General features: G+C 42.2%; 4 protein-coding genes across 9 annotated transcripts in view; all 4 read right to left on the bottom strand.

Annotated features, from left to right (window-relative positions):
• The window catches only part of etv1 (ETS variant transcription factor 1), a 22414-nt gene extending 11596 nt beyond the window's left edge, over positions 1–10818 (bottom strand). The window contains exons 1-6 of the mRNA XM_041043732.1: positions 10792–10818; positions 10285–10453; positions 9921–9979; positions 9232–9322; positions 8841–8888; positions 4062–4115 (exon numbers count right to left, since the gene is read on the bottom strand). Coding sequence (XP_040899666.1) covers positions 4062–4115; positions 8841–8888; positions 9232–9322; positions 9921–9979; positions 10285–10453; positions 10792–10818 — 448 coding nt within the window. The remainder of the gene's footprint in view (positions 1–4061; positions 4116–8840; positions 8889–9231; positions 9323–9920; positions 9980–10284; positions 10454–10791) is intronic.
• Positions 10819–14102: 3284 nt separating this feature from the next.
• Positions 14103–62066, bottom strand: dgkb (diacylglycerol kinase, beta). 6 transcript variants are annotated; one of them, XM_041044472.1, is made up of 24 exons: positions 61997–62066; positions 57545–57621; positions 57041–57061; positions 56266–56419; positions 54987–55124; positions 51807–51856; positions 50652–50726; positions 50353–50472; positions 49447–49564; positions 48766–48854; positions 48283–48399; positions 47865–47999; positions 46944–47045; positions 44407–44480; positions 43712–43786; positions 41409–41494; positions 40646–40735; positions 39764–39924; positions 33510–33574; positions 23260–23350; positions 21542–21737; positions 16777–16897; positions 16621–16681; positions 14103–14210 (listed from the first exon to the last, which is right to left on the bottom strand). In XM_041044472.1, the coding sequence occupies exons 1-24, from the start codon at positions 62064–62066 to the stop codon at positions 14103–14105; spliced, it is 2394 nt and encodes a 797-aa protein (XP_040900406.1). The 6 variants fall into 6 exon arrangements, with proteins under 6 accessions (XP_040900406.1, XP_040900409.1, XP_040900411.1 ...); XM_041044475.1 differs by having other exon boundaries at positions 47901–47999; XM_041044477.1 differs by having other exon boundaries at positions 47901–47999; positions 56272–56419.
• Positions 62067–84637: 22571 nt separating this feature from the next.
• agmo (alkylglycerol monooxygenase) lies at positions 84638–122702 on the bottom strand. The gene is made up of 13 exons (XM_041043373.1): positions 122288–122702; positions 119079–119209; positions 118214–118365; positions 107638–107741; positions 107288–107383; positions 105882–105948; positions 105461–105526; positions 104433–104512; positions 103896–104030; positions 102095–102211; positions 99339–99421; positions 98578–98683; positions 84638–85260 (listed from the first exon to the last, which is right to left on the bottom strand). Exons 1-13 carry the CDS (start codon positions 122405–122407, stop codon positions 85180–85182), a joined length of 1338 nt encoding a protein of 445 aa, XP_040899307.1. The 5' UTR covers positions 122408–122702; the 3' UTR covers positions 84638–85179.
• A 1738-nt stretch (positions 122703–124440) lies between these two features.
• On the bottom strand, positions 124441–134186 carry meox2a (mesenchyme homeobox 2a). Its single transcript, XM_041045244.1, has 3 exons — positions 133261–134186; positions 128567–128739; positions 124441–125418 (listed from the first exon to the last, which is right to left on the bottom strand). The coding sequence occupies exons 1-3, from the start codon at positions 133811–133813 to the stop codon at positions 125200–125202; spliced, it is 945 nt and encodes a 314-aa protein (XP_040901178.1). The 5' UTR covers positions 133814–134186; the 3' UTR covers positions 124441–125199.
• Between the last annotated feature and the right edge of the window lie 9993 nt (positions 134187–144179).

Below are 144179 nucleotides of genomic sequence, written 5' to 3'. Positions count from 1 at the left end.
TTTTCTTTGGTCTTTGCTGTACAAATTCAATGGAAATCTTTGCTTTAAATGCAATAAGCAATGTGGTCCCATTTTTTCCTTTATTTTTTTTGTCATACATGTCATGTAAAGAAAGATAGAGTGTTCTGGATTAATTTGTTTATTTTTCTTTTCCATTTTCCCCCAGAAGTTGGTTGTAAAAACCTTAATTTTAGATGCCACTTTTCTGCCAGTCCTTTTGGTTATTTATCAAAGAGCTCTTGGCCCCAAACACTGTGTACACTCAGGTACAAATTGTGTGTTTTGGCAGAACCAGAGCCTACGTTTGGCAGATATTTCTCCAGTCCATTCATAAAAAAATACAGGTCTTTTGGCAACAGCGAAAAACCTTCCATTCCATTTTCACCTACTGTAGGTGCTCGCCTTTGCTGTCAAATGATGGAGGCTCAGATCTGCTGGTAACGTGTGGCCTCATTTTACACCTCCTCTACTCCTTCGTTCCCTGCTAAGTTATGCTAATGGTAAGCATCTGTGTTGGAGTTTGAGACAAAGGAAATTCTCCTTCTCCTCCTTCAGCCCGAGGACACTTTTGCTCCGAGGCCGCTCACATGCTGCTTCTATGCTGCACGGACGGAGAGTGCGAAGTCGACATTGAGGGAAACTGCCAGAGCTTCTCGAGAGGTGATAAATCCACGAAGGCCATGAACATATTAAATAACACTAATGGGCAAAAATTCTCAAACCTGCCTTCAGATAAAGCCTGAATCTACAGTTCAAGATTCCTTTCTTTCTTTCAGTCGCTCTCCTTCAATTTCTTTCTTTTATTTAGTTTTCACCTTTTACTCTCATCGTAGCTGCTGCCAATGCACGTGCAAAACTGTAAAATTACTGTAGGTGTTAATTTTATTGAAGCAGACAAACTACCAGTGTAATAATTAGTTTACATAAAATTAAAAAGCAGCTTATTCAAAATGAAGTGAAATTTTAGACAAAAAACAACTGAGAATTAAGGCTAACACTCAGGGCTAATCTTGTTTTGTTGGTATTACAGTTCGATGCATGCGGCTAGCACTGATAGCTAACTAGCAAGGAAACAATTACACTAACAATGCAAGTGGACGAATTACTTTTTGGCTAATGCTAGCTATGCTACGATCAAAGACATTTTTCAGCATTTTCAGTTAGCACTGCCACATATAGAGGTTATTTTTAAACCTAGCTAGGTGCAACGATTAATTCAAATTAAGTAAAAGTGAACATAATGACTTTTTAAAAAAAAAAAAAGGTTAATCAGTTATTTTGAAGCCCGACGCTGCCGATATTCTATATTTTATTTCTTGTCAACAAATCCCACAAAAAGCTAAAAACCAACAATGAGATAAACCATCTCTCAGTGTTTTCTGCTGATGCAGCCTCAAGCATATTTATTTAAAGAAGTACAGTTAATCCTTAAAACTAATTCTAATTTTTTACAAGGCTAAACAGTTGCCAAAAACAAGCATGCACTGTAGTTATTTGCTGACGTAACTCAAAGAGGAGTAAATGATGCATTTGTTGGGGACTATTTTCAGCGCTGGATTTGGGATTGACTCAAAATAAAGTCCAACGCTGGACACTGTAGGTTTTGAACATGCTTAAAGACCGGATACAATAAATTCACATTTAGTGCAGTAATGAGTACTTACTGGTTAGCTTTACTGGATGGTGTAAGTGGGGACTGACGCATATTAAACTACAGTGGCCAAGTTGAACGTAATAAAGGAACATGTCACTCGGTGCAGTGTGACTCATTTTAGAGTTTTTAATAGTTTCTGGACAACAATGGAGCTCTATGGCACGGAGAAAGCACTACTGTATATCAGATTGTGTCTCCACAGGCAGTGTTTTAAAGAGGATCAATTCATTGTTGGCTTTTTGTCTTTTCACGTAATTAGTTACATCCACCTTTACTCACTGTCCTTCTACTCTAACTCTCTTCTCTTTAGGTACAGCTTATAGCTATATCTCTCTCCACCTTCGTCTCTGTCTGCCTTTCTATCTCACCGTCCGCCCCTCCATCTTTCAGCTCGGTGAAACCCATATGGGAGAGCTGCCGGCTGGGATGCCTGCTCGAGCGCCCAACCACGGTGCCCTCACCCTCCCGCCATCTGTTAGTGCCTCTCCAGACTGCTGCAGGTTTGCCAACAGGACAATTCAGATGGTCAGCAGTCTCCTGCCACCGTGGCCACCCACCCTGGCTACCTCTGAAGGACAACAGGACAGTCTCGGTGACCTCTGGTTCTCTACTCTACACCACAACACTCCTCCATCTTGGATTTTAGGACAGGTTCATTCACAACCAAGGGCTGGATTTTTGTGGTCAGACTGTCTCTACAGCTGCTGAGCTCAGGCTTCTGAACAAAGCAAAATCAAGTCAGATGAATGGAAAGAAATGAATATAGCCAAATATTTGAAGGATGTAAGTGAAGATGAGGTTTAATTGTTTTTCTTCACCCTTACAACTGTGGTTTAATCTGAATGAAAACAGTCTAATTTAAGTTCTTTTTATTCAGTCTCTGCAGCAACTTGGTTCACACAATGAAGTAAGAAGGAAAACTGGGGAAAGGCATTTAAAGTCAAAGGCCATTATTAAGTTTAGTGCATAATGGAGAGACTTTAAAAATGATTTCTGAAATGTTTATGAGGATGTTGCTGTTCTAGTAGGCCTGCACTCCTCAGGTTTGCCGTTTCAAGGTGTAGTAAGGAGTAGTAAGGACAAAAAGAAAAAGAAAACATACACCTCTCTCTGTTTTTTAATCTAGACAACCAACAGGGACCTGCTTGAGGATCTTAAGACTGTAATCTGGCTCACATGGGGTTAAAAGGTCTGTGATCTAGCTTGGTGCCAGATCCATCACGGCTTAATCTACCAATTACGCAAATGTTATCTGCGACCACTAAAAGCTTAAAATCTACTGTGAAACTACAGCAACCTTCTCTTTGTTCTAGCTAAGATTCCTCACTTCTGCATTTTGCTCAACTTTGTTTCCAGGTTAAAGGGCGTTCAGGACATAGGGAAGACGCAGGGTGTGGACATGCAATTTTGTGTCTTTTCTCACAGTTTCATGGGCATTTTGGCTCATCCGAAAGACATGTGCTCGGTCCGGGTCCCACTGAGCTCCACTCACTCCATTTCTGTCCCCACCTTGGCACTACCTCCTCCAGAAGTGGACGGTGCCAAGTCACCAGTTACCGTGTGCAACCACCGTGCACAACCAGGTGAAGTACAACTAACCACCTCATCCTTATTATTGCAAGAGCAAATTCAGTTCAGGTCAGGCAAATTGTTTTTTTTTATCAAACTCTTAGGGAGTATTCTTAGAAACAGAATTTGTTCTTTTATAGGAAAAAAAAAATCCTGCTTGCTTTCAAGCTGTAAAATCCCCAACGAAGGTTGGGCAGCGCACAAGGAGGCCAACAAACCTTCAGCTGAAAAGAATAAATGTAGTAATATTTCACTGCCTGATTTAGAAAATCAAACCACACTGGATGGTTTGCACAAAAAAAGCATGTTGAGGAAAGGTCTTGGAGGAGAATTTTTTTTTTTTTAAAGATTTTTTTAAAAATTCAGAACACTCATGAATTGACAGTAGTTTTCCTACGTGGAGTTAAAAATATCACTTCAACCCCCTAAAAAACATCAGCCACAATATTTTGATGTTTCTTTATGCAAATAAGTCACAGTGCAATAATATCTCAGTGGTGGTAAGAGGTAGATGAGCAACAGAAGGAGGGAAGAGACAGATAGACGGATACAGAGATAGAGAGAGAGAGAGCGAGAGAGAGAGAGAGATAACCCCCCACCCCCACCCATGCACCTGTCTGCAGACCCGCAAGACTGCTGCAGCTCTCCAGAGAGCACTTGTGTAAGCAAAGGTGAAGGTACTGAGAGACAGGGAAAAAAACACACACACCGCCACGTGCACTCTCCCCGAGTACAAACACGCGAGTGGAGATAAGTAAAAAAAAAAAAAAAACACCACAGATGTTCACACACATAAACACAAGCACAAAGTGCACAAGCGACGTGGTCTCTTACTCACAGTTTTCAGTCTGGAAGTCTGGAACGAACTGCTCGTCATTGTCGGGAACTTGAGCTAAAAACATAGGCAGAGAAGAAGAAAGAGAGTGATTGTTTCTGATGTTGATGGACAACGCAGCATTGATCACAGCTCTCCACAGTCCAATACCCTCCTCTTGCAAACAGTCTCCTGGGATATTTGTTGGCCTATCCCAGCACTGTTTGCCTCTGCTGTCGGTTAAAGAACACAGCTGCGAAAAATATGTTTTACTGGAAATCAGGGCAAGGATTGTTTTTTCTTTTTTTCTCTTTAGTGCCCACGTATGTTTTTTTTTTTTTTGTGTGTGTAAAAAGGTTTAAATGTCCTTTTTATGTAATTTTAAAAAATCTTTTATTAAGTCTTATTTAGTCTTATTTTATTAAAAAACAAGTTGAAAAAAATGTTAAGATTATTTTTAAAGTTCTCCAAGATTTCACAAGCATTTAACTTGACTAAACAATCTCACCACAAGGTGCATTCAGTTGCCATTCTGGAGCTTTCAATCTTATCTCACTGTCCTCCTCCATAGATGGAGAGTAAAAGACAGATCTAGTCTAAAATTTAACTAAATTAAATAGCTTTTCTTGATTCTAGTGTCTTATTGTGTCAATACACACACACACACACAAATATCTAAAAAAAACCCCAGCTGATTTACACTGAAAAAAGATTAAAATTTTTTTACCAGATGCAGATTGTATCTCTTGTTTTACTAAAATCATCCTTTTATGACTCAGTAATAGAATAAAATGGCTTGTGAGCAACCAGGAAATATACCAAACTTTCTACATCTGAGAACAGCAATATACAAAATAACCCAGAAATGTTTTGAACAATAGGTTTTCTATGATTTACTTAAGAAGCTGTCCAGTGAACCATGTTTTCTAACCAATGCCAGCCTGCGAGGGAGATGTTATTTTGCTTTAGGTGACCGTCTACTTCCTAATTCCACTTCCTGAGGTCGCCTTGCCCATTGACTGCTCTGCAGCCGCGGCTCTCACTCCTTGCCAGCAGCCAAACACCCATTGTTAACAGTATCTAATTGGCTTCTTCCCTACTGGTGAATCCACCTGTACCTACCGAGTTAGGTCTGTTCCAAACCTTCCAACGCTTCACCTGCGCTTCGAACGCCCCTGCACTCAGGCTAATGCTAAAATAATGAAGCCTGCTCCGCTCCGGCTCCAATTAGACATGTACATATTTATATCACACATATTTACACTTGGTGACAGTTCTCCATGTCCCTCAAGCTTGACTCTTGCTGGCGAAAGGCAAAAGGAGATTTAAATGTGTCATTAGCACGTCTATTTATACACACAATGAGGTGGATTCTCATTATCACAGGATCAGTAACATGTCTCGACATGTCTAGAGATCTTAAAAAAAAAAAACATAGCTGATTTTCCATTTTTGTCACTCTTGATATGATCAGGGATGTTTTTTTTTTTCTTTTCTCGCCAGAGGTGTGAATTGAGGAGAGTAAACAATCAACAGATCAAGAGGAGAAATTGCTCCATATTTTCAAGCGAGTGAAGAGAGAAGCGAAGATGTAGGAATGATTTCACTCTACATTCTGCGGTAGTTAAAGCCATCAATCCTCCTTTGTATGCAGTTCTTTTAAACACAGTTTGCATTTTAGCCTGGTTGAATTACTGTTGATGTGGAAAAGAACCAGGGCTAGTTTGCTATATTACTCCAGTTTGTTGCAGGTTTTCTTAAAAGGCCTTAACATGAAAATTTGTATAAAATATGAACTGAAAACAGATGCAAAGGACAGTTCTTAGAAGATAAATCAAACTCAAACCTTCTACAAGCCTCAACCCTTTGACTCGAATCATGTTTTTTCCCTTCAGTAGTGAAAAACCACAACAGCCAAATCTGCCAAACAAACACAACGGGAAAAAAAATGGAAACAAGAGGAGAACTTAGCATCGGCTCTCGTCTCGTGTTTACAACACAAACAAACTCAGAGAAACTTAAGTGAACCTAACTTGAAAAGGGGAAAAGAGAGGAGGGATGAAAAAAACAAAAGCAACAAGGAAAAAAGAAGGCAGCAGTGTCTCTGTGTCCAAAATGAAGTACAGGATGGATGAGTCACCGGCCTCAGTCTGTGAATGAGCCAGCGAATCCCTGCAACAAACTCCTGGGAAGAACGGCAGAGCTGGAAATCTGCCGCCATTCACAAAACAAAAAAAAAAAAAAAAAGAGGGAGAGGGACAGAAGAGAAAAAAAACGAGTGAGGATGAAAAGAGAGAAGTTGTAAAGGCTGTAAACGCGAGGCCTGAGACTGTCAGAGTCGTTTCCTAAACCTGCAGCAGCTCTGTGAGCGGGTTTGAGATTTAAACAAATTTAACATTTATTACAGTTTATTTCAAAGACAAATTACAGGATCAGCACCAGAATTTCACAGAGAAATCAGTGCTCCAACAAAGGCCAAAAAAAAGAGCTATTTTAAGTGAGAAACTTGTAATGAATGAGACTTTTTTTCCTTCCTGGACAGAAAGGCACTTAAATGAGTCCAAAAACCCTGACTGGAGGAGAAGGGTAGCTGTGGTTTGGAGGGGGTGGGGGGGGTCAAACATACGCCTGTCAGCTGACGAACTCCTTCAACCACTCGGTCTTAGGAGTCGGAAATTCAGTCTGTCTCTCATAATTCCTCCTCTTGTTCCAATTACCTGAACTAATAAATCTTAGAAATGGGAAGGTATTCCTTTTCATCTTAATGGACAGGAAGTCATTCATTAAATCTACAATCTTGAAGCGTACATCATCACATTGATCCATGACAGGCAGAACTGTAATCCTTAACAGTAATACCTCTTATCAGCCGCCGCCGTCTCTTTTCTCACTTTGGATACTGAAATATTAAAATCGTGTCTTATTCTTTTACACGCCCTGCGGTGCGCGCCGCACCACCTCATAATCTAACTGCTGCTCAGAGTCGGCTCAACTACTCCAATATCTGTTTCAAAGCATACTTTTCATTTTTTAAAAGCTTTGGATTGCACTGCGAGCATTTTCAAACGTGTTAAAGAATAGATGGAGCCTGTAAATGATTGAGAGTCTTTTTCACCTGTGTGAAGGGTGCGAGCTAAAATTTTTCACGAGACTTTTCCAGGGGATCTATTACAACTCAAGTTCTTTTAAAAAAAAAAAAAAAGTATTAAAGTTGATTCAATTATATTATGCACTCAAGAGATCTACTTAACAATAAGAATTATGGCTTTATATTCTGAGCAATAACTGATGTGTTGAAATAGATATTTTGAGGGGTAGGTTGGTTTTTACTGTTTCAATTCTATGGCAGAAAAAAAAATTTAATTTCAAAAATTACAAATTATAATTGACTAGTTTTCTAGAAATGAAACATAATGTTAGCTTAAGCACATTATTAAAAACTTTATATCTTTTCCTTGTTACAGTAGATGTAATCAGCCTGTTCTCCAGAAGTTAAATCAAAGGACTAAAAATAACCCCAACAGTAATTTACTGTACAGTAACAGATTTTTCAAGCATTATAGTTTTCACTTCTCGTTTTTTTTTTAACGTTCATGCAAACTTTTACTATTAAATCGTCAGGTTTTTCTTTTTCTTATATGCAACCATACAAAACAATACAGTGCACTAAAGGGAAGATGCAGTCTAGTATACTTATTGTAACGGTGTCTAAAAAAAACTACATTTTTACACCAGTGCTTTGGCACATTTGCAGAGAAAATACTGACATTTTCTTTGACTTCAGATTTATATACATGCAACAGCTACTTAAAATGACCATTCCCAAGTCATTGAGAGCTTTCACGCTGTACAACATTACACTGTCTACTTAGAATAACTCTGAAAATGTTTGGATTTTCACTGCTAAACTCTAAAATACCCAGCTCTTGCTCTACTCAAATATAAACTTTCAGACTGCATGCAGTATTCAAAGTAAGCTGCATCTTGGGCAGATGCAAATACTAAAGTCAAACCAAGTCAAACATGCACATAAAAACACGACAAAGTCAAAAAAAACAGAGCAATATTCACCACGAACCAAAACTTCGGTGCTGCAGACACGGTGGAAAGAGGACACTCGTACTTAAATCCTGAAGCATCACGTCTCAGTTAGACCACAGTGAGCAAGTCTTGCCATCAGAGGAAAAAAATATATAAAAAACAAAGAAATGGATAACTATTTTAAAAAAAATCTGTTGTCACTTTGAGAGGCCAAGTCTGCTTTTTTGGAAATCTGCGATCAGAAAAAAATACATAAATCCATTCTCTCTTTTTTGCCGCCAAGAAATGAAATTGAAGAAGACAAGGTGATGGTACAGCTGTAGAAGATAGAGAGGTGTGCTGAGAGGAAGCAAAGAGAGAGAGAGAGAAAGGGGAGAGAGAGCAGATGATAGAGTGAGAGAGAGAGAGAGTGAGAGAGAGAGAGCTGGTAGGCTACAGCAGAGCTCTGGTGGAGGTGGAGGTGGTGGCTGGCGTGCGGCGCATTAGCTCCTGCCAAAAGCAGAAGAGACAGTGAGCGTCGGAGAGCCTTCTCCTGGTAATTTGTGATGACACTCTCTGGGTAGAGCCTTCTCTGTCTCCCTCAAGACCCCTCGCTCACAGTCTCTAATGTATGCATGACACACAAGGTGCCTCTTCCACACAGGCTTTTAATTGGACTGCGACGCTAGGCATGTAACTCCAGGCAGCTTTTTTCCCCCCCTCACAACCTATCCATTTTTACCCATCTCTCCTCCTTTTTGCTTCGAGATTTGAAACACTCACCTTCTGCCAGCCAAGTCTCCTGCAGCTGACTGAGGTCCTGGAACAGCTCTGGAGGGGGAACCGAAGCAGAGAACAAGACTTGAAGGCAGTTTAAAAAAAAAAAAAAAAAAAAAAAACCAGTCAAAGCCCAGGAGAAGCATCAGAAACAACTGACTTCATTATTGCGGGCTGATATGCCGTCAGTGCCGCTGGAGCTTAGTGGGCACGTGTGCAGCTAATAACAAGTCAATTTGTGTCTCTGACCGCTGACAGAGGCTTGTGAGAATCATCACAGGCCGCTGTGTTGTAATTGAGATTCTGTAGTTAGCAGCGCAGGTGGCAACAAACCAATTGAATTTTGCTAAATGTTTAGGAGCCGTGAAATTAACTTCTCCCTCTGCCCTCTGCCTACCTTCAGTGTCCTGAGCCAGGTCAGACTTAATGAATTTTCTCTTTCTGTCATTTGCTGGCCTCTCGCACCTCGTTGTCTTTTCTTGCAGCTTCTGCGAGGAAAAAAAAAACCAAACAAACAAAAAAAAAAACACAAATCAGTTGTTTTCTTTTCCTCACTGGAGCAGTGATTGTGTTGTTGGCTGCAGCACGCGTGCAACTAAAAGAGCGAATGGAAGAGCCTCAGTGAGCCACTCATTGATGCCTCACACTCACTTCTAAAGCCTGGCACATGTAAAGGGGACCTGGGCTTCACTTATCAGACATAATTAACAAGTTGTAACGTGCTGCATAACCAATACTACTGTGTAAAGTAGCGGGGATCTTGTTTAGCTGTTTATCTTTGATGATTAGATGAAACTTAAATGGTCCCTGAGGGAGAAATGGGTCTTGGCAGCAGGAGAGAGAAAGACAGAGATAAGACATAGAAATTAATAGAGGTGAACAGACATTTACAAAAAGAAAAGATGTTAAAGATGCTGTGAGAGATAGAAAAGGAGAGGGCATCTTCGTTTAGATTTAGAGTTAGATGAAGCCAAGGAACAGTGCGTCATAATCTGATTTGGCTGCAACTTTTTTTCCAGTCAATAATCACTCACTTTGGAGTTACAGTAAGGCACTTGCTGGTCATGAAATCCATCCATTCTTCACCGCTGTGGCTTTAACTGACGAGCAATCCGTGAAGTCTCCCGCGTCTGCTCTCCGGTCACCTTTTAAAAAAGCGACATGGACAGAAAACAGAAAGAAAGAGGACGTGAATGGCGCTTTCTCGTCTCGCCCTCAGTGAAAACGCGTGTTTCATTCATTAAGGCACAGTTCAGGATCCTCTTGCTGCTGTTTGAGACCGAAATTACCGACAGCCCCTCCGGCGATTTGGTGAAATTAAGTTGACACTTTGGAAAATTTCGTGCGTAAAAGAGAAGCGCGTCGAACTGGAAGGCACACTGAAGTTTTTTTTTTTTTTTCACGACAGAATAAACTTGTAGAGGAGAGGAAGTATTATAAACGCTCTTACCTAGCGACGCCGCGCCGCGTTCATCCGCATGCAGAGTGCCACAGAGCGGCTGCAGGATCTCCACAGTCCCCGGCTGCTGCCTGCGCTTCTCCCCGCTCACTGAGTAGCTTTCTAGCGGCTTGGCATCGCCTCCCGGGGCCTCCCATGGAAACAAGCCGCGCTCCGCTTCCTATTGGTTGTCAATGTCTTTCACTGGATCAGATTGCTGGCAGTCAATCACGCACGGCTGCAGGCGGTGAGCGCAGGGGACAGTCAGAGGCAACGTTCAAGTGCCGTGCGCTTATTTTTTTTTATTAGGCCAAGTATGAACTTTGGAGCTGTTTAATAGCAGGAACAACACCAACCAAACTTCAGCGTACTTTTTCATGATTTTAAAGTTACACTTATACTCACATGCAAACTGCACCTGCAGCCCCCCCCCCCCCCCCCCCAACACACACACACAATCCTGTCTTTACCCTCTCTTCTTCCTCGCACACACTGTGTACACACAAACACACTCCTCACTCCTCTCCCGGTCAAGTTTGTGTCCATGGTAACAGTGTTTTGAAGAGCCTCCAGAGGGACTTGTGAAGCGCCAGCTCTTCCCTCTCCTGTAAGGGATACATTGTTGTGTAGTGCCGCAGACCTGCAGAAGGCGCTGACCTGGAAGTAAAGCACCGGTCACCGGGCAAAGCTGAGGACAGCTTCCAAAAAAAAAAAAACTAAACACTGCCTCCAAACACACATTGCCCATAAATAAGAGGGTGGAGTCCAAGGCTAAAGCTGGTATAGTGGGAAAAGTTTTATCATGCAGCTTTTGTTTTTTCCTGCTTTAAAATAATGTAGTTATGCACAGAAACACATGAAAGCTGCTGAAACAAACACAGTTTGCTGCTGGTCAGGGAATTGTTATGTTTCCTACAGTGAGCTTCAGTTACACAAACATTTCTCGGGGCCAGAATTGTTTTCTCAACATATTACAGGACAAATGGGTGTAAGACCTAATCTGTCCAGTAAATTTTAAGCAGCTTTTCATTTCAGAAAAGACAAAACAATATTTTTGGTGCAATTCAACACAAGTAAGTATTAGTATTAATATTAATATTTAGTACAAGATATTTTCTAAATGAACTAACTACAGTAGTTAAATGAAATGTTCCCTAACACTGCCAGGAGGAAACCTGTAAAATCCTGTTTCTACAATAAAACAATCAACGAAGATTTGCTTGCACTGATACAGGACAGATCTGGGATAAATCCCTGAAAGAGAACTTTACCTTTGCATTAAACACTTGACTGAAAGACGGACATATCGGAAGTCAGTAGTGGTCACGCTGATGCCATCTTGGATCCAGGCAGGGGTCCATTACCAGGCAGGTGAAGTGGATGTGAAGTGAAGTACTGTGTCACTCCGACTGAACCCCCCCAAGGACGGAGAAACGCAGGTCAAGTGCAGGCGTCCACCCATCTGACACCGAGACACGCAGTAAACCAAATGCCACTCCAGACAACAGGACGGAAAGATTTCTTGTCACCTAAAATCCTGAAAAGTGGGACTTTTGGAAGATGCTCCGGTTTAATGAGGTCCAGCTGCAGGTGCCTTCACAGTCTAACTCAGACTGAAACACACTGTTTGTTCTTTAGGAAACTTGAATATTTGGTACTGACAGAAGTTACTGTGAACTTTTTCTATAAGAAACCAGACTGTGATCTTTCAAGTGCTGTGAGAGACATAACCACAAAAATTTCAACAAAGTGCAAGGTGGATGGAAACGGAAAACAAATCGGTCGTCCGTGAACATTTTGCTAATATATTCAATATCAACATATTAACATATACCCATCATACAACTGTGGTTATCACCAGGCCTCAAGTACCAGTGGGCGTTTTCCACCCTCCGGCCTCAGGGGGCAGCAATGAGCCCATCAGGGCTTAGCTCAGCAGCTTCCAGGACTGTCTCCCGCACAGTGGGACAGGGCTAAACCACAACTGGATCCATGGAGGAAGCACCAGTCAAAAATCTACTTGATTGTGAGTTTTTGATTGATTGTCTTTGAGCTGAGTTGTTGTCGTCGTCAGCCGTGGTCGGTTTCTTTAGAAAACAACAATTAGAAGCTAATTTTAACGACTACACGTCCAGATTTTTTACTGCTGCCTCACTTATGTCCAAAAAGGCTTTTTATTGCACAACAGCTGCAGTATCATTATAGTTTATATTTTCCTTACACAAAGGTCAGTGTATAAAAAAACAACGGAACACTATGTCAAACAACAATAGCTTGTTTACTATTTCCATGATCACTTTTATCAGTCAACATTGGCATAAGCATAATTCAGTTCAGGCAGAACAACATGGTGTGAGTTCTAGAGTGAAGCAGAAAGCAGAAAAATAAATAATACTGTGTACAAAAATACAACTTCACTGTACAAACGCTGCACCGTACAAAGCAAAGAGATGGCAGACTCATCAGACCTCAGCCTCAACCGGTGTGTGGCACTTACAAAGACTGAAACAGTCGAGCCTAAAATCCTCACATTATTATTATTATTATATTCTCAGAAAACATGCAGGTGTGCAGTTCTGTAAAAAACAAGACTGAAACCAGGTGTGTGTGTGGAACAGATCCCCAAAAATCTGAAGTGGAGTGCATATTTGTCTTTGGTGAATGAACTGAATGAGAAAAAACAATAATTTGAATGAAGTAATGTGCTGAGTAACATCAACTTCCATCCATTACAGATTAACGTTAGCAAATCAAATAAATCGAATAAATCAGTAACTGGAGCAGGTCAAACCAGGGACACAGTCATAGCACTGACGTACAGTCTGATCAAACTACGCTGTTTCCTGTTGCCTTCGCACTGTTTTTCCATTTTAAAAGTACCTGAGTACCTGTTCAGAGAAACACAGAATCTCAAAGAAAAAAAAAAAAAAATGGAGCCATCTCATTGGTAAGTATGATATGGTTAAACCGAGCAGCACTTCAGATGTAGATTCAGAAACGATCAATTTCCACAAGTGTCAAAACAGATCTTGGTCACTCATGCAACAGAAAGTGTGCACACAATTGGTAAAACTGTCTGGAAATCTCTCGTGCGACATAAAACAAAGAGTGTCATGCATTTTTTATGAGCGATCAATAACAATTCCTAATCTTTCCACTGACAGGGCAGCAACACGGCGGATCAAAACATGACAAAGATGACTTGCAGGAACCGTTAAAAAGAAAGCAAAAGAGATTCTCTGTCCCGGCGCTACCTGAAGCCATTCACGAGTGAGGCGCTGGAGAAATGCTGAGCAAAGACTCTTCACTTTTCACTAAATACATCTGCGAAAGTTCAGCTGCAAAATCCAGATATGTCAGTTCCAACAGCAACAGCCTCTTTCACTGTCCATCATGCATCAGGAGTATGCAAATGCAAATGCAAAAAAGTTAAAAACATCAATAGCAGCAAAATACGAATAAATAAATAAATACATCATATCACAAAACACATTCGTCCGTGGACTTATTCCACGTGGCACAGATCACAACAGAAAGAATAAAAATTTAGAAAACTCTTCGAAGTGGCCTCCCAGAAATAGCTTCGGCATTTTTGGAGCTAAACTACACTACACACCGTAGATCAAAGCGTCAGTCCTAAACACGCCTCCGCTCACTGAGCTCTCGATGCTGCGGGCGACACATACTGAACCTACAGTTTGCTACCGTACGCTGGGCTATCAAACAGGCATCAAAGACCTCCTTCGCTAACGGATCGAGTGATGATCAACGTGTGACCGCTGCTCTGCAGGTGCTCGTGAGGACTCGAAAGGGTCTCGAACTGCGTCGGATCAGTCTTTGCTCTCGGTGCGTGTTCTTCTGATGACGGAAGAGAAGAAGCTTCGGCCCTGTGGCGACCCCATCAACATGGGAGCCTGGTTTTTGTGGACGATCTCAATCTGGCGTGAGGGAGGAAGAAGAGTTGAGATTTAGTTCGGTGCTGCTGGTCACAGTAAAATTTAAAGCATCGTGGACGGAAACAAGAAGAGTTAATTCTGTGTTGGCTCCAACAAGACAGATGTCAGTTTAACACTTGTACCCCTAATCTGCCGTGCTAACAGCTGGACCCTAATGTTTCCTCCACTGTTACTAACAGACCAAAGTTCCCACATGTTCACAAGAAAAAGCTAATTCTAATGGACAGAGTGGCATTAAATTCCTGCTAGATTTGTGCTTGTTTAAGTAATTAGTTGTTAAAGGTTCCCTGCAGAGTTTTTTTTTGTAAACAAACAAAGTTATGTTTATGTTTAGTTTCTGATCTGGACTCATTTAGTGCATCCCTGAGGCCTAATGAACATGTTGAATGCATTTCTTTCTCTGGGAGCAGTTACTCTTTAACTCAGAAAGATGAAATCATACTTTTGCCGTGGCTGATCCAAACGACAACTTCAACACCATTTTTGCTGAAAGTTCAACAACTTTTCAACTATCATTTCCCCGCTGGAGAGGGCACTGTAAGGTAAACTGGTTCTCCGGGGATTTACAGAGGTTCCTGAAGGAGCTCTGCTGAGTCCCAAGCAATATGAGCTTTATTTTACCTGTAATTTAAATCACTACAATTTATCTTCAGGAAACCATGATGTTTCTAGCCACAGTTCATTACACTCACTGTTTTCTCCTCACAGCATCATCAACAACACAAAATCTCCCAAAAGCATAAATCTCCCATGGGTCTGTTGGCATATGAATGTATATATATGAGGATCCTTAATGTGACAAACTTTGAGATTCCCTGGGGTTTGTGCCTCTGATAATGAATGGTAAAATACATGATGGAGCTTTATTGTGAAGTATGTACTTTATGGGTATAAAATCTGACGATATCCTGTTTCCCCAACAAGGACACCATTTCTTCTGAAGGCTGAAATTATAGATCAATAGCAACAACAAATATCAACTATCAAGGGCTGTCATATTAAGCACATAGTTCATTATACTGTTGCACGGAGAGTCTAAACGCAGTAATGGGGAGAGGAAATGCTACCATCTGCATTAAAGGGACCCCATTCACTTCAAAGGAAAGCTGCCATTTATTGTACTTGCACTCTGACTCCGTAGCGATTACCAGCTTTTGTAGGCTTTCTTCCATCATTAAACATGATTGAACTTAATGTTTCTGATGTGCTTTATAATATACACGATAACCTTTCTGGGACAGACGCTGGTCACAAAAGGCAGATCTGAAGGAATATCTGAGATAAACTTGGAGGATAATTGAGCTCTGTTTTAAAGATGCAACATCAGGCATTTACATGTATCAAGAGCCCCAGTTACACAGCAAGATGGCACTTAGGCAGAAATTAAAAACAATTAGAACAAATGAATTATGTATGTAATGAACGCCTGAGCCATAAAAAAAGCATCCAAACTAATAAAACTGCGAGGGCATTGCACACAAGACTCAACAAGGTGGCATTTCACCAAAATCACATCTGGAGATAAAGTCAAATTTCAGTTTGTCGCGGTTCTATCAGACCTAGTTACGGAAGAGACAGCGATACATGTCACATGTCACTTCAAAATGCAAATGGACCGATGCTGTTAAATATGTTATGCACGCAGAGGAACTGAGACGCATTTGCATAGCTGTTGTTAATAATTAGTGGGATAACATCCCATTTCGTCTGTCATGTTTTCAGAAGCATTTAACGGGTCAACTGATTCAAATTCAGCAGCGACATACAGTATGAATAACTCGCCGTGGAAATCACTGCAGCACAATTATGTATTGTCAGATCCAAACTTTGCTCTGTGGAGTCGTGCCAGCCGATACGAGAGCACTCGCAGGCCACTCGTTTCGTCATGCACTGGGCTTTTCAGCTTTGCCTGGGGGATCCATATGTAAATCTTGGCAGCACTTCATCTGCAGTGCCGTTGCAATTAAAGCTAAACACAACAGTAATCAACACAAACTGAGGAGTTTCATTTTGAAACTCAACGAACAACTTGGATGGAGAGCAAACACTTGTCGAGGTACATGTTTAAGATGTAGACGGTGAGCAAATTAAAAGAAGTAAGACTTGCATCATTAAGTATTTGTTATCATAAATTACTGCACAAAAAGAAACAGCAAAGCAGTAATGTGAGGGAGAAATGCAAAGAACAGTCTGTCTTTTAGTTTGAAACCAATCCTTCAGGACTCGCTTAAACAATTCTTAAGGTAACATAACTGTACCGCCTCATGTGTGCAGGTGTTTCTATTATTTAGTCCACCTAAACTAAACAAGAGAAACACCCCTCTTAACAGAGCAGTACGGCTTCACAGCACCACGAAGTACATCCTCCAAAATGATCATGTGAGTGACTTACCGTGCAGGGAGTCTGCATCCAAGGCTCACCGTCAATCTGCATCGGGAGGGATTTACTGGTTCTGTAAGTAACAAATAAGACAAAACGCTAATAAAAATAATGTCACGACCTATTTGATCACGTCATTTTTGCTGTGTGGCGGAGCTGCGGTCCGACCTGATGGTCACGGAGGAGCACTGTGCCAGACGTCTTCCAGCGCTCTTCAGGCCGGTGTAGATCTGACCCATCTCCATGGCTCCTTCCAGCCCCACCACCTCCAGCAACTGGTCAGACAGGTCTAAAACACAAACAACCCCCCCCGCCATCTTTAAACATACAAAGTCCAGCTTATTGGACATGTCCTGTGCTGTTGCAATGGACAAAAAGAAAATGTCATTCTCTCCTGGCAGTTCAATCAAACAGCTCACGTCTGAAATGTTTGTTTACATCAGCAGAACATAGTTAGAGTTTGGCATCTAGGCTCTGACCTCATGAGCAAATATCTTAACCCCCCCCCCGCCCAGCTGGAGCCTGCAGGTGGACACTGGGGTGGTCTTGGGCCTGAAAGAACTTTAGAGCCTGTAGAGCTTTACACAGTTAAATATGCTTCAGTAAATGATTCAATATCGAGTAAATACGACAGGTATGTTCATTGTTGCCCCTAAATGTTGCTGATGTTATTTAATAAACACAGAAGTAAACACTGAAGTAAGACTGGAGGGAATTTAGAAAGAAAGTGAGAAAGGAAAGAGGTGAGAAGGAAAGTGAGGACAAATAAAATCCCGACATGTGATGTTCCTCACTTCAGACTTTGCCTTCTGCTTCTGAAACATTTAACATTCACAGTAAAAAAAAAAACCAAGAACAACAAGCTACAAACAAAACAGCTATTAATTAGATTGCACCGGCAATGCAAAGCAATCTTGTGATAATATAATTATTAATTTCTCTTCTGTTTTGCAGTTATGAGCATTGATTTTGCCCCTGCTGGAAGCCCAGTGTCACGCAGGGCCCATCTGTTTCAGCGGCCCGTTCTGCCTCCGACTCTCCATCGACTCGTCCCTCCACAAATTAAGAAGCTGCTGCCTCGCAGTCGGGAGTATACAGACACTAATTGAAACTAAGACCCATTTTTAGGTCCTAGGTGCGTGCGAGCGAGTTAGCTCGCTGTCACCGGTGCTGCTCCGTCGCTGTCATGTTTATCCGAGCCGCGTTGGTTTCCTGAAGGAGTGTCGTAGGTAATGTTGCTGTTGTCGTGAGGTGTTGTTGTCGCTGCCAAGCTGCGGTGTCCAGCTGTCACCATGGTGATGGACACGCGTCTGTCCCTATCTCAGTCCCGGGGTCTGAGTGCAGTGCTTTCCAGGGTCGGAGTGGAGGAGTGTGTGTACATACACAGCAGACCTCTTGACACCGGGCTTTAAAGCCGCTCCCCCCTCCCTTCACGACTTCTCACGTTAACGCAAAGAGCTCACACAGACCCACACTGGCATGTATGATGGACAGCGTCACCACGGCGACAGGGCTTCCTTGTTGCCCGGGGCTACAAAGATATGGTATACCCAAGAGTGCTTACTGTGGGAAAGACCATAGAGCCTCTCTGCCAAATACAACAAGGTCAGGAGGACTCGTCACAGCCAGTGGATGTTCATTAAAAACACTACAAAATATATTCGTCCTGCAGGTTTTGGGTTTAACCATTAACTTCAAGACCAGTCCTAACTGAGAATATAACAATATCTGGCTCTATCTGAATGCAGTCTACTGTTTACAGTCTCAAATAACATGTAAAGCTAATTTAAAGGAAATTTTGAAAGTTGATAATGCCTCTGCTTTCATACTTACTTTTTCCAATGACGTTACAGCACTACAGCCCGACACAGTCTGAGACCAAGATTTCATTAGACCCTTTTTAACATGCAACTGAGACTGTTAGCGTAGCTTAGCATAGAGACTAGTAACAGATGGAAACAGCTAGCCTGGCTATGTGCTAGCTTACAAAATACGCCAACCAACACCTGTAAAGCTCGCTAATTTAGAACACCATCTCTCATTTGTTTAATCTGTATAAAATCAAACAAAACAAATAAAAAAACAAACATTCCCAAAATGCTGAACCCTTCCTTTAAGATGTCACATACTGTCCTTGTTTTGAGCAAAACCTGAGACAGTAAATCTAAGGGTGGAAAATTATCATTTCAACTCAATAAACCACAGCGTAAAGCTAGGAGGGAATGAATAACATGCTATAATGTTGCACCAGGATTTTAAAATTACCTTATAATGAGCCTACACTTCAACATTTCTATTATTTATTCCAGGCTGTCTTATTTTCACCTATTTTAATAAAGAGCAGACATGTGATTTTAATAACCGACTTTCTGAATGAAAGTCAGATTTCATCTAGTATGATTTGCTGGCGAATTTCCATTTTTATTTTGAACCACCAGCTATTATTTCTCATATTAGAGGTGCAAATGAAATACCTGGAACAATAATCAAAAATGGACTCTGCCAAATATGGAAACAAAGCCATCATATTTACTGTCCAAAGATAAACCGGGGACAAAAACTGAGTCACCTAACTGTTCACGCCAGAGGGAAGTTAAATTATTAACACGCAACAGAAGCGGCTGGCGGCCAAATTTAAAGCAAAACACCGCTTTCTTAACCTACAATTACAACATGAAATAATATCTGACTGTGACAAACACACAACACACAGACACTGAAGGTGACAACGAAGTGTGAGTGAGACAGTCGTATGAATGAATGTCCGTATGGGAGATTCACAAAAAAGCAGCACTGCGGCTTTAATCCCGGCCGTGCCTTCCCCTCAGAGTGTGGGATTCGTCCGTGTCACTGTCAAACAGCTACCTGTCGAGGCCGGTGGCTGCACCGACACATGTGTCTGACACATGTGGAGCGACAGGGCGAGAGCAGAGGAATAAAGGAGGAACGGTGAGGGGAGGAGAGCAGGACCAGCAGCCGATCAGCTGAAAAGGAAAACTAAAGAGGAATGGCGGGAGGAGGAGGGAGGGTGTGTGGAGGCCGGTCCTCCAATTGAAAGCTTCATGGGGCTTGTCACGGGGCATCAGTCCCAAGCATCGCTAACCCCCACCCCCCACCCACCCCCCCCCCACGGCAAAACCTCCCATTCTAAATAATTCACTCCACAGCCATTCCCTTCCACCTGAGGGGCTTGTCTCCTGGCGTCACCAGCAGGACGATTTTACTGCTCCCGAAAGGTCAGGGTTTTTTATGTCCCTCCACCCACCCCACCACCCATCCACACACACACACACACACTTAGACACAAACACACACACACAAAATAATCCCTGCCAACAGTTTGATCCGTGCGTCGTGCTCGGCCGTGCCCCCTCTGGGCTAATGCACTCCTGTGTTTACCTCTAAATACAACGTCCTCTTGATCTGACAAGTTAGGCCGCTCACCTTGAAGGCACCTTCATAGTGGCACACAAATACACACTCCCCACTCACACTAAGTGCCTTCCCAGGTTCAGACTATGGCCGTTTTTTTTTTTTTTTAGGCCACAAACACCAAACTGATTGATTTTTATCCAGGGATTAATGGAGTGTTCATCGTAGCAAGGCTGGGCTTTGAATTGATCAACTATCTCCCTCACGGTCTGTCCTCCTCTGTCCCCCACACACACACTGCACCTTCACCTGACGCTCACATCGTCACATTAGAGAAGTTAAAATCATCCAAATATGCAGCAGTGTTTGTTTCCTCCTCCATCCACCCCCTCACTGTCCCTGCCGTGTTTTACAATACTTCCTCTTGATCTCTCAGTTTTTCCAAAATCACAAAACACTCATTGTGTTTTTGACAGTACAGAAAACGTTGCTACAGATTTTAACGAGCTTTGAAGGCACAACGGCGACTGAAATCCAAAGGAAACAAAAAACTGAATCATATCAGGGAAATAAAAATAATAAAGCCTCATCGCAGCTTCACAGAGATCTGTTTTTCCACCAGTCATGTTCTGACCAGTGAAGTCTCATAAGGGATCACTGGCAGCCACGTCTGGAGATCCTCACTGACTCGTCATGTTTCAAGCCCAACACTGATTGTAACATCCACTTCATCCCCAAGTACAAACACACCACCACTGCAGGAAACCTAAAAACATACTGTGCATCACCTGAGCGGGCAGGAGTCAGACATGATAGAAAATAAAACACAAAGAAATCCAAAACTCATGCCAGTAGTTCATTTGTGGGGAGAAAGGTGGCGTTTACACTGAATCCTGTTCTGTGATGACGCTGAATTCAACTTAAGACAAATAAGCTGTCTTATAAAAACTGAAAGCATTTAAGTACAACAGCGGTAAAACTGAACTCTATTCCTGCAGCATCTTCAAACCTTTTCGTAATGACACTTTCATGCGCTCACACCATTTCACCAGTTACCACAGAGCAGCTGACTCATTCTGCTTCATTCATTCATTCATACGTTCCCACTGACGGGCTTCCTTTTGACGTAAATGGATTCTGGGGTTTGCCCAGCACTCCACTCAGTCCTCTCCTATTAACTGAGCCTGTCCACTGGCGCCTACGCAGATCATTAATACCCAAGTGACAGTTCCAAACAGTGACATGATTGTACCTCTTCTTTGCAAACAAAACCTGCTAGCTATGATTCACCTTGTCATTGGTGAAATATTCATGAACTCGGGAAAAGTTTGGCCTAAAGTTTAGTCTTTGTTCTATCAGATAGGAGCAAGGACACAGACTGGCTGTGGGCTTTAGGGAAAAGAGACGCCAACACTGTCACAGCTATTTAATTTACAGTATTATCGTCCAAGAACACAAACCAAATATGATCAGCAGTTCATGCAGGGCCATAAAAGGACTCCGACATTCATCAGTCTGTGCAACATTTCAGGGAAATCCTTCAAACATGCGGCTGAGCTACCTTGAACTGCGAACATGAGCTCTTTGGGGTCGACCACCGGTGTCCTCTTGTCCTGACCCTTTTTCCCTCCCTTTCGGTTTCCCCTCCTCTTCTTGCTCTCGCCCCAAAGGTTGGAACCGCCGTGCATGCTGGGAATGTTGAGGATGGCAATGCCTTCCAGGGAGATGCTGCTGAGGTCCAGAGTAACACCGTCACACTTTTAGAAAGGAGAAAGGAACAGAGTTGAAAAGACAGAATTTGGCCAATGACAGGTCACAGCTACTGTACAGAAACTTAAAAGGCACAATCCACTGAAAACAGCATAATGTACTTATAGCAACTTATTTACTGCAGTCTACAGACCAGTATCGTCTGTCTTTGCTAATAATGGTTCACTGATAACCAATAATCAATCAAAAGCTTCTAAAATCCTCTGAAATATAACAATGATTGCAAGGTCCTGTTTCAGTCGAGTGTCCTTGTTCCTTTGTCAGAGTCTGTATTTGTTTCAGCGCCTCTGCCTGAGCCTGTCTGTCTGTCTGAGGCTGAACCTGAGCCTGTCTCTCTGTCTGAGGCTGGACTCAGTCTGAGTCTGAACCTGAGCCTGTCTCTCTGTCTGAGGCTGGACTCAGTCTGAGTCTGAACCTGAGCCTGTCTCTCTGTCTGAAGCTGGACTCAGTCTGAGTCTGAAGCTGAGCCTGTCTCTCTGTCTGAGGCTGGACTCAGTCTGAGTCTGAAGCTGAGCCTGTCTCTCTGTCTGAGGCTGGACTCAGTCTGAGTCTGAACCTGAGCCTGTCTCTCTGTCTGAGGCTGGACTCAGTCTGAGTCTGAGCCTGTCTGTCTGAACCTGAGCCTGTCTCTCTGTCTGAGGCTGGACTCAGTCTGAGTCTGAGCCTGTCTGTCTGAACCTGAGCCTCTCTCTCTGTCTGAGGCTGAGCCTGTCTCTCTGTCTGAGGCTGGACTCAGTCTGAGTCTGAGCCTGTCTGTCTGAACCTGAGCCTGTCTCTCTGTCTGAGGCTGGACTCAGTCTGAGTCTGAGCCTGTCTGTCTGAACCTGAGCCTGTCTCTCTGTCTGAGGCTGGACTCAGTCTGAGTCTGAAGCTGAGCCTGTCTCTCTGTCTGAGGCTGAGCCTGTTTTTAAACCACCATTCCCGTCAATTTGATCTGATTAAGCTGGAAAAAACAGCGTCTGTCAGAATAGAAATACTAATAGAAAAGAAATACTTGAAACATTGACTGGAACCGTCTTCACCTCCGTACCTGCTCTACTCCAGTAGGTACTTATCCAACACTAATTAATGAAGACCTCTGCTCTGTGTGGATAGCTCTGAGAAGGGGGAAGATGAATTGTATAGACACCATCTTCATTATCACTCAATATCACACACAGCAGGGTCATGTAGGGCTAATTACCTGCGTGTTGAACTGAGGTTCAGTGAGAAGCAGGTGGGGAGATGCACAGATAGCCTTCACACATCAACGCTTTGTCTGGGTGAATTTGAAACTAGTACAAATTTGGGTTATTTATGGAACAGTGTTTGACCAGAACATTCTCAATCTGTATATATGGTTTAATCAAATATTCCTAAAACTATGAAGAAAGTGTGGCCGCTTAGGATTCACGGTCACACAGTTGATATAAGGATAATACACAAAAGCAGTGACTTTCAAAAATATTTCCTTTGCTTCCATGTTTTGTTCTCTGTCTACACAGACAGAAAATACACGGTTTGATTTACCTCCACCTCCAGAAAGTCGTGGAGCTTCTTACATGTGGCCGAAAAGGTCTCCGAAGTGCCGAACTCAAAGTACCACAGCTTATTCTTTGTTCTGAAAAAGACAAGACAACAGGAACTGCAAAGGGACCAAGAAAAGAGGAAACATAGGAGTGTTTTCCCCACATCAAAATCTGAAGCTTGTATAGTCATAGCATCTCTTCTTCTCTTCTCTGTCTCTAGTCCCCTATATGCTGCGCTTATGAAAAAGAAAAGGAAACAGCAGACCGTTCTGTAGAGGTGTATTTGTGTTTGAAAAAGGATCTTCGAAACTACACAGGAAATACACCTCTAATGTTTACCGCTGACCAAAATCACAGAGTCATTAATCTCCACAGAATGCATAATGTGCTTCATTAATCACATATTGAAGCGTGATGATGAATCTAAAGCCAGTTACGGAGGCATCTGAGGGAGCACATGGGGTGGCCGTTGGGTACTCATGCCCAACATTAGGGCCCTGTGAGGGGTGTAAGAGGGTAATCTACCTGCCCCTGCAATTAACAGAGGACTGGGGTGCTGCTCCCCGGGCTTCCTACAGCACACACTCCCATTACTGAGGCTGATGATCAATGACCTCTCAGGGGTGAGTCACCATCTGTCCGTATGCTGCTTTCATTCTCTCATGGCTACAAAACCAAAGCGTCATTGTATTCTAATATTTCAGCATTGATTATTTCTTTAGTTGTATTTTATTTTTATTTGTTTTAACGTGGCAGAGCAGCAGTCTGGGTAGTCTCTGCGGTCATGCTAATCACGCAGGTAAATGCCTTTCAGTGCGATCCAGACGTTAAAATTGATGTGAAATCAAGTGAGATTGAAGGGAGAAAATCATAATTAACACACGTATATATCTCTGAGGGCAGATGAACAAACATTTCTCTCAGCATGAGGTTTTTATTATTATTTATTTTTACAGTTACGGACGAGCACAATGCATCAGTGTAGCTGCAAACACGAAAGAGGAGCGAGGTGGGAAAAGATGTAACGTTGGTCACCTGCATGTGTTAATGCCGGTGAGGGTAGTGATGGTCTGGATCTTCTGAACTTTCCTTTTATTTGTCAGCTTTAAAGAGAACTACATTTTGATTAATCCGGTAAAGTTGTCATTTTGGCCTGATAGTGATGCTATGGGAAAGATGATGGAGTCTAAAATGCCATCCATGCACCCATTCAACCATCCATCCATCCATCCATTCCTCCATCAGTTTATTTTATAGAAAGCCTCTCCTGGCTCACACTGGGCAAGATGCACCGTCCAAAATGTGAATGAGAATCACTCAGTAAATTAAACTGCAATCTGCCTGCTAGTTTTGTTTTTTTTACAATTTTGTTTTTTGGATACAGGCGACAATTCTGACCTGAAGGTACAGAAAGTGTCAGAGTCATAAAAAAACATAAAAGAAAACGAATCCTTCTCTTGGAGCTTCGAATTTCCACACAAAATTTTACTGCAGTCTAATATCTTGCAGGCGACTGACTGGTATCACAGACCTATACCTACTGAAGCACAAATAAACCCATGAAGCTCATACTGAGTCGGGCTTTCCATAAAACTTTCTGTTGTTGACACCTATAGGAGTTAGATGAGAAGGTGGAATAGATGTATACAGCACTCAGAAGGTCGGGGCAACAGCTTCAGATCTGAGGAGCAGTAAGAGTGTGTGTGTGTGTGTGTGTGTGTGTGTGTAACTGTTAAACATTCAGGCAATGCTGTGACTCTTATACACAACGTTTCAAGCACATGATGAGATGCTTGTATGATAATCCCAGTCACATACAGAACCCACACATACCAACACTTCTTCAACATCTCAGCAGCTTTTAAAATCGCTTGTGTTAACGCAGTAAATTAGATCCTGTGTTATTATTATTTCTACGGACTGTGTTTGCTGCACAGATAGTGACACTGCAGCCACAGAGCTTTGCAGGAAGTCAGAACTAAGTTTTTCCACTCACCCCTGGTCTGAGGTGAATTACTCAATGGAACATGTTTCCTCTCAACGTTTTGTGGCAAATATCCAAACCTCCTCTTAGAGCCTTCAGTGAGAACAGACTGCAGTGAGTCTCACTGAAGGTGGGGGGGGGGGAAAAAGTTATGTATATTTTTATGTATATTTTTCTTTGAAAATGATAAGTGATTGTAAGTTCTGTAAATTCATTATTCAACACACACACACACACACACACACACACACACACACACAGACAAAATTATATTTCAGGTTAATTCTATACAGCAGCACAGATCCCAGGTTTTGATCTTTCCAAGAAACAACAGACAACATCACACGATTTATCGCAAAGCTTTAAGGACAGAAAAAAAAAAACAAAAAAAAAAAAAAATCGACAACAGTGCTGACGTGCAGAACTGAAAAGAGTAAAAAATGGCCTTCTCTTAGCTGGAATCAAAGCACTACAAGAGGGACGTATTAGTATAAGCAGAGTAACAATCACTGAATTATTGATTTCCTCATTAGGACTTTTGTCAGGACCATTTAGCCACTTTATAAATGAGCTTTCATTAGGGTACTTGCAAGGTAGCTCAACTCGCAGTTGATTTATAATGTGCAACATGGTCAATAGCAGAGGGATGGGAGCGGAGGGAGGTGGGAAGAGGCAGGAGGGCGACAGGGCCACGCTGAGAGGCTTTCCACAACAACACGTCCTTAACATCTCCCCCAGCTCAGTAGTCAAGAGGGAAAACCCAGGAGAACACATTCACACAGGCCTGGGCAATTTTACAAACAAACAAATGAAGGTGGCTACTTTGAAAAGCATATTCAAAACTAGTGGTTGGCGACTGATGGAGAGAATGGAGCCAGATAGAAGGAATGTTTTAGATCCTCTGACTCTTTGTTTGCTTCGTTGAAGCTGGTTTTGGTGCATTTAAGAGTTTAGCTGTTTAGAATTTACACGACCTGCATACAAAGTCAATGGAAAGACATGAGGGCACATGAAAAGGTGTGGGGAGGACAACTGGGAGAAACCGGAGGAAAGAAATGTAAACATCTAGAGTTTATGGTAGGTTCTGCTATCAGATACACTCCTCATTCACACACACACACACACGCAAACAAACAGCATGCATTCAGCAGGTAGGTTGCTACATGCTATAGCTGACATCTGTGCAGAGGCCAAACTGGATGTTTGAGGCACAAAGCACAGAGTCCATAGTCAGGTGGTTAATTTTGACCAAATAAATCAAAGTGAAAATTTGCTCTGTATTCATTTTAAAGGACAACTCTACCAATTTTACATATCACAGTCTTTTCACAGGTGTTTGCAGAGTACTACTCCATATGCTAAAAAAAAGTTGCATGTAGAGTTTGTGGCTCCACAGGGAGCTGAATGAAACCAGGGTGAGGTGAACTGCACCTCTGTTTGCATCTGAAGAAAATGAAAAAGAAATCTGCAGACTGCTCCTCCTCTCTGCTGGGGGTGAGCAGCTTTAGGCTACATTAGCTGCAGCTAGCTTAACCCACCTGAATCTTCAACCGAACTGTCGGTGGTCAAGGTGCATTGTGGGTAATGTATGTGCCCAGTCTTGACAAGGAGGGAGGAATATGTAGAATAAAAAAAAAAGAAAGATATCTCTGATTCTCCAAATGCAGTAAACTATAGAAGAGATACAGTACGACACAACATCTTATTGTCCTGTCGATTCCCACCACTTAACCTAACAAGCGCACCATGGCAACAAATCACCCCATGTCCCTGTTCATTAGGTAATTAGGAGCATCTCTTTGGCCGGATCGGATTGTCGTTTGTTATGTGCCGACTGATGCTAAACACTGGACTCATCTGACAGACTGACGGTGAGCAGCATCTTCAGCCGCGGCCAGCTTGTCCCGGGATTAATAGGGAGTCCATTTGAGTAAGATACTTTTAAGGTAGATTAGGAGGACGTTACTTTATGGTGAGGGCAATAACCGTGAACATAAAGTGTCCATTTCCTTAAACTGCTGGCTGACGTCCTTCCAGGACATCTCAGAAATTCATTCATTATATTTCCATGACAAAAACCAGCAGCGTACTGCACATAGCAGGTTTCTAACTCTCCACGTCGCTGCAGGGTCTCTGCTGTGATCTCACCTGCAGTGTGTCAATGCAAAGCGTACTGCAATAATAACTTTAGTGGCGTTCATGTGAGATCAGCTGTAGTCGTCACAGCTGGCAGGCCAAAAGAAAACTGTGGCTCAGGTTTCCAGAGCCGCTGTGGTGTCGTTTATTTGCACAAACAAATCATAATACAAAACTGAAAGAAGAGGGCAAACGCAAATTGTGTGGCCAAGAGGGGAAAAAACAATATAAAGAGCTTTAAAAAAACAAAACAAAACAAAAAATAAAACATCACAAACCAAAAACAAAGAGGAAAAGTAAATGAGAGACAGGTGAGCTGAACATCAGGAAAACAAACGTGGCTCGAACAGTCTGAATCTGAACAACACACCAATGTTCATCAAGTCTTCACTGCTCGGTCACCACATTAAAGTATGTCAGAGGCGATAAGCTTCAGTGTAGCGTCACTGTCCCGAGGCCACAGCACCTTTAGATGCACTTTCCACTGGACACACTGAACGCCAGCCACAGCGCCATTGATTTTTTTTCCCCTCTGACACTTAATCTAACCCACAATGATCTACGACCTTATTTTCACACTAATTTCTTCTTGATCAGAGGTGATAAATATCACATTGACATAACCAACTCTTTGTGCATTGCATCAATGCACTGTTTTGTTTAACATGACACCGCCTAGAGCGGTACGACTCCAACTGGCAGTTTGAGAAATGACCTGAGTTGCGTCGTGTTGCCTTCAGAGATGCAGCAAGCAGTTTGAAAAATGTATTTCTTTCTGTTTCACTGCAACAACTCCAATATGTTTTTTTTTTTTTTTTAACTACTGGTACCAAAATATTCAACAGACTTAGGTACAAATACAAAAACTGAACTGAACTATGAAATGATAAGACCGACTCCTGTGACAAAATATTCTAAACTCAAGGTTCACACTCAAGCCAACAGTGTTCTTCAGTGAACTTGCTCAGTTGTTCTCATAAAAAACTGTGTATATGGGATAAGAACTGGAAATATATGGTGGTCACTGACTAAGGTTTTGGGACAAGGCTGAAAGTTACAAAATAAAAAAAATAAAAAAGCTTATAAGTGACCTTGAGTTTAGAACATGGCATGTCATTATCTGCCACTTATCTGGGTCCAGGCCCACGTCACGGGGACGACTGTCACCCAGTCCACAATGCACCAAAGTCCTACAGCACCTCCCATGGGTGGTGGGCCCATTGGAAGGGGTGCCCAAACCCACAACCCCAAGAGATTGAGTCTCGTGCTCTATCAACTGAGCTAACCAGGCGGTGAGTTCAGAACATTTTTTTTTTTTTTTTGAACAATTACCAACAACTATTACATTCATTCAAAGCTGAAATGAAACTCTATCTTATCTGTGATCCTGTACAACTTAACAAAGCAATGCTGTTAATTAATGATTTCATATTGTTTACCAGGCCTGAGGGGTGTGTTTTAGCAGCGTGTTTATCTAAGGTCTGACACCTCCAGCAACACATCAGCAGGGAGAAGTTAGAGTTTGGTTTGTACAGTGAGAGTGCGATTCAGTCAGCGATCTTTCGTCATTACCTTTTGAGAATTGTCTGTCGCTGACATGCCTCCAATCACCCCATAGGTTGCCTGTGCCACCGGTTTATTATGGCCCATAGTTACATTTTATTGTTAGGCAGCCTCTAGTGGCTGCAGTGATTATGACAGAAGCAAAGGGGGAACTGCATGCAACCAGAAAATACATTCCTCCTTCATGTCAAAAGACAGTACAGGAGGCCATGTAATTTATAATTTAAAACAAAAAAAACAAAAACAAACATGCAGTTTAATTTTGTTTGGACTTCAAACATCGTTTTATGCAGATATGCAGCTGTCAGAGACACGTTAGTCTTTCAGTAAATCCGTGAAATAATCCCAACATAATTTTTTTTTTTTCCATCAGCCTACTGAATGTGCAGATTCTTGTGTTCACTTGAGATTACGTGTTTGTGTTGTGTGTGCATGTGTGTGTGTGTGTGTGTTCCCACTGAGCTGGGGACAGGGCCACAGGTGAGATCCCTCTAAATTACACACAAGTGGTCATTAATTATAGATGACACTTTGGTCACATAAACGATTTCATCCTCAAATGAGGTCTGAGGGCGGCCGCTACTGAGGTCCACCATGCATGTGTGTGTGTGTGTAAATGAGCGTGTGTGCATGTGTAATTTAGAGCGCCATCACCTGTGGCCCCGTTCCCGGCTCGGCAGGAAACACACACACACACACACATTAGCATGGGTGTGTTGATGGGTGCGTGTGTGTTGGTGAATCCGGCGGCCCCATCCAGCACATCGCAGGGCTTTGATGAACATACTCATTATGCTAAAGAGTGCTCCATGCCTGGGCTTCCCTGTGCCTTCAGGAAAGGTTAACTCAGGATGGTTACACAGCACAGCGAGAGCCTGTGGGCGCACGGGGGCAGAGCGGCTCTGGAGGAGCACGCTGACGGTGTTAGATGTCTCAGGACCAAAAATAGATCTGGGTATGCAGAGCAAATATCATGGGAACATCAAGGTGCCATGATTGATGCCACAGAATAAACAAACATTGCAGGTGAAGCCACAGCAGCTTTCACGCTGCAGCTGCAAGGTCCCACATCAGATGTTTCCTCTCACAGATATGATGCTGTCTAATTTGTGTGGAAAGTAAAAGGCTGAAAGTGGAAAGCGATGGGGTTTGATAGAATTTTACTGAGTCTGAACCCAGTTCTGAATTGGATTAAGCAGATTGTTTGGTGGGGAATGAAGATGCCTGTAAGTTAAAAACTGTCCTGCTTTTATTTTACTCAGCACAGTAACATACATTTTTGTTTTGTATAACAAAAGCTTTAATTTGATATTTAAGAATCCATCTTCCTCTAATCATGTTAACCACACAGTTGGTCATTTTAACTGTGATTTAGTGACCAATTACCAGACAAGAATGACACTGTGAATTAACTATCAAACCTAAACCAAAGATATTTTACTGTGCCGAAGGGGTGAAGGGCTTTCACCTCATACTTAGTCACTGCTCTGTGACTTTCATTAACCCTGTCGTGACTCACTTTTCCAGCTGTGGTTAGGAAAAGTGTGTTGGCCACTGAGAAGCTGGACTGCAGATGTAAAAGCCGTAGAAGCTAAAGATTAAAAAACAGTAAAAATAATATTAATTCTACTTCTTTCAACCTTGATATTTAAAAAACAAAAACACATAAATAAATTTTGAATAATTCATTATTGGTGTCACCATCTTGGACATGAGCCCTGGTTAACGGGATGAAAGAGAGTAATCTGGTATCTGGTCGCTCACGAACAGTATAAAAGAATGAAACTGTGTTACAGCAGAAAGTTCTGAATTTCCCAAACCTTCTCTCTTTCTCTTCTTCTACTTCTCTTTCCTTGTTTTTTTTTTTCCCCTCCGAATCAGAGATTAGTGTGTAATTACATGGGAGATCAGCAAAAAAAAGGGGGGAAAAAGGGGAGTGTGTATATTTTAACAAGGCGGTGGAGGAGGAGTGGCGACGGGGGAGGAGGTGGCGCAGCCCCCGTCACGGGCCGACTGATTGTCTGCTTTTAATCCTCGACCTCATTATCACCTCCAGGTCCGGCAGTGGCAGTAAATGAATCTATCTGCCGAGTGTCAAATCTTCACACCTTCGCCCTGGTAATCACCCCAAGGTGCAAATACAGAAGATGGATAGAATGAGAGAGATGAAGGGAGGGAGAGAGCGTATGACCCCTGCATTTCATCAACAAAATCCCCTCTTTTCATAATTAAGAAAAGCTACATGATGTTGTTTGGTGGGTAATTAAAGCTGATTAAATATTCAGTTTCTTTAAGGTCAAACTGTGACAAAATGTACAGATTTGATGCATAAGAGACGTAAAGAGCTTTTACTGCTGTCAGATTAAAATCCAATGATTCAGTATCTGACAGGTTTCATGTTCATCTATGTTTATTTTTGACCAATGGCAAAGGCAGGGTTAAAAACATATACAGGTACATGAGAATGATAAAAATAAATAGTAGTAAGTGATTTCTATTTTTTTTATATATTAAGATAACTGTATAATGCTGACAGAATCAGATCTGCCTATGAAATACTTGAATAAAATACTCTAATTGACGTTTAATGATATTCAAGTCTGAAAATCTGAAATACTGAAAAATGGGCCATCTCAATTAGAAGGTACAAAACATCCGATTAAATTAAGCAGGTACGGCAATAATTAGTTACATTTCACCTCTGGTTGCCTGGTAACTGTTAATAGCTGTTAATTGAGAAATTGGTTTGGTGTCACAACTGTAATATTACTGTGTAATATGACATGTACAGTTGCTGTATTTGTTAAGAAAGTTCACAAAGGGAAAACATAATTTTTTTTTTTTTTTCCATTTTATTTTCACTTGCATTTAATGGAAAACTTTTTTTTTTTTTTAACGTTATTCATCTGACTTGTGTTCATGTTTTGCAGATGGTCAGATTTAACATGTTTTTCTGATTTAAGAGCCACAAATTGGGTAAAAATGTTTGAAAAGTGGTTTTATTGTTTTTATCAGCATTGATTTTGTTGTAATGTTTATGGGCCTGTTTTCTGCCCCTGTGGAAAAACTCCTGCTCTGTTACAGAAAGCTTCCGGTTCATTGCAGTGCTGAGTGAGTTTCATGACGTTTAAACCTTTTTAAAAACTTATCAAAAACATTGCAGTCGCTCTATAATCTCTTCATCCATTCAATGGGCTTATTGCAGACTTGTTACGAGTGAAATAAAATATTCCCCCTGAGACAAGCTGCACTTTGCTTCCATTGTCACCAAAGTTTTTGAGAAAGAGCTTCCGGCTACAGGAAAATGACTCTGTGATAAGTTGCAATATACTTCCAATGGACACAAGCCCTTTGGACAAATCCAACAAAATCTATGCTACCTTGAAAAACTATAATCATGCATTATTGAATTGGCAAGGATAGTGTGTAATAGAGAGATCCTAAACCCATTCCCCCTCCTGAATTATTAATTGAATTCAAATAACAGACAGAATAATTTTCTTAAAATATCTCAATCATTTTTCACAAAGGCTTAAAATGGGGTAAAACAACAGAGATGCAGTCTGTGTGTCCTGTGTGTGGACGAAGAAAGTGACTGAATCAGAGTCTAAAAAGCCACAGTGAAAAAGGAAAATTGGTTATCAGCACGTTGGAGAGGTTACAGGACAATAACTACCCAACACTCTCTTTGTTGAATCAGGAAATTCAGAGATTATAACGTTACCGTCTCGCCTGCTTGCTGGCATTTCTCCAACACGGTGGCACATCCCTCGTAACCATTGGTAACCATTACATGACAGGTCTGTGTTTATGCGAAAACCCCCTTCACTTCCGACTGAACCATTTCACCGTTCAAGCAATGAGCTGCAGAAGGATAGTTGGCTAAATGTTGTACTAAGTACAGGGTAAAATATGATAATGAGTACAAATGGGATTATTAGGAGGCTGTGTGTCATCAGTCTGACTGATCCATGATGTCAAACTAGCCAAGCAAATTCAATTAGGCTTGCAATTACTCCCTGGCGCTAGTGGAGACGTATTGGAGACGTTAAATATTGATGGAAACATAGATGCCACATTTGTTCTTCTCCAAAGGTGAACGCATCTCCGCAAGGCAATCACAAATGCTAAATATGAAGCCAGTCCATTCGTCATCCTGAGCTCCAGAGCATCTACGCTACCGGTCAAATGTTTCAGAAAACCCCCATGTTTCCAGTTCTTATTGAAATTTAAGCCAGTCCAGTGAATGAAGGTAATCTGTAAAATATGAATTTCATAAGAAACAGGCAGCATCAAACACAAACATTTGTGCTGTGTCTTGTTTGCAGTTCTCTGTGTCCTGTCAGCAGTTACACAGACAAGGTGGCCTATGGGGAAAATGCTTTTTGGGCCACAGGGGATTTTCTCACTGCAATTCTGTGGGTGGCCACTGGGATAAACTGGCAGCAAGGTCGTTCTATAAATACATCCACGGCAGACTGCGGTGGTCTTTCCTAAGTCTTTGCTGCTCATCCTTTTGGGTTCATACATTAGTATTTCAATACTGACAATACAGCAAACAAACCTACCTGCTGTTAAACTTCTCAGGATGCTTCTCCCTCATTACGTGGAAGCGATGTGCAATGGAGGCATCCTGGAAGAGAAAGATCAAATCTTCATTACAGGTGCTGCAAATGTACTTTTACTTTTATGTACCCACAGCAGACATAAGATTATTTACACGCAAATAATGCTTTTACATCCAAGACAGTCTCTTCCTCATTAACTCTTCCAACCAACTTCTCAAACGATGCACTTACACCTTGTGTGTCCCTTGCATATATCTGTCTATAAAATGAAAGGAGCTGTGTGCAGGAGGTGGCAGCGGGTTTGAGCCTGGGATGGAGAGGTATTGACAGAAACCCTGATGAACAGCACGCTGCCTCCGCACAGGCTAATTAATTAAACACACATTGTGAGTAATCACAGCTCCCAACTAACCTACAGGATGCTGCCGACACCCTGGCAACCGCGTTGTTGTCTCTCTCCCTTCCTCCACCTCTCCTCTCTCTCTCTTTCATTATACAGCACTCTCGACCTCTCTCTCTCACCCAGTCTGATTTTCACCATCTCTCTCTCCCCCCCTCTCTCTGTCTGTCTGTGACCTGGGGCAAAAACTACAGCCACACTGGAGTTCTTGGTGTTAAGGCGATACAGCTCATGCTACATATGTTAGTGTGGTGTGACTGACAGAGACACTTCGCCAGTATATTAACACCATCTCAGTCTGGTAAGACTGTTATCTAGTATTTAAGTGTGAACTTATAGAATCAGGTGTATTTATAGTAAACCTGCATGATGTAGTTTGCTAGTAGACAGAAAATTCCTTCAAAATGAGATGGGGAATTATTTGAAGGTATAAATGTACACATGCCGCATGGAGGGGGTCTGGTTTGGAGCCAGACTCACAAAGATATTTTAGACTGGTTGGTCGTAGTAGGCCTAGTCATAATTTGTGGTTTGCTAATAATGTTGTGGAGTGAACAGCAGAAGGACAAACCCAGGCTCCATTAAGAGGCCACAGCATCTCAGCCCTGCCACAGGTCTGCTCTGCAATGAGATTATGTGCTACTGGGACATTTTTATATTGTTACACGCTTTGCAAAATTTTTCTAGACAAACATTGCTCGATCAGCCATGTTTTCAGGTAAAAGAAATTCCATTCATCCTGAAGTATTCCCACTTAAAGGCAAACTCAAGAATTACACAGCTTTGTGCAAAGGAAAAATTCAGGTGTTTGTGAAATCTGTGAACTATAACAATTATTTTTAAAGTGATTCTTCTGAGCAGTTTTTTTTCCGTATTTGGTGACAGTAGAGACAGCGAATGTGGGAAAGAGAGAGGGGAAACAGTCCAGCTGAGTCCAACCACTCAGCTGTCAGTTTACCAGTCTTTATATATCTGTATCATCTGGTTTAATAAAAGTGATTTCTGTTCAGTTGGGTTAACTTCATTAACTGTTCAGAGTAAATCAAATCAGGTTTCTCTGCAAAACCTGACGACGACCTTTTTGTTGTAATAAACTGCACAAGTACACAAAAATTATGTCTGCATAGTAACTTGTAAATGATAGATTTTAAACAAGGTGTTTAATAAAAATAGTTTAATATAAATTCACATTCAAACTGAATATATATATACAACATCACTTATGTCATGAAGTATGCAGATGATCTCATCAACAGAATAAAAAGTCTCAAGTAATAAACTATGCAGGGACTATGCTAAAAATTTTACACTAAAATTCCCTTTAATTTCCACTTCTAAGTCAGTGTCAGCAGAAAAAATGCTGGCAGGGCCTTTGTGAAAAAAGACCAAACTCTGACAGACACAGCAAAGTTGTCCGGCTCTGAAAACATCTCAAGAAAGAGTCAGAGAAAGTTGATGTAAACTTTTTGGGCTTGTTCCTCTCCTCCCTCCACTGAAGCAATCTGTTTTGACCCGCTCCATTTTGAGTGGCACTATTGAAACAGCACCTACGGGGAGGACCCCCTGCTAGCTCTCTGTACAGAAATTTAGGAGAAGCAAAAAGAGAAAAATCAATGGAGCTTCTCTTGATGTCTCTTCAAGACGCTGTAAGCAGAGGACCAAAAGAATTCTTCAAGATCCCCGCAGACTCGCCTCACGCTTCCAACACGAGCCAGAAAGGTGAGATGATGGATGTATCTAAGAGATTGTAACTTGATTTTCTTACAAACAGGACAATAGCTGCAAACAAGAGAGCAAAAGCGAGGAAAGGTTGTCTCCCCTTTGGTTTGGGGTCTATTATCTGAGATCAGGTACAAGTGGAGCAGCGGCTTTGCAACAGTAAACAGCGATTTCAAGCAACGGAGAGTGGATATAGCATTTAGTTATTCCACACTGATGCATCGTGTGTTTGCTTTATGTGGTAAAAACCTTACAAATAAACCAGCCTAACACTGCCGAATAGCTGAAATCAATATCAAAAACATAGAATATTAATTATTAATGTTTATATTTTATGATTTTTTTTTTACATTTATATGAAAACGTGACATATGAAATTATAAAAATAATGACCTTCAGTCCATGCATAAACACAAAAACTTTTTTTTTTTTTACCTCATTTCAGTTTGAGAGCTTGTTGCTTTTGGCCAATCAAGCTCAAGCAAATGGATCTGGATCTTTCAAGCAAATTACACGATCTTCAGCAGCAGATGGAGTATGTTCAGATGTCATATAATAGTAAATGTTTACTTTTTTTTTTTACTTTCGTTGGCGAGTTTCAGGTTCATTCTAGGGAACAACTCTCTGCTGATGCGGCACGCCTAAAGCTTCAAAACAGCTGCTAAAGGGACCTTGTGGTGAGTCTCAAAATTGCAGTTTTTAGGCAAACATGGCTGATAAGCCCACAAAGTGCTCAGAAAGTATTTATATTTCTTGAATTTTTTTCCTCCTACACATGTACTTTAAAAACACCATCAAGGCCTGACTGAGTATTTAAAATCCAAACCATAAAACCTGAATATTACGGGACCTGTCAGTGACACCATCAACACACGCCGGACAGATTTACATCTCCAGGCCTTGACCCCCTTGCGGCAGTGGGACATCTTCAGCTCACTCACTCTCTCTCTCCCCCCCTAGCTGCCCTCAAATAATTACCAATGTAAAAATCTGGCACCCAAATTAATACAGGACATGTGTAATGTCCTCTCATAGCTCAAAGTTTAGTCCAATTATGAGTGGGCCCCAGCGGTTTGATGTGCCTTTCACTACGGGGGAGAGTAATGGCTTTGACAGGAGCGCCAGGGTCATTAGGGCGACTGACTGCATTATGGTAGTGGAGCGTGCTCAGTGATTAGTTCTGTCTCTCACCCCTGGCCCTGATTGAGATCATTACACTTCACGTCACTTCCACATCCTCCCAAAGGGATGGCGCCATTAATTCTCAGTCCAAATGGGCTGTGGCAGATGGTTAGGTTAGAAGAATTTACAAGGAAAAAAAAAAAAAGATTAAAAGATGGCCCCCCTTTTTTTTTTTACCTGGGCCGTGGGATTGAAATTCTTTGGAAAATGAAGTTTTACGGTAAATTTTTCAGTTTGTCACTTACGATTTGAGTCTGAGAGGTATCAGAGAAATCAGACAAATACAAATTTGAAAAAAGACTTGAACCTCTCTTTAGATTCTTTCAGATTCAACATGTCATGTTGGTGGTGACACCCATCGTCCGTGGTCGCTGCTACTGCTGATCTTTTGATTTCGACAGTGTCATTACAGAAACAATCTACTCTCCATCTGCATAATCTCTGAGGTAATTATTAGCTTGACTTGTCGCATAATCTTTATTGTAATTTTCCTTTCATTCAACGGAAAGAAAAAAATTTGATGCGAACAAAATATTATATCACACTCAAATCCATAGAGAGCTCAAAGTCTTCTTAATCCGCCACAAACAACTTCATTTGTCATCATCACGCCTGCTGGGCACTAATCCCACTAACAGCAAAAACAACAGGGGTTATAATGACTTTATGAACCAGCGAGGCCAAGGCTGTTTTCTTTTAATGCTCTTATATAAGTTTGTTTTAGCAACAAGGAATCAACCGGTTCGTTTAAAGCATAAAACATTACTGTTATTATTGGGGCAGTTTAGTTTTGATTAGCAGCACGTGTTGAAAAGTTTTTAAACCAGAGACTGGGGACGTGTTGAAAGCCACAACATCTGGCACAAACATTTGCCTCCTGAGGCAACAGCACTGATATGTAGCTTTTCCAAAATGGGAACTGCCTCAAAAATCCGAGACTTTTCTGACATGGTGATAATCAGACACATCATCTTTACGTCCGGATTATTGTGATTCACTCTGTTACTGCTCAGATCGACACCCATCTTCTGTCTGCTTTTCCAAAACCCATGGGTCACAGCAGTCCATCACTTAAAGTTACTCTGTGGAGTTTTCTCATAAACAAACAAATCTGATGTTTGCATGTTCACCAAAGTTTGTGTGTTTCCCTAAGGCCCCTCAGTTGTGCTGCATATATTTGCTTCCACACAAAGCACCGGCTAAGCCAACATTTAAAATTATATTTAAACCAGCATAGTTTACATTGGGGGACAATGGGGACTCATTCATAAAAACACTGTTCCATAGCACTGCTAGTGGTCAAAGACTTCATGGGGCACCTTTAACGCTGGATGCTTTTATTTTCTAAATGTATAGTTTAGTGTCAGACTTGACCCATTTGTGGTGTCACCACAAGACCAGGTACACGTCTTAGCCATATCATGTTTTAATTATATTCCCCACAGTGTAACAATGTGTAAGCCTCTCTTTTACTTTAACTCATGCCTTGTCTTCACTCTGCCAGCATCATAAAGTTGTAGGAGAAAACAGAAGCAGCACTGAGCTCTTCTTTTTTTTTTTTTTTTTTTACAAGCATTTTGAAACCCGATCAATTCATGTTTTTAAAACGATTTGTAACTTTCGTGAACAGCATTCTTCAAAAACAGCTTTACTAAATCTACATTAAACGTGTTGTTTGAATCAAAAGATCAGGTAACTTGTTATATGGACTTTTTTGACATTTATACCTGGAAGTTAAAGATGAATGTGCAGAGATTTATTTCGTACTCTAAGCACTTCCCCCTGTACACATCACCATATGCTCATCACTGCAGACAGATTACAGTCGTTGTTGTCCTCTATCACAATGTTAACAAGACCTGTCCTCTAATATCCTCTAACATCATCATTAGGGGCCCAGGCTGGAGGTGTTATTCAACTAACATTTGTAAGGCCATGCATCACTTATGTCCCTGCCACAGTCCGTATGAGTCTCACAACACAGAGTGGCTCCCTCCTCTGCCACCTGCAAATGTCAATTACCATATTTCCCCCTGACATTTATCAGTAATGGCTAACATGAGCTACGTGAAATCAGTGTCATTATGGTGGAGATGGACGTTGGGTGGGTGTGGGTGGGGTGGGTTTGCTGATGGGCGCGTAACACCGTGCAGACACAAAACAAGGCTTGTTTATTGATCAGACAGTTGAGGCTTGAGCACATCTCAATAAAGGCCTAACCAGAATGTGATCAAAACAAATAAATTGATTAGGTGGTTACAGCAGGTGCTGCGTTTTGTTTGTCTGGTCTTTTTTTTTTTTTTCCTTAGTTCAAGCTGGTAACAACAGACCCGAGAATGACTGACAGGGGGAATTTCATTTTCAGTATTTTCAAGTCTACTCTGCAGTGGATTGTGGATTTTAAACTCAATGTCACAAACAATGACCGAAAATGATTTTTACATATAGTATAATTCCGGCTTATGAAAACTGAAAAGTGGGCACAGAGTCACAGAAAAAGGGAAAAACAAGCGGATGGATCCACTGAGCCTCACTGTGAGCGAGCAGGCCGAGACAAGTTCAAAGCAACAACAAAACGAGGACACCTCAGCAAGGTCACTGCTGCAACTCAGAAGAGGAAGGAAACTACAGTCAGTTTTTCCAAATCTTGGTTTAGCACTCTGACTATTTATAACTGCCTGTAACCGATAGCCAGTCCCAGCAGGGAGCTCCACAATGGGACAAAACAGACTGAATCACCTGTTTCTGACAAATTTTACCAGTGTATCTGGACACCGGTCGTGGCCCTTTACTCGACTTTTAAAATGACTTTTTGCTTCTTATCTATAAAGGAAGGATGCATTTTAAAAGAAAAGTCTGGGTAAAAGACGCCAAGTCCTGAACAGAGATATCTCTGAATGTTAATCCACCCACTGTTCATTCATGCCTGAATACTGACTGACGTCGGACTCACCACTCCGATGGAGAAGTAGTTGTTTATAATGCTGTAAGGCACCGGGTCCCCTCGCTCCTCCTTGTCTGTGGGTGTGACATCAATCTTCCAGCGATCCAGCATCACCTCCGTGCTGTTCTCGATGTCCCGCAGGATCTTCAGGAGGCTCTCGCCCTCGTAGCCTCAGGAAGAGAAACAGGAGACGAGTGAGACGTAAAAACGGGTCGAGGAGAGCTTGTGCCACTTGGCTGATGCCTTGACATTACTTACAATAACATGAGTGTAAACTACCACTGAGCTGATTTATTGGTTTACTGGGCTAATATTGGCTGTGTGGTGTTGATATGGAGGTTCTTACTAAATCTACAGCTACAGAAAAGAGATCTGTACAATCGGAAATATGTTTCTTTATACATTTTATTTCATTTTATTACTATTTACTTTCTGATTTTATGTAATGCTCAATTAAGTTCTTATCAAATCTTTTTAAGCTATAATATGCCAAAGATTTGGTCCCGACAATGAATAGATATTGGTTTGCTGCCTCAAAGAGAAGATGCTATAAGGTTTATAGTGCCTGTTTTGAAATGAAGGTTTAGTCTTTGTGATATTCTGGATTATATTCTGGATATTATGGATAAGAAAAAAAACCCTCCATTCTCTGGTCTGAGTTTCTCCAGTGTGAACATTTGTATTTCTTTGGGTTTTGGTTTGGACAAAACAACAGACCTGAAGACATTTTATAGAAATGAATCGATTTATTACTCCCTGAGCTTTGTCTGAATTATAATATATGATAAAATTAATAGTGGGTTACGGTGTTGTGTGTTTCTATCTATATATAATAATAAGGTAAATTGAGGCCATGTATTTCACCGCTATGTATCTATTTTCTGTCAGTACCTCCTCCCCATCGCAGACATCTTGCCAGATCATTGCCCGTGCCAAGAGGAAGTATACACACAGGGGGGTTCCTGTCCAGGTTGGCCTTATCTGGAGCAGCAGGACAAATATCACAACACGACGCGAAACACGGCCAAAAGCAAGAAAACAAACTCAGTGCAAAGACTTGCAAAGAAGGCATCAAATCCATTTTGCAACCCCACTTGTAAAAACTACAAGTCAATATGAACGTCCAGTTGTACAGTCTATTTCAAGAGACACATTTTGCCTGACGGTTATTACCTCTCTTTGTTTTGATTGATAAAAAATTGAGGCAATTTTTGAGAACCTGAACAAGTAACACGTCTTCGAGACCAAATAGAGGACGCCAGGTGATTTTTTTTTTTTTTTTTTTCCCCTCAAATGATGACTAATATGTTGTTTCTCAACTCACGTAATCATCCCATTTTACCACCCCTGAATACGCAGGCTCGGACGTAATGAAAGAGTTTATACACAAACCATAAAGGACGCTTTACCATTTCAGGCTGAACAACAAGGGTGTAGCTGGCTTTGAAAACTAATAAAAACAAATGCAATTTTACCAAAAAAAGAAATGGAGTGTTTGAGTTCTACCATGTTGTATGTAATCAGAAAGTGAAGACAATACAGGCACATATACTGTAGCACCATAGGAGTTTTGGGAGTTTGTAATCCTTGTAAAATAATTGAAAACAGCACAGGACAAAGCCAAATATCATGAAATGTGCATTATATTCTGTACCTATGAAGTCCAGGATCCAGCCCACGGTGCCGTCCCCTCCGCAGGCCAGCACTCTGAAATCAGGAACGTCTCTGAAGAAGTTCAACCTAAGACAAACACAGTTCCTTCTGTATGTTATTTTTAACTTCATGTTTTATTGTGTAATTACGCACTCACACCTTTTCATGTTTTATATGTCACACAGGCTACGTACCAAAAACTTGGCAAAGACATGGACAGTTTGTTGCACGGATGTTTTTGGAGCTTGTAAATTAAAATTGCAGTGTTACTCCTTCACACTCAAGCTTGCTCTGCATTACCATCATGGTGAAGTGCTTCCACTGCCTTTTATGCTGGTTTTGCTGTCTCATGTCAAACCTCACAAGGAATGAGCACCTTCTTTTCATTGTGCTCTAAAAGGATTATATAAAACTTCCAGATATTCTCAGGTGAATGATGTTTAATTAAAATATCTCTGCTTTTCTCAGCCTTTCTTGACACATGATGCAGGCACAGTGTGCCGATCACGAGCTTATTTTTGAGCCTACTGAAACAACACACTGCTTCACTGCAAACCCCCTCTAATCCCACAAAGTAACACATGTCGCACTGACAATTATTCATTCAGTGAGCTAGCCTGCCTGTTCAAGGGTTAATTGGATCATGACAGGCAATGTTCAGTCCAACTTCTTCCGTTCCTTCACAATAACAAAGCCCTAACTGAATGAGCCAGCCTCCGAGCCTCATATGGTGGGTAAATGATTCGCTCAATTACTCTCCAACTGGGACCACAAACCATATTAGACGCAAAACAGAGCGCCGCAAACATGAAAGGCAACTTTGGGGATGTTTAAATACCAAGAAACAAACACTTAATTTGCTGTAATTGCATTTGTGAGGCAGCTAATTGACAGCAGTGCGTGCGGCTGCCTCGGCCTGCAGTGTCCGACGGTGACCGTTCACCTCGCTAATGTGTGCTGCAGTGCGTACACTTGACAAAATATTAACAAGGTTACAGCGGGGCAAGGTCATCTGGAATGTTCTCAGCTCCAAGGAGAAGCTCTGGGTTCAGCTGCAGACAGAGGGGAGGCAGGTGATGCTTCAGGCCACGTGCACGGGGCATCGACAGAGGAGAAACAAAACAGTGGACACAAGGTCACTCCCCAAAAACTTGGAGCTGCGTTGGCACAATCTGCGACGCGAGAGCCGTGCCAGCTCCTCGCACAGACAGTCCAAACCTCGTGGAGGTTTTTGTATCCTGCGTGTGCCGCTGTGTATTTATTTTTTATAAGGCACGACGATTCCGTTTTCAGATCTAATCAAAGCCAAACAACGTGGCAGCACGGAAGCAAAGCATTCCTGTGTATTTAAGCGCCGCTGGACGCAAACAGCAAAGTGAAGGAGCCTTATGCATGTAAACGATCCATTCATTTTCTTAATCATAGATGTGAAGCATAGGAAACCTGATGCTGCCCGCACCTACAGCCCACGGTGAGCTGCTCGTCTGTATGCGTGATCACATGTGGTATGGCGTGAGTTTCACCCCTCTCTGTCCATCACTCACCTGTGTCAGCGGCTCTCCGATCACATACAGGCTTATGCATATGGAGCCGCTGTTCATCCGTGGCTACAGCATGAGGCCGTCGTCTCTAGCATTTGTTATGTGTGAACTCACCTCATTTGTGTCTGCGCTGTGTGAGAACTAAATGGAGGGTTTAATACTACAGGCCTCTCCTGCATGTGATGGTGGTTATTATATGCGAGCAACAACAGAAAACAGCTGCATGTTTGTAAACAGAAGCTCATTAGTCAATATGAGTTTTCAAAAAAAAAAAAAAAAAGGACGAATTGGGACTTTTTCTTTGTCTTTCTTTCTTTCTGTCTTTCTTTATATCAATAAGAATTAAAGGCAATTAATTATAAAAAGAAATGACAGGAACAGCTTTTAAATTCAACTTGATGTCAGCAGGAACATATTCTGCATCAAAATATTCACATTTTATGACCAATTTATAACTTTTGAACAAGATTTCTTTTTTTGGCAGTGAATTTCTTCACTGTCTTCTTATCTGTGAAGAGCTGCTGAAATTACAGACAATCACTCAACACGTCTCAGAGGATTCTCACCTCTGTGTCTGTACTGCGGTCGTCCAGGATCCATTTTTAATTCACTAACTCTCTCAAATTTGTAAACATTTTTAAGTTGTAATCTAAGCTGATCTTAAGCTGAGTGAGTTCAGAATGTCACTTTTAGCAGGTTGGTAAATTACAGGCTCATGTCACTGACATACTTCAGTAGCTATTCAGGGAGATGACCTACGTACCCTGGCATGGGTCCATTTTTGGCCAGGTTGTACACTTGTCTCGGGTTCAGAAGATACTGGAACTTTCTGTAAATCCTACAGGAGTGAGGATGGAAAGACATCACATCAGAAAACATCTCTCCACAACAACAACAAGGCAACAAACATAAACTCGCAGTGCAAACATCTGACTCAAAAATGTGGATTTACTGTCAGATTTTGTCGTACGAGTGCCGATGCCGACCGGCGTCCAATCAGACAGTGTGACAGTGCAGTGGACTGGGCAGTGGGGCGGGACATACCCAAAGTCCCCTTGAGGAGAAACCATTAGAAAGACTAATTCATTTTAATTTCAATTTCATTATATCAACTGGCTGAAGTCATATTTTGATCTCATAATTTAAACAAATGAGGGCCGGCGTAATAAGGAGTGAATGAATATGTTTCAGTAATAACCCAATTAGCCCTGGGTTAAAGAAGGGGGACCAGCCGGGGACGTGACGGTGGGGAGGGTGTCTGAGCGGAGGAGAGGGGGTGTGTATGAGCTGACAGCGGAGGCGGCCGGCACGTTAGGTAAATGTTATTGTGTTTTTATTTGACTAAGTAAGCCTAAAGCACTTGGCAGCCAGAGGCCATGCTGCTGCCTTCCCCTCTGCGGCTGAGGAGCGGGGCTTTAGAGGCCTCTTGTAGCATGTTGAGACAGATTGTGTGCTTACCTCTCTCCCTGCTTCCCCCCGCTCTTCGGATTGACAAACACTAGCAGAGGATGAGTGCCCTCTATTGTTGTGATCTGAATGGGAGATGTCAAAACAAACCGTTGGTGTTGGGAGACTGCAGGATGCTTCACAGGAATTCACTTTCAAGCCATATCCCTCAGACAGTATATACAGCACTTACAAGCTGTGCCAGTCATCTGATACATTTGCACTGCAGTTCTTCTGTTACCTGGCTGAGGCGAGGCCTGGGAGTCCACATTTAATCTTGTGTTAATTATATTATCTAATTATTAAGGGGAGAAGTGAAGAAGTCACTAGAAATGTATTTTCAATCCTTCACATCAAACTGATGTTATTTATTCCAGGGATAAGGTTGTAATTACTCTATATTTTTCTTATTCCCATGAAAACACCAAAATCAACATCGTCTGTCTCTTAATACTTTCCAGCTTTCCCTCTCTGTCTGTGGCTCTCAACCTCAAGCCCATTCATCCTTACTGAAGACACACACCTTTCCTAAAACTGCTGGGCATTGTAGTTTGTAGCAAATGTTATTCAAACAGGAGTAAATAGTGCTTTTGTTGGGGACTATTTTCAGTGGCGGATGAATACATATTAAGTACACTGATTACAATCTATAGCAGCATAACGGTGTATGAGGTCAAAGACTGCAGGAAAGTCAAAATAAAGTACCATAGCTGTGCTCATGGTGATGAAGAAACATGTCACTCACTGTGATGCAAAGTGTCACTGATTTGTTTTGGCTCAGTGGAATGAGCTGCATCACCGTTGGTTTTAGTCTGTTCATGGAACTCATTGACGTTAAGAAAACTGCAGGATATTATAAGCAAAACGTTTCACACTAACCAAATAATAATTTCATTCATCACACTTTTGCTCTGGTTTGTACCAAAATTTACCACATATTAAGTTTTTTTTTGTAGAAGATGTGATGGTACAGTAGCTGGATGCCGCTCTTCAAACTTCAGAAACCAGATAACTGTGGACAAACAGCACAGTAAAACAACCCATCTATCTCTCAGCCAGTCGATACTCTCAACCTGAAATCTCATGGTTTGTAACAGTTACTTGTCACTGCTTCCTAATCAGCACGACAGGCTGTCTCGTGTGACGTGAGGAAGGGTTTTCCAGTTTCTCTGCGCGGCGGTGAAACTGTGGATAGACAGAGCCTGCAGCGCCGGAGGCCGAACTCACAAAGCGCCACATAAACAAGCCCTGCACCAGCGGCCCCCTGTTTGAATTGCCCTTCCTGCCGTTAGTCTGCAACAACTCACCCCGTGCTCTCCCTGACACAGATGAAGCGCTTAACTCCCCCTGTCTGCTACCCCAGCAGGCCAAGGGTGAATTAATGAGCTCCCTGTCCAGGCCAGAGTGATCCATTACTTCCTGTAATTATAAATAATAATCTTGATTATTACGCTGGTTAGCCAGCAAGAGGCATAGATGGATGTGCCTGGGATATGATTCATCATATTTCTCTCCCAGCCACGCGCAGACGAGCAGTCGCCACAGACGGCGGCAGGTTTCCATCGCCAGCGTTCTGGCTGACAGATATTAGAGAGGATCAGGCCGGACTGGGCTTAGCTATATGATACTGATTACCAGCAGGGCCTGCAGAGTCCCATCACACACCCCAGAACCAACTGCAGGGGTCAATTTCAAGACGTGATTTTCAGAAATGAAAAAAGGCTCGAAGCATCAATATTCTCTTAAAATAACAGTGACGGCTGCCCATCAACAATTTGGTGCAGAGAAATACTTGACGTAGGAAACATATTTCTCCATTCCTGGCCGAATTACATCGACTCTTCGTTCATTTTAGAATTCACTTTAAAATTGTGTTGATTACATTTAAATCCCTACACGATCTGATTGGTTCAAACATTTCAGATCCTGTAACCCTTTGTTCTGCACTAACATCCCTTGGACCCGACAACTGCATCCAGGCTTGGGACAAAGGGGGATCGTGTTTTTACTGTTCAACTTCAGCGTCACATTAGCTGAGTCAGAGCAACCTTTTTATCATTTTAACTCCAATGGCTTTATGTTGTTCTTTTAATATTTTATTTCTCTGTATTTGTACATTGTATTTGAAGCACCTTGCTATAGAAATAGAGTTTACTTTCTTTCTTACTGGGCTTAACAAGTTTTGACTCATTTTACAACCAACACGTACAAAATAAATTTGTAAATTAAACTCTGAGAGATCATATTTTATAAAAATCTGATGAAACATGTCAATTTTATATACAGATTATGGAAAAACTAGCTCAATTTTTATTTTACAACAAAACAGGATTATGACGGTAAAAGCATCTCTCAGATCTAGTTTTTCTAGCTTATTATTGCTGAGATCACAGTGTGAAAAAGATTTAGCTAAAGTCTGGTTAAATTAAATTTAAACGATGGCTGTGTTTACACTGAGCACTGCGGTATGGAAATGTACAAATATACTGTAAGAAGTTTAAGCAGTAAAACTACACTGAGGTTATAGAAGACTCAGATTTGAGTGTTACCTGCAGTCCTTGGCCGTCCACCGTGACCGAGTTGGCTCTCTGCATTTTCCCTCGGCTCGACTGGCTGGACCGGGAGTCCTTCCTCAGCGTCGACTGCCTTTCCTGAGGTCAAAGGTCAAACAGTGATGTTATTTAAAGATCCATAAATTAAATTCCAAAACGGTGAATTCCACTATCAGGAAAATGTGAGTTCTATTCTTACAAGCTATGAAACAAATTTAAATCAAGCCATGGCACTTTTTTAATCTGATTACTGCTTTCCAAATAAAATGTTTGGATAATTGTAAAAGGTCAAATTTACCAGTATATGTTTCTTAAACAGATATGTATATATATTTTTTTGTTGTTGGTCGTATTTAATGTATTTATTGTTGTAACCAGGTCTATAACTACTAGAGCACAAGCTCTGTATTTTTTTCTGATTAAGTTTAGGTCAACAAATTTAGCATCTGTCCAACTGAATTATATCCTTGGCAGTGTGGAACAGCAAAGACCACTGTGCTGGAAAATAAATCACTTCATTTTATGGGACTATAGTTTCCCAATAATTCTTTAATCCAGAGAGTTACCTAATTATGTGCTAAGTATAGGGAAAGTTGTCTGAGAGTTTGTTTTGAGAATTGCTCAGTTTATATAAAACTTAATCCAAATACAAATGCACTTCCTCTGCCCATCACTGCTTTTCTGCTTCCCTTTTTGGACATGTCCAGCCACCTTCTACCACAGAAGTTTAAAATGTTACACAAGTGGATAATTTATATTTTAATGAGCAATTTCAGGTACAGCCTTTTTCCCCCCCTGAAATAGACCTATATCATTTTGGAAATAGAGCTTTGCCATTTCAGGGCTCAGTGGGGGAACACAGGCTGATGATTGCATCCGCAGATAACACAGTGTCAAACAAGGTCAGGCTCTCTCAGCCACGGGACCACTGACCAGTGAGGACTGAAGTCTTACCAGAACAATGGGGCAGATTGAGTTGGGGGGCAGGATGTGATCCTTCAGGGGTCCGCAGTCACACTCAGGTTTCACGTGGGAGGCACACTTGTTATGGAGCTGGAGGAGGTGGCGGCCGTTATTAACATCCAAACTTATGTCAATAACAGTGCACGTTTAAAGGTACATTTTCGGTTATACGCTCAGGATAGATTTGCATTACATGTGTCATTGCCTCTGTTCTATTTTCTATTAACTTGCAACCACAAACAAGTGTTTTCTGGGTGTAAATTGGTGGGATGACTTGTGAGGTATCAAAGGTGCAAAAACGAAAACCCTAAACAACAAGAAGCAGTGGGAATATAATGAGGAGGTGGCTGCCTCTCCTCGGGTGGTGGCTTACCGTGATTTGACACCACACACAGTGGAGCCCAGTCAGGCCCTGGTAACACTTAATGGTTTTGTGACACTTGTCACACTTGGTGGGGCAGTTCCCTTCCACCCAGAAATGATGCATTACCTGCGGAGAGAGGCAGAGACAGCATACAGGGAGGGAAAGAAGTGAGAAAAGAAACATGGTGCAGAAAAACAAGATATATACAAAGGCACAAGTGACACAACAATTAAAGAAAGCAAGAGGGAAAGAAAACAAGCAAGAAGGAAACACAAAAGCAAAAAAAAAAAAAAAGTGAGAAAGAAAGAGACCAGAGAAATGACACAGCCGGTATCTATGTCTTTAAACCAGGCTTATCCTGGTAATTAGCAATGCTTAGTAGCAGACTGAGTTGTTTTAATTCCATTAGAGGAAGAGAAGCCCTCGTCCTAAGCTCCGTGGAGCATCGCTGATCCAAGCGTGCCAACTGGTAAACACTTCAATTGGACGCACCTCTGTGTTTTTCTTGGACTTGACATAGGTTTTGATGCAAGACGGCGGAGCGCGAGCCACGCAGCGCTCGTGGACTGTGTACTTGCAGACTGGGAAAGAACAAAAAAAAAAAACTTTCAACTAGGAAGAGACGGAGGACAGGAAAGAAAAGAACAGATTTTTCATACAGTTACAAGTGACACACACAAGGGTTTGCATAATGTGTTTGTGTGTAGAGTTGAGTTCTCTATGGAAAAAAAGGAAAATGTAATTGGGGCTGAAACACAATAAGTGTTTATACTTTCAGATAAAATGCACTTACAACACAGGCTTTTGTGAAGTGTCTGCTGTGGACAGGTTTATTTCTCTTTTTTTTTCCTCAGCTGAAATTTGGGGTGATATTTTTTTTTTCCATCTCTGGCGTTGAATGTTTCCCATTGACATTTCTGAAAACAGCTTTTATATCATCATGGGACACTGAAACTCTAAATCCCAGGCTAACTACATGTTTATTTTAGGCTCTGGTGAATCATAGGACTCAGTTGTTTTTGTATGAATGTTATCACACGGTAACATCCATCATATCGGCACTGCAACACAAGAACAGCCAACACTGCCTGAATACTGCTGTATTGCATTATTATATGAGTCTGTACAAATCAATGCGTGTGTTGAACCCTTAATAGTAAGTGAATTACTCACATGAGCAGCAGAGTCCCTGCTTCCCCAGCCCAATTAGCATGTTGAGACACAGGTTACAGTAGGCTGGCTTGTTGAAGTGCTTCAGTCTCCACACATGCTGCCCGTCATCTTTAACATTCTGCAGAAAGAGAAACAGATCAAATGATTAACCGATCGAGTCAGTACCAATTAACTGATTGATTGCATCTATTCTATATTTTGGTGGTGGAATCATTAGATGATAATTTTGTTGATTTATTTGTCATTTAGCTTTTGATTGTATTTTTTTTGTTTGTATTTTCCTTTTTAAATTTCCAGCTGAGTCCAAATGCAGTGAAGACAGAGGACAGGTCTTTCTGTCCTCCCTGTGCAGTAATATTCATTCATAAAAAATGACATCTGGCAGAGTTTTCCCATTGAAGCTGGTCAAATGCTTCCATCTAGTGGGAAAATTGTGAACTGAAGACAGCGACACAGTTACCGACTGATGGCGCCCTCATTCGTTTGGGGATTACACAGCATCAGCAGGGACCCACATGTGTCAGGGTGTTCTCAGGAAACCACTGGGAAGTGTGTGAGATGTTATGAGATAATTTATGAATCACTGAAAATGGTTTAATAGTAATGAGGAAAGTCAGTGGATATTTACTGTCCTAGAAAAGGAAAGTAAGACAGTTCATTTCAGGTAATGAGTTATTTAGCTGACATTCAACACCTGGAATAAAGTCTATAGTACACAGGTATTAGACTTATACCTTTGTCAGTTTCGAGTCTGATAAAGACACAGTACTCTTACTGGGCACAATCAACTGGTGTCCACTCAGTCTTTCTCTCTGATATTGCCACCATGATATGTTTTCTTTCTAAGACTCTCAGCGGGCGACCAGCGTCACTTGCAAGATGTAACTGGTCTCTCTGTGGACTCACCGTCTCCAGGCCCAGCAGTACCAGCAGTGGGATGGTGGTCATGCCTCCCTGGATCCACTCCTCCAGTGATACAGTTCCGTCATGATCGTAGTCGATCTCCCGCATCATGTCCTGGAGGATCTATAAACGAAAACACATCTCACTAAAACAGCCAATACAGAATCTGTTCTGGAGCTTTTGATCTGTGTTTTTTGTTTTGAGCACTTTAAGGAAATGTTGTCATAGTTTTTTCAAAAGCTTAAAATACACAGTATCTTAAAATCACTGATTTGTGTTAATGCACCATATGTCTTTCTTACTGGTTTCAGCTCGGTCACGTCCCATTCCAGGTACTCTGCCACATGCATCATCTGGGAGATAATGTGCTCCAGCTCCTGCGGTGAGACCACAGACAGTCATTACAGGCACAAAAATACAGTATTTACCTTTCTGTATATTGCAGCCTTACAAGCTGATGTCACTAAACGTCTCTGGCGTGAATAGACTGATAAACAGCGTGTAATAGCAGGTTGGGAATGTCATTCTTCCGCACAGAAGAGTTGCATACAGGAAAACAAAGGCAGCGTGGGAAGAGCTTGCAAGCTGATGGTTTAATTACAATGGTTGCTTTTTGGGGGCCGGGGGGTGGGTGGGTGGTGGTGGTGGGGGGGTGACATTATTATCTAGTGGCAGACTGAATCACTATGATGCAGTTTGGGTTTATGCAGAGGATCAGTGAGAGTGTATGAGTGGAGATCAAGAGTTCACACATTTAAAAAATGACTAAATGTTTTGTGCTTGCTCTCAGACCTGGAGTACTGCACTGAACTGATACCTCTGCCTTTGTATGCTCTCTTCTCTCTGTCCTTTCTTCTCTACTCCATCTCTTTTTTCTCCCTCTCACAGCCAATAACGGGAGGGAGATGACTAATAATTGGATACTTTACAAACCCCCGCCCACCCCACCCTTGCCCTCTTGCCCCCACACTCCCTCCTACGCTTTTTCTTTACATGTACACATAAACACTGGTGCTCTTTCATTCATAAACACACCCATGCCCCACATGCTTCCTCTTCCTGGTTTTCTCTCTTTTATTTATATTATTTATATTCACATACTTGGACCATATGTTGAAGTGTTACACTGAATGTATGTTTTGTATTATTTAGTCATAAATAGATAAACAGAGATTCACTTCACAGTGTTAGCAGATTAACTGATAATGAATTGTTGGTTGACAGGAGAATGCCTCCAATACTTTGTTTCTCTCCTTGTTTTGGTGCTGATTTTAATATCGGTGCCTAAAAAGATCAACAAAAAAAAACTTTAAAACCACTGACGAAACACTGGCACATCGGGGAATGTGATCAGTTCAAACTTATTTGACTAATTTTAAAGTATTATAACTGTAAGAGTTAAAATTTAAAAAAAAATGTGCTAATAAATAAACATCTAGAGGAGAAATAATTTTTACCGAGCTGTCCAAAGATCCATTTCCATCCGTGTCATAGAGACGAAACATGACTGTGGAGACAAAAACAAAACAAAAACATGAGTGTTCAGTAATAAGACCCTGTACTCTCCCACCTCAACCTGTGAGGTGAACATTTGAAGTTATTGGCAGGAGAAGCAGCAGCACTCACTGCTCCATAACACCACTTTTTTTTCTTCTGTGTGAATGTCACTGTGCACTTCGCTGGATGCAAACACAAAGCGAAACCCGTATCTCTGTAGTTCTAAGCATCTCAATGCTGCAACTTTAACCGCTCCCCCAAATACCACTCAAAAACGTCACCATGGAAACATACAGCTCCCACATCACAGCTGTGATTGGCTGTTCCTGAACGTCGTGTCAATAACAGACCATAACAGAGTCGTGACAACAACAGCATGACCTGGCTGCAGATCACTTCCATCACTCTACACATCAGAGCCCCACCCCCTCCTCTACCTCCACCCCGGCCTCCGAGTGAGTGTGGCCGAGGTGCAGCAGAGGGTGGCTGCTGACATCATCATAAGGAGCTGACGTCAGATGGCGGTTTGTCAGGCCACTAACGAGGAGCTAATTGCCAGTTTCCTGACAGACTGTGACCTTTTAAGGCAAAGGGAGGGGGGAAGTGACGCTGGCGTCTGGCGCTGGGCGGAGGACGATGGTGCTATAAGAAGGTGATTGTGGTGACCCACAGAGGCACCAAAAAGGCAATAAAGTGCAAACGATGATGAGGATTGTTGTTAACTTCTGTCTGCAGTACAAATTAGTTGGGCAGAACAAAGTCTATGTGAAAGAGGAGCAATGCATAAGATACAAGACACACACTTGTCTTTGCAGAGATAAAGATCTTTTCTCATTAATTTAAATAAGACTCAAACTAGTTCCAGTCAAAAACAGTAGCTTCCTATTTTGACAGTCATACACAAGATGTTTTCACAATAGTGTGAAAATCATGTCCATGGATATTCAGAGTCTGATTTTAGACTTTAAGGCTGATGTCTTTGTTGGGGTTAAATTAAGTTGTAAACAAACAACAAAAACAAATGTGTGCATAAGCGAAACTTGGTTGTTCAAGTTCAAGAAAATACTCAAGGAGGAGGAATTACAGTATTTCACTGTATTTTCAGTTGTTTTCTCTTTTTAAGATAAAGAACTATCGTCGGCTGAATCTGGAACTGAACATCTTGCTGAGACATGTCTTCTTTTGCAGACAGCTGTGATGAATTGTCAGAACTTGCTCGTTTCAGACTGTGACCAAAGAAAAAAAAAACATCAGCACAGAAATGGCTCAAACAAGCTGCACTGAAATCTTCTGAGCTGTTCTCAAACAGACCAGCAGATGGACCCATTCACTGCAGAAATGACGTGAGTGTGGACCAAAGAGGAGGAGAGAGACACGGATGCAGGGAGAGAGAGCGCTCAAAAAGACATCATCCATAGTTAAATCCATGAAGCTGAATTATTTAGTCATCCCTGCGCTTAATGAGCAAAGCTCTACTCAATAATTCAGCAGCTGGATAAGAACTACAGCAACACTGAAAAAAACAGTCCGATGTCCAATTAAGCAGCGTAACCTTGTGAATAAATAATGTGATAAATGCAGTTAAGAGACGTGGGAAGACATGTCAATAAACACAAGGCATGAAACAACCCACTGAAGACGCTTCATGAGACCGACAAAGACAATTTCCAAAGAAAAACGAGATAAGGCAGAAACAGAGTAGAAACAGTCAAACTGAATTTAATTTGATAATAAATTAAGACTCCAGAGAGAGAGAGAGAGAGAGAGAGAGAGAGAGAGAGAAAGAAAGAAAGAAAGAAAGAGAGATAACCTCTGAGACCAGAAAACATGAAGGATAACAACTTTGGTTGTAAGAGCTTGTTCCAGTTATTATTTATTTTTACCAGGGGGACACACAGCAAGAAAGAAAGAGTTTGATTGAATGTGATTGTTAATCACCAAACACACCAGAGAAAACTCTGAATCACTCCAATAAAACGCAGAGACAAAAAAAAAAAAAAAAAAAAGAGACAGAGAGAGAAAGACACACAAAGAACAAGATACCCAGGAAATATTTGGATGGCAAATAAATGTTAACACAACAAATCAACACTGAAGACTCCTATATTCTATCCCATCTGTTGCCTTGCTTATATTACACCACATATCTGTCTGTGTTGGTTGAAAAATCAAGACGCCGTATAATCAAGGTTCTGTGCCTGTTCGAGTTACGGTTATCATGTCATGTTAACCTCGCAGCCAGGATTTTATTTGGACCGGCATTTAGGAAAAAAATGGCCACAGAAACAATCTCACGGGTTGAGTTAAATCTCAGTGGGAACAATTCTTCAGACTACAACCACAAGCGGAAAACTGAGATTAACACTGAAATTAATATGCAGAAATGATTCATTGATTTTTCAGTAATTTCTGTCCTTTCATTGCTCTCTACCTGTCAAAGAACCAATCTGTGCTCCAAACGTTTCTTCATGTTACAAAGAAGAAATTTTCACAGGAGCATTTTCCAGTGTTGTGAGTCTTTGGCAGATATAATTCACAGGTACGGACTTTTTTGGACTCAGCACCTGGAAAAATTTTATGTTTTGTCACACTGGTTGTTTCATTCATTTGTGGCCACATCTAAAGTGTAAAAGTATAAAATGTTTAAGTATAAAATGATGTGGTTATTCAGCAGTCAGGTCTTACAATGTTCCATTTCACCACAACGTGCATTCGTTTCTGATTTGCTGGCAGTTGTTGGTGACAGTTAAAACTGTATAACAGGAGGCATCACACAAAGATCCAGTCAACAGCTGAGCTACTGTTCTAAATTTTTTTTTAAATTTGTCACTTACGTCCTTAGTGTGACTTGATGCTGCATTTTTCCACAATGCAGCAGAGCAAGAATTCATGATATTAGCTTTGTCATTTCTCAGCTTTTGTCCTTTTCAGTCTGACCTTATGTAGCCTGAAAAACTGCTTTCCATCCACTGAGGTTTAACTCAACCTGTGACACTACTTCTGCTCTTTGTAGCTCAGTTGTCTGGCTTGTGTATTTTTTATTCATATTTGTGTACTCATGGTCTGCACATTACTGTACTGATGCTTGCTGCATATTAATAGAAGACCCAAACAGTCATGTGACATGGGGTGACACTCACACTCAAGCTTGTCCTCAGGACGCCCGCCCTCCAGCAACGACAGGTAACACACGATGTCCTTCAGCTGCACCGCATCCAGAGGCCTGGGCAGCGCGGGCGTCTTCAGAGGGGTCGAGGTGCCTTTGATCAGCTTCAACCCTGTAGGGAGACGCAGATGAAAGGTTAAAACGTCCTCCACAATGCCTCTAAAGTTAGCCCAACAGCCTGCTGGGTTAGGATGCCTGACATTTGTCGTACAGTCGAATTGATCAATAGTGGGTGGTGTCCGCTTCAACAAAAAGGCAAACAGACAGATAGTCCAGTTTTAGCCTCATCAAAGGTTTGCTTTGTTTTGGGGGCAGGGCTGTGTTCTTGCAGGTGATGTTATCTCATTGTTTTTAAAAGTAAAAGGCACAATACTGTGTTTTCTGAAAACTTAGATGTGTCCAACTTAGTGCTTAATAATACTGTATCTATAAGTTTGGGTAAAGATCAAGTTTATTGATGACATGGTGCAGTCGTGTACAGGAGAAGAGGGAACTTAAGATTCAGTCTTCACATATGGTCATGTGTTCATAACGACGGTACATCCTCAGCTGTTGCTCATTCAGGCCTCACGAGCAAAGACCACACATCATTTCTGAGTCGGCAAGAAACTTTGTCCATCAGATTTGTTGCAGCTATTGATAAGCTGCTACGCATCTCTGTCAGTGAACGTCTCACAGTTTGACGGGCTGGGTGACTGTTCCTCAGATATTATTACATACGTCTGATCTTGTTTTCAGGCCTTGCATCAGCAATTCAGTTCAGGACAAACTTATATCAGAAGTTAGCTGTTTTTAATCAGGTGGACAGAAGGAAGCCTCAGTGCGTCATTTTAATATCAGTCATTACCACATGAGAATGAGATGTTAGCATAAATCCTGTAAACAAACAAGACTATTGCCAAGACAACTGGCAGCTTCGACACTACAATTTACATTGTGTTCCACCGGGCTGGGCTTGGCAGGAAATCTACGAGACTGGTTGATGGCACAAAACAGAAAGAGGATGCTGTTTTTACACAGCAATAAAGTGAAGCGCTAAAAGTTTCTGGAAATTACAGAGTAAAGCGGCTCAGCTTAAAAAAAATCGACAAGAACATGTAAATGAAGAAATACTGTGAGGACAGAGAATCAGTGACAAAGCGGCTGCGCTACAGCAACAAAAGCCCCAACGGTTTCAAAAAATGTATCAGTAACTACAAACCATGCTGTGTTCATAATTCAAGGGTTTGTTGGGGTAAAGGTTTCATTTCTACACTTACCAGTGACTTTGGGTTTGTCAGAACATGAGGGACTGGGTTTGGCTGCCTTGTTGCTAAACGACATGAAGAGGTGTTGACAGAACTCTTCAGGGAGCTCGCTCTCCAGGAACGTCTGCATGAAGACCTTAAAGCCCTCAAAGTCAATCTCCTAAAAACCAAGGCAGGAACAGAACATGTTGTTTGTCATGGTGAGCTGCAGTGATTGCCTGGAGGGCGAGAAAATACAGATGATTTTCAGTACGGAGAGAGTGTGTTGGTATGCTTCACCTTTTGGGGGAAAAAATCTGTGATCATTTCCAAAATGTTTCAGAATTCATGTTGCAGATTGCTGCACTCAGAAAGATGCCTAAAGTGCTGTGGGCGGCGAAGATCTATTTTAGAGTAGTTTCAGTAGTTTCTGCAGCTTGTTTCTTTGCAAGCAGTGCAAGTGATGTGGTCTTTATTCCTGTCCAAGTTTCTAACATTTACAGCTTCATCTATCCTTTCAGGTGTTTGGTTGCTTGATGGATACGAAAGTGGTTCTGTGTGTTGCCACATTTTGCTTGTGAACATTTTGAGTAACACATTTTAGGTGAGTAATATCTCACTGTCAGTGGCTGCATGCCCTCTAGAAATTCCTTTAATTCTGTTTCTAACTAAAAGTGATATATGTATTTTTTTTTTATTGCTCTACTGCAGGTTGAGAGTTTAGTTACTCGGTGATGAACTATGTGAGCACTCAGCAAAACACACCAACAATAAATTAGAGAGGGGAGGAGACAGCAGTTACCTGGCTGAGGATTTCTTGCTTCTACAACCCGCAGCATTTCAGAAGGAAAGAAACCCGACAAGTTCAAAGATGCATCACAGTTACCACATCCAAAATGTGTATAATGTCCATGTTACACATGTGAAGAGCCACAACAAAGGCTGACATGTAAATGCAGGTTTACAGTGTCAGTCAAGCAGCAATGGAAACTGCTGTAAAAAAAATCTGTCAAAATATTTTTTAGAAAAAGTGTGAACGAGGCAGAACCTGTAAAGAATACGCAGAGGAGCCGCTGTACCAGAAATGATTACCTCTGTATCACTGTGTGTTTAATTGTCTGCTGTGTTATGTTTAAAATCAAAAACTAAAACTAAGCAACAAAGAGAGTAACCATACAGAAAGCAACAGCCATTGCTCCATTGCTGTCAATGTGCAGATTGGAGTCCTGTATGAGAACTATTCGCACAGCTGCATTCAATAGACTATAAACTATCCGTTACATAATGCAGTATAAACTGAACATACCTCCTCTGGATTGTATTTAGCCAACACGCCATCTCCATGGAACTCCTGCAGCACATCCTTCAGCTTCTTGGTTGAGTCTGTGCAAAAACATTGAGGGCATGTTAGTGTATTTGTGTGTTGTGTTCCACCGTTTATGTTTCATAAATCTGGCTTCCTCTTCCAGTGAGTAGTGATATTAAACATTCATTTGCAGCACTATACTCAGCAAGCCATGCTATGTACGGAGATTATACGGTTTAAACTAGAAATACAAATCATTTGTTACTGCAAATGATTTTCTTCTTGAAAATTTACGGCGTCTGCAGGGACACGCACCCCCATCAGTGAGTCAGCTGAGGTCGCGTCAGAAATAATATATGGACGTGTTATTTTTGGGAACTTTATTTCCAATAGTGAGATGAGAAGATCGAAATCAATCTCACACAAAATAGGAAAATGGAGACCAGTTGTGGTTAGCCTAGCTTTACATTAACACGACACAGCTGGCCTGGCTCTGTCCAAAGTGGGAAAACAAACTCCAACCACCAACTCAAACACAAAGTTCATTAATTAACAAATGTGAAAAGTAAATCTCATGATTTCTGGATGGGACACCTGCTGGATCGATGTCCTGGTGAACCACAGTGAGGTGTAATGTCTACATGCAGCTTTGCAGAGTCTTATCATCACAATGAGGTTACCAGGTTTTGCTATTATTGCGTCTCTATAGAAACCAAAACCACCAAGTGTATCTGGAAACTTGCACTAAGGCTGGAGACACTGCACATAAGGACTGGGCAGAAGGATAAACCGTTGTTTGTCAAGAAATTAGTCCAGAATATAAACTCCCCCTAAAACCACAATTTGATGTTTTTATATTTGTTGTTTATAAGCAGGATAAATGAACGGGATATGTGTTAATATAGAGAGCTTCAGAGGTGTTGGTCGGCATATTTCTGAACTTTGAACAGAGCCATTTAAGCTGCTTCCAGTCTTTATGTCAAGCAAACTGACCTCATCCTGATCAGGCAAAACACTTTAAGAGAGCAATATTGATCTTCTCACTGGAATAGTATTCCTCAAAACGCTGGACTTTAAGGACATAAAAATACCAATGACATGAACATAGCATTGCCAATGGAAAAACAAAACTACAGTGGACTACAGTGCTATAAAAAATACACATCAACTTGTTTCGGGAATGATCTCATTAATGTTATTTGCTTGAAACAAGACAGAGTGAGAAAAACTGCTGCGCAACGAATCTAGAAAACATTAAATTGTTCTAAAAACAGGCTGAAATAATGTGAATGCACTGGTGGATGTTTCAGGAAAAGAAGGGGGCTGTGTTTTAGCACTCAGTTACAGACAAAAATAACTTGATATGAGTTACTGTGATAACTACTGCATGCTGCAGAGCGTTTATGAGCCCTACTGCTAAATCAATTTGCTGCACCACAGACACCAGGTTCTAATGTTACTGAAGTTAATTAGAGGTACCGTTTTATCACATGCACTGGAGGGTCTGGTTCATCTCGGAGTATAAGCCAGTCCCTGCTCATCACAAATTACATTAAGACGCTTGTTTAAAGTTTGTGTCTCACATTAGCTGCCTTGTCTCCTGCCTCTTCACAGGTCCCAACAAAAGGCTGATCTTTGGTTCCCTCCACTGATGAAATTATGTCTGCTTCTCGAGCAGTTGGGAAAAAATGTTTTTAGAGCTAAAACTCCCACCTGCCATCACGGAGCAGCCAGAGACCCTGAGGTAAAGCTTTTGTTCATAAAACTGCACAGCATGTCACTGATTGATAATCAGCTGGTGTGTTGGGAGCTCTGCCTTGCAGGCAAAGAACAAAGGTGTTGCTTGTCAAAAACTGTGAAACTTGGTAGTGTATTATAAACTCCACAGCATATGTCTTTATAGATGGGGGAAAACACAAAATTAAATTAATTCAGCTTTTGTCTTTCATCAGATTTGAAGCTGAATATGCCAAAAATATCACACCTTAGGCAGACCTGTCTCTAGTTCACTGAGTTACAACACATGAGCTGTAACATCTACTTCATGTTTACATACTGTAGATGCTGTAGAATAAATGTTATAGAAAATGTAAGTATTAGAAAAAAATAATTAGTGGCTGATATTCTGCATCTATTCCGATGTTTCTCTTAACGGCTTTTTGTCGCTTCCTGCACTAATGGCTTCGGATCTTTGATTTTGTCAGGATGCATTGTACCAGCAGTGTCTAGGAATAAGCGAGTGTGTGTCATCATTATTGACCATCTTTATTAGCATGCCGTCTACACAAAACCATTACGGAGCAGAGTGATTATGTATCCACTGATTGCCTGTCACATTCAGCAGGCACCACTGAATTACAATGTCTTTTCTCAATCAGGCTAATGATTTAACCAATGTGTGGCACATAGAAATCAAAGGACAAGTCTCATTTCATGTTTTCTTTTTTTTTTTTTAGCTCCACAAACACACTGAAGATGTTTTTACCTTGAAAGCTAAGGCAGCGCTCTGCTACACTATGCACATTAGTAACAGAAGCTCTAATTGTTGTGAGTCAGATCTTAGGTGCCTGTCCAGGCACACAGCTATTAAAATGTTATGAAAGTGTGTACAGCTCACTTTAATGAGAACGAAGGGAGAAATAGAGTGGGGGGTGAATGGAGAGATAAGGGGGGAAGGTGAGGCGACGCGATGCCCATTGTTGCAGCTCAGAGAGCGGGATATTTTATAACCTGTAGCTGCACAGCGCACAAAGAGTCGCCCGGAGCTCGTTGAAACATGATTATCCAAATCTGTGTGGCACGCACACATGCCTGCACGCACACATCAAGACTCTTCTCTCTCTCTCTCGCCGCTTTGCTTTTTTTCAGTTCGCTCTCTGCTTTTCATTCCCACACAATTTTCATTTCAGGCTACATGGTGAAGCCTCACGTCACAGAAACATGTTCTTGCTTTATTCGACAAACTCCTGAGGCCACCAGCAAAGCAAATATTTGCAAAACATGGAAACAACAACCGCAACTTGATTGGCTCTTGAGTGCAGCATCCGCTAGAGAGAGAGGGAGAGAGAAAGAGAGAGAGCAGGGAAGTCCCTCAGAGTAAGGAACAATGTTGTCACCGGGCACAGAGCAATTAAAGGGAGAAATGTCATTACCAAGTGAAACACTGGTACAAGGGATCCAGGGCAAAAAGCATTAATTATTAAGATTCATACTCGGTGCTCTGAATAGCAAATAAAAGAGACAATGGTTGAAATGGCTTGAAGATGTCACGTTTGGTGCTAAAAATAGCAGAAATATGTTCAACCACTGCTATCATACAAAGAGAGCTGACACAGCAAGCACTTAGGATCTAAAAAAAAAGAAAAAAAAAGAAGAAGTTGCACTCTATTTCTTGTCCACAGTTAGTTTCACCATTTGTCTTCCTACAAACGATTCACTGTGACTGGCGTTTTGTGTTTCCAAAGCTGGTCCAAAACGATGTGTGGGTGGTGCACAACATCCTGCGGTCAGCCTGCCAGGTATCGTCATATTTTCCGTCCCTGGTACCGTTTCAAATGATGAAATGTGTCAACATCTTGGAGCGTAACATAAACTCCAGGCATCCCGAGCACAGTCTGGTGAGCAGGGGAGCCATTTGTTGGGTTGCAAATGAATCATTTAGAGCTCAAACAGCACCACACAGATTAAATGCTTGAGCAGCTTGAGCTTCCTACATCAGTACGACGAACATGCAACCGGCAGTTACATCGTCAAAATTTTATCATTAGACTTAGGGGATGTTTGAGATTAACCGAATTGCGCCGCAGTTTACAGCAGACACAGGAACACTCTTGTTACTGGTGGTTTGATGCTATCAGAAAGAATTTGTGTTTCTGTGTGTTTTGGTGTGCTGGGTTTTCTGTGAATGCACATTTGTCTCCCTGTGTGAGGAGGGTTACCGAAGATGTGAGAGCAGAAATCTGACTCATGCCAACTTTTCCAACCACCCAGACTGATGAAGTGAAAATTTACCTCAAGTCAAAACACTCAACAAACTTTTGTGAACTGGGGGAAACTGCACAGACACGAGGTTGTGAGGTGAAGAACACTTCAGCATTTTGGTAAAAAAGATAATGAATTTCATATCAGTGTAAGAGTTTAGTCCAGCAGCTTAGCACAAACAGCTAACATTCAGCAAAAGAGGAAAACTACACTTCTCAAAAGCATCTTATTTCCAAGTTGTTTGACTCGTTTAGTCAGTTTCTAGTTAAAAACAGGTTGAAGATTTAAAAATGAAAAGTTTTCTGCTGTTAGCAGCAACTGTTGACTAGAGAGTCAGTTCCTACAATGGCTGCCTGAAGGTGCAACCTGGAAAATGGCTGTTCACACAGAGAGAGAGAGGTCTTTCAGGAAAAAAATACAGAACCTCCTTAACAGCATTAGACACAAAAAGAGAGTACCTCTCTTACTCACACTGAGTATATTCCTGCAGCAGGGCAAATTCAGCTGGGGTCAGCGTGACCCATTTGTCCTGGCTGCTCATTGTGTTCAGGCCTCGCCTCTTTGTCCGCCAAGCATTCCCCGGGCAGCAGCAGCACAGTGGGGCGTCACACTAGAAAACAACAATAGACATCAGATCACCTGCCCCATTAACAGCCGCAGACATCTCTTTTTACTTAATGGCGGTGAAAATGATGAAGCAGGTTAAATGCACCAGCTCTGGCTGAATTGACACAGAGCTGGGGATGATTGTTGTTCGGAACGAGAGCCTGAAACCAAACAGTTTTTGGCGGATTTTAAAAGGTCAGAAATAGATTTAACAATACATATTGATAAATCAAAAGATCATTTTGTGTCAGCCCGTGCAGCACTGATATTTCGGACATGTGAGATTTCCCTGTTCTGCTGCCTGCCTGCTTCTCCTCCAGCAGCTGTCACCACAACGCTCGTCAGCATGACAGCCAAAATATCCCTTTGCCTCTTGATCATCATGTTTGTCAAAGTTGGTGCAACTACTTGACATTTCAGACGATGACGTTCACACTTGTCAGCCGGTGTAAGATCAAGAATTAAATGTTTATCACGAGACAGAGAACAGAATCCACCATAATTAGAAGTTGATGAACAGCTCAGCTGTTTGGTTTATGGTGCAGCATCATGAAATGTTTGCAACAAATGGACGAGTCCTTGTATGAAAAGAAGAAAAAAAGCTTAATTTGGGCATTAAAAGCATTCAAAGCTGCATTGGAGCTGCTTTTCAAACGACCTTGCATCAGCCTGACTGGTTGCTATGATGACAACATGATCGAGTTCAAGCTAAATGGGCTTTTGTAGGCTGGTACTTATATTTTTGAGCTGAGTCCAATATCCAGTGTTTCATTAGAGGTAAATTAGAAGCTGTCAGTTTTTCTGCCAGAACTGCATTTTTGCCAGAATCTATTAAAACAGCATTTAGGCCATCATGGCACTCACAAAATTTTAAGGTCTGCAGCTGTTTCAAGGGAAAATGATGCACTTGGGGGGGGGGAAGAGAAAACACAAAGCATCCATTTCAGTTTCAGAGTTTCATTTCAGGTTTTACAGCTTTGTATTATGAAGCTGTGACAAGGGAAGAACCTTCACCATGTCAGCGGGTGGATAACATGCCTCACGGATATTTGCCATTTCATAAAAGCCAGGTGTCAACCTAATATTTTGTATTGTCAAGCTGATTGAACACAGACAGTATGTCACTGCTGAGCTGCACTGATTAGTACGACATCACGGTTCTGCTGCTCAGATTTATATGACCTCGCTTTCCCTCTTGTTTCTGTAGAGTGACTGCGTATGTAATTGTATGTTTGTGTAGGTGTCACTGAGGCATCTGTGTGGGTGCGCATATGTGTATTAGTACTTGTGTGTGTGTATGTGTGTATCATTGCCCCAATTACTGGGAACCCTGGATCAACAAGTGGTTATGTTCATTCATGTGGAGAATGTCTGTGCCTGTGTGTAACTAATAAACACTGAGGTACTTTTAGTGAAGCATAAATGTGTCTGATTTAATTTGGACTCATGTGTCTATGTGTGCCTGTGTTCATGCAAGTGTGCGTGTGCATCCATGCGCGAATACACGTGCAGAAAATTCCCTCGTGACACCACGTTTTACCTTGACGAATCCCTGCAGGAAAAGGTGACTGACATTAAAAAAAAAAAAAGCTGTGGAAATTATTAACAGATGATCATTATTATTATATAGACTCAACAGAAAAGGGAAAGTCAACACAGCGCAGTCCACACAATGTGCAGCCACCACTGTTGCTGTGTTAACACGCTGGGTGCGTGGGAACCAGCCTCCCTCGCATAAACTTTGATCTGCCTCTGGAGCTGAAACTAGAAGCAGCTCTGCAACATCTTATTTAATGTTTCACACAGACAGCAAAAAAGGAGCTGATGGAGAATCTTCTCATTTATCTCATCTATCCCCAGTGAGTCTGATTCCAACACGGTGATGCCGTCATATAGTACTGATGCGTGCAGTATGTTCCTGCTGTGCAGTGCGCTGTGATCATCCACTCTCTCTTTCTGGCGTAGCCTAACTGCAGTGCATCCTCAAAACACTCGGCTGGCATCCTTTAAACAATCAAAATCCAGCTCCACAAATGTGATCAGATCAGCTTCACTGTCCTCCAGGGGTGCAGTCAGGAGACTCAACAGCCAGCACGGGTCCATGCGCAACACCCCACTGACAGAAGATCTCAGCCGAGACACCACCAATGCCATGACACAACATGCAGCACAGAAGTGGCCATTGCGACATAGAGCGCCGTGGATGAGATGAGATATCAACATGCGGCTCACCTGCTGCAGCACTGGAGTTAACCACCAAGAGGGGAAGAGGGAGGAGTCCTCCGGCAGATGTTTTCAGATGAAGCTTCTCACTCTCATCCCCGCCGTATCCTCCTGTGGATCTTCTCTCATCTGCAAGGCAAGAGAGGGTGTTTGGAATTAGATGGAGTATGGGAGTGCGTACATATGTGTGAAAGAGAGGAGGTGAAGGAGAAGGAGAAGGAGGAGGAGCAGCAGCAGCAGCAACAGCAGCTCTCTCTCAGTGTATGAGTATGTGGATGGGGTAGTGTTTGTTTTTCTCCGGCGGTGTCTGGTCAGAGCAGCATCGCCAGGGATGTGGAGTGGTGAGAGAGAGAGAGAGAGAGAGGGAGAGAGAGAGAGAGCACAATTACCCAACACTGCGCTGCCTGCAATGATCAGTTTCCATACTCCCGCTCGCTCACGTCACATCCCTCCATCCCCCCCCTCAGTCGCTCTGGTCCTCACCTTCCCCTCCCTTCCCTGAAAAACCCTGAGGTCTTATACTCTCCTTCTTCTTTCTCTCTCTCTACTACTCCCCACCTCCCTCCTCCTTTCAAGCCATCTCTACCCCAGTCACTGTGGCACGCATCAGCCAGCCACATTAGCATTCAACACGACAGGCGGTAAGTGCAGCAACCTGTGGGATATCTCCTCCAGAGGGCTGAGAGAAGGCGGGAAAAAGGGAAAGATAAAGACAGAGAGGGCGGAGAGGGCGGGGGCTGAAGAACACAGAAAGACGAAAACATGAGAAATGGGGACAAATGCGGAGAGACAGGGAGTGGATGAAGATGATGCGGGGGGACAGGAGGTGGAGGAGGATGGATGCTGTTTGTGACCAGATTTCTTCACAAAAACATGACATCAAGGAGATTCAAAAGCATTCATACAGAGAACACACACTAATTTATACAACTACCTACACACTCTACGTCTTCATTACAAAAATGAAACACAATCTATAGATACCCGGGTTCCAGATCTTTACGACACAGAAATGAAAAATCTTGACAGTGTCCAAAATCACTCCCCATTTACTATTTGGTGCACAACATTTACACATTATACAGTGCCTTCAAAAACACTGCAATGGAAAGAAAAGGGGGATCAGGGTTAGTGTTATTACCGTTGCGCAACACAGCATTTTTTAGTAATGGTATAAAATTATGATGATTTGCAATATAAAGACACCTCGGCTTTCCATCTACATAAAGGACTTAAGGTGTGGAGCAGTCTGAGATGGTGGTAAGTCCCCAAGATACTGGAGAAGAGGAGGTATAATGAAGCATTTTGAGCATTTTCAAAATGTGTTGTCCACACTGTGGGATCTGTGCTGGCTTGACCGTAGAACAATAAAACCAAAAAATAAATAAATAAATAAATAAATAAAACTAATAAATAAATTTTAAAAAACGACTACCTTTCAAAGCAGTCACATCTCAAAGGATAAACTAACCTTTTTCTTCAGCATAATTTCGTTTATAAATGAAGCTACAGCTGCTTCAGGCAAAATGCGTTCATCCTTCATTAATATTCCAAACAGTGTCATTGACATTTTAGGCATTTCGCTGACACTCTTATCCAGAGAGATGCATGATGAGTGCACACGCTGAAATGAACTCGGATTCTTAGGTGGCCTCACTGCCAAAGCAATCAATAGTAATGAAGCCAGAGGTTAGAGCCACAGCGTCAACACATGGAACATAAGAAATCTCTCCAGTTAGCACAGAGTGGTCTTACACTGAGAAACAAAAAGAACCATTGGGAAATGAGAACGCCAGCGTGTTTTAGAAAATGTGATTCAAGAGAGTGTTTATGAAAAACATTACTTTAACATGAAGTAGATCAATAAAGCACAAAACAAATCAATAGAAGCAATAAATATTTATAACAGCACAAGCATTTAAAAACCATGTGTATGTAAATACACACTGGACACACACAAATGTACATACATGCTATACAGACTACATTATCTCAGATGTATAATGGTATTGACCCCAAAGTTCAGTCAGCATAATAAAAAAAGCCGTATGTCTCACAGATCGAACATGTTTCCCAGAAATTATGTTTGTATCTGACTAATTTGCAACAGCGAACGTGTGAGAAATCAATGCGACCCAAATCCTTTTTCTTAATCAGCATATCAGGGAGATGTTTCATTAATGACTCTCTATGCAAAGTTGGAAAATATTTACATGGAACATAACTGCAAAGTGTTTATTGATAATGAATTTCATCGGGTGCACAGACTCTTTAAGTAAGACTGACGGGACTTGACTACCTCTGCAACCGCTATTTTCTACAAGACCACGAGCCAGACACTTAACCTCCAGCTACTCCAGTGGAACTGCTGGGTAGTATAAATGTTTAGCTTTGTGGAGCATATGTTCACAGCAAAACCGTTCTGCAGGAGACATAAAGGTTACTCAATAACAGTTTCTGCCCTGCTGTTCTGTCTTTCAGACAAGGCTGTAAGAAGAAAAGAGACTTGAGCTATAAGCATGCTGCTTCCTGGAACAAACCTAATATCTCCAATTCATTTACCAGCTCACCTTTAGATAACCTTTACATGCCTCACACCGTTTACGTAGCCTCCCACCTACAGGAACCACAGTTTAATCTGACCCACCAGCCTCAGCATGGATTGAGTTTCATGAAAGATCGCTGAACAATGACCCAGATATGGTCAGTGTGTGCGTGTGTGTGTGGGCTGACCAGTGTGCCAATAACGTTTGTGTTTTAGTGCTGCCTCCAGGCCGTCTCTGTAGGTCATGTGGGTGTTTACATTTGTGTCACAGGGGCAGAAGCAGCTGAAATATTGACATGTCCTTCACATGTGACTGTCAGTGGGTAACAACGGGGGATCTGCTCGTCAGTGACAAGCAGCTCGCATCTGACATTTCATCTATTTCAGAGGATTTAGATCATTAAATGACTTTAAATAAATGAGGGAATTCAAATTGCTCACCTGTTGAGGAGGAAATACCATTGCCTGTGGTTTATTATCAGGCTTAATCTTTATTTGGTTCTGAGTTTTTTTTTTTAACAACTTAGTGGCAGTGCAATAATCTGCAAACGAAACACTGACAATTATCTTGTAAAAGTTTTTATGAATGAATGTCAGAGCAACATTAGCCTTCATTTGGAGTTGTATTTCTGCCCACCTGATGAATGTAAGTTCAATATTTACTCTTCTCCAACAGCTCCTGAGAGAAATACCTTGTTGTTTAGCTGCTAAATGCTCCTCTTGTTCATTAGCCTGTCTCTAACTGTATCCAGGTAGTTGACAGCAGCCAGCTTGAAAACGGCTGTTTACAAAAAAGAGCTTGAGAAAATTTAAGGTCCACACCAGCACTTTAATTTTTAAATATTTTATGAGCATAAGGCTAAAATTTGCAATAATTCTGTCTTAATCACCTATAATTAAAGAGAAACAATGGCATAGTGTAAACATATATGCCTAAAATAAACATCTCACGAAGATGTGAAAGCACATTCTCTGAAATGTTGTGCGGTTAGTCAGTTTCTCACAAAGCCCAGGCACTATAAAGCACAGTTCTTGATATAGAGTGCATTGTGACTACACTCCACCTTGTAAACAACAATAAAAACATCCCTCTCAGTGCTTAGTTCTTTGTACAGGATGTGCAGATGCGTTTAACATGCAGCTGACACAAAAGATGCGCGTCACTGCTGAGTGCATCAGACCTGCATCATCAGGAAGTCTCATGAGGTCATTATGCATGTGGGTCAGAGACACTGGACGCAGATTAGAGTTACAGACTACACCACAGCCTGCCATCAATGAAAACTGAAATCTGATCCTTCTGTCTCCATAAAAAGACTGAAACATACAGTCACTGTTTTCGTGTCCTGCTCATTGCGGGAGTTTTAGTCTCTCCGAGCGATCTGATCTGTGTGCAGATATAATCTCACTGACTCAATCAAACCAGCAGTGGCGGCTCCTGACAAATCTCTGTTCAACCACTAGCTAGATGGCAGCATCAGACATGAATTGTACATACTGTACAATATTTTTGTATAGCTACATCAAGTTCATAGTTAATTTCTTAAGTACAATTATTTTAGTTCTACGATGAAACACTTCCACTGTGGCCATTAACAGATACATTGTCATCTACTAGTTTTCCCTCATTTATACCTCTGAAAGTGAAAAAAGCCCTGCTTTACAATTAATCACAACAATCCCATTGTCTTTATCTGACAGCATTTTATTTTAGGTGCAGCAGTTGTTTCGATGAATGAAATCAATGTTGGCATATCCTACTATTTACTCTATATACAGTCATCATCACAGTAATCATGGCAACACACTTAAGAGAATGATGCCATATTGAAAATCAAATCTTCACAGAGCATATTCAGTGTACCCAGTGATATTCAGCTGGAAATGTGCAACCAATACTACGATTTACAATTCAACATTTAGAGAGTACAATAACAAGACCGTTTATAACCGTTCTTCAAACGCCTCCTCTAGCGACGCCACTAAGACGACCAGTCCACGAAAAATCCCGGTGTTGCTGGACCTCTCGATTTCATCCTTGCCTCGCAAAGCTAACTCAAACACGCCACAGAATTTGACACAGTCAATATGGCGGCCTAGAAAATTGCGGTTCTTACTCACCTCATCGTTGTGATGACACACAGTTATCGTGTAGCTCTCACCCAACTGTGTGGCGATGTTAACTCTTCCAAAAGACCAACATTTCAGGCAGATGTCCATGTACATCTTCGATGTTCCATGTTTTCTCACTTTCTCCGAGAGATGGAGCGTGTAGGTGACACCCGTGCCGGTGTCTGTGTTTCCATCCGGGTGAATAAGAAGGCACGGGTTAGCAGAACAGCGCGTTAGCTACTTCGCATCTTGCTAGCCACGTCTTCCGCTCATACCAGCTCCGTGAAAATCCGCGGCTGTAGGTTCTCCCCGGCTTTGAGGACACCTGCTTGGTATTTAAATTTGGTCTGGGTGGTCCTGATTCTTTGATAGCCAGTTTATCTTGATTTCTCCGACGACAGAATGGTAATTCCCGCAATGACACGATGGAGTTGATCGATCGAGCTGCAATGCAAGCCATGCTGCTCTTGAACGTGAACACCACGCGAATGTGCACTGTGCTTTGTCGGCAGAGGAGCACGTGACTTCATCAGTGCGTATGACGAAAGCGCGTTGGGGCAAGCCCTCCGGAGCTCATAGAAATGCATTGCAGGGTCTGCAGTTCGAAAAAAAAAAAAAAAAACCCGTAACATGTAAGTCTATGAGAGCGCCTGGGGCGATTTTAAATCTGAGTGAAATCGCCCCTGGGGGCTGCTGATTGGACAATGATATTCACGCTCCTGATTGGACAATAATATTCAGGCTGCTGATTGGAGAATGATATTCAGGCCAGTGGCGGTTTTTGGCACGGGCGAACCGGACAGCCGGCCGGGGCGGCATCACACGGGGGGCGGCACAACCACGTGAAAAAAAATCATCTGCGCCGCTAAGCTGTTTTCTATTATCTATCATATTACTGTGTGGGGAATTGGCAAATCGGCGCAGTCCCCATCTCCCACTATGCACCACCAGCATATGCATGTAGAAACGGCACCCTGACTCAGGTGACTTTTTGAACAGTTCTAACAGAATAATTGTCAGTATATGGTAATGCTACTTTTTAGTAAAATTCCGAGCACTTACTGAATGACATATATGGTTTGTATTGTGTTGCCTTCAGGTGCTCATTGTAAATGTGGGCACTGAAGGATTCGGATTTTCCATAATCCCTGCGTTAATTCAGACACCCTGGCCTCTGGTCAGGGTGTCGCCTTCTACAGCCATACAATGAGACACCCTGGCCTCTGGTCAGGGTGTCGCCTTCTACAGCCATACAATGAGACACCCTGGCCTCTGGTCAGGGTGTCGCCTTCTACAGCCATACAATGAGACACCCTGGCCTCTGGTCAGGGTGTCGCCTTCTACAGCCATACAATGAGACACCCTGGCCTCTGGTCAGGGTGTCGCCTTCTACAGCCATACAATGAGACACCCTGGCCTCTGGTCAGGGTGTCGCCTTCTACAGCCATACAATGAGACACCCTGGCCTCTGGTCAGGGTGTCGCCTTCTACAGCCATACAATGAGACACCCTGGCCTCTGGTCAGGGTGTCGCCTTCTACAGCCATACAATGAGACACCCTGGCCTCTGGTCAGGGTGTCGCCTTCTACAGCCATACAATGAGACACCCTGGCCTCTGGTCAGGGTGTCGCCTTCTACAGCCATACAATGAGACACCCTGGCCTCTGGTCAGGGTGTCGCCTTCTACAGCCATACAATGAGACACCCTGGCCTCTGGTCAGGGTGTCGCCTTCTACAGCCATACAATGAGACACCCTGGCCTCTGGTCAGGGTGTCGCCTTCTACAGCCATACAATGAGACACCCTGGCCTCTGGTCAGGGTGTCGCCTTCTACAGCCATACAATGAGACACCCTGGCCTCTGGTCAGGGTGTCGCCTTCTACAGCCATACAATGAGACACCCTGGCCTCTGGTCAGGGTGTCGCCTTCTACAGCCATACAATGAGACACCCTGGCCTCTGGTCAGGGTGTCGCCTTCTACAGCCATACAATGAGACACCCTGGCCTCTGGTCAGGGTGTCGCCTTCTACAGCCATACAATGAGACACCCTGGCCTCTGGTCAGGGTGTCGCCTTCTACAGCCATACAATGAGACACCCTGGCCTCTGGTCAGGGTGTCGCCTTCTACAGCCATACAATGAGACACCCTGGCCTCTGGTCAGGGTGTCGCCTTCTACAGCCATACAATGAGACACCCTGGCCTCTGGTCAGGGTGTCGCCTTCTACAGCCATACAATGAGACACCCTGGCCTCTGGTCAGGGTGTCGCCTTCTACAGCCATACAATGAGACACCCTGGCCTCTGGTCAGGGTGTCGCCTTCTACAGCCATACAATGAGACACCCTGGCCTCTGGTCAGGGTGTCGCCTTCTACAGCCATACAATGAGACACCCTGGCCTCTGGTCAGGGTGTCGCCTTCTACAGCCATACAATGAGACACCCTGGCCTCTGGTCAGGGTGTCGCCTTCTACAGCCATACAATGAGACACCCTGGCCTCTGGTCAGGGTGTCGCCTTCTACAGCCATACAATGAGACACCCTGGCCTCTGGTCAGGGTGTCGCCTTCTACAGCCATACAATGAGACACCCTGGCCTCTGGTCAGGGTGTCGCCTTCTACAGCCATACAATGAGACACCCTGGCCTCTGGTCAGGGTGTCGCCTTCTACAGCCATACAATGAGACACCCTGGCCTCTGGTCAGGGTGTCGCCTTCTACAGCCATACAATGAGACACCCTGGCCTCTGGTCAGGGTGTCGCCTTCTACAGCCATACAATGAGACACCCTGGCCTCTGGTCAGGGTGTCGCCTTCTACAGCCATACAATGAGACACCCTGGCCTCTGGTCAGGGTGTCGCCTTCTACAGCCATACAATGAGACACCCTGGCCTCTGGTCAGGGTGTCGCCTTCTACAGCCATACAATGAGACACCCTGGCCTCTGGTCAGGGTGTCGCCTTCTACAGCCATACAATGAGACACCCTGGCCTCTGGTCAGGGTGTCGCCTTCTACAGCCATACAATGAGACACCCTGGCCTCTGGTCAGGGTGTCGCCTTCTACAGCCATACAATGAGACACCCTGGCCTCTGGTCAGGGTGTCGCCTTCTACAGCCATACAATGAGACACCCTGGCCTCTGGTCAGGGTGTCGCCTTCTACAGCCATACAATGAGACACCCTGGCCTCTGGTCAGGGTGTCGCCTTCTACAGCCATACAATGAGACACCCTTTTGATTTTCCATTGATGCGATGTTAATGTCTAGGTGGTGAATGTTCTGCCTCTGTTAAGCTGTGGTAGTTGATTGCTACTCATGCTAACTACCCAGGAAGGACCAATAAAAAAAGCTCCAAATATAAAAGCTTTAAAAGACCGGGGACGGCTTGAATCCCTCCTGGAGGAAACAGAACATTCATTTATATGAATATGTCAGGGAATATTACATTACAAGCATGACACCTATTACACCGTGGCAATGTTGTTATGGACAGAGTGTTATCCAGTTAATACACACAGCTAATACTGATGCACTGATGATTACAGCTCTTCCTGTGCACCACATATTGCAGCTTGAACCCTCTGCTGAGAGCAGATGGGTTGTAGTGAAGAATAAATATATTGCCATGTACATCAACATTACAACTTGTGAGATCCAATCGAATCGCAGAGAAGGGAGCAGGCAACTCTGTCACCACGACAACCCCACTTCCCACCGCCCCTACCCCCCTCCGACTGTGACAGCAGTCCACAGCACATATATCAATTCTACCCCACTTCTGGCCCTCTGTGCTATAAATAGTAGCCCCTGAGTGTGGAGTCTGGTGCAGAACACCATGTATCATAATGGGACCATTATGTAAGGTCCTGTCCTCTGCATCTACACAGGCTGACCCTGGGTCTTCCTCCCCATGGGGCTGAGGCCAGATTGATGATGGATAGGTAACAGACAGCTGGGTCTCCCTTACTGAGCATACATCCCCAGGCAGAAGTAAAAGAGCATTAAGAGAGAAGAGAGACTGACATTAATGTACAAACACTTAATATCAGCCCAGAGGCATCTGCTGTTTTCAGGAAATCTCTCAGTACGGTAGAAAGGTTTCATTCAAGACTACATGTACAATAAGGACATGAAATTGCTTTCTACTCAGTTTTTTCAAAGCGCAAACATGCTGTATATTTACACAACTCAGAACCACAATCCTGTGTGGCCACGATTGGGCTGCTAAACTCTTTGTTAGAGCGCTGACTTTTTTGAAATTCAAATAAATGGTGTGTTGTAGCCAGTGTACTGTTGGAGCAACTTGTGTATTTTATATACTCTTGTTTTCTTTAACTTGTGTATGTTCATAAGATTAATTATTGTGATGTGTTTTCAATGGGGACATAATGTTGTTTTGTCGCTGGAGTACTCTGACAGACACCAGAACACTGTGTCATGTAAACACCATATGCAGCATTCTGATAATTCTTTGTTGACAGAAAGACACAAAGACGGATGACACATGGATGCTGTTAGAAACATTTTTTCATGTTCCATGTAAATGCCACTTCCCAGATATGATCAAAACCAGGACAAGACTCAAAACCAGGATATTAGCGTGCATTTAAACGCACTCGTAACTAACTGTGGAGCTAATTTATACTTTTGTGAAATTAGAGTCCTTTAAAGTGTGCTAGTTTGTTTTTTTTTACAATATGTTGGTCCGGCTCTCGTTTATGATATTTTTTTGTGATTTGTTATTTGTAAAGCCTTTTACTGAAATTGTCCAGTGGAGTTGGTATCATTCATCTTTCCCACAGACACAGTTATATAATTGGTACAAAAGATTAAGAAGTCCGTCTGCCATGACAAAATGACAGACCTGAACTAATTACAGCTGGTGTTCATAACATAAACCTGTAAGATTATATCATCTGAAAGACTCCAGTGTTTCTGTGTTAAATAACACTGTGGATAATGTTTAAGATTCAAATGGGAATTCTGAATGGGGAAAAACACTTTGCAACTGCATACTGCTTTGTTCAGCCTTCACTGGAAGTGTGTTTAACAAGTTTTATTATATCATCTAAAATGTTATTTCATATTTCAGAGGCTAAATATTAAAACAACTATGGTCACTGATTGATCATTTAGTGCTGTGATCACACAGTCCAGGCGTCATCATCTTTGTTTCTGTTGTCATGACAACTGCGCCAGTACTTAGTCAAGTGTACTAAAGTTCAGATGTGGTACACTAAAACAAATATGAACAAACTGAGGTTGTACATTGTGTATTAAAGATTGTGCTTAAAGCTACTGTGTATAGAATTTGAAAATTCTCAACTTTGGTGCCTCCCAGTGGTTGTACATGTACATGTAATTGTTTTAAAAATAAATTCAGTTAAGTAAATTGTCAGATTTATGCGCAAGTGAGTCCTTACATGTGGCACATTAAGACGTGCTTCGTCACAGATGCTCCACGCCGTCCTCAGGTTCAGACAGAGAACCTGCAGGGCAACGCAGTCCACCAGGTGACACATAGAAATACCGTATGATGACAGAACATCACACACACCTTAATCCACGCATGTCTGTCAACTGTATGTTTGCATGTGCCCCCATCTGCGCATATGTGCAAGTGTATGTAGTGGGGCTTTCCTCTGTCCCTGTGCAGACAGTTGGTGCAAAGCACTGAACTATCATAGGATGAGTCACTGGAGCATTCTGTGGCACTGAGGGAGCAAATCACATTTGTTCACTCTTCCCATCTGCCGTGTAATGAGCAAAAGAGGAGAAAAAAAACAAGGAAATACACAAACAAATAAAATGTTAAGTTAATTTAACTGTTTATACAAAGATAAAACCCATATGTGCAGATTGTAGAATAAACAGAGATTTAAAGTGATAAAACAGAGCTGAACAAAAGTTTAACTAAGAATTGGCAAAATAGCTTTGAGTAGTGACTGCTCTCCAGGGCTGTGGTGAACCAATGTTCAGCAAACATATGGGGGGGCCACAAGAGCCAATTTTTCAAATTTTGTACAGGCAAGTGTCAGGACCTCATCTTTACTGCAATTATGTAAATGTTTACATGCAGCGTGGCCTCAACCCTGATGCACAACTGTCAAACTATGCATTATGGTTGTGTATCTATTCCTGGAGCTCACACATTAAACTCAAAAAAAAAAAAAAAAAAAAAAAAAGAATGACGAAAATACTAACTCACCGTATGTTAGGCAATCTTCTAAGTGACCTGTAAGGTGGAAAAGAAAAAAAAGATGTCATGCAGGTGCAAAGTAACACACACACAAACACACAAACTTTCTCGTTAAGAGCTGAGATGATTGACTCCGCTCTCATTTCTGTATGATAAAAACAAAGCTAGCCTGGCTTAGCTTAACATGGCATCAGCATAGGAGCTCCCAATTATTCAAAATCTTTTTCATGTTATTTTCCAATTTAACTATATTAAACCATCTTAACAACTATGTCAGTTTGACATGGACCTGCTGTAGTAAATACAAGCTGTAATACATGAAACATGGAGATGAAAAAGTGAACAGTCTTGTTTTCATGGAGACGCCTCGCTTCAAAATGTTGTAGATGCACTGACACCAGGTGTACTAATGAGGAAAGTAGGTGCACTAATGAGGAAAGTCAGTGGCAGTTCTACATTGAACTACTCCCTGAGCAACACCCCTCCAAGCGCCCCACCCCCCACCCAAAAAAATAAAAAAGAAAAGACATTTAACACAAACAGCCATGTTTTAACAATATTTATATTAATATTATTATTTATATAACAATCTCCAAAAAAAACAGTCTACAACAGAACAGCTCTGTTTGGAACAGTTGGAACGCGGCCCCATGCCCCCAGGGTCGATGGAGTTTTTGGAAAGGACCCACAATTGTCCCACAATACAACATTGCACCGCGGCCTTTGGTCGCGGTGCAATGTGTTTGACTGCACCAGATGATAATGTGGTTTCACATGGATTAATAATAATAATAATAATAATAATAATAATAATAATAATAATAATAGAAGACCATGTTTGTTATTTTGCTTGGCTGATTGTAACCCTACATAATCTTCACTTATATTTTATGTTGTGAAACATTGAAATGGTGCTGGTACATTCATGAGATGTGCTCTACAAATACAGACTGATGTCATTTTCACATGGCACTGGTGCAAATACAGATTATATCATGGTATGTTTTGGGCTTCGTTGGTAAAGAGGTTTATGTGTACGTGGGTAAAGAGGGTGTGCTTGAAGAACAGGGCAGTGGGTGTGCTTGTGTAACTGTTTATTTGTAACTGAGTTTTTATTAAGAAACAACAGTTTTTCTACAGTTTTTGGACTCAATCGGTTTCTTCTTTTACAAACTATTTCCCCAGCCTTGGAAAAAACCCGTTCAATTGGCACAGATGAGGCTGGGATGTGTGTGTGTGTGTATTTATATGTAATGAATCTATATGTCTTATCTATATCTAATGTTTTTTAGGATTATATATCAATATACCTATCTATATAACTGTTTATCTATATCTATCTATATCTAATTTATATATTATATATCTATTGCTCTATATACACTGATTCTCCAAAAAAACACTATCAACACTACTAACTCTCAAAACACCTAACAAACGCAACAAACCGACATACTCTGCAAAGAAACATTCAAATGACCGCCACTACACAGAGCTATTTTATCTCTGAACACACTCGATTCCGCCACGTGATTCACTTGACAAACCGAACCAATCAGATGAGTCGTATGACGTCCGAAGCACTCACCTGCTTCAAACGTGAGTGACCTCGGTACAGTGGGTCAATAAAACTGACTCATGAGCTACCGCGCATGTGTCGGAGCCTCGAGTGTTAGAGGACCATCAGTAGGGAGGACTTCCACACTCCTCCAACCTAACCACCATCCTGAGTCAGGGTGCCGTTTCTACATGCATATGCTAGTGGTGCATGGTGGGAGATGGGGACGGCGCCGATTTGCCAATTCCCCACACAGTAATATGGTAGATAATAGAAAACAGCTTAGCAGCGCAGATGATTTTTTTTCACGTCCCCCCGTGTGATGCCGCCCCGGGCGACTGTCCGGTTCGCCCGTGCCAAAAAACGCCACTGAGGAAAGTACAATCATGCATTGACTCCAGGTACTGTAGCACATCAAAGGTAGCAGTGGTGGAGTTGTCTGATGCACTCAGGCATTCACAGGTTTTCCTGACCACTGCTGATGTGATTTGTCCTCGACCCAGTGAGCAGAACACATCCTTACGCTGACACAAGCGCTGTGATGATATCGAACTGGCATGCGATTATTTCCATTCACGTCTCGCAGGGAGCAGGCGAGGAGCTGTGTTCCTTACTGTCCTCAGGTGTAGAAAAACTGTTATTTCTTAATAAAAACTCATAAACAGTTACACAAGCACACCCACTGCCCCGTTCTTTGAGCAAACTGCCCTGTTTCAAGCACACCCTTGTACACATAAACCTCTCTACCAACGATGCCCATAACGTACCATGATATAACCTGTATTTGCACCAGTACCATGTGAAAATTACATTACGTCTGTATTTGTAGAGCACATCTCATGAATGTACCAGAACTATTTCAATGTTTCACAACACAATATATAAGTGAAGATTATGTAGGGTTACAATCAGCCAAGCAAAATAACAAACATGGTCTCCTATTATTATTATTATTATTATTATTATTATTATTATTATTATTATTATTATTATTATTATTATTATTAATCCACTTGAAACCACCTTATCATCTGGTGCAGTCAAACAGAAAAGTACTATGTATCTAGCTTCACGATAGTCAGACTTGGAGTCAGACGTGTGTGTTTTGGTTAGGAAAAATCACGTGATTTATGACGTATGAACCACTTTACTGCTTCATTCGGTATCGAAGCCCTGTCATTGGTTTAGTTGTCTTGCAACAATGTAGCGTAAGTTCGATTCCCGTCAGAGCTGCGTGTTATTTAGCTCATGAATTAGACATTTGGAATGAGATCACATTTGCCATCTGGGGACTGAATACCCAGTATTCAACATCTTTTAAGCTATGGACTATTTAGACTTGTATTAGGATAGCTCACGATTCATAACACAAATTATCAGGCCAAGTATATCGCTGTTTCCTACAACAATCAGACGTGTCAAATAATATAGCCTATGTATTTAATATATATATTTAATATTTGTATTTTATTGTGTCAGCTTGAAACCATACAAACATGTAGTGTAGTCGAACAAGAACATGCATGCCGAATCAAATCCCAAACAATTCATGAAAAAATAAATGACAGATCTTGATTGCACTTCATTTTATTGACCACTAGATGTCCTACTCGAGTACTGTGTCATTGAAGCCTTTTTTAAATCATGTGTCGAAGCTTCAACAAAGCCTCAATCAGCCATCACTAGCCAAAGGATCGAGCTAGCCAGGTTCCTTATGTTTCAATTGTACAGTTAGATAAAAAAAGAGGCTCGATCGCACCCAGTACCTGGCTTGTCCGACAGGCCGGCCACTGTCAGACAAGCCAGCTGTACAGGTAGGCTTGATCTCGCCTATCGGCTGGCCTGTCATACAGGCCAACCGTGCAAGCAGTCCCTCCGGCCAACAATTTAGTTTTAACAAGGGCTCGATCGCACCCAGTAGCTGGTTTGTCTGACAGGCCGGCCTCTGTCAAACAAACCAGCTGTGCAAGCAGGTTTGATCATACCCATTGGCTGGCGGAGCTGTCAGACAGACTCAACGACACAGCCATACCTCGTACAATCCCGAAGGACAGACGGGCTCAAGATTACCCCTCGGCCAGCCTGCCATATAAGCCAGCCAGCCAGGCCCCCTGGCTGACGGTTTCAATTTCTACACTTAGGAGCTCACGCAAATCGGCCAGCCTGTCAGACAAGCCATCAAAATGTGAAATAGCTACGTTTGTCCACAGTACAAAACATATCAGTCTCACAATTAGGGCCTGAAAAGTGTGAAATTGTCACTTTTTTTGTCCCATTCTTTTCTATTGGCCTGCCGACGGGTCACATGACTGATTGCAGGTCTTCTCAAAATAAAAGCATGGCGGCCATTCCTTTCATTCTCAGTGTAAAATGCATTATTTCAATTTTGTTTGGACATAAAAAAGCCTTTTGATGATAGTTCTAGTGAGAAATATACATTAAAATTCCACAATATTCATTCAGTTCTTGTAAATTATCTTTGTTTGTTATTACGATAACAAATGGGGTTGAAATTGAGTCCGGGAGCTTGGTTTGGAGAGGCCTTTTATCCAATCACACGACGGACGAAGTGACACAAGTGATTTTAACATGAATACTTTATTTGCAAAATAAAAACAATCTAATGATATACATGATATACAGTCAGTAGTGTGTGTGTGTGTTTGTGTGTGTGTGTGTGCGCGCGGAGAACAGAGGCAAAAAGACTGGCAAAACTCTGCACTGTGCTCTCTGCAGCCCAAGCATTTACCATGCACAGCATGATATATACAGCCTATATAGTCAAATATGATCTTTTTAACTTTGAATGCAGACTCTCTCCTGAAATATGTTTTCTTTAACAATAAAGAAATTTGTGTGTGTCTTTTGGTCAGCCACTATGGATTTTATTTTTAATTGATAAAGCAGATTTATGATTTATGCATATATGGTGTATCATTGCTGATAGGCTACCTTTAGTGTTCTGTGTGTCCTAAACACATCACGTCTGGGATGATAGGAACTAGGGGTGTGTTCATTGATTCATAGATTAATCGTGACGCGCCACTTGACGATTCAGAATCGATTCATAAATGTTCAAAAATCGATTCTTTTAATAACGGAAAGAAAGTGCAGCGGTCGGAACGAAAAAAAGGTTGCGCGTGCCCAAAAACTGCACGGAGGGAAGCAAATCTGGGTGGCACAACAAGCCCCTTCCACAGACTAAGCCCCTCCCCCTTCAAAATAATGTAAGCATGGCGAAGCGGCCACCAGGCCCCCTGGGTCCCGGTGCCGCTCTGTACAGTAATGTCCAAGAGGCCACCAGGCCCCCTGGGTCCCGGGGGCCTCCTCCTTTGTCAACGAGGAGTCATATGATGATCATCCCATTGGCCAGCAGATTCGTTTCACAGATAACAAGAAAAGTAAGTTTGCTTTCAAAAAAACCCCAAAACAAATTATTGAAATCCTGATAGTTTCTGTGATTTAATTGCATTTATTCTCATTTAACAGCTGGAATTTCTGAGGAGGACAGCATGCTTTATAGATCTGTTGATGAGCTGCAGCTTCACTCAGGGGACTTAAACAACTTCCCCATGGTGGCTGACACCCAAACAGAACAATGCACACAGCCAACAATTATGGACAGGTTAATAGGTGATGCAACAGTGAGTACTCTGGTTGACAACACATATCCTCCAGGCACTCTCATGCTCCTCTCTCGGGCTGTGCGACACCCCCCCGAGCAGGCCCGAGAGCCTGTGCACTCTCATCTCAGTCAGGGTGCCGTCTATACATGCATATGCTTCTGGGGCGTGCTGGGAGATGGGGATGGCTCCCACACTCTCCATAAAGCCAGCCACAACCTTGCATCAGGGTGCCATTTATACATGCATATGCTGTGGAGGCATGATGGGAAATGGGGACGGCTCCCACACTCTCCATAAAGCCAGCAACAACCCTGAGTTAGGGTGCCGTCTGTACATGCATATGCTGGGAGATGGGCTTCGTTGGTAAAGAGGTTTATGTGTACGTGGGTAAAGAGGGTGTGCTTGAAGAACAGGGCAGTGGGTGTGCTTGTGTAACTGTTTATGAGTTTTTATTGAGAAATAACAGTTTTTCTACAGTTTTTGGACTCAATCGGTTTATTCTTTTACAAACTATTTCCCCAGCCTTGAAAAAAACCCGTTCAAACGGCACAGATGAGGCTGGGGTGTGTGTGTGTGTGTGTGTGTGTGTGTGTGTGTGTGTGTGTGTGTGTGTGTATTTATATGCAATGAATTTATATGTCTTATCTATGTCTAATGTTATTTAGGATTGTATATCTATATACCTATCTATATAACTCTTTATCTATATCTATCTAATTTATAAATTATCTATCTATTGCTCTATATACACTGATTCTCCAAAAATACTCTATCAACACTACTAATTCTCAAAACACTAAACAAATACAACAAACCGACCTACTCTGCAAAGAAAAATCCAAATGACCGCCACTACACAGAGCTATTCTATCTCTGAACACACTCGATCTCGCCACGTGATTCGTATGACGTCAGAAGCACTCACCTGCTTCAGACGTCAGTGACCAAACCACACCTCGGCACAGTGGTTCAATACAACTGCTTCGTGAGCTACCGCGCATGTGTCGGAGCCACGAGTGTTAGAGGACCATCATTAGGGACGACTCCCACACTCTTCCAAACTAGACACCACCCTGAGTCATGGTACCGTTTCTACATGCATATGCTGTGTTTTTTCCCACAGGATTCATCAGTTGTAACAAAAACACTGAGTATTACCAGCCTTATCCTTTAAATGCAAAGTTAAAGTCATCCCTGAAAATTCATATTACGAATACTACTTTCAGAGGACGAGCATGCACATAAAGAATGTCTAGTATTCTGAGACAAATTCTAATTAGCTGCAAATATTTCCCGGTAAACGTAATCAACTTGATTTATCTCATAAATGATCCAGAGCTGGTTAAAAAGCTGCCGTTACACTGCAGAGGATGAAACGACTGCTGGTTTGTTCTCGTTCCCCTTTACATTAGAGCAACGCCCTGCAAGATCTAATTCTCTTCGACGGTCTCATTGATCGTGTATCTTGAGCGACATTTCCTCGTTCCATTAAGCGAGACCTCAGGCAGAATTCCCTCACCACTTATTATTAGAATTTCATGTAAAGGTGAAGGCCATATCCTTCTACGCTGAGATCAATATGTCAGCTTCTCGTCTCGTCTAGTTGGATCGTTTCAGTAACCCAGCAGGTCATTACAAGGCAGAGAGCATGAGCACAGCAGCACAGAGACATGCTCTCAATCTTTGCTGAAGGATATAGTATCATCATGTTATAATAAATGGACTGTTGATATTGTCTTATGTCAAGGAGTTAATACAGGTAGTCAACTGTATTTTAAACGTGATCTGACAACAGACATGATAAGGAATCAAATGTGTGCAGGTGAAACACAATTTCCCCACAGGGGCTCATAAAACAACTCCCAGAGCTCGTCTTCCATTCTCTCCTTTTCTAGTAATCATTTAAAAAAAATTGATTGAACATAAACTAAACAGCCTGAAACAGAGTAAGCCGAAGCACAATGTACCAGCCGATGTGCACAATGACAAATACACACTTTTAGCAGTCAGTGCGTACACTGATAAAGCAGGAAAGCACAAGAGTCATGGTTATATGTGCTGCACTGAGCCCACTTTGTCCCACAGTTCATAATATCCTTCACTTTTTTTTACCTGTATGCACAGCGTGTGTGCATCAGGTCTCAACACAACTACATAAACGTGATCTACAATTTCTAGTTGTTTATTGTTTTAGTAATTTCATTTGCTATTCAAAGGCCTAATGTCTCCCCCAATCAACGCGTTATGCCTTAAAGGGTAAATCCACACTGAATCACACTGAGCAGAAAATGCTGCCTCTGCTCATTATGATCCTAAAACCGTGAGGAGCATCAGGCAAACACGCTGGAAGCATCCTTTCACTATCACCAGGCAACAAAAACAATTCTGTCCTTTCTTTAGCTCGTATAGTTTGTGACATTAACAAGTGTTTTTATAGGCAGAAGAAACAAAAACCCACTTACCGTTCATTTTAGTCACGATTCTCACTACTTCATGTGGTTTACTGAGGGTCTGTGATGGTGAAACAGGCCGGGCAGGTGAAAACACATCAAGTTCTCGACTTCTGTTATCATCAGTTTGGACAGAGGGGAAGCAGCCATGCTTTAAAAACACCAAGTGAACCACAGGAAAAAAATTTAAAATCAAAACCAGCTAGAACAATGTGTAAAAATGCACTGTGTTTGATCACTGCAGGAGTTCAGACCATGAGCATGTTGAATGTCTGGCCACACCCCAATCAGTGATGCCACAGCAGGTGTTTGGCTTTCACAGCTGCTAAAAATTACTGCCAGTGACATGAGTGACTGAGACCTGAACAGAGAGCAGCAGCAGCAGAAGCAGAAGTTCCCTGACCTGTGTGATTCTGTGCACACTGTGCTGCTATTTTAAAAAAAAAAAAAAAGTGATTCGCCTGCAGTTTTTTAATGGAGATTTGAAGTGTCCCACGATGGTCTGGAGATGTGACTGTAACGCTGTGACGAAGAACTTCACACTACACTGCACTTCTGCCCTGCTGGGCAAATACGGGGCCTGATCTATAAAATTTTGTCTCTTTCAACACACAAGATCTTTTAATAGTATACACATACATTCAAATGAGCTTGTTCTGCCAACTGTTCTTCACAGACGTTACCTGCATCTGTTAGAACACATTTAATAAGGTGTCTGGTATTTTACTGAGCCCACCATTAAAGTTCTGCACATATGCGCGGTGGAGTAATGCCATCTGTGGACCTGATAACATGACGCATCATGAACATTCACACCTGCTCCTGCTCCTTCACATCTGATGTGTTACAGAAAAGTGACATTTTCATAATCAACATTACACAGTGTTATAGTGATATTAGTAGTGTATTTGTGTAACACATACACACTGCTTTACAGTGAATGTTATGCAATTGGCAGTTTCTCCATATTTCCACACACTCATCTTAATTGTAGATGTAGATCACCACAGATTGGTTTTTATTGTATCAGGTCCTCTTTTTGTAAGACAGAGGTTTTCTGTTGTACATTTAGCACCATGACTCGTCCAGTTTAATAAAGGTTCATATCATATCAGTTCTTTATTGAAATTAAACACAATTTGTCAAATTTTACTCTTATGTGAAAGTTGGGTGAAGAAAATACAATTTCTTTAAAGAGGCAAGCAACAGGTAAAGGTATTACAGAACTCATCGACGTCCTCATCGATTACGTGTTAGGGAGATGTGATGTCGTCTGTCATGATGACCGGTGGGGATCAATGATCAGTGGGGATAAATCTCACGTTCTGTTTTATATTAACATACGTTTGGTGTAAATTATGTTTATTTTCTTGTTTTATACATAACATTTGTTAAATTTTACCCAGTCAAAAAAATAAATAAAATTAGATTTGATAAATTTTGACATCAAACTCTTTTCTTTTCTTGATGTACCTGCAGTCGTTTCCTTAGATGTAAGAAATGTTTGCTTTTGCTCGACCTCGGCACATTAACAGACGCCTTTATGGCTCACGAATATAGTGATGTGTAGGTTTGCTCAATGCAGGTGTGGCTTGAAAACGAGATGTTCATTTAAATGAGAATGATGACGGGGGATAACAGCACCATCTGCTGTGGACTGTTTGTCACTCCCACACAAGGTCTGGAGGCTGGAGGAGGAACTCATGTGAATAATGTGCTGTTTCGAAGCCAGCACAGAGCTGACACACTACACAACCTCCTCGGTTTCATTAGGAAATCAAAAATGGAGACTGGTAAAACAAAATTACAAAGGTTTTATTGCAGTGAGATGTGAGAACATGCTGTGCAGCGCTGTGCAATATTGCAAGTCAGAAAGTGAATTTTACAGACATCTGTATGAAGAGGTATATGTTGTACAGTTAAGGCAAAAAATATATGTATGACTGTGCTGATTGATTAGTACTTTAGTAGTTTAGTTTTAAACAAAAGCATATGAGAAACAGAAGAATAAAATACTGAGAGGAAATGTATCATTTCATATAAAACTGTTGAGCACCTTGTCTTGCGTTATGGCTAATTTACTGATAAATCTTTAGTTATAAACAGTCTCTAACCAGTTAAACATAAAAATAAAAAATGAATCAAGAAGAAGCTGAAACAATGACTTTGTTTTGTTTCTCCAATAAAAAAAAACAGCAGAAGTTGATGGATGCAACATACAAATGAGGTTGTACACAGAGTTTATGGTGATTAAAAATATGTTAGTATGGAATTATGTCAACAATTATGACTTCAAAAGATAAAGCTCCCTGCCCATTAGTCAGTGTCGCCTTGTGTTGACTCAGTCGGCCTTGTTCTTGATGCTGAGCAGCTGAGAGAAGCTCTGCAGAGCCCAGTACACCAGAGAGAGGGAGACAAAGGCCTGGACAAGACAGAGACAGAGAGACAGAGACAGAGAGAGAAAGAGAGAGAGCTGGTAATGGATTTTCATTTATTATTTTTTTTATATATCTAGCTGCAATTTAAGGGATACATTTTTTGATCTATAAAAATATTCAATACAAATTCTTAGACCCCATATAAGCATATTTATTAAGCATATTTAATTGTTTTGTTGAGCCCACAGCCTAAAAGTCCGGGTTTCATTTTACTAAGCAAATATTCACTTTGGAGAAGCTGGAACCAGAAACATTTTTAATTTAGTTTTTTTGCTTAAAAAAAAAAAGACTTAAATGATTAATCAATTTAAAAAATGTATGAATAATTTATGTCAATTGACTAAATGTTTTATCCCTAAATAGTGAAGTGCTAGAAAAATAACAGCTCAATTGTAAAACGCAACAAAATGGTTCAAAATGGTTTCAACTGAGTAAAAGAAAGCTGGAATGTCGTAGCATAAAAAAACAGACATGACAAAAAAAAAAAAAAGGAACAGGTATCATTTCCGATCACTGAACACAGAGGAAAACGCAGAGGGGGAATCTGTAATTGAAAGAAAACAGTGAGACCCCTCAGACCCAGTCAGTCTCAGGATGATGTAGAAAGTGGACTCAGAGGTTAAGGAGCAGGTCTTCTCCCCAGATGCTGTCACGATGGGGTCAAAGGGGTCACCGCCATGGGGGACCACGCTATTCGGAGAGAGGAACAGAAACAGCCCTCGCCTCCACCCCTCGCTGCTTTCTGGCCCATAAACTGCATCCTACATCGCAACTCAAGCCAAAACCAGACCGCTGTCCATCACAGGCAAAAAAGCCTGATGGGAAAAAAAGTAATGTTTCCTCCTGGACACGGCAGCTGTTTTCCTCTGAGAGCGAGAGACAGAGTGAGCGAGACACAGAGAGAGAAAGAGAGAAAGTACAACACACACCTCCTCTCTCTGCTTTTCTACCTGCTCTGAAAACAGCTGAGGGAGAATAAAAGCCTAACCACACATGAAACAAAGGAAAAGAAGGGATTTATCAAGGGTGTGAAGGGATTCAAAACACGTCCGGCCTCCTTTTTTTTTAGTGACCCTCATCCTTTAATTGCACATTTCCCTTTCACTGTTGGCACAGAGAGAATTACAGATTATCCCAATATAATGCATGTAGTTTCAAACTACCCTACAGTACATAAAGCAGGTTATATTAGTTCCACTTTGACAGCAACAAAATTAAAATGCTGATTAAATCATAAGCAAAAAATAATAATCAAATAGACTGTTAATACTTTTCTTAGCACTATTTTTAGTGAAATTCAAAATGCGTCGATTTTACTTGTAAACTGCTGTCTTAAATAAAATAAAGAATCTGAGTACTTCTTCCACCGCTGATTCAGAAGAAAACCTGTATGTAATAATTTCCTGATCCCACACCCACTTCAGAAGTATTAAAATATGTGTTACTGTTATGTAGTGATTTCGTCTCCCAATACTCTACGAACATACTTTTACTGTTTACTACTTTTACTTTTACTATTTATACACGCGTCAGAACAGTTCCACAAATTTGGCATATACGCATACTGTAGATACTTGATAAGTTAACCAGGACCCGGAAAATTTGGTGAATGAAAAACCTGAACAAAACAGAAACTAGGTAAAGGAAGTGTATTTTCTTAAACAAACCTGCATTGTTAAAAGATAAGAAAGCGACAGAAGATAAATACGAGCAAACTGACGGAGCTTTTTGAGACTGAATCGTTGTCTAAAATAAATAAACCAGGAGAAACTGAGGCTGTGGGAGAGTTTTTCCATTTCAAACTCAGTGTTTTTTGTCCTAACTTTTCCAACAGGTTTACTGGAGCTCGTGGGTAGTGTTGTACCTCACAGGAAAATCGGGAATAGAACCCAAATTAAAACTGTATTATCATTTAGTTTCCACTAAAACTTACTGGATGAAGTCGTTTCACAACCTGCTCGTCCTGGTTGAGTCCACTTAATACACTTTAAAGATGATGGCTACAAGTCTAAACTCCCTGAAGGAAAAACAGATGGAAGATTACAAATACATGAAGCTGCATTGTGTCCATCTCAGAGACGGATTGGGATCGAGAGTGGCGCGCTGGCTTGGCAGAACCTCACAAATCACATTTCACTCAAACAGACTGAGACATGACAGAGGTTTCTATCAAAGCCTTGCGTTGAGGGCACCTTCTTTTCAGTGTTCCCATTTCTCCTCGTTTGCCCCGCTACGCTCCATTTTAATGGACTCTGTAGGAAATCCATGTGGGACACATTACATGGGGGAAGGAAGCGGGTTTGATCATCTACAAATAAGCACTACGACCAGACAGCAAAGTATACCAAAGTATAGGTCTCAGCAAATCAGCTCGCACTCACTTTGTTTTGGGCAGAAGGTACTTTGTTAAGGTCAGTAATACAAAAAGCCACAAATGTGTGGGTTTTTTTTTTTTTTAGATTTTCTCTGCTTCTTTGTTGAGCTTTATTTAATCAGAGAAGACGAGGAAGCTGGTTTTCAGTACCAATCTGCTTTGGGTAAAAATGGTCGCACGTAGAGGTCGACTGAAGCAGCTGAGGTCGACAGCAAAGGCCTCACTCCAGAGCAAGTGTATCCATGTACCTTTTTTTTTTTTTTAAATCTCCTGAACAATGCATGCAACGCAGTTAGGAAGGGTTATGTTGATTTGTCCGTCCAACACTTTTGTCCCAAATGGCTTCTATATGTCAAAAACTGATCGTTTGTGCCGACATTCAAGGTCCTCAGAGGATGAAGCCTAATGACCATGGTCATCCCCTCACTTTTAATCACCCAAACAAACAGTAAACAGTAAAATGAAATACTCAGTGGTCTGGCCATTACCAGGCTATTGCTTTTTAATAAGAATGCTGTAATATTCAGTTGTCCTAAATAGGACATCTGAAGGTCTTGAGGTGTCCAAAAATGTTTGAACTAACCTGAAATGGACCCGTGGAAAAGCTACCAGAACCTGACATACATAACCACTCTAATACTTACATGCAGACATGAGACATGTTGCAGAAAAAAAAATCCTACCTGAGTCACCTGCCTGTGCTAAGAAGCTGCTTTAGAAAGCCAAATAGCTGCCACACTGTTTTAATACTTTTGCAGCCTGACATGAATTAAACTCTGGGGAAAATTCTCAAGACTTCAAACACGGTAAAAAAAAAAAAACAAAAAAAACAAACATGAAAATTGGCCATCTGCAGCTCAGACACAAAAAATATCTGTAATGAACCCTCAGAACAACAATGGTCAAACTCCACATTAAACAGAGCCATGTTGGGCGCTGTTGATGGATACGAAGCATCGAGCAGATATGTTAAACACCCCCGGGGTGTATTTTGTGCCCCTGCTGACTGTCTTTCAGCCTTCAGTTGGTTAACATGGCAGAGCCTCGCTGTTCTCCAACGCGGCGGCGCTCGCGATCGAAATGAAAACAAGGCAGAATGGCTGCTGTCAGGCGTGTGATGTATGACCTGTAATGGGATGTTTCCAGAGCTCCCGCTCCATATGGCTGCCTACAGTCCACCAGAGCTGGCCCGAACTGCATCGGAAAATAATTCTGAGCTTTGTGTTTTAACCTGGCAGCCGCGTACAGCTGAGTGTACTGCTCACTTATCTGTAAGTGAGTGACTGGAATTGTTGCACAACAATGAAGCACTAAGTAGCACAACCTGTAGTTTCACTGTTTGGAGTTTCTTTTATTGTTTAATTTGAAAAAAAAATCTGAAGTTTAAATAAATAAAAAAGGACAGTTAAAGGGATCAAAGAACATGACATACATGTGCATGTACATACACAAACATATGCTGCGCGCAAAGTCTATACAGTCACAAGAACTACACTTTAAATCCTCTTACAGATGAAATGCAGAAATACACACACACACACACACAGGTGCACTATCACACACATCACATGCAAGACAGACAGTTTTTCAGACACACAGTCCTACACAAGTACGCCTTCACGGTACCTTCACCTCGCACAGAAACATGTGCACCCTCACACACGCAGACACACAAAGAGGACTTCCTGTCTGTTCATTATGAGCAGATATACAGTCTCTGTGCTTGGGTTGTTTGAGCAGACTCAGGAAGGATACGCCGAGCAGGTTAACGTCCCACAAGAGAGTCAGTTTAGTGCCTGCTCTGTAGCACAGCCATGAGAAATATCGCCGTCACACTCCCACGCACACACACACACACAAACACACAAACTTGTACTTCTGTCTTTGTGAGGACACTCATTGACATAATTCATTCCCTAGCCCCTTACCCTAGCCTTAACCATCACAACTAAATGCCTCACCCCAACCCTGACCCGAAAACCAGGTTTTGAAGGCGTGTCAGAAAGTGAGGATCGGCCAAGATGTCCTCACTTTCCCAAAATGTCCTCACTCAGTAAGATCTATGACTCAAACTGGTCCTGAAAGTACAAGTACAAAACACGTGAAACAGCCGCTGCTGAACGGTGAAAGTGTAGCAGAACTTGCAGTGGTCTGATTTTATTCCAATTTAGAATGATACAGGTGTTCAGAGGTTTTCTTTTTCACATCTGGTATTTGTACTCATTTACCATGTGTTTGCTCGAAGGTCACATGTAAGGTCAGAGCGACTCATCCAGACCATTACGCCTCATTGAAAACATAAGACAAATCCCCGAGAGTAACCATTTTCATATCTGTTCAATTCACTTCAGACCTCAGCAGCTTGGCACCACTTCAGCCTCAATAAGAAAAGTCTTCACCTCATCATTAACCACATATCCCTGGGTGGCTGCACTGACGGAGCTGGACCTGTTGGTAAAGAGCACGCTAGTCGGCGGAAATTTAGAAGGCAGGGTAGTGGGCATGATCCCAAAACACAAAGGGGGCGGAGAGGATGGGGGTGGGGGGGGGGGGGGGTTACATTTACTTTTATCAAATCAAGCCCCTGTTTGTATTTTCATGGAGCAAAGAAAAGACGTCTGGGTCCGTGGGGGATTAGTTAAATGGGATTTCTCAGCGAAATAGTACAGACGAATGAGTCTCCCAGGGCCTGTAAGAGGTGTATCTTTACCCTGACTCCTTTCATCCATCCAGGGATATTTATAAAAACATTCCTACTGTAGAGTTTAAAGCCAACTGTTCTTGAAGCCATTCTGTGTTCCTGCCACATGTGTGGCATTCTGGGTAGGAAGGTCCAAAGAGGCAGTAATCAGCGTTGCCCATTTGGAGTAATGCAACACAAATGGTACAGCTGTAATCAGCTCAACAAAGAGAAAAATGTCCCATCTCTGCCAGCTTGGTCCAAGGTGTTAGCACAGCAAACATACGAAATGAAGATCTACGGCCCAATTTAAGTTTATTTGACTAAGACACTGAAATGCAGAATCTAAAACAGGATCGGATCAACTCATTAAAGAACAAAAATTTGCTTCAAAGGTTAGGCTGAGATGGCAAACAAAAAGGCCACGAGGCAACAAAAGGACACTTGCCAAAAAGAAATTGAGCAGCTAAACTTGCTGCTTCAAAAAAGCAAAATATCTCTGTTCCAAGAGTCAGGCCAGGACCTCGGTGAGGAGTAAATCTGTCACCTTAAAGAGCAGCTCCAAAGAGACAACACAGAGTGTGTGGATGCCTTTGCGAGGGAAGGCACAGCTTTGGAGAGGGAGAAAGGTCTTGAGCAGTCAGGTAGAATATAAGGTTCACAGCATAAAACCAACCAGAGCAAAGCAGAAAGAACATGAGGCAGTATGAGGATGATAACTCAAGAGTCCATACTATTGCTCCACAAATAAAAAACGTATAAAACGTATAAAATATAAAACTTCTCTGCTAAGGAACAGTTAAAGCTCTCCAAGAGTCAAAGGATCCTCTGTCAACTCATATATCATAAATAAGAAAGGATCCTGTTACAGATCATTGAGTTTTCAGACGCCTGTGCACCTAAAACTCAAACAACAGAAACAAGGTCTTTGACATTCAGGTATACAGCGCCAAAAGGTCTCAGCATGGTCTCCATTCTAACCTTCACAACATCTCCTCTGCAGCTGTGTGAGCACTGCCTGCAACAATTATTATGTACACACTCGTCCATGCAGGAGTTGCCAGTGCACTTCAGTACTGTAGAGGTGGAAAAATCAACAGCAAGCACATCAAAAGGCTGTAGCTGAGGAAGAAAGCAGGAACAGCCGCATAGTTTCATTGTCAAAACTCTTCTGGTAGCTGCGTGCCGCTGTTGGAAGGGAAACGTGTGAAAGTATGTTTGCTATCCGACTGTCGGCGTGTTTTGGAAGGAGGTGGAAGAGAAAGCTATTGGGTCGAGGGCAGCAAAGAGCAATCAATCATTAACAAGAAGATGTCCATGAAACTTTGAGAGCCACGCGCCGTCCCCACATGCTAGCCAAGATTACGTCACTGTGAAGTTTTACAGATGCACGATCGAGTCTGTGGAGCCTGGCACAAGCACCAGGCAGCGGGCCTTAAAATGTGGTTTAGGATGCGTTTTAAAAGGCGAAGAAGACCAAACAAAAGTTCAACATCAAGGTCCAAAAAGAAAAAGAACAGCATCAGTGCAGATACTGACCTTATTCAGGGGACTGGGGGGGCGTGACCAATCCAGCTCCTAATAAAACCATGATTCTGCTTTTAAAATGGACACTATTTATATAAGGTAGAGCTTTTCAATTTGCCTCCTACTCACACAGTCGCATACACGTTCACACACAAACGACAGGAGCCATGCACAGAGCTTTAATGCGTGTGTCACCTTTGTGGCTGGACAGCAGGGATTAAGATTATTTTTATATTGTGTGACAGTGGCTACTCCCAATTTTGCAACCTTAGATCTGAAGTCTGTCCAAACTTGTAGCCCCCCCGTGGCTCACAAATCCCGGCAGCGGGAGACATTTTCCAGCTCACGTCTGGCAAGATACTGTAGCTTGAACTATTGTGAAAAAGGACCATGAAGAATTTAATTTTACTACAATATCAGACGTGTGATTGTTAGCCAGTAAGCCAATGAGCGCGGTGGAGAGAGAGAGAGAGAGATTAATAAACTGAGTGGAGAGTGATGAAAGCTCGCACTGGAATAAAGATTGCTAAATTAATATGCTAAGCCTTCATTCAGCACTCCACTGATAGATTTTACAGTAAAAATCTTTGACTTATTTATATTTGATCTTTATGAAAGTCTTTTATCATATGTAATGTTTTGAATTTGTGAGCAGACGTCTCTGGAAATTGGCGTAATAATTCTGTGAAATCAGCTTTATGTGCATTTTAGAAGACGGAGAAATAATGCTGTAAGAAAAAAGTAGCAGAGCAGCTATCGTCAGGTTCAATCAGGTTCACATGTTGGCTCCGAGGCTGTATCATAAACTGGATGACTGTTGTGTTTCACCCATGAATTAAAGCACAAATAGGAAGACAAATTCAAAAGAAAGTCAACGCTGGCCACAGAAACTAACCCCACAAAAGCCAAACTAAATACTGCTAGAAAACCCCCAAAGGGCCAATTGCTGTTAGATTTCCATAGCTTTACCTGGCAAGTGGTTTGACAACATAAACCAAGCGGTTACTCTTTGACGGGCACGATCCCCTGCACATTGAGTGATAATATTTCACACTGTGTACGGTCGACCACCCCGCTGTTTACTCCAACGGAACAGTCCTACCCAGCACTTCTCTGTCAAATCCCTCCATTTTCTCCATGGGAGGAGATTTCCTTTCCTTTCCATTCCTGCGAGCTCTCAGATGATGTCATGCTCGCAGAGTTTCCACAGCTCCAAACAGTCCTGTTAACCTCAGCCCTGCTTCTTGCTACCACGCATTCCTGCTTCAAAAAAAGGCCGCTAACCTCCCGCACCTGAGATGTGGAGAGTGGAAACGACGCTCTCAGATAATGGCGACCTCTCACCGTTTGCTGTCTTATCTGCCCGCTCATGGCTGGGATGCCGGGAAAGAGTGGGTGGGATTAGCAATTATTACGGACAAGTCAGGTGATGTGTTGAAGATAAAGTGACTTTGTGGCGAGACTGGGCCTTTGTGTTTGACATGAACTTCATAATATTGTTCTGACCTCCTCTTTTGACCATAGAGCATTTGTCTTTCCCTTCAGAGTCTGACAGACAGGGGCTCTTGTGAGATTGGAAAACACTATCAGCACAGAGATGAAAAGATGGAAAATCCAGTGGGGTTTAAAAACAATTTAGATGGCTTCTTTTTATATTTTGGATTCAAATGGATTACGTAGATTTAGATTTGCTTCTCAAGTGTCAGTCGTGCATGAGCTAATGTACCACTTCTTAAACTTTCTTTTATTACAAGGAAACATCTCAGTCATATTTTAGATGCTGAATGCTAAAAAACTTCGTGGGCTTTTTATTATTCTATTTGGGTGACTTTTACTTCATCACTATAAAAAAGTCAAACTGACAGAATCAATTGGAAAAAACAACAGGATGCCAAATAAAGTTTTTTTTTTTTCTGTTGGATTGAAACCCAGTAAGTTAATTCTCAAATGCTTTCTACAACAGCCAGCAGGAATCACGGAGAAGCTCTCGCCGAGGACAGGTGTATTTTTATGAGCTCTCCTCTTAAATTACTGTGACTTCACCTGCAGCTTGTGGCTGTTTTTCTTTTTCTCAGAGAATAGCTGCTTAATTACTCTTGGATACACAGCGCCTGCGTTCTGCTTCGCAGCGTGTTTCCCCGTGCCTTCAGGCAAAACCAGGGGCCCACACACCAATACAACCATGTGTTACATCACTACGGTGCAAACTCCACAAGTGCCCCCCTGATACTCAGCACACAGAAATATTGTACATGTGGACACACAAGCAGACGGGGTTTGACCAAATAACACCAGACATTATAACGCAATCACGTACAACAGTCCTGCAATCAAAACAATCTCCGCGAGGCTTGTGAGATAAATCATTGTTGTCAGAAAGTTGCCGACTTAAATAAATGCTGTGACAAAGGTTTCTATTATTTTGTCAACTCCACATTTATAAAGCTGAAAATCCTTCAGGGCTTTTAGGTCACGTAATCTGAGAGCCCTTCTGAGGATCCTCGTGATAAAACATCTTGCAGACCTGAAACGTTTCGTTTAATTGGCAGAAAATGAATCATTAAATATTTTGATAACCGATTAACTGTGTAGGTCACTTTACAAGCAGAAAGCCTTTGCTGCTATTTTTTCTCTCTGTAAACTGAATATCTTTGGGTGTTGGACTGTTGGTCAGACAACAGTGCAGAAACTGCAATGAGCCTTTTTTTTTTTTTTTTTTTTAGTATTTTGTGACATTTAACAGACCACAGTGAAACTAGTGATTAGCTGCAGCCCCGATCATGTCTGCTCAGTACTCTAGCACCATCCTATAAAAGAAGCTCAGTGTGGCTAAAAGGAGCATATTAGCATCGTCTGCAGGCCAGAAGGCTAAAAATCAAAGGTGAAACTAGGTTCTGGTTCTGGTTAAACGAGCTGACTCGACTGAAGCTAAAACTGCTTTCAGGTACAAGCTGTGACTTGGCCAGTAGCCAACAGCTGCCAAACAATGTCATATTGATTAGTATAATACATTTACTGCAGTCCTTAGTCTCACTGGACAGAGGCAGCTGTACTTTATGTAAAATTAAGTTGCTATGAAAGCCTGAAAAGTTGTTCGCTGTAGTGATAAAGTTGCCAAACTAGTAACCGAGCATGTATCACCACCACTTTTGCTAAACACTCAGCTATTATTTGCGATTAAATCTGATGTAAGTGCTAATTGAAGCCCAGAACTGCAGTAATTAAGGAACAGAAATCACTAACAGGCTCATTTTTCAACTGTAAAACATCTCGCACAGAACAAACTCTGGGCATTTTTTAATAACCTAAGTTCCTGATTAAGAAATTTTATGTCTGGCTAATGTATGATCGTCAGATCTTCTAACTTTTTAATATCAGTCTCAGAACTGAATCTCTCACATAAACCCGGTATCGGCTGGGCTCTCTTTGTGTGCATCCTTTTCCCCATGGTGGCTGGAGGTTACAAACACTTCCATACTAACATATTGGCTGACAGTAAACACACACACACAAACACAACTCCTCTTGCACAGACAGCTATAACCTCACGCAACCCGCCTCCCGCTCCACCAGCCGTGCTCATTCACACACGGTTACCAGCCTCGTCTCGTCTGCAGCAGCGAGGCCTTCATGTGAGCGGCACAGACATGGGTTTGGGCGGGCGAGTAGGCGGCTGGGAGCGAGAGGCAGCCCTGGTTTACAGGTCAAGCCTGCAGCTTTACAAGGGAAATCTCCAGAGCCACTATAAATACCACTGTGAGCTTTAAGGGTGCAGTATATCACACCACTGGGTTTGAAGGACCACAAACCGACCTAGTTTTTGTAGTTTTTTTTGTAGTACTCCCCTTTTCCCAACTGTACGGTCGCATGAGCCTGAATACAATTAAACGTGAATTTCCCCTCCTCCATTTCGAGTGACTGTTAATTGATTGGCCCGACTTCAAAACACGCCTCCCCTCTGCAACAAAGAGCTGGCCGTTCACCTCACGCGTCAGAGCCGTATATCATTAAAGTACCTTAAAGTCTGGGGGTGGTTTCACGTTTTTTCCCTTTGCTGTAGTTCTGAACAAAGGGCACAAATATGTCAGGAACCATTTCAAGTCAATTGTGAGGATTTTCAATGAGCCCCACCTGCAAGCAAGACATTTATTCAGCTCAGTCTGATGTACTGCGACTTGAAATGAGGCCTAATGACTCGCTTAAGGAAACGGCTGCATAAAACTTACAGTGCTGTCAAAGTGACACAGCCGTGCAGCATGTGCAGCATAAATCAAGACCTTTTTTTGCTCTGAAGTTGATTGGATATGCGCTCCATTTTAGACACGGCTTTAAAAAATTATAATTCATTCAATTTTATTCCATTTTATGGTGAGAAAAAGAAAAGGACGAAAAGCCTCGAGTTGTCTTTTGAACACCTGAGCAGCGCAGATGTGGAGTCAGAGGACAATAAAAGCAGCGATTCAGCGCTCACGTGCAAATCTCATCAGCCAGCACTAGTTAGCGGCAGACGGCACTAATTGGTTCCAGAAGTGTTGCTCTCGTTCACACACTGGCTGAGATGGCAAGCGGCGAGGGCGGGCAAAAAGGGGGGAGAAAAAAAAAGAGGCAGGGAACGTAATGAGAGGTCAGCCGCCATCTACAGTTGGGCTGCCAGAGCCAGAGAGGCACGCCAATTTTATGGTCAATTGGGCAACGCATCTGGACTCATAGATCACAGAGCCGGGGGGCTGGACTTAGCACCCAGCTCGCGCATATTTCACACACACAAAACAGACCACACAACACACACACAATCACAGGCGAAAGGCTACACACGGAATCATATTATGATTCTTGTACAGATGGCTCCCATCCAGCTTTAATATCAGAATTCACATTTTCCCCCAGACAGAAGATTTCATAATGCAAAGATGTCAGTGTGTTATACAGTACACTGTACACTGTCATTGTCAAATTATTCTTCATATTTCAATCTGTTTCCAGTACTTGTTTAATTATTTTTCCACAGTTACCAAGATGTGGAATTATTTTTTCAGTGTGTTCCCAGAATGTGTTGTGACTAGACAAAAGACATACATTTAGTAATGGGCCCAACATGCACATGCGCTCTGCGTGCATTCTGCACTACGAGCAACTACGAGCCGGCTAATTAGGCCTTGTTGTGGGTTGACTTTGTGTTTAAACTGCTATAAAATATGAGGACAGTTTCAGTGTCGCACATACTGTGCAGCGTTCTGGCCACAAACTGATTCTCTGTTTCGCGCTCCACAATATTTTAATGGAGGATGGCAGACGGCAGGCCAAACTCAGCATGAACCCAAATGAACAAACAATTTCCACAGTATGTCATTATGCCAGAATAAAATATTGCTGCTTTGAAAGAGCATTCAAAGGTTTTCATGTCCTGATGTCAGTTTAGGACTATATTTAGAAACATAAAAATCTTGTAAAAGAGATTCAGTCAAAATAATTGTTGGACAGCACATGGTACAATTTGAATCTTGAGAAATTAATGAAGATCGTGTGATATAATTAAAAGCTCCAGCACAACTACTAAAATCCTTGAGGTGAGATTGTTTTTAAGCTCAAGAATGAACTCTGAACCTCAGCAAACGGGACATGAAGTGCTCGGGAAGAATTAGAAACGAGAACATCTACAATTTCCTGACATCTGAGCAGACTCAGCGTGTGCTGATGAAGATCATGTGCTGTGATCAAGAGCCCTAAAACAGCTACTACATGATGGATTACCGTTCCACCAAATCCTGAACGCTGTCTGGGATTATTAGGGCTTTGTAGAAGGATGATTTGTCCAAAACGTTTAAGTGAGTCAGATACGTGACCACGTTGTTGTATCCATTTTAACTATCAAGTTGCTGAAGCACCACCTGTAGGAAAAGCACCATCACATTCTGCTTATATCTGGACTCTGTGACTACATCAGGAACTTTGCTTTTTGTTTTAGCTGGCAACCATCAGTATCTGCAGCTGAAATAACAACTCTGCTGCAGCTAATTAACGTTAATTCCATGAGTTGGCCAAACTACAAAATTAAACTTTGGCTGTTGTCTGGTACATTTGGTCTCTGTAGACCAGTGTCTGTTGTATTTATACTCAGTCAGAGATGGTTTCCTTGAGAAAAGACACCACTTTGTGACATTTTGATATTTGAAAAACTAGAGAACAGACAATCATTTGGTGGTTCAAGGACACACACAAAAGAGTGGTGAGTCTTTTCCCAGGTAAAACATCGACCTGATCACATCACTTTCAGACTGGGAGGTAGAAGCTAAGTGGGTCGTTGTCAGACATAAACAATAACTGGCATTATATTAACTGTATATTAGTACCAGTATCATATTGTTTTAAGCTCATCACCCAAAAAGCTCTGCATCAGGTCCTCCAGGATTTGAGCCTGTGAAATAGTTTGTCCTCCTGGTCTGTGAAGCTAAAGTTAGCTCAGGCTGCTACAGCTGTCAACACTTCCTTAAAGGGGAGTTCCATCGACTTTACAAATCAAAGTCTGTTCATAGGTCTTGGGAAGTACCACTGCATATCCGAAAAAGTTGCGTAAAGCCTTTTGTGGCTCCGGAGGGAGCTGCGCGAAGACTGATAAACACTTCTATAACACAAAATCGGTCTTTTGGTCTGTAGATGAGCTGCACCGCTATCATGACACTTGACACAAATTGCATTGTAATGCTCTGCAGGTTGTCTTACCTCTGTGGGTACAGCCAGTGAAGGCAGCAGGGGCTTCATGTAGCTGTACCTCTGCATGGTCACCATGACGACACAGCGTAGCATCTCCCAGACAGCCGCCGATGGCCTGCACACAGGGACACATCAGTGAATAACACAACGCTGGGGCTCAGTGACATTTCAGCTTGACATCTTCACCTCACCGACCTCCTGGTCTTCACGTCAAATTCTGATGCGATATGTTACAAGAATAATTGAGTTTTAAATGGGAGAAGCTTCAATTTCCAGAGCTGATTGAGTTCAAATAGGTTTGACCCCCGAGGAGAGTCCAGGTCTATTAGTGTTACATGGTAGAAACCGTATATGAAAGGATACGCTGAAGTGACTTTAGCCTCATTCAGATGGGACAAAGTTGTTTTAATATGACCTGCATCTGGTTTTTTATACTTTTACAGTTTTTATTAAATGCTTATTTCAAAAGCAAATCTCTGAGTTTCATCAGAACAGATCAATCCATTATCGAACATGTTGATTCGTTGTCTGTTGACTGACTGATCATTTCTGCAGTATTAGCAGAGTCATGTTTTTCATCTTTCCTATCTTATTCACCATCTTGCAACCCTCAGATTTATCTTGTGCCCCTTTGAAGGGGGTGCTTTTCTCTAAACTCTGCCCGCTTCAACATTTTTCCACTGTCCAATCCAACATGCAAATGCTTCAAATGCCTCTACAGAAATAAATAAATAAGTAAATAAATAAATAAATAAATGTCCGTACTTTACCTCTGGTCAACGATGAATCCCAGGGAGGTGAGAGTGAGCAGGATGTAGCTGGTCATCCCCAGAATGGTTAACTGCGACAGGATCTAGGACGGAGATGCATTTGCATGGCAAGAAAAATGCGGTTGGGGAAAAAATACATTAGAATTTAAACCTTAAATCAATATCATGGCTGGTTAAGTTACGATCACAGGAGACCTTACTGGGAGAGCAGTCATAAACCGCAGGGCTGTTCGACTGTTTACTTGACAATGCCAACCAAAACATGTCTGACCTTCAGAATAAGTGTACTGGCACATACAGTATCCTGCAGCAAATGCACACTGCCTCTTACTTTACACTGACATGCCTAGTTTACATAGACGCTCTAATCATCCCAGATGGGTCTTGACGGGGGACTTGACCACAGTGGAAGAGACTGCAGTTTGAATCCCCAACCGGAGCCAAAACAACCAACATCGGAGCAAAAATCCCATGCAGATTCTCTCTGACCTTTTCCGAACTATGTGGGACGCACACACAAACGCACTCACGCAAACACACAAAGTACAGAACGTGATGTACGGTCTAATGTGTGTTCTCTAACCTACGGCCTTGGCTGAGGGCGGCAGCTGGAAGCCCGGTGTCTCCTGAGGATGCCGTGGGCTGTCAGCTTAGGTTTATATTTCTCTGACACTCAATACAGAACCTAACAGCCAAATCTCACTGCTCCCATACCGTACAGACCCAGAAGGCCATATATAGAAAACATAAAATCAGCCCATCAACAGGATGCAATATAACACTATTTATTTATGTTTATCCAAGACTTGTAATCCATAGGCCCACATAAGAACTATATTATCTGAGCCCTCACATGGGAACACATGGGATGATATGATTACGTTTTCAGTGAATCAAACAGGGGGGGATTTTGGGCTCGATCCATCTATCAGACTGAGGGAAGTAAACTCACTCCAGACTGTCAGAGTTTATTAAAGCAGAGTGATCATTGCATTAGAGTTCAGAGGCTATAGATACAGTTATTTTTAGTAAGAGGTGTAATGACTGGAGAATTATTTTGGTATCAAAGGTTATGTGAACTTATCTGTGTTTAATAACCCAAGGGGCTCAGCAGACCAGGCAGGCTTGGTCACATGTTTTTTTTTTTTTTTTTTTTTGGACTATCGATCACCCTGGGGGCACGCAACCGAGACGCTACGCTCGAGAGAAAATCCTCTGCACATCCCGCAGTGTGGTCAGGTGCAGTCACATGTACAGGACTTTTTAAAGACACGGACGGGGAAACGCTTTGTGCTTTTTTTTTTTTCACTGTGCTAATTTTTAATGTGATCAGCTGTCAAACTGAAATAATAGCAGCAGTGGACAGAAATGAAAGTTAACATCTGGTGGCAGCGCTGTGCTGTGAGCAGCGGTCTGATTGTGTTATTCCTTTGTCCCCTGAGATGAAGCAGATTAACTCATTACTCAGGCCATTCTCGCAGCCGTTGTTATGATGGAGTTAATGAAGGCTCGCCGGACAGAGTAACCACTGAGAAAATGCTGTACACCAGTACCTCCACCATTACACAGATAATACACATCATCTTTAAATTGCAACTCATACCATATATAGATCCTCAAGTCTAAACTCTGCATCAAAACACTTATGCAGAGTTGTTCTGAGATGAGAAGTCTTGACTTGGTTGATTTCCCACTCTGCCTCTAATAGTAACTGTTTAGGAAACCTATAATAAAAACGTACATGCTGGCCTGCTGATGATGTAATTGAAGAGTAGCTTCACTTGTTTGAAATAACCATGTTTTCATGGCTTCGAATTAACGCAAAGCCCATAAATTGTCCGGCAGTGTATCATCAATTGTCAAGCTAAATAAGTGGCTAGCGAACATGTGGGTATAAATATATAACAGTGACATGATTTATTGTTGGGCCAGAGTGCTCACTTTGTTATTTTCCCTCCAAGTCCTGATTGCTGCATCCTGAAGGCTATTTGGGTTGGGAAATGGTTGACTCGACAATTAAGGCGTTTGTGTTCACTACTGGACCACCAGCTGGTGTTTCATTTGAAGAGAGGGAGGGGAGCCCTCGACCCTGGAGGGGAGGTGTGTGTGAGTGTGTGTGTGTGAGGTTGGGGGGAGGGGGGGCGACCACAACTGAAGGAGCACCATGAAGGTAGCGATCACAAAAAAGACAGGCCATTTTATTTGGGAGTTTGAAGGGGCTGGGCGTGACAGCACTTTTTGGCTAACCAAAACTATGCCTAGGGAAAAACGCCTTCCAAAGATAACTGCTGAGGAGACCTGCTTCTTTTTTTTTTTTTTTTACTGGAGGAGGAGGAAGGGGGTCCTTTGGCTCGTCGAGTGGAAAATAATAGACAAAGGTTGTTCTAAAGAGGAATGCCGATCAGTCATTCTGTCATGATGTTAGACAGAGCTAGTCTTTTCCTGCTGGCTAAGTAGAGGACTCTGCTCGACCATGGACCAGCCACAACAAACTGCATAATTGAGTGAAATAATGTTGGCAAACAAACACGCAGCACTCAGTCTTAAATTAAGAACCCTGGACCACCTTGTCATACTTTATATGAGGGATTACAGTAGCGTAAACATAACAGTAGTCAGCGTGTGACCAGAGTTCAGTCACCAGCTTCGGTCGCAGAGGGCTGAAAGGTCTGACTGAAAAATGAAATTGAGAAACTGAATGTCTGTTCTTCTCCTACACTCATGTTTACAGTTCTCCTAATGAGACAAATACGTACCATCTTATTTTCAAACAAATCGTGGTACGTCCGCAGCACCAGCAGGAAGTGTATGACCACATAGACTTGTAAAGGCAGAGACCAGCTGGGCTCATGAGGCACCTCCTTTCCGGTAACCTGCACAAGGAAAATAAAACATGTTTAATTCCCCAGCTCCTAATCTTTTTTTTAAGTAGAGTAATTTTCTGGACAGATTCTCACACCAGACGACATGCCTTGTTAAAATAACAGACAGCAGCAAACGATTCAGGTGTAACTTCGTATTTATGGCTACATGTTCAGAAATTTTACAGATTTTCATTTTTCAGTGAAGTGAGAAGCTTGTAACTTGTCACGTGTAAATACCTATGGAGAGCAATGTGTTTGTGTATTACACCAGCCTTAAAAGCCATAAACAACAACTTCATGATAAACATTTAAACACAGTGAAATAAAAACACACAGTGTTCAACTTCTAATTCTGTCTCCCTTTGTTAAGTGTTCACTCATCTCCTGGCACAAGTTGAATATACTGTACGTCAAAAAATCATTTTTGAGTGTTAACATGTTAACGTGTCTTAACAGGGGGTAGACAAAGGAAATAACAGAAGCACTCACACTGATTCAGAGTGAGCGCTGGGGCTGTTAAAAGGAAAAAGGCTAAATTTAACAAATAAAATCATGGAGAAAAACCCTGTCAGCCAAACACGTTTGTGCCAAAATAGGATCAAATTTGTCTTATGGCCTTTCTCACTTTTCAAATCCTCCTGTTTATTTTCTTTGTAACATAAAGGCTTTTTGTTATTTCAGTCTCCCACACGCTGAATTTCAAAACTGATGAAAATTAGCTTGTTGTGTTCCATCGGCAAAGTCATCCAGGATTTATTGGGTGTAGTGGTTTCCCCCAAACACTGAGGAACATATGAGTCCTTCTGTAAGAATTCCCTGAGTCATTTGACCTGTTTTTGTCTGCCTTTGCATCCAAACGATAAGTGATTAGGCCTGAGGGCTTTATGTTGAAACTGGCGTCCTCTTTTGGGAACGAAGTGCAAAAGAACTGGCCAATCACAGATGCCTGTCTCTCATTCAGGGGGTTTCCCAGGATCCTGAGGAACCAAACCACCACATGTGGGTTCCCCCCGCATCCCATTCCCGACCCTGTAGGTATTCCAGCCCGCTGCTCTGCTTAGTCTCAGAGAGCTGAAACACGTTCAACCCTCTCTCCTCCTTCCTTCACTCCCCTCTCTCTTTCCTTCCTTTATTTCCCTCACCGGCAGATATCAATGAGCAGACGTCTACACGAAGCCTTTCAAGATATTTCGGTTAAATTCCAGCTCTGTCCATGTTTAGAATCACCCCGCTGGGTTTAAGGGGCCAATTTAATCGTAAAGGCAAAGAAGGCAAAGGGGAGTTTTTTTTTTTTTTTAAGTGTGAAGCATGAGGGAACTAAATATGTGACACCATCAGCGTTATTTCAAAGCTAACCGCCGGGCCATTTAACTCGAGCCTGTATTTCTTTCTGCGTGCGTGCGCGTGCACAGACACACACACGCACACACAAATTTACACTCAACTGCATGCAGTTTTAATCCCGCAGACTGCATTTAAAGCCGGTGAAAATGAACTTATTGTGTTCTGTCTACAAAGGCTTTACAGCCTTTTATTTGATGTGGCCGTTCCTTGTAAAACTTGTAGAATATGTGAATCCTTCAATAAGGAATGCTCTGAGTCATCTAGGCCTGTGTTTTGAGTGTGTCAGATGATGGGTAATGAAGCCCAAGAGCATTACTGAATGATGGAAACAAAGGATTGTTTTACAAACCTTGGGATTGTCTTTGTGGTCGCCGAGCCGAGATTTACCAGGCTTCCAACTTGGACCGTTGATGAAAGTTAACAATTTGTCGCTGATGGCGTTGTAAGTGTTGGACCTTCTCCACAAATACAAATAGTAATGTAACTAAAAGAGAAGCAAACCTGCAAGTTAAACATCAATATACAATAAAACGCTACATTTAAATCATCAGTGTTAACAAAGCAACAGCCCTGATAATTAATCCTGAGCACAAACGTCTCTGCTTTCATTGGGCAGGACATCGCTCATGCCGTGCTCTGCCAATACTGAGGGCAACAAAAATAATCATAACATCCACCGCCTTGGCATTTCATTTTATTGGCCTCCTTCACCTCAGCTGGGCAGTTTGTTTAGAGTGGAGTAATAATGTTATGGTTACAAAATGGCCACTCAGCCATCGAGGGAAACATGAGCTCACCTCTCATCTACTGAAGGTGTTTACACTTGGATGGAGGTGAGCTGCTCGGCTGGTGGTAGCCACACCAACGACAGAAGCATAGGACTAACCTGAACATAGAGGATTTCAAATGTGTTGATGGGGAAAACCAGGCCATACACCACTTTATCTGTCTCTGGAGCAAAGGTACCTGGAGAGGACATGTGCAGTTTTACCATAGTTTATTTGCAAAACCTTAACCTTGTATCTATTAACTTTATTGAACACTTGGGGGCATTGCAAAGAGCTGTGAGCACATCAATGACAATGACTTTGCAAAAAAGTTGCCAAACTTTTGGAAAGGTGCAAACTCAAAACTAATGAATAAAATATAAGACTTGGTCTTTAGCAGGATTAAGAACATTGGGATCACAGCGTCTGGGATCAACCTTTTAAAACTGTTTGCAGCCACAGAGAGAAAAAAAAATGTCCCAAGGGACTTCTGGGTAATATAAACCTCAAAATTTAATCAGTTACCTCTCACTGACGCGTGATGCAAAATTGCTGAGTCCAGTAAAAAGGCTACAGGCAGCTAGAGTTTATAGAGTCACTGTTTCCCTTCATTTTGATGTAATAAATGGTGATACCACGACTTTTGGTTTCCATTCAATACCATGTAATGACAGGGCAGGCATCACAGACACCACTACAGATACTATGTGAGGACCAAAAACAGTAAACTAATATTAAACCTCTCATAGTCTTAAATGTTATGCATTCAACACTTTATGTGCAAAACATCATAAAGTGTGTGGTTATATGTCTGAACAGTCTGGGTCTACTGCAACACTCCAAACTGTACAGCACCACCACTTTGACCCATTTATTTGATTTAGCGGTTAACGGACGTAAATGAAGAGTGTGTGTAGCACCATTGTTTGCATTTAGTATTGACTGACTCCTGCTGCCTGACGCACGTATCACGGTGCAGATCAATTTGGTACTGATCCAACCATCACAACTTCACTGATTTGCTGCCATGCAGAGAAGACCGTCACATGTTAATGCTCACGCTGATCCCTGAAGCTGATAAAATTACCAGTAACTAAATAGAGGCATTGAAAATAAAAAATAGAAGCAAATTCCCGATTTTTCTTACCAAATAATCTGTCCCATATGATCAGAATTCCCCCGTAGTTCTTGTCAATGCAATAAAGGTTCCTCCCTGTTGAGATAATTCTCAGTGAGGTTACCACAGAAATGATTTGAATTCTAAAGAAACCCCACAACCTTGGACCGAAATGCCCCCTTTCGTTCCATCATCTCCGTGGAATGTTTTCCCACGTAGGAGTGGTCAACGTGCCAACAAAGAAACAGACTGGGCAAAATTAAAAATAACCACACATGACCTTTTTTAGACATGACCAATTATCGACATCTCAGTCTTTATCAAATGTTTGATGTTGCTTTTCATGGGCACGGTGATATACCAGCTCAGCCATGGAAACCCTCTCAGTACAACATTATGAAATAAGAAGATTAGATTGTCACTTTCATGTATAAAACATAACTTATCTCACCGTGATGAACTCTGTGGTGTTTTGGGGTGTTGAAGACCCACTCCAAAGGTCCAAGATCCTGGATCAACTGAAGGAAATAATGGTCAGACAGCCAAACTTTAAAGTAATGATCTGTCACATTTTCGGGTAGGTGGTTCAAGCTTTTATATTTTCTGTTCTGCACACCTGACACCTGGCAAATCTAACTGCTAAAAGATGTAAGTCACCGAAGCTAATAATCTGACAATCACACAAATGCTAAAGTACATTACTGTGGTGAGCAACATTCATTACCTTATTTTATTTTACCGATTTACATTTAGCAAGAGTTAAATTTAAAAAAAGAGCAATATTTATTGACTAACAGCTACAGCAGAGGGAATGGGGAAAAGTGCTAAGACTGGAAATGTTAACACTTCTGATAACGGTTAAACCCGTTAACACACAGAGAAAACATGCACATGTAGTTCAGTATAAACAACATGCGGCTGAATGCATCATGAGCACATTCTCTGCATAAAACTAACTCTGTAGGATATCAAACAGATGCATCAGTGAGTCATTAAAGATTTAGAGAGGTCACACTGGGCATATTTCACACAGCTCAAGTTTCTCTTTTGGTTGTGACTCTGAGATATTTTGATGTTTCTCATCAATATGACCTCTTAATCTGGAGAAATGTGCACGGCTAGACAGAGTTTCTCAGTGATTCATTATTTCCATGTAATGGCTGCATCTGGCAGCCGAGCGTGAGAGTTTTATCTTGAATGAAAAGGGGTCTCCACCACTTCAGCGCGGCTCTGAGGCTGCAGCAAAACGTGTGCCAATAAATTACATGACATCAAAAAAAAAAGCCCATAAAGGAGGCATAAATTACATCCCCTCAGAAAATTGTGACTATTATAACTGCTTTCACTAATAGTGCACTAAAAGATGGAAGGCGTTCCAAATCCATTCATTCCCTCTAACGATCGTGGGGATTGTAAAAGTGATACTCCCAGTCACTTTAAAGGCAAACAGAGTGGTCATGCTTCTGTTTGGAATATTTCATAAAATCTCATTATTTTTTATTGAATACAGGTTCCACTGCAACGCTGAGTCTACAAAGGCTCGGCTTAGCAGACAGATTCGTACTGGAACAGGGAGAAAGATAACTTTTTTTTTTCTCAGTCAGATTAAATCTGCACAGCAACAGTGAATGGAAGAGTAAACTCATACAGCACTAGTGCTGGATACCGGTCATGTTCTCCGTACCTGAGAACCTGATTTTGTAGACAACATTAATTTAAGAATAATTCATTGTAAAATAGCTGAAAACTGCTTATAAAACACTACCAGTTGTTTGGTTTGTTGATGCAAATCATGGCGTTTTTCACAACCACAATCAGACTGATTACAGAACCTATGTCACCTATGTTTTAATTTACCTCTGTGTGGATCCAGAACTGGTAGAGCAGGTTTAACTGTATGTGAACAGCAAAGATGGATGGAGGTACAGCCAGAGCCATGGGAAGGTAGAAAATCTGAAGAGAGGAGGCAAATTAATACAGTGCGCAACTGAGAAATCCCCTGTCTGTCGATTAAAACATCTGGGCACTGTAGTTTTTAACAAACATTACTCAAAGAGGAGAAAATAGTGCGAAAATAGGGCTCTATCGCACAGAGGACTTGGTAATAACAGGCTCCAGATACATAACATAGTTTGTTGGATAAGGTCATTGCCACTTGCTAGAAAAATCACCAGACTTCTCCTTTAAGAAAATGAGTAAGACCTTACCCATGATGCAAACTGCTGGGTGACGGACTGTCTAAGGGCTGTGGTGAAGTTGTAGTACTCTGAACTGTGGTGAACTTGGTGAGCGGCCCACAAAATGGCCACCTCTGGAGAAAATCACACACATGACATAAAACATGAGTCCAAGAGTCCACATATCATAAGAGGTTATCACTGCATCCACCTTCTAATCACAGTTACAGAGCTAACAGCCCCCATGTAAGTTTCCACACAAGATTCGTGCATAGGCCTCGAACACATTTCAGCTGCCTTTACATCACCACGACAAGTGATTTATCTCAACAATCAACCCTGCTTCTTCCCCAGATGAGTAACTAGACACTTCCATCCTCCAGAAGGAGCCATTTTGGTCCCGCTCCTGGCCACGAAAAACCTCGAGGCTTGAGTCCGGCCGGCCGCTGGGGGTGGGGGGGGTGGTTTCAGGCTATTATGACTGCGGGGGTATTCGGGTGCAGCTGGTTAGCGTCCAGCCTGATGTCCCAGTGCTCCAGTTTACATTCCTCTGCTGTGTTGTGATACTTGCTACATTAATATCTGTGTTACACTTCATTTTAACATCCAAAGGGAACATGCTTGTTAAGTTTCACTGGATCTCCGGGCTGTTTCCGGACCACCCCGTCTGGTCTGTGCTTTTTGGCACCTCCCGTCCACTTTGGCTTCTGCAGCCGTACAAGAGAGAACAGTAACCTTCGAATATTGCAGAACCACAAAGCCCCATATAGACTATGTACGGTAATGTATTCACTATTATAAAGAAGCCCAAGTTATTAAATGAAGCTTAAGTTTCATGTGGCAGCCTTGATGTGTGGTTAAGGGATCAATTATCAAACAATTAAACTTCAATCTAAAAAAAAAAAATTAAGGATGAATGAATGTGGTCACGTTTGGGTAGCTGAGAAGCTAAAATGTCAGGGTTAGAATCACAGATTACACGCATGAATGTGTCTGCTCCTAAAATATACACAATTGGGAAAATCGGCTTATTCTCTTTAAAACGAACGGATCGATGCCACTGTCACACCTGTATGCTAAATATTACGCTACAGTCAGCAGATGGTTAGGCTAGGTTAGCTTAGCTTAGCTTAAAGACTGAAAGCGAGAAACAGCTAGAGTAACAAAAACATGTTCCATCTTGTTTGCTCACCTGGCAAAAAAAAAAAGTGCAAAGTGCAAAAGCAAAAATTAGCTGTTTTATGAAGGATTTGTGCTTCGTGCATATGTGGATATGTCTTTTTATGAAGGATCATGTGCTCTGCTGATTTTGATGGTTTTATTGCTCCCAGAAAAGAAATCATCCGGCATATAACCTCCCGTAAAATGGTGAACTATCGTCTTTACACTTGAGTTTTTTGTTTCGATTAAACCCACAAGATACAACGAGCACTTTAAGTGACCTTTAAAGGTGCTGGTAGGCTGATTAAATTACCTTTGGACAGAACCCGGCTGGTGGCTTCCCCCTGTTTCCAGTCTCCGTGCTAAGCTAAGCTAGCCAATTCCTGGCTCCAGCTTCATATTTACACATCATCAAACATGTAACTCTCCACCAGAAAGCAAATAAGAGTTTTTCTCAAGATGTTAAACTGTCCTTCTGGCCTACCTAGATCTGTGAAAATCACCAAAATTGCAGTTGTAAAGTTCTCACATGGCAACAGTGCTCAAGCACACACACACACACACACACACACACACACACACAGAGACACACACACGATAACAGCTTTGCCCAGTGTGGGATTACTCCCTTCTATTTTGAGAAATCATTCAAAAGCCACATCTCCAACTCCTCCTCTCTCACTGTTTAATAAACTTGTGAATTGTATCGAGGCTGGCAATCGTAAAACCCAAAGGGTCGAGGGTCTGCCGCACCTGAACAAACACGCTGCTGAGAAGTGAAGGTGAGGGCTGCGTGAGCAGAGGAGCACCACGATCTGTCCAAAGCCATTTCCAATCAGTGAAACCGAGGTGGAATTCCAAAACTGTTTGGGGAAACCCCGAGGAGCTCCGAGTGAAAGCTACCGAGCAATACTCCACACCTCGCTTATTTAACAGGGTTATTGCTGGATATCAGCAGGTGTGAGAGAATAAATGTCACAGGGAATGTTTTTGGAAGCGTCACATACAGTGTTAAATGGTGTATTTTGGATGGAGTCAAAGTGGAAGCAACGGGATTGGATTTTATTTCAAACTTTATTTGCCCTCTCAACGCAACTGACAGTCCAGAGAGGAAAGGAGAAGAAACGAGGAGAGAGGAGACAAGGAGAGAGGAGAAGACTGACAGGGGCAGTCAAGCACAAAAATTATGACGTTTCTTCCACCCTGAACCATCGGGGGGATTCAGAGATGAACTGTCTTGCAAAGAGACACATTCAGAGGATAATCCAGCCTTTGTTTAATTCCAACAGCCTGAGCCTTTTGCTTTTTTCCTTCTCACTGGAGTCGTGCTTGGCAGGGTCCAGGACTAAGGGCGGTTAAGATTGATGCTCGTTGTCATTGATAGGAAGTAGGAACCGCTAGGCTTCACTGCAAGCCCATGTCCTCATCTCTGGACTCTGCGGGACACTGCATAGTTTGGCAGGGCCTATTCAGGAGGGAAGTCCCGTTAATGGTGAGAACCAATGCCACAGATTCTGCGTTCCCAGCAAGAGCAGAGAAACGCTGAGGACGGCACTTCCATCTTCCTCCAGCGAGCCTCAACTCATGATTTCTCAGGAATAACAAGGAGGTGACGGACAGTTATGACACTTAATACAAGACTGTCATCCCAGTAAAAAGGACAGCATAGGTCGTTTATTCAAATCCTTAAAAACAAAGCACGTTTCTGTTTACCTGACGACGACCTCTAGCAGCTGTGTGAATTATGACTACTGTCTGTCAGGAACAAAGGTGGAAGGAAGGCGACGCTGTTATAGAATCTTAAAACTTTTTAACTTGGAGCTCGGGACAGATGGACGGGCCACCAAAGTGACTTTGACATAAGAGATATCTGTTTCATATTCAGTTTCCTACCAACAGTGAAGATTGTTTTCACAATGGTCACAATCTTTCCTTAACCTTAACCGCATCATGTGAATCCACTTATCAAAGCTAATCTGTAATATTTTGGGAAGGCATGGACAAACTGTTTTGGAGGGCTATTAGCTTTTACCATGGTAACAGAAAGTTCTGGCTGTCATGTGTCCATTAAACTCACATAACCGTTCACCCACTGTCTGCTACAGTTGCCTCTAGCTAACAGTTACACTAACTCTCACTGGTGAGACAGACCTTACTACAGGTATAAATATCTTCTCACATACCTCTGGTGGTATAGCTAATAATTTATAATTATTATATAGCTAGGTGTATAAAACTCTGATCAATCATTCGTCTAATCAGGCAAAACAGCCATCAATGGGCACAATAACACAAATATGTGAACCACTGAACACATAAGAAAAATGGGTGGTGATTCGACATTGGTCAATCAAAACATTGACAAATAAACCAAAAATAAAAATTTACTGGAACACGCTGTTATTGCTTCAATGTCTCCTGTATTACCAAACCCTATGCCACAGAAAACACACCTTACTGTTCCAGTATTCAGTGAATAACGACAGAGGAGGACTGGCAGCAGGGTGACGTAATACTCTACATTTTTAAATTGAGGTGTTGAATCATATCATGACACATAATCAAGGCCTATAAGTCATAATCAGTCATGTTAGCATGACTTGAGTTATACTTTGACAGGGTCTGTTTACGTCCACCTCAACCCTGTCAGGAGCGGAGCTTACATAACCAGAGTCGTATAAATGCAAGAACCAAAGTCCTATTGAGTCCCATAAATTTAGCTCCAGTAGGGGCCTGCAGTAAGTGCCAATAATTATCAAACAGTGCCTTGAATAATGCTGCTATAAAAAAGAAAGTATGACTAGACAAAAGAAAAATAATCAGTGTAGAAGGAGCCTTATCCAAATCACCTATTTTTAACCGCTCAAACCTTATGAAATGCTTTCACGGGCACATCAATCAGCTGCCTGAATCATCACCCTCAGCGACAAACTCCTGGCACCAACAAGCGACGTCCTTCATGTGCAGCCCTCCGAGTGGTGGGCTCCCCTGTCAGTCACGGAGGTAATGGGCTGTGAACGGCCCTCCAGTGTTTGGATTGGAGGGCTCTTGGATGGGGTGCCAACCCAAACAGCGAGTGCTGGACTCGGTGGGACAGTCAGCCAACTCCCCTCCGCTGCTGCCATACTTCATGCTGTCCACACAGCTCAGTCACACACTCTAAACTAAACACACTAACCCTGGTCAGGGCCACTTACAGCTCTCACAAAGAGGGTGTAAAAACTATGTGTAGAAAGTGACGGGTGAGGTAAAATAGAGTTTCTCTTATATTTTATTATATTACAGATTCTGTTCATTAAACTTACTGAAATCCACAACACACCGAGACATAAAGGTCCACTTTTCACCTTTGCTTTTATTGCTCTGTTGCAAACCTATTACACACACTAAGCACCTTATAAGGAACGTCTCTACACCTGCTTATTCATGCATTTATCCAATCAGCCAGTCATGTGGCAGCAGCATGATAACAGTGGCAACTGCAGAGACACAGGCTGTTTAAAAAAAATTTCACTCTGAAATGTCTAACAATCCACATAAGAGGCATTACCCCTCATATTCATCCTGTGTCAGCAGTGGAAATCTCGTCTGTCAACACTGTTGACAGAGGGAAGTCTGTCCGTGCAGCGAGCGGCGCATACGAGGGCAGCAGACAGCCGGACGGCGGCCTCTGCTGAGCTCAGCGACCCTCTCAACGATCATAACACACACTTCTTTTCTACACTTTCTTTAAATGCCCCACATACAGGCCCTGTGGACTTTATCCCTTTGTGATGACTAAGTTCAATCAGACCTATCTCTCTCTCTCAGTAGACATCCCCTTTCTCCGTCTTTCATCACACATACAGCAGACAGAGAGTGAGAGCACAGTGACCTATAGACCACTGTTGATGTTATCTCTGCCTCCCATGAGGCCTTTCACTTGCTCTCTTTTGCTGCCGTGAGCGAGACCCCCACATCCTGACCAAACCAGACAGACAGAACCAGCAAACCAAGTGGGGGCCTGGATTCTTTTGTCAGCCCTGCAACCTGCACTGCGCCAGGAACTTGCCGTCAGAGTGAAGATTTATGGAGCTCTGGCTGGTCGGGGGCAGGTTAACCGCCCCCCCCCCCCCCCCCCCCCCCACACACACACACACACACACACACACACACACGCTCTCCACCCTGCCACACAGCCAGGAGGAGCTCCTCTTTAAACAATAACATCCACATCGGCTGTGTCTCCTTGGGGATGAAGGACAGTGAGGAGGAGGACAGCGGAGGAGAGCGGAGGAGAGCTGAGCACATCTGTTTGTCTTAACAACTGTTGCTGTCTGCAGGGCTGAGGGGGAGGAAGGGGAGCAGACACACCAGGTAACAGATAAAGAGGACGTAATAAGGTGGCAGGGCATCAGGAAGAGGGAGGACAGAAAATAATGCACAGCTGAGATGGACACTGCAGCGAGATTTTGCAACTTCAGGATGTTTGTTTACAGAACCCGACAACTACGCCTGTTTTGCTCTGTAGTGAGAATGTAAACATACAGTAACCAACTAGAAAGAAATCAGTGAACCGCAGACAGGCTGGACAGTCTTCACGTGTCCTCAGTTGGACCTTTGTTTGCATTTTGTTCAGGATGCGAGACACATAAAGTTTTAAAAGGGAGTAAAACTGTTTTCAAAAGTTGAAATTTATTGAAGGGGTTTTGCAGGTGAAATGGTTTGTTGCCATCTATTAGAACTTTTAACTGAAATATTTTTTTTAGATTATAAACTTTATTTAAGTTGTATATCAATTACAACATTTTCAACATGTAACGGCTTCTGCATGTTACTCTGGACATATTTCTGCTCCAAGTCTGTAAAAAATAAAACACTTTAAATACATTACTATGTAATCGCACTGTAGTAATGACGGCTTGTTTATTTCAACCTATAACCCAGATAGAGATACAATCAGATGAGCTAGGTTTCAAAAATCATGAAAAGGGCACATGAAGACAACAGAAAATTGTTGCTTCCTAGAAACTTGTGCAACTTCGCTGGTGGCCTAATGCTGAAACTAGTGAGTGTAACTAAGAAATTCCAACCAATAATGTCATCACAAATTTTTCAACAATCCCATCTTTCTCTGTTTCCGGGCCACATCCAATCGCGTCGTTCTCCATAAATAACAGCTGACTAGTTTACACTTTAAATCAATCCTTCACTGTCGTGTTTCAACAGGAAATCACGTTGAAGGAGTAATGATACCATTTCACGGGACCTTTGGAGTGACTCTCTGATGTTTCTGAGCTATAAGTGTAACACAGCAGCAGCACTTAGTGTGGTGAGACAACTGCAGCGTAACTCCATTACCTCACATATAATCAGAGTATGGACAGCTGACTTGCTGATTAATGGCTTCAGCCTGGCTGGCATGCCTGGATATAGATGCTGCCCAAGAGTAGAGCTGCTATTAGTGGTGCTTGCGATATGAGGTTAAAATAAACAGAATCAACAGGCCCGTCAACAACATGGCCGCATCCGAACCAAGTCGGCCTCCTGCTCACCCCAAACCATCTGGTTCCAGGCTGGTTCGGAATAGAAGAGTTTTGAATATATATAGTCTGTCTAACGGTGAAAGAGGACCAGAGGGGGAAACAGCAGAAAAAATGTGGGTTAAATGTGGGGATTTTTTTTTTCTGTTCTTGTCAGTTACCAGGTTATTGAATCAATATGTTTCTAAAAGATGGCTTCGATGGCTGTTATAGCATAAACCAGTGGTTAAATGTTTAGCCGGGTTCATATTATTTCAGAGGTTAGAGGAGTTGCACATTCTAGCAATCTGTCAGCAACCGAAAACTTGCATCTCTGCTTGAACATATACTCACGAAAGTAGGTCTCATTACAGCTACAGTATGTCAACTGTGGGACATGCACCAATGATAAGAGGTTTAAGCAAATACTGATATCAAGAGCTAAGATAAACGGGCACTTCATTTGAGTCTATGTGTGCACAAAGGTCATTCAAATGTTTGAAATTCCAAATTTGCCTCAACTGTGACCACGGCTGGTGTTTGTCTACACAGATTCGGAGCAAATGCCAAGCAAAGGCCACAAATACAGTCTAGTCAAAGGCTTTTGTTAATATTTCTGTCAATGGAGAACCCTGAATTTCATCCAGGCCTAAACGCCTGCAGACTGGTGCAGCCTAGTTTCCTTTCAATCTGTTGCTATCTCCAAGATCACAGTGTCTGGCAAGAGCAAAGCCAAGAAGAACTGTCTCCTCTGAAAAGAAGGCATCAGCTCAGACGACCGACCGCCTTTCAAAGTACTTTCCACTTAATTATCTTCGAACTATCCTTTCATGTGGAAGTCATGAGAGGGAAACTATGAAAAAAGGGCCATAAAACCGGTCGAACTGAAACTGATATTTTACACTGAGGCTAATAAGGGCTCGTATTTCCCAGCAGAGGATGTCACTTTTGCCTCTTTTTGCAGTTTTCTATTGTATTTTTTCCTTATTATGCAATATTAAGATTTATAGCTCTTATGTCTTGACACAATAGGATTATAGATGCTGCGTTCCTGCTGTTTTCATGCAAAAACCGGTCAGACTGTAAAACTGTTCCAAGATATGAGAGCAATAAAACAAGACAGGCCCTCCTAAAGCATTGTTACATGACAATTTGACACTCATTAAACTGCTGAAAAGTACTTTCTCGCCGCATCCTACATATGTCTCATTCTTCAGTGCTTCGCTATAGACAACATCCATCCCACACATTGGAATATTTTGGTTGAACCTTGCTTTGGAAAGAGCCGGAGGTCAAAATCTGGTTGACCGAGATGACCTCGGCTTACCAGAGTGAGGAGTGAGGACCGTGCCGGCTCTGTGCTGCGGTCGGAGAGAGCCGCGTCCCTTTGGTAGCAAGGGGAAAAGCTTATACATCCTGAGCGAGCGCTGTGGCCACACAGCACCAGACAATTATCCGTGGCCCCACAATGTTCCATAATAACAACCCCAACGGGCTGGAAGAAGAGGAAATGAAAGTAAGTGGAAACTTTTTTTTTATTTTCTGAGACATAAAAAATGATTCTGCAGATCAAAAATAAAAGAATTCCGACCAAATAAACCGAGCAGATATGTGATACTGTGAGCGTCACTCCTCTGCATCGTCAGACAATGAGGGCAACTGCGGGAACACACACATCATTAAATTCCCTTTCAGGTTTCACAGAATATTACTCAGCAGACAGATTACCATGGTAAATCTAAAAATAAGCCGCACACATGGATCATCAGCCCTCAAAACATCAGCGTTTTCTTCTTACCCTGATTTCCTGGATTCTCAAAACATGAATGTGGAGCTTCGCTGTCAAGGTGAGGACACTGACATTTAACTTTTGCCCATCACAGACAACAAAAAGTGATCCACCCCAGTTTGCTGCCATGGAAACGTGCCAATTTTTTTTCTTTCTTTTTTTTTTTCTTTTCCACGGTTTGGTTTTACTCTGTGATAAAACACCCTGGTGTACACATAACACAACCCCATATTCACTAAACATACAAAAAAATCACCAAGGAGGAATCTCAGGTGATGATCTTATGAATGTTTAGCGAGGGAAACTAATGAGGAGAAGAACATCAGGGGAGTCTCAGATTCCAGGACAGAGGACAGAAGAGATAAGTAGATAAGATAAGAGCTGACTCTGTGACAGATAACCACAGATAGCCACAGATAACCACAACCAGTGCTGCATCTGAGAAGCCTCGTGACACCCTGACACAAAGACCCAGTGTAGTTTGTCAGAATGTGTGTCATCCTCACTGTTATGTTCGCAGACCCACAACACACACAGATACCAACATGAACCAATATGCTTACAAGACATAAACAGGCAAAACAATAAACAGTTTTGTAGACAAAACAATTAATCAACTGAAGATAATCATTATTTGCTGCTCTAGAATGATGACTCAGACTTTCCCTGTTGTTACCGGAAAATGTCCAAAATTCAGTCAGCTCACCCTCTCTGCAGGAAGAACCTGTGGAGTTAGTGTGTTGTAAAGAAAGTGGCTGCACACGGACACACACCGCACACAGCCTACCATGCCCTGTGCCATGGTAGTGGAAGCTAAAAATACATCCAGCGCACGTTAAGGACAGAGTGGTACAGTAGAAGCGTCCTGAGGTGATGTTCTTGGTCACCTCAAAATCATGTAGGGAACCTCTTGGCGAGCTGAGGCAGACGGTTTAAAAACGGTTTCTGTTTAGCCAGATTCTAACATCAACACAGTGGTAGTGGACTTTCATCCAAAACTATGTGGACTAGACGTCGGGCAGCTTGATGTGCCACTGACACAAATAAACATCGGGGCAGGCCACAAATAAATACCTCTTCCAGTGCGCTGTGTGGCAGCTGAGCATCTGGCACGCGCATCAGCCAACACACATGGAAAGAGTCGTTTTTAAAGATGTCGAGCCACTACTGTAGAAATACTGCGTCCGGTATATATTTTTTATTCCTATGTTTTTGTTTTTTTTTTCAGTGTCGTGATGCTGCAGGATGTCGCTGCTTAGGAGCCATGACTATATACAGCCTGTTGCTGTGACAGCTCTGGGTTAAGACCACAGTCCTCTGGAGACCACGGCCTCTCACATCTGCACAGCTCTAAACCAGCTGGATGTAACTCAAAAATAATTGCTTCCTCTGCAACGTCCAGGAAAGCATGATGTGTGTGCTATCTTCACGACTCCTCCCAGCGGGGATGGCGACTAAATCAACATTTTACAACCATTTATCATCAACTCGCTTTGTAGATTTTTTGTTAGTATTATCTGAGGGACACATGAAAGAGGAGGGTAGTTAGCTCGGTGCTGGCAGGTTGTGGAGTTATACTGGCAAAGAAATCTTACATTCAATACACTTTAGACTGACAAACACAGCATGAGATGCTGCTCCATCACTGTTCTAGTTTAAATGTGTAAAAACTTCAGGAGTGCAGCTTCTTATTTGACCATATTCTGAAGTAAATATAACGTGGCGTGAAGCACACTGAGCGTATGTTTTGGTCAGTGGAGAAGAGGATTATGCTGTAGGACTGGTTTGGAAAGTTTTTACTGACATTTTGATTCTTTTTCCACCAGGAAAAGTGGTCACTATTCAAATCCATAGTAACCACCGTGAATCTGGGCTCACCACAGCCGCCATGCTCCATGAGGGAGCCAACTTCAAAGCTGTCACATCCACCTTTTAAGCCTACAGAGAGGTGAGAGTCCCTTCACTGGCGGCTTTTGGGGGGAGGATGATTTTAGCAATTTCTCTTCAGAACACTGCGTTTTGCTTTTATGCATAAAAAAAACTTTTTCTAATTAATCCACAGTGCAGAAACCACACGGCAGTCTCAAACCAGAATAATATGCGATCCTTATCTTTGTCTGTGTGCTTTGTCAGTGTGAGTGTCTCGTGTCGGTACCGTGAGCGAAGCGGTGGACCCAGTAGTAGCAGAAGTCCACCCCCAGGAAGGTGAACCACCAGGTCCAGGCAGAGTCCCAGGGCAGCTCCACCAAGTGGTATCGGTCCCACACATACATGTACGCACTCAGCTCACAGCCTCTCATCAACAACCTGGGGGGGGGGGGCAGTTAGAGCTCTATGTCACTTCACAGCCTCTTCAATAGGCAGTTAATGTTACAGCCGCAGATAAAGATAAGACAAAGACGAGAGCATAATGCAAACATCGCGAAGCTTTTACTTTATAAACAGAATAAACTTTATGATCAAACATCAAAATTCAACTCTCCAGCCATCACTGAATCTCAAACATAGTTATGAGACCACACTGGCGAGCTGCCTTGTCTCTCTCTTTCAGCTCTATAGCTGTTTTCCATTTCAAGGGCTCTGTCTGTGGAAGTCACATTTCAAGACAGAATACATAACAATGTGGGAGCATGGCCGTCCCATAGCTAATGCAGCACAGATATTTTTGCCTTCTTTTAAACAGTTTTCAGGACAAAACCATTACCCTGAGTAACAGAAGCGACAAAAATCTGATTATCCCCAGAATAAATTACACACTTGGCTTTGAAGAAGGAAATGAGACAGTTTGTGATTTCTCCACGCTAAGCTTGGCCTACGCTCCATTTAAAACTTTACAGATCTACCTGAATCACACAAGTGCTGGATTTTTCATCCAAAACACACAAAAAAAAAAAAAAACAGCTATGATAATGGCAAAAAAGATAAAAGTCAAATCATGTAGCGCATTACTTATTCTAGTACTACAGGCAACCACCACCGGTCCTATTATATAACACAGTGTGACCTTCCTAAACACTCACAGTGGGAGTCTGGAGATCATTCCAGCAGATATGGAGGTGAGTCCATCACTGATGGTGATCACTGGGGCTCCTGTCTTCAGTACGCCCACCAATAGCTCCAGAAGTATCAGCCCTACAAAGAAAGGAGTGGCCTGCACACACACACACACACACACACACACACACACACACACACACACACACACACACACACACACACACACACACACACACACAGACACTGGGAATCATGATTCAGCACTATTACAAACTGTGAAAACAAGACAGTTTCAAGTCCAATGTTGCTTTTACCAGTTGTATTGAGCCTGAGTATTTGTTTTGGCGGATGAGCTAAAAGCTTGCAGGACTTTCATGTCTTCTGATCCGTGATGTTTGTTTCACTGTGCGAGGCCGGAGCAGCGGGTCTAAAGCCACAGTGTATTGGCAGATTGGAGATCACAAACATTTGTCTAAGCAGAGCTGCGCTGGAGGTAGAAATGATCTCACTGGTTGAGTTAAACATCAGGACTAACAAAACACACATTTTCATTTATAGCAATGTCGAGTGGAAGCCAAGCAAAACAAAACAAAGAGTCACAGATGTCATGTTATGAAACATATAAACTGATAAAGTACAGTCAGACAATCAATCATGCTACGTTCAGAGCATGTTGTCATTTGTGATTGAGCAGAACGATGTGACAAACTTGCTGAATTCATCCAACTTTGACCCAGATCTGAAATGTAATCCTGTAAATGTGAACGCAACAGAATTAGAATCTTGTGACTGGAATATACCTTCAGCTGTAGCTAACTTCTCTCTATATGTTTTTATGTACACGAGCTTCTGCCTTCGACTTTATGTTTCTAGCTCCTCATATTTTGTACTGATAGTTTAAAGTATGCTGCATGTCCAGTGTGGGCTTGGCACTGTTCCAATGCGGCTAATGACCAAAAATTAAAACGACAAAATTCTACTTCCCAAAAGCTGCAAAGAATGGATGATCTTTTGTAACTAGTTATGACAAAACAAATGGTTACTGCTAACTAAACTGTCAGTGACAGGCCTCTATTCCTAACTGTGCTGGAAACATGTAATAACCTCTTAATGGGTCTGTCAAACATGGAACAAATTAGTGAGGGACAGGGTTAGCAAGCAGGTCACCACGGCGACTTCAGCAGCGTGTCAGCCCTGCTGGTTAGCTTTAGCTCGAAGGCGCTCATTGACCAAGTCACTGCAGTCGTAACTGGGACACATGGCCCCGCCAAGAGCGAGGGCGTGACGGGACCGCAGAGGAGCACATCTGCAGGTGGGGAGGGAGGAAGTGTGTGTGTGTGTGTGTGAATGGAAGTGAGAGTGACTGTGCATGCACGTGTGTGCATATCCACATGTGGAGGCTTCCACTTTCGCATGCAGGTGTGTGACGTGAGTGTGTGAATGTGTGCGCACAAGCAGAGGCGAGAGCACCAACAGGGACATGCGATCACACGCAAAGCTCCAACATCTGGCAGCAGACTGCAGAGCTGCAGCTAACAAATGGGCTCGCAGAGCCGGCAGACCTCCTCCAAACCCGCTGAGAGAGAGATTATCTTTCTGGACGCCGGCCTAAAACCTTCCCTCCTTTTTTCCTCTCCTGTCTAGCAGATAGTTTTACCTCTGCGGCTCTGCGTTCTTGACAGCTCGGGACAAAATTATTTAGCAGGGCAGTCTCGTTCTCATGTTGTGCAAAAAAAAAAAAACCCCAAAAAAACAAAACAAAACGAGAACGATAAAAAAGCCTGTCTTTGTTGTTGTTGTTTTTTTCCTTCTGACCTTTTCCATCACCGTCTCCCTTTTTTCTTTTCCTTTAATATAAATGTTTTTTTCTCTGCCCCTTTTTGATCTTGCATGCAATGAAAATGTCTTGTGTCCTTGTGTTTTTATCTTTTAACAAATGAACTAAAACTCCCACTAAGGAAAGCCTATTTTATACTGCAGCATACTTGAGCTTGTGTGGACTGTTTGTTGTGGCATCTAATAATCTTATTTTATTTTCTTCTGAATTCAACCTTACATGGAACATGACATTTGCGGACCAGATGTCTGCATTTTCCCCAACAGCCTTTTTATAAGGTTGCGGATGACTGATGTTGGCTGGAAACATGTCGGCTGACAATACACTTTTATCACTGCTGTCTGAGAAATATTGTGTTTGCATTCAAATCACAGAATAGCTGAGAGACCTGGCTTCAACCCGCAAACCCGTAATTCCAAACAACTTCAAAATCAGAAGATTGTGTTTTGATTTTTCTAATTAATTTGGCCTGCTGGGATCAGAGAGCAGCAGTTGTGCAGTATAATTAATGGCACATCACAAACTGTAAACAGTGCTGAGTCACACACACCCATGCAAACTTTTATCACCATCAAGCCCCACAGCAATAACAAATTTGTTTAATCATGTTTGGTAGTGGATTATAAGGACTCCTGCTGTGGGGCTAATTGTTCTCCTCCCCTGATGTACCCCATAAAACCTCATAACCAACATGTGCTGTTAAACCTGCACCAGACATTCGCCACAGTAAAAAGCAAACGAGACACCGTAAACTGACAGTAAGAAGCAGGAGAAAACCCCTGACTTTTTTTTTTTTTAAGTGGACTCACTGAAGAGCTGCACTTAAATCCATTTCTTTCACGACTTTAGTCACAGTATAAGATGCGTCCTACAATGCAGCAGCATAACTGTGTTTTCACTTATAAGCAGGGTTGGGATTGGTTGAATGCCATGAACTATTATTTTCATTATTAATGAATCTGCTCATTATTTTTCAATTAAGTGAGTAATGGTTTGATCTATAAATTTCCAGAATGAGATTTAAGTGTCTTGATATTCATTTCACTGTAATAATTTATGCAAACAGCTCAAAACCCAAAGATATTCACTGTGTTTCTGTCACTGACAAAGAAAAGCAACGAACATGCACATGTGAGAAGCCTGAACCACACAAGTTATTATAACTGAAAAAACACAAATGTGCTTTTAAAAACACTTTTCTCATTTTAGTGGATCTACTGAATGATTAACTCAGTGTCCCTCTGTCACAGACCACAAACCAAAACCTATAGTCTATAGCTTTTAAACAACCATCTACAGGTTCACAGAGACACGGAGAGAGAAGTTTCGTTTTACACTGGCAGAACAAAATCATCACATTCATTAGAAGCGAGAGGAGAAGGAGGAAATACCCACCTGCTGCACATACTGAGGAACATCTTCCACTCTCTGAAAAGATGATTCATTCGGTGTGAGCATTAAAAACATGGCCCGGAACCCCGCCGACACCGAACCGGGCTGCACAGCTTCTGCCATTGATCGCACCTTGCTCCCCGCAGTGCACCAGGTGAGTCTCGGTTACCTGTGCAGGTATTATACTGCGGGCTCACACGGCGGGGGGACGTTCCTAAGGACTTGTCTCCCCTATTCACTGTTTAACTGCCTTGTTTTTCTCTGTCTCAACTTAAGTAGGTCAGTTGCGAAACAGAGAACGAGCCAGTTTAAGAGCAAACTTCTCACATACAGGAAACCGAGTCCGGGTCACTTTAAAGCGGCTGCAGGACGCACTCCCTGCGACCATTCACCCACTGATCCCGCTTCGTTTATAGGAGGCGAGTTTACCTTTGATCAGGACACATCTAGGTGCCGCATCCCGCGTGGCTTTATCTCGCGAGAGTTTGTGGTTATGTAACGCACTGTAAGTTTGTCAGTACTGAAGAGTGCAGAGTTTCTTTGGCAGCCAGAGTTGAGTTAAACACTTAATCGTGGTCAAAATTTTGATTTGAGTGTAAAACGTGCTTGAGCGTCAAAAGTATTAAAACTCAACAGGGCTGTAGCCAGGTATTAGATTTTTTTTAACCAGATGTAAACAAGTTAAATGGCCAATGACTCTTGTTTATGTAATTACAACAAATATTGTTACTTTTGCTTTAAATATCAGTCTGAAAAAAACAATTACTGAAATTAGTTTGTAAAATATCCACGAAGTGGTAGTTTTTAGTTGGTGTATGTAAACTCCCCCCCAGGTTGCTAAAAACTCCAGATTCCCAGAAAATGTGCAGAGTGCATGAACTCCACGTCCTCAATGGAAGCCACAGTCCTGGTACTCAGATCGAAGAAGAGTTTCACTATTCGAAGAAAACCATATTATCAGATCAGGATTGTCAGACCAGATGGAAAAGTAACTGAAGGGAGAAGGAAAGTGAATAACAATATAGGGGAAAAAAAAAAGTTTGGTACAGGCTGACAACACTTTTTAACTCTTGAGATACAGTAATGACCAAAGGTCGTGACACAAGGTTGTATTCGCCGCCAATGAGCTGGTCAAATAGCTTTGAGTGTAGCTGTTCAGATCAGATATAAACACATCGTATGAGCCACTTTTTTAGTATTAAAGCAGCCCTTAGTTTGCAGAGGTTGTGTGTGTGTTAAGTGTATGAGTGCATGTAAAGACATTTGTGTTTGACATTGTGAACGTACTGTTTAACCGTCTCACAACTGGACACCACTGTCACCACATCAGCGTTAGTGATGGGGCAGCCACCGTTCTTTCACACGTAACTTCATATGGTAAACTTTTAGATGAAACAGGTGCATTGATGTCATGCATTGAACGTTTCACATGCCAGCGGGGCCGATAGTTACTTGTATGGCTAGTGGAACCAGATAAACATGAATAGCAGCTGGACCACAGAGCAGGCCATGACATTACAGTGTCTATCAAGCCACTGGGGCCAGCCATTGTAGATTAGCCTAAGCAGATAGAGTAGATATAGATAGATATAGAGTAGATATAAGGCCTGGTCAAGAATCAGGAGTCAGACATCAGTGGGTTGCTGCAGGTGAACTGAAGACCATAACTGCCATACATGCATAACTTTATAATTGTGCTACACACATATCGTGAGTGCTCACCATACACGTGCACACTGTGCACTGAATTACAGCTGCAATGTTTAAAAAAGAGGATCCCAGTTCTTCCCATGGATTGATTTGGGGAAAGAAGAAAAAAGGGCAAACCTCACGTGGCGTGTGAGGTGCCTCCTGAACAAATTAGAATGCACCATCACAATGTGGTGAAAGATGAGATCAAGCCATGAAATTATTTTCAACTGGATTTTGTAACAGAACACGATCCTTTGCGGGTTCTCTCTCTCTCTGAGCCTTGGCAGGAATCCTGACCCTACCCCGAGGCAAAGGTGAATTTAGCATGCACCCCCATCAGCAGCTTTCTACACTCTCTGCAATGTTTAATTCATTTCAGCTTCACTTCATGAAACACAAATACATCAGCCCGGATTCATATGGATGGATGGATGGATGGATGCTTAGAGAGAAAGACATGAAATCTGGTTAAATTTTATTCAGTTTGCAACTCTTTCCCGAAAAGGTTTCATAAAATGCTTATTTCAGGTTTCAGGTTCGTTTACAAAACGTCATCACCAGGCAGAAAAGTGTTGACTAAAGAACTGTCAGTGTTTATTACTGCGTGAGCTGGATAGTGTGGGTATAAAATTACTGTTAAGGAAAGACAATACTGAGAATTATTTACAGATCATTTATATTAGCTAGGCAAATTTGATCTCCTGGCACTTGATTTGATCAATAACTCAATTACATCGTAATTTACATTTTGTACAGTAGAAACTGATCGAGGTGCAGACTGTATGTTCAACAGTGCAAATCAAAGCCGTAGCCTGCTTCTCTCAAGGCACACAACATGGAATGTTTACAACAGTTTGACTAAATATGATTTCCAAAATGTCCTGTAATATTCTGTGAATTTCTGCAGCCAAAACATCACATTTCAATATTCTTTTTTTTTTTTTTTTTGGCCTTTATAAAGGAAAATTTTAACCAATGGCATTTTGTAATATTTCACCATCTTCCTTTATGTGCTCAGTTCTTGAAATATACATTTTGCCTGCATGATGACTGTATTCTCTAACACACGTCGTTCCTCTGTACATTTGTACACTTATTTAGCATCGTTGTATGACGATGGCGAATCAGCAAACAGCAGTCCTTCTAAGGACAGTCCTGAGGCAGAGGCAGGGCCTGTACTCGGGGGGGTGGGGTGGGTGGGGACGGGTGTGTGTGTGTGTGCATCATAAGTGAGCGTGCTCGGAGCTCTGGTCGCTGTCGTGACTGTCCTCATTGGCTAAGGAGTCCGTCGAGTGGTGGAGCGCTGCAATGCCAGAGAACTCTGAAGGCAGCAAAGTCCCCTTTTTCACGTTCACCAGTTCTTTCTCTCGAGCTGCTGCCCCCTGCTGGCCGCCCTTCACTCTTTTCCACTTCATCCTCCTGTTCTGGAACCACACCTTCACCTACGGGGTCAAGTAGACAGAACATGGCACATTCATTGCTCTTGAGGAGAGAGCAAGCAGTCACAAAAATAATCAAGAAGCAATTAGGAAGCTTTACTGCTTGACAGCAACTTTCTCTAAAAGTTTGGCAGCTGTTTCTGCAGCAGCAATTATGCGTGCTTGTACTATTCCATCTGCCACTTGGCTTCTACCTGTTTTTCCCTGACTCAACAGCCTCAACCGTATTTACGTCTCTCAGATTGATGATTAAGCTGTTGCTTAAAACGGTTTGCACGTCAACTAGCAGCAGAGGCTCCCTGAGTGTCGACACATGCGCCTGAGGGGAGGGGGAGAAGCGGGGGGAGGCCGAGCTCACCCCTGTCACGCAGGGTGGGGTGGGTTTATTTTTGGGGAGTGTCATGAGAGGGGACCGAGCGGTCACATGGTCAGGAAGTTAGTTGACAGCACAAACGTTTGTCTTACACGTCAGGGGCGTACGCCACGCTGAGTATCACCTCGGATTCCTTACAGGCCTCTGGGCCTTTTCTGAGAGCAGGAGAGGGGAGAAGACTCTAACACAGGATCGCTTATTTATGCCAGGCTCTAATGTCAAACCAAACATGTGACCCTCGAGGCGTAGGTGTACACACACACACTCTCTGACACCCACAGTTAAATCACAACACATCACACCAAATACCCCTGACCTCTATGTCTGATTTAAACTTTGATAACTCAGCGGAGCAGCTGATCCAATGTTTCCAAATGGCTCATTTAAAATACCAATGCACAGTCTACTGATAATGAAATACATGGTTAAAGCACCACAGCATGCACTGAGCTGGAGCTGATTCACAGCTGCACAGCTAGCTTAAAACTGGGCTAAATTTGGTTCAGAGGTGATGTCGAGGTTAGCCACGCCAGTTGTTTTAGCAGCATTTCAGTGACTGTGTTTCAGTGTGTAATTACAACTTCACACAGAAACTTAGTCATTTAAGTGTTGTTAAAACAAGGGTTGTATGTAACTTAGAGGTTTAAAACAACACTCACTTTTCGACCAAAATTAGCCTGGTTTTGATCTAGATATTTACACAGTCCAGAAATATATTTTTACTTTGGATAATTCAATTAAAAAAAATGACAGTCTGCCTTTTTTTTTTCCTCTCCTATGCTCATTTAAACTCTAAACCTACAACAAGTTAGGCCCTGTAGCTCCACCTCTGCCATTTTTGAAAATCTTCCAGTTTTCGCGGCCTAGAAAGACATAAAACATTCATCAGATTTCTCCAAACAGCTCATGCAGCATAAATCAAGCATCCTGGCCACCTGACTGTGATGCCAATATTTACCTCACTATCTCCTGCTGTATATTTTCCCCACACAAAACTGAGGTCACACACAACTTATGCTGCATGAGCTGAAGAAATTTCATGCACATTTAATGCAGCTCCGAGCCACAAAAAGATTAATTGCAACAGTCTGGGAGAAGGCTGAGGTGGAATTATGGTGGCAAACTCTGTGCTTGGTGGCCCCGTGGAGTCAAATGGCGTTTTGCCTGATGTGGTGGTATTTAGAAGTATTCCTTCAAAGCTTTTTTTTTTTTTTTTTTACCTTTGTAATATTAAGCAAAAGCGGAGGGTTACTCGCACAGTATATGGTATATTTATTACTTTTCATGTCACAGTTTCCATTTACTTTGGGATTGATGAGTAAGATCCGAAATGTGCCTGAGCAGGTTTACTACTCACTTTACTTTGAGAGGCCCTCTTAAAACACACCTGCAGACAATTTCATTCACTGGGAGATTCTTCATAGCGACATTTTCATCTGACGCCTCTTACACAGAACCATGAGTGTATCCTGTGCTTTTTTTTTTATCATAGGTGGCTCCACTGGGACCTGAACCTCAATCCCTGATAACACTACTGATGTTTTCAGCTCACTGAGCAACAGCAAACTGGATCTATAGTCAGACAGCCAGCGAAGACATGCTAATGTGATGCGTTTACTGAAGGAAAGCAGTGATGGAACAACAATTTCTGGTGTTTTTTTAAAACATTAAAGGTCTGTAAACTCTGTTCGCTTAAACCAAGGCTCCTCACTGCCTTTATTAAATTGAGGTTGGGATTATTTATCTTGCACTGCATTGCAGTTACTCATATAATTCCTATTTACATTTACTATTTCCTTTTTTTAAATTTTCCTTGTTGATGAAACTAAGTAGAACACACTATCCAAATAAACTTTCCTTGTGGAGACCTTGCTCACGGGCTGACATTTTTATAAAGGACTGCAGGAAAAGCAGGTGTAAGCAATAACATTAACGATGGCTCCGTTCCATTTAGGTGTCCCCGTAAGCTGTGCCATTGAAGCAGCACACACAATTAAAAACACAGGCCCGAATGCTAAATGGGATGGAGCTATTGCAGATGTTAACAGTTACACAAATCGAAATGTTGACAGCGAGAAAGATCTACTAGAGTTATTATTCTCCATCAGAGGATTCATGTAAGTTCATCAACAAATTTCGCAGTTTTATGTGCACTTGGTTTTGCAGTCATTATTATGAGATGCACAAATTGTTACGAGCACAGAGTTGTGATTTGCATCTGAGGCATCACCTAAAAAGCCACCGTACGCTTGTTTCTCACTCCAGTTTGTTCTTTACATTCAGTCTCCACTGCATCACACTTCAAAATATCACTGGCAATGTGTCAACTAAGTGTGACTTACAGCTTCCAAACGGGTGTCAGAGAACAACAGGCTGTACACCGTTTCCTTCCCCCAACCATTTGTCTCCTGTTATTTATTTCATGTGCCTGCATTTTACAGCAGCCGGCCCACGCTCAGAGACCAATTTGTGCTTGCAGGGGTGGTGGGAGAGAGGAAGTGAGTTGCTAGACAGCACTTCCTTCAACCCGTCTCCCTGTCTTGACTGTGGCCCGCCTGAAAGAATAGACAGGAACATCTGGAATATGATAGCCCCGTCACACAGCCACATCTGGAGCACGACAGCCCTCGCACCGAAGTTACAAAAACACAGTAGCGAGCCCAAAAACCTCGTCGTTGTCCTGAGGCCACCTCTGTTTTCACAACATGGCATTAATGTGCTAATAGGGGGGTTCAACAATGTCTAAGGGGAAGCAAGCAGCTGTGGGTAGGAACGTACTTGTCTTTCAGTGAGGTCGAGATTGACGGCAATCTCGTAGCGCCTTAGTCTGGTTAGGTAGTTGTGGTGGGCAAACTCGGCCTCCAGCTCTCGGATCTGCTCCTTGGTGAACGCCGTCCTCTCCTTCCTGGGCTTGCTGCTCACGTCTGACTTGTAATTCCCGTCCTGGGACTCTGAAACCAAACACCACACAGGTTTCAGCTCCACTCAGAGCAGATTTATATGCAACAAAAATAAAAAATAAAGCGAATGTTATGTGGCAGGTGCAAGTCAGCAGGGGAAGAGGCAAGGTAAGAGAAACAATGGGAGCTGTCAATCACACTTTATTGTTCAGTCATTGTTTATGAACACTTTAAGTGGCTGGAAAGACTCATGGGCGGCTACACATGTGTGCCTGACTGTGGCAGCTGTGCTGTTACAATAAGCTGGCTTTTACACTGCCAAATGGATTTAATTTGTCTTAGTCCTGAAGGAATCTGCTTCTACAGCCTTATTTTTTAAATGTGCAACAAAACAGCTATTCAGGACACAGGACACATATTTTCTTTTTTACTTAAAAACTCCTCATTGGGTGGGAAAATCTGCTAAAGCACCACTATTTGCAACACTATATTTTTTTCTTTCCTTTTTCAGCTTTTCATTGTTAGATTCATCTTTTTTTTTTGCGGTTTTCAGAATGTAAGTAAATCAATAATTCCTGTGCTCATGAGATGAAAACTTCTAATAAAAAATTGCAAGAAAATGCCTGAAAGACTTGGTGCATAACACAAAATGTTACCCACAGCAGAAAGCATGCTGGGGAAATTTCATGATGTATTGCCCTTTCATGAAAATAATAACATGTAAAGAATATGTGTGAAAATACACAGAGTGGACTTGCAAGATAGATAGATAGATAGATAGATAGATAGATATGTGAAGAAAGAAATTAAAATAAAAATCCCCAGAATGTGTCATCTCCACTTTAGCTCATCACCCCGGAAAATACTTTTTGTTTTTGTATTTCCACAAACTTTCCGAAGAAAACACGTACGGTTAATTTACTCTCCAAAACTTTCCTATTGTGAGCAGCCTCTGTGGTTTCCCTGTTGGACACGCTTCAGTTGCACGTTGCACTTGAAGGCAGCAGTGATTGCATGCAAATTCATCTGCGGTCCTGTTCTGTAGTGTGTGTTAATCCAGCAGGCCTGTGTCAAGCCAAACTGTAAATAGTCCTGCATGTCGGAGCCAGGCTCACAAACAGTGTGAAGCCTGAAGCCACGTCAGAGGAGAAACTCTTCACCTAGGACTTCTGTCCAGCGGGACCCCTGCTGCTCCTGTTTTTCTGCCAGAAAGTGGATCTTCCTTCTAATTAAGTGCATGTTTTTTCAGAGCAAAATAACTCCCTTGAGAGGCTGAAGAGAAGATGAGGGTAAACTGAAACTGCTCTACAAAAGTTATATTTGTAGGGCACTTGCACAGTTTTAGAGCCAAGGACAAACAAAACAGATATATAAACTGCAAGAATTCCCACATGAATTTTATGAAATGAAACAGATCATTGCTTGACCCGCAGCCTGTGTCCGGCTCCCCCCTTGACCTTGCCTCTCCCTCCCTGTAATTTCAAACCGAGCGCTCCAAACAGCGTGTGGCTGATTGAAACGGACCTTCAGACGTATTTATCCGCTCTCTCTCTCTCTCTGGTAAACACAGACATTGTGTAAAGAGAAATAAAAGAATAACACAACCAGCTGCTTCAGACCAGCAGGCCTTAAGTTAAAACGAGCGGCGGGCTTTTATGACACAGCCACTACACCACAGCAATTAGGTCTCCGCTGTAACTTTCATCTCTCCACAAAAAAGGAGGAATAATATGAGGAAAAATACATGCACCCAGACAGGGCACATTGTTTAGGGTTCCCAAATGAACTGAGCTCAGTGCAGGAAGGACCCTCTCAAAAATAATGTCTTACTCTTTTCAAAAGTAAGAACGGATTGCCAAAATGTCGATTTGCAATTTGTTTTTCTGGTGATAGAAAACTGTAAAAGTTGTGATCTTTAAAAAAATTTCCCTTTAGGTAAAATAATATCTCGGCGGCGCACATCAGTCAGATGCATCATCATATCTTCAGTGTTTTTCTAAACACTTATTCAAAGAAAACTTTGCTGCCAGCACGAGGCTTTCAGCACCTCACGCCTCCTTTTTACAACACAGCCTCAACAAAATAAGACTTCAAGCACCTTTTATTGTTCCACACAGAAAATCTAGTAACTTTTTAAAGAACGACCACTCCCTTGACAGCGCTGGTCTAAGCAAATATAACCCAGAAACTCAGCGACGTGCACTAACAGACATTCTACGGGGCTAAAACTCTCCAGCTTGCCCACAAAAAGTGAACAGGTTCCCCAGAAACCAGACACCCCAAATACCAAAGAGGGGGCTCATCTCATTAGCCCAGCCTGTGGCCTTCCTCTAGGAAACAATCACAACTGAGTATTAGACGCAGAAAGTCGAGATGCTTCATATGTGAGCAAAAGGGTGTAAACCCAGCATGGAAATGAGCTCTCGGGTTTTGTTATTATTTCTGTATCTAAATTCGGGTTTCGCTCAAGTTTCTGGTCCAGATGGTGAAACCTAATCAGGGCTCTATCTCATGCAACTGGCAGCGGTGTGATATTTAGACAGCTGATTGAGTCAGCAGCCTGGTTAGCCCCAATAATCAGCATGATTGGTGTTAGCGTGGAGAGAATGCACAGCACATGTAATGAGCATGCAGTAACTATTGTTACGGGGGAAGTGGGATTTGGAGGCTGAGGCTCGGTTTCCAAATGATTTGACAAAGGAGGAAAGGAAATAGGAGGTGGTGTGTTGAATTTGTGGATTAAATGTGTTATTACGACATTTTGCATGTGGACAGCAGGACATTTAGCACAAACTGAACTATAAAACTGAAAATTAAGCCTTCAAGCTAAATTATTACAAATACATGTTTCCAGTGCCATTACACTGTCTATCAATTACACTCAGTCAAGATTTAGTCCTGTTATGTCTTTGCACACTTGAGCTCTGCAAACTGCAGCACCAGCCGGCCTGTCAAAGGGAATAAAGACTCCCTGAGATGACCACCAGCATCCCGAGTGAAAACTAATCACAGGCTGTTATATCAGTCAGTGGTGAGGTGCAGGTGATTCGCTGTGCGTAAAAAGAGGCCTTTAAAAGGCTGCAGGATCGGCGCTGAGGGCCCCGCAATCCTCACATGGACAGAGAGACCGGCGAGCACACTTTCCCTGGAAAACTAAGAACTCTCACTAATATCACGTTCCCTGCGAGAACTCCTGCGACCCGACCCCGGCAGTTTGTCAGGACGTGATTGATTATTGCGGTGACTGCAGGTTGGAAATGTTCTGCAGGTCGTCAGGGAGGTGTTACCTATTTGAGTACAGTCCTAAAAGAGGGATGTTTTTTTTTTAATGGACCTCTGTTGTGGTTGTTTTTATCTATTGTTGAATTACGGTAAATTATTATTAATATACAGGTTATATAATTCTACGTCTGTCCCTGTATAAGTATTTAAGGACAATATAAAGCCTTAAACCAAGCCGTATTTTTTATGGTTTATCTGCATTAAGGTGCAAAGTCACAAATTTTACAGAATGACAAATTTCCTAACAACAGAAAAGATCCTTGGAGGTCACAGTGTGGATGCACTGTACAGAACATACAGTATGTCTGCTGACTGTATATGTGAATGTAAAACTGTATATAAATCTTTCTGACTTGTCTTTTAAGTAGTTTTTAGAGCAGTGTACTGGAATATTTATTTGGCATAGTGAAATTATTTATAATCCATGAAAAAGAGCTGTAATGTATCCTGTTTATTCACGGCTCTTTCATGTTGAATTAAATAAGAGAAAGTGATTTTGCATTTGCACAGGATACATACACTTGACACTGACATCTGCAATCAGTGCCTTTGGAATCTTGCACTGATTTTGTCAAATGTGACACACTGAATAATTCAGTCTTTCATTTTAGTTCAGTAAACCTGACATGATTTATTTTAACGGCAAGATTTAGACCAGAAAAAAGCCTGAAAAGCTTCTCGTCTGTCGGGGTGTTTAGTGTGGCGCGAGGCGCCGGTGTAGTCTTTTACAATCCATGACATTAATTCTTTACTGTGTGCTTCATTTTCTGCCCTCTGAAGAGTGTCGCAACAAACCAGATGTGATTTTTAAACAAAACATGCCAGTAGTCAGATGTGCCCGCACAGTTCTGATGTGGCCTTTGCTGCACACTTCACTCTGTCTGCTGCAACACCCTCTCTGCGTGTCAGCCAACACCTACAAACTGCTTTTCAGACAGTTTTTTGTTTTTCTATCAGAGCTGCAGAAAATCTCTGCAGTTACGTGGTGTTGAAGGATTTAGAACGACAAGCACAGATGCTTGTGTTATTCTTGAGCTCTGCTTGGAATTTCTTATAACGCTGATATTTATGTCATAATGTTTATCTAACTGAGGAAGTGCAACAAAGACACGCTGCAAATGCTTCAAAAATAATTTTACATTAAGTCTCTGGTTGTGCCATGTGTCAAAAGAAGCTTATTTATTAATAAAGTTTTGCAGAAAAACGTCAGAGGAATAAAATCTCTGCCATTATGATTGTTCCAGTGAAGTAAAACTGAAGTAAAAAAACTCTGATCGAAGTTCGTCTTACCTGAACTGTCACTTTTCCTCTTGCTGTTCCTCTTCTCGGCCTCAGCAGGTGACAGAGTCTGTCTGCCAAAGTCTGCAGGCACACAGGAGGCCCCTGTAGGGGTACTGCCACTGCCCAGACTGGGGGTGCTGGCACACATACTGGGCCCACCAGGGTGGCCCAGGTCTGGGGGTGTGGGCCCACTGTCGTGGGATGAGTGGGAGTGCGGGTGGCAAAGGTTGTGTCGTGTGGTGGCACCAGGTGAAGGCATCTGTGGGATATGCCAAGATGCATGGTGCTGAGGCGGGTGATGATGCTGCTGGGAGGGCAGGTGGCCGCGGTGGGGGTGGTGGTGGAGCTGCCCGGGAAACAGGCCGTCATCGGACGGGTAGCTGGAGATGATACAGGGTGCTGGTGAGGAGGTGGAGGAGGAGGAGGACGAAGAGGCCAGGTCAGGGTAGGAGACGTGGTCCGAGCGTCCGTGCAGAGTCAGGGGAGACTGGGTGAAGGCAGGATGCAGGGCCTGTGCCGGGGCGTGGGGGCTCCGCAGACAGCCGAACAGTGTGTGATCCATCGCGTGCAAACACACACGGCCCTCCAGGAAAGGTGAGAAGGGCAAGTGAAAAAGGGTAAAGTTACTAAATCAGCCAAAAACAAAAAGATCACAAGCACATATCCAAGATGCTTCTCTCTTTTCCCTCGACAAACCCCAAAAAACTTTTTCCTTCAGTTAAAAAAATACTCAAATAGTCAGAGCAGAAAGTAAAGTGTGTTTTGAAATGGGTGTCCTGTGGTAATCCGGAGCGTGCGGCCAGTTGCCAGGCTGTACAGGATAAACAGTTAGCCCAGGATAAGCTGCAGCAGAGCCTCTCAGATGTCAGGAGGAACAGGGGACTGGAGCTCGAGGCTGGGAGCAGAAGGAGGTTCCTAGGAACTGCAGAACGAGGGGAGCCGGCGGAGGGGATGTTATAAATAGGGTGTAACGTGAGAGGGAGGCTGGGTCACAGACTGCATACGCGCTACTGACCACATACATATGATCACCCTCCAAAAAGCACAGCACAATAAATCTGTACTATTAAAATGGCTGAGCCTCAGGAAAGAAGGCAATTTATTTTGGACTTGGATCTGACCTCCGGTGGCCATCTTTTTTCCCCTGCAAGAAAACAGCCTTAATGGTTCATGGGTGTGGCTGGGGGAGGTGGGGTGGGGGGAGAGAGGGGTATGAGGGGAGGTGAGGGAGTGTGGAGAGATAGCGGGGGTGAGGCATCAGGGGTTAACGCAGCATGTCACCCTGTCTTTGTCAGCTTTGACCCCTTTAAATACAGTTAGTCTTGAGGCAGCAGGCGAGAATACTTGTTGCTCCAATCACTGGTTTCCTTTGCCCATCATGTTTATCTGCTTGTGTCATACAAATCCTGTGATGTTAAGAGCTCCAGTTAATTACTGTACTTCTGTCTCTCTTCTATTTTAAAGAGAATATATATGTATAATGTGTTTTATTCCAAAATAATAATAAGAAACTAAAACATATTTATTGTGGTGCAGAAGGATCCGGTCCAAAAAAAAGTATTTTGTCAGTTACCTACTGCTCTTTAAAGTCAACCACAGTCTAATTTTAATTTAATTTACTTTTTCTTTCAAACTTTAAACTCTCATTTGATTTAGGAGTGAATTTTTTTTCCCAGACCAATGAACAAATCAGTGCGGATTCAGATTTTACCTTTGATATGAGGCCACGAGGGTCAGCAGCTTTTATTTCAGAAAAGTTTTATTTTAAAATGACCTGTAATTAAAACAGCAATCGTAGAAAGTGAAAAGGAATCAATTAATTGTCAGCACAATATTTTGAATTGAAATCAAGCCTGTCATAATTAATGTGGTTGTTTTAAATTAGTACGTGAAAACAGAAAATAATATCTTTAGCTTCTGGAGTCGAGACTGACCAGAGGAAAAATTATTAGTTTTTTATAGGAGTTTCTATAAGATGAAATATTTCATCAACCTACAACCTCAAAGTACTCTCGTATCACTTATGATCAGCCCTCACATCAGTGTCTCACTGAATCAGTTTGGCCATAAAAGTGTAATAAATAAAAGCCAGTAAACAGCCGGGAGTGAGAGAGTCGCCTTCACCGGCTCATTTTATCCTCCCTCATCAGACTCAAACCAAAATACACATTTGCTCTCAAACTCATTTGCATAACTTTTGATGAACAAACAGACAACTTATAATACAAAATTAGAAAATCTGATTTTAGTCTATGCAGTTACAATCTTCCCGTTGTGTATTTTATTCTGCTAACATCAGATTTTGTAAATAAATATTTCATATGTTAAAAATATGAAGATAAATAATCTCCAGAAATAAATATTTTTCCCTTTTTCTCTAAATCTCTGAAACTCAAAACAACAATAGGACTGTCTGTAATATTGTCTGTAATATTGTATACTGACCATAGGATAAATTGGGAGAGTATGTAGCACAGAGCAGCCTTCAAATCATATACAAAACAAAGTGAAAATTTATAGCAGCTTCAGAGTCTTCGTGGCTCAGACAGGTTTTACAGATGGACAGTCACAATAACTCTACACTCCGGGGACTCGGCTGGACGACACAGGCTGTGCCACAGGCGCTGTGGGCCGCCTGAGAAAGGAAATTAATTCCTCTTTGAGAGAAAATTACTTTAACAGATAGCATGGTGGAGGCTGGCTGTAACTTTGCCGCTGTTGCCCCCACCCCCCCCCCTCCACCACCAGTCCCTCCAAAGCCTCCGAAGGCAGCAGAGGCAACGCAGCAGAGGAAAAGCACCTTAGGTGAGTGAGTGTCAAACTTCTTCTACTGTTTACCTTACAAATTAAGGCTATTAGCAGGTTAGCTGAGGCTGTATAGTTGCTCAGGGCCTTGAGCAGGTATTAATACACACGTGTTTCCAATCCTGTCGCTGGCCTCGCAGCCATGATGGCCTGTGGCTTGGGTGTTTTCAGTCGGTCCTAGTCTTTGCCCCTCGTGGGCAATATGAGGCCAAATCTCCCATTGTGTAAATAAGAGTGAGTGTTTGTGTGTGAAATAGAATTACACTTATATATATACTGGTAATAATAATGAACATTGTGAAAATATGAGGCACCACCCAGTCATGTCATCCACTTCCATCAGGATTCAGATTCTGCACAAACTAATTAAATTTTATTTTCTTTACACATTTATTCATTTAATTTTCGTGTATCTCCGTCCTCCCTAACACTCAGTGCACGTGGAGCCTTTCAGAGCTTCTAACCCTGAAATAAATGCCATTAGTTTGGATTCAGTTTTTGTTTGGACTTGAAAATATCCGTATTTGAGAATATGTGAATATTGGCCCTAAACCATCAGTGACATAAACCTAAAACTACCTGTGATGGCCCACAAAAGCACATATTTGTTGAACTCTACTACGTGATGACATGTGAAATGAAGAGGAGAATAAAAAGAGGTGAAGAGGTTAAAAAGGTGAGTAGGTGTAACTCATAAAACGGAGTCGAAAGACGAGGCCGCCGTTGTCGCTGTGTCTGTGACGGTCCTGCGAGGCCGGGGCCGCACGTTTTCTCCACAGTAGACAGAAAACGAAGGTAGACCTGCTGCTCAACCTGTGGCTGTCACTCACACAGGCAGGAAGGATTACAGCAAACACAGCTCAGTGCCACCGTCACCAAAACAAACACGCAACTGCCACTTTGGTCCTTTTCTCACACAAATTTAAAGTTAACGTGGTCATTCGCTGCTTGTTTCGGGTTTGGCCTTCATTGGAAAATAAGCAGCCTTCTTCACTCCTGGGTAAAGTTTTGTCTGTTTGCAGAAATGTGATAATACTTAGAACAGTTACCGCCCGTGGCTGTTGGAGAGGTCAATGAAAAGATAATATCACAGTAGAGTGGCCTCTGCATCAGTGTGTCACAGGAGTCCTTCACAGCTCCTGAAACATGGAATAAGGTATTACTTTACTTTAAGTCCTCCTGCTTGGCACTTGGATTATAACACACTGTGCTGTGGTTGTACACATAAGTTTATTAATATATTGTAGCTCCTCCTGTGTGCACCCATAAGTGGAGGCTGCTGTGTTAACAGATAATGAATGATAATTTAGTAAAACACAGTAGCAATATTATAAAGTGTGTATTCATTAGAGAAGTTATAATTGTTGACAAATATTGTACATTAATCAGAATTCAAAATGTTTAAAAAGCTGCGTGCGAGTACATCATGGCGTGTTATAAACCACTTATTACATGTTGGATTACTGCTTATAAAGAATATGGGGAAGTTTTAATGACATTAAAATTGATAATTAACAATAAAAAAAAATTCCAACAGTGTAATAGTTTAACATTTTCAGTCTTGGACTGACTGCATGAAACAGTACGATAAAATTTAATCCCTTTAGCTGTTTTCGTTGCCACTCTCGGAAACACTTTCCAGGATTTAACAGCCCCGGATGTGTAATATGCTTCACTGCAGAAAGCTTTGATGCAGCGCTCCGCTTCAGAGTATAATACAAGCATTTAAGAAGACCCAGAGTGCGTGTGATCATTATTAGACATTTTCCTTTTTTTAAAAAAAATTCTCCAGCTAATATGGAAACATTTCAGAGCGTATAACACTCAGTGAGCCTCCCTTGATATATGTAGAGCATGAAGCCAAGCACAGTAAGATTAGAAGTGTAGCAGCAGTAAAGTTAATATATCCAAAGTAAGACGGTTGGCATAATAACAGATGTCATCCTTGTAAATTTTGGCCTCCACCAAGACCTTTAAGAGCAGAAATTTCTTTTGACACGTTTGAATTCAAAGGAAAAATTTTAACTTCCTTCTGATGTGAGATTTCCTCCTTTTTAAAAACCTGATGTCTGCTCCTAAAAAATAATTGCTGGCGAGAAGATTAGACATAAATTACACAGGATATCGTCTTAAGATTTTTGCCTATAAGCAGGTTCTGTGTTTGAGGCCATTATTGTTTTTCTCTAAACTATACGTCATTATTTCAGAGAAAACAGTATTGGAATGTATAAGTTCAGCTTCAGAGATAATTTACATGTTTCCCTGGTTTGATCCTGTGACTTAGAGCAGGGACAGTGACAGTGCCGCAGTGTTGAGATGAGCATCTGCAGGCGGCGTGGAAACTGTCGTCGCCGCTCGTTTCCTCTCAAACTTCAGCCGCAGATTTACAGCAGTTGTCAGGAACATTGTCCACGCGGATGATAGCAGGATGTCAGTGATATATGACAAAGCGAGACAGTAAATGTTGTCTCCATTTACAGCTCGGTTACATGAAGAGAACAGCAGCACTCTCGGGGAGTGACAGTGTGAAAGCATAAAGGAAAATGTTGACAGCTTCAAATTTGTTTGTTATTTTTAATCTTATTTCATTTGGCCTGAGGCAGAGAAAACATATGTGTATTAACAGTTTACATGAGATTTAATTATTTGGTATTTGAGTAAAAAATAAGTTGTTAAAACTGGTAAAATGATGAATGTTTTTTTATGTTAAATTTTGTGTTTTTGCTCTAAATTGTGGCTTTACTAATTTTTTTAACATAAAACGTTTATTACACTTGAGAAGCGGAGTCTTTTTTAAATCATGCTTTTCTTCAGTGAGCTGTTAAAGAACTGCCATTTTATTAAATTCATGTTGGAATGTTACTGCTGTCAGAAAATCTTGCAGTACTTTGTTTTGTAATTTGCTTCCTTTTCACCTAAATGAAAAGATTATCTGGCTGCTGTGGGCAGAGAAAAACAGATGATCCTTTTTGGCTTATGAAATTCATCCGATAAATTCCAAACCAACATTAACACCAAGACAAAAACAAGCTGATATTCTTTCTAAAAAGTTGAGATTTCAGAGAACTAACTGCTCTGATCTAACTCAGATGATATCTTTATAAAAAATGTGTCATCTGAGTCTGTTTTGCTGCTCTAATGGAATCATTTAACACACTTGCTGCTCTTAGGTGGCCATTTTCTGAGTCTGTAATGGCCACGGACAGCCGGGGTGAGATCATCATCTATAATGGGGGGCGGTTGGAGCTGCCTGGTGTGATGGTTCCCCTCCGCCTCCAGCTTAAAGGCACTGGAGCCGGGGTAGACGTGTGTGATGCTGTGCAGGGCCTTGCACCGAGTCAGACCACACCTCAAACAGCCCGGGGTCGCCGCACTAAAACCTCCATTTAGATCTGGACCTGGTACAACCGCCAAAACCAAAAGCGGCACCAGCTCCAGCCAGCCACAGCGCTAGGCCCATTTCCTCCCAGACTAAATTTGTAAACGCCCTCTTTCATTTCGCCCCCTTCACACTCCTCGCCATCTTCAAGCGAGTGGGAATGGGTGCCAGGCAGGGAACTGCTCCAGACTTCTCGATTTGTGAACGGGGCCATTAGTGACTTTTATTTGTTCGATTGAGTCGCCCGCCCGCCCACCTACCATTCAAGCAAACCCACTCGACACGCTAAACTTCCTGCACAACACTAAAGCACATGCAAAACACAGGTTTGGTCCAACGGCTACGGAGCAGCTCTGGCCATATTGCATCACTCCAGCGTCCCTCTGATGGTCCAGCTTCAACATGCTGTTCCAATCAGGCAAATCATTCAGAAGAGTGAAGTCAACCTTTTATGATTTAACAGCTTCCTTCTCTCTTTAGGTTCCTGGGGGTTTCTGGACGAGTCCCAGAGAATTCGTTCTGTTAAGTTACTGTACGGGGGACCGGCCCGGTTTCTGACTAATGCTAAGTCAATGTGTTGGGGCTGGTGAATTTCATTAACATTTAATTCAGACTCAGAGCCATCAGTTTGATTTCTGCTAGGCTTTGTCATGCAGTTATTCCATGATGGTTTAGTGATAGTGTTTGATTTGCGTCCCTGTCTCCGAGAAATTACGTTTATATACAACAAATTTGCAACAGAAAACACGTAAATTTGTTTTGAAGGAAATATGATGCCGACCAGATTCCTTTTATATTAACATTAAGAGGAAATGTTGTTTATTAACGTACCATATGAACGTATGGTTAAATATTCACCGGCAATGTATTTCATTGATTTTCTGCCATAACATCCGACTACAGCAACTACAGCGTTATTAAAAAAATTTTTTATGGTTGTGTTTGGGCACGGGCAGATGGTCAGGGAAAGGCTGTTTTGGTTTAATACAGAAAAAGTCTGTAATGATATGAGACACAACGTGTTTATTAACGTTTAACTGAAACCAGGATCTATCCTCCACGACCCCTGCAAACTCTTAAACTCACACTTTATTCACTAAAAAACAAAACAAAACAAAAAACATAACCCTGTCATAAAATTATGTTTTCAGCACAACATAATTGGGAAAACAATTTAGTAATATATAAACATGACGTCCAGGTGACAGGGCTGTGATTTTATATTTAATTCCCGGAAAGTAAAGCGTGATCAGTTGCCTGCTGGTACCCAGTCAGACTGCTGGAGAACTTGATATTAATTTAGCCTGTTTGTATCCTGCAACAGGTGCATGTTTTCACTTATTCTGCCTGATTAAACCTCTTTTACAGACTGTGTGGGCACGTCAGTGCTTTACTGACACTTCACTCACTCTCCTGTTCGCTTTGTCGCACCTGTTTGGACAAATTACACCCACATCATTCTTATCAGTGCGCTGCCCTCACGTGATTCCAGCCTGACCAGATGTTTAATGAGGCAGAATAACTGAAAACACCTGTGCACCAGAATACCCGAGCAGTGAATGTACTTTTACTAAATATTGTTGTGCTGCATGATGTAGAGCTTAATTTCACTGTGGTTGATTCATCAGAAGTTTGACCAGCTTGTTCTCTGTGAAGATGTTTGAGTCACAGCTTGATGAACGACCGTGGCAGTGAAATGTGATCTCACCCTGCTGTAGACTCTAATGATGGTCTTACTGCTGTCTGAGTCATTTTCATTGCTTCATTAATAATTTTGGTTTAGAAGCGTTGACAGAAGAAGCCTTTACTAACCTGGTGAGAAAAAAAAAAAAATCATGCTCTGGCTGCACAGTGATTCATCCTTGTTACTGCTGAAGGTCTCCACACCGTGGTCTGTGGACCTAAAGGTGCTGCAGCCAGCCCTTTCTGAGGTCACAGGAGGTGCAATGTGTAGCAGGAGAATAGCGACCTCTACTGGTAGGTGCTGAATGAGGGCGTGTGCATGTGAGTGTAAATACTCAGTGCGCCTCAGTACGTCTGACCAATGTTCTGATGTCTGACCTGTGACGTGCTGCAGGATCTGGATGATTTCATGTTCATGTAAAGACATATATATACACACAGGCATGATTTATCACAATTGTGTGTAAATGTAAAAAACTGCATATTGTTGAAGTAAAAAAAAAAAAAATTTAAACTATTTCAATAATACAAAATACTCATGATGGTAAATGCAGATTTTTTAAAAAAAAGGAACAGATGATCTTAGGTTAAAAAAAAAAACTTTGATCTTACGAACATCAACTTTTCTGAAACATGAAAATCAGCCCTCACACTTCATTTTTGGCCTGGTGCTTGGACTTTGGGCTTTGGAGACAATTTTGTGACCTCAAACAGGCTGAGAAATGCTCTCAAGAGGCAACAGAGGATTACCACCGGGGGAAACGGGCAAGAGCCCCGCAGGCCAGTTTTCCTAAAAGCCCCAGATCCACTGCACGTCCACTGGACATCATTTAATCACACCACACACAGTAAGAATAACACAAATAAGCCTTCAAGGAAGTGTAAACAAACAACTAATGGGAATCCAAATAAACAACAAACAATATCAACTAAGATGGATCTTTTGGCCCTGGACACTGACGAGGCTCAGTGTCAAACTCCAGTTTTAAGACTTTGAATATTTTTATTTATCCTGTGTTTACATGGTTCCTAAAAAAAAATCAGTTGTCTAAAACTAAGTGACTAACTTCTTTTAAGACTAAGTTCCTTGAATAAATATGTGGGGTCCCAAATACAACTTAAAAAAAAATAAGTATCTGAAGGCTGTGAAGAGCTGCAACAGGCTCCCCCACAGCTGGAACTCCCCTTCTTTTCTGTTTGTTTTTACTTGTTTTATTTCTTTTCTTTGCTCTGATTGAGCTGAAAAATCCTCACTCCCCTCAGTTTACATCACGGATTGTTTTCTACTGAAGGCATGTCTGAAATTCTGAACTGTTTGCTTGACATTTATCTGCCTGCAAATAAATAGCGTGTCTCCCCAGCAGCTCCGGAGTCAAGGGTTATTGCTGCTCGGTGTCAGTCAGATTTAGCTCTTGCCCAATAGAAACCCGGTGACCTCTGCATATTTTGTACTCAGCGGGGTCATCGGCTTCGCCTCCGGGGAGCCGTTCTGCTCTCTGTCTCCTCTCACGCTGGGAAGTGGAGTTCCCAAGAATTTCCCCTGACTCTGATCTAGAACAATCCCATGTTGTCGCCCAATCAGGAGACTGGAGCGACTGGCTTCAGCCGTGTGGACATGACGCATGGCCAGGACAATGGGAGGATATAGAGGCATTGCTGTATGGGTGAAATGCCCTCCTTTGTCATGACAACAGGGTGAGATTGGATGTTATACAGTGCAGTGTCGATTTCCTGAATTTTATGTTTTGACACCTTCACCCAGCTGAGGTCCTCTCCATGTTTTGCCTTGTTAAATATGATGACCCATGCTGCATAAAAAGAAAACCCAAATATGAAGCTCCGACCCTGATAATATATAAAATGTGTTGCCTGTGGATTAGATCCACAGAGAGTCACGCTATAAAATGACCAGAGCTGAGCCTTTCTGTTGCCTGTGTGTCGTGACATCTGTTGAAATCATAGCCCCGTTTTCAGCAGGACCCTGTCCCGTCCTGTTTGCAGTTGCCGTGGCGACCGGGCAGTGTGCAGGAGGCAGAGCAGGGTTTGGTCCAAGCTCGCTGGGACTGAAGAGGAGGCGGCGGTTTGGACGGGATGGACTGCATTCAGTTCCAGGGCTTTCCAGAACCTCCCAGGGGCTTCATTAAAACAAAAGGAGGAGGAGGAGGTGGGACTTCCTGTTGGAATGTAACAAACCATGACCCCATAGGAACTGCAACTTTTAGTGTGGACAGAAGGTCCACAGTCACACTGATATCATGTGTGTCCATTACAGAAGTTTCCCTTCATGCAGCAGTGCTGAAACAGCCTGCGTTGTGTTTTCTGAGCGAGGTCCTGCAGCACGAACCTGCCATCAGACGGCAGATTGCCAGGTCATCTCCAATTCCAGTTATCAGTGACCTCTACTGGTGACCAATAGGTACTGCAGGAACATCAATCATGCGTATTTAGTATAAAGGTACGGTCACATTACACTTCTGTTCTACTAATATTTGCCTCGTCTCCATTTCACTTCTGTCGAGGCCAGTTTCGGTGCGATCTCCGACTCAGGGGGACTCACAGAACAAAAGTCAACTTTGACCCTACAATTGGTCAATAGAGACATTAGCGTACTGTGTGTATGATTTAAGTTTCTGTTCTGTTGTGTTTCATCAGCGTATCACTCCTGGACTTCGAACTGCAGCTTATATCATACATTTATCTTTACTCACGTCTCTGTTTCAAACCCGTCTCCCAAGAAAGATTTTATCAACTCTTCGACTTGCTTGATGCGCTGGTCTGCAAACACGCCGTTCAGATTTGCAGGCAAATTACTTTGTTATGTGAACAGCTTAATTCTACTGTTTATCTTGTGATAATGAAGACAGGATAAAATGATTGTTGACTTGTAATCATGTTTCACAGAATCATAAACCATCGAGCAGCATTTTGGCGTCTTCAAACTCCGGGATTTATCACTCAGGCCGACCTTCATAGATCATGCTGAGTCTTGCATGTGGTTAGGTTTAGGCATCAAAAGCCCTTTGGTTAAGGTTAGGGAAAGTTTAATACAGTAAACGCGCCC

The sequence above is a fragment of the Toxotes jaculatrix genome, chromosome 8, assembly GCF_017976425.1.
Source record: "Toxotes jaculatrix isolate fToxJac2 chromosome 8, fToxJac2.pri, whole genome shotgun sequence".
NCBI classification, from domain to species: Eukaryota; Metazoa; Chordata; class Actinopteri; family Toxotidae; genus Toxotes; species Toxotes jaculatrix.
The sequence above is the reverse complement of the archived record's forward strand: the minus strand, read 5'-3'. Positions and strand labels throughout refer to the sequence as shown.

What these genes read in the sequence shown, in the direction of transcription:
- dgkb (XM_041044472.1), bottom strand. Translation starts at nt 62,066, where the DNA reads ATGAGCAGCCAGGACAAATGGGTCACGCTGACCCCAGCTGAATTTGCC. An exon ending in ACCCAAAGTCACTGGTAAGT is followed by an intron (nt 55,125 to 56,265) that starts GTAGAAATGAAA and finishes GTCTCCCTACAG; the next exon opens with GGTTGAAGCTGATCAAAGGC. An exon ending in ACTACTTCTCCATCGGAGTG is followed by an intron (nt 33,575 to 39,763) that starts GTGAGTCCGACG and finishes TTTCTCTTCCAG; the next exon opens with GATGCCTCCATTGCACATCG.
- agmo (XM_041043373.1), bottom strand. Translation starts at nt 122,407, where the DNA reads ATGGCAGAAGCTGTGCAGCCCGGTTCGGTGTCGGCGGGGTTCCGGGCC. An exon ending in CATATGGGACAGATTATTTG is followed by an intron (nt 104,513 to 105,460) that starts GTAAGAAAAATC and finishes TGTCCTCTCCAG; the next exon opens with GTACCTTTGCTCCAGAGACA. An exon ending in ACCACAAAGACAATCCCAAG is followed by an intron (nt 102,212 to 103,895) that starts GTTTGTAAAACA and finishes TTCCTTGTGCAG; the next exon opens with GTTACCGGAAAGGAGGTGCC.
- meox2a (XM_041045244.1), bottom strand. Translation starts at nt 133,813, where the DNA reads ATGGATCACACACTGTTCGGCTGTCTGCGGAGCCCCCACGCCCCGGCA. An exon ending in GAGGAAAAGTGACAGTTCAG is followed by an intron (nt 128,740 to 133,260) that starts GTAAGACGAACT and finishes GTTTGGTTTCAG; the next exon opens with AGTCCCAGGACGGGAATTAC. An exon ending in TCGACCTCACTGAAAGACAA is followed by an intron (nt 125,419 to 128,566) that starts GTACGTTCCTAC and finishes TTGACCCCGTAG; the next exon opens with GTGAAGGTGTGGTTCCAGAA.